At 46.8% G+C, this 144,179-nt stretch overlaps 1 protein-coding gene across 2 annotated transcripts; it reads right to left on the minus strand.

Annotated features, from left to right (window-relative positions):
- Positions 1-28,444: 28,444 nt before the first annotated feature.
- Positions 28,445-113,959, minus strand: SPSB1 (splA/ryanodine receptor domain and SOCS box containing 1). 2 transcript variants are annotated; one of them, XM_043996740.1, is made up of 4 exons: positions 113,906-113,959; positions 51,203-51,283; positions 45,439-46,280; positions 28,445-30,695 (listed from the first exon to the last, which is right to left on the minus strand). In XM_043996740.1, exons 3-4 carry the CDS (start codon positions 46,130-46,132, stop codon positions 30,568-30,570), a joined length of 822 nt encoding a protein of 273 aa, XP_043852675.1. In that variant the 5' UTR covers positions 46,133-46,280; positions 51,203-51,283; positions 113,906-113,959; the 3' UTR covers positions 28,445-30,567. The 2 variants fall into 2 exon arrangements, with proteins under 2 accessions (XP_043852675.1, XP_043852676.1); XM_043996741.1 differs by lacking the exon at positions 113,906-113,959 and adding an exon at positions 62,203-62,557.
- Between the last annotated feature and the right edge of the window lie 30,220 nt (positions 113,960-144,179).

The following is a 144,179-nucleotide window of genomic DNA, read 5'->3' on the forward strand; positions in this document are numbered from 1 at the left end:
AGGCAGGGGACATCTTCTATTTCTTTTCTCAAGTCTTCCTTGTCTTTTTTTTTTTTTTTTTGGCAGGGCAATGGGGGTTAAGTGACTTGCCCAGGGTCACAAAGCTAGTGTCAAGTGTCTGAAATCAGATTTGAACTCAGATCCTCCTGAATCCAAGGCCAATGCTTTATCCACTGTGCCATCTAGCTGCCCCGTCTTTTTTTTTTTTTAACATTTTCTCCCAATTATGTGTAAAAACCATTTTAAACATTCATTTTTTTAAAAAAAGGTTTGAGTTCGAAATTCTCTTTCTCCCTCCCCTTCTCTGAGACAGTAAGGAGTGTCGATATAGGTTATATGTGTGCAATTATGCAAAATATAATTCCATAAACTCAAGTCTAATGGTATAGGAATTGGTGAGACATTATTGCTTTTTCTTTTTTGGAGGCAATCAGGGTTAAGTGACTTGCCCAGTGTCTGAGGCTGGATTTGAATTCAGGTCCTCCTGACTCTAAGGTCAGTATGCTAGCCACTGTACCATCCAGCTGTCCCAGCATCCTTTCTTACAATATAATTTGGACTGTTTGGTCCTGGAGAATATTTGAGAGAATGCGCCAAAATGAATGTTAAACTTTTTTCCATGTAATTGGGTAATATTTAGCTAAATAAAAATAGATGTTTAAAAAAAGAAAGAAAATGTACCTCCCTCCTTTTACTGCACAGGTAGGGGACCATGGGTGTAGAATGTTACATATAAGGTTGGAATCAGTTTGTCAGTTGATCTTGCTGAATTTATGGCAATTTTATTATCTTTGTTATGAGGGAAGTGTTAGGGTGTAGGTGAGAAGGGTGTGATATATTTGGAAATGAATATGATTTAAAAACAAAAAAATATCCATTAAAAATAACTTTAAAAAATATCGAGTTGCAACTTTGAACCTAACTTCCTGTTATGCCCTTTCACACTCTGTGTTATAGCCTAGACTGCAGCGATTCTTTCTCACTTCTGCCCATCAAAATCTTCTCCCTTCGAAGCTTAGCTTAGATGCTTCCTCACTAACTGTGAGACCCTGGGCAAATCCCTTCACCCTGTTTGTCTCAGTTTCCTCATCTGTCAAATGAGCCGGAGAAGGAAATGGCAAAACCACTCCAGTGTCTGTGCCAAGAAAACTCCAAGTGGGGTCACTGAAGAGTCAGATGTGACTGTAAACAACTGAACAACAACAACAAATGTGCCAGGCCTTATGCTTGGCACAGAAGATACAAAGGCAAGGACAGAACACCCCCTACCCTCAGGGAACTTATATAAAATGTATCAAGAACCTGATCTTTGGGCCTGACAGCCTGCCCTGAGAATGCACACATAGTATCTTCTCCTTCTTCTCCTCCTCCTTCTCCTTCTCTTTCTCCTTCTTCCTTTCCTCCCCCTCCCCCTCCTGCTCTTCTTCCTCCTCCTCCTTCTTCCTCCTCCTCTTCCTCCTCCCCCTCCCCCTCCTGCTCTTCCTCCTCCTCCTTCTTCCTCCTCCTCTTCCTCCTCCCCCTCCCCCTCCTGCTCTTCCTCCTCCTCCTTCTTCCTCCTCCTCTTCCTCCTCCCCCTCCCCCTCCTGCTCTTCCTCCTCCTCCTTCTTGGAGGAGGGTTAGCCTGGACTTGTGGTTTCTTTTGTGGGAGAACTCACTGAGAAGACTACTGATGCTGGTTCACACCTTCTTTGAAACTTAGAATATTAGAAAGTGACCCAGAATACCGAGATCCTGCCCTTTTTCTGACTGAGTAGGCAGAGGGATACAGTGGAAAGAGCTCTAGCTCTAGAGCCAGAGGCCCTGGGTTCAAATTCCACCATCTACACTCTCTGTGTGAACTTGGGCAAGTCACCACTTCCTTGTGTCCATGAGATGAGGGGGCTAGGCTGGATGGGTTCTTTTTTTTTTTTTCCAGTGAGGCAATTGGGGTTAAGTGACTTGCCCAAGGTCACACAGCTAGTAAGTGTTAAGTGTCCGAGGCCGGATTTGAACTCAGGTCCTCCTGACTCCAGGGCCGGTGCTCCATCCACTGTGCCACCTAGCTGCCCGGCTGGATGGGTTCTGAGGTCCCTTCCAGCTCTAGACTGAAGCCTGTCCCTGGCTTGCTTCTCCATCTCCTCTCTGCCTCTGCACCCCACCCCAGAACATCCCCCTCCTTTCTCCTGGCCTCTGGAATCCCCGTTCCTGGTCAGGTTTCATCCAGACGAGTGGCTGGGTCAGCATCTTGTGGCTTTCCCACTTCCCAGAAGTCCCATTTCCCAGGCTCTGCAGGATGATATTCTCAGATCCTTGGAGCTTTCCCTGTTGTTTCCAAAGCAGCCTTTCCCAAGATCGAATAGCCGGCGCTGTTCTCTTTCCTCCCCACCCTGGGGGAGCAGGTGCGGATGAGGACAGGACGACTCCTCTGCAATACTGCTGGGGGCACCCAACAATCCGAAGCTGGCCCCGACTTTGCTGTCCCTCAACTCTTCCTAGACAAGCCCCAGATGCATATGTTTCTGCCCAAAAAGTAATTACACCCTCCTCCCCCTTCCCAATTCATTGGCCAGACTCCTTTCTCCTCCCCGCACATACCCCATCTTGCATGCAAAAGTTCTTCTTTGTGCCAGGCTGAAATGTTGTGGGGGAGAGGGAAAAGGACAGGAGAAGAGTAAGAGTGAAGGGGAGGCCCAGTTTGTGGGAGGGCCCTGAGGGACCAAACACTCAAGGGTGAAGCCTTCTCCCAGCCCTGGCCCAGCCAGAGGCACAAATCAGTCACAAGGAACCTTAGGGATCATCGAATCCCAATTTTATCAATGAATAATCAATGCATTGATTATTTATCAAAGCACTAGGGACACAAACAGAAAAGACAGTCTTAGCTCTCCAGGACCTCCTATTCTCATGAGAATGTCCATAGGTAAGGTTTCAGCGGCAAATCAGATGGGAAAAGTCCCATGGTCCTTTGGGTGCAGTCACAGAACAGACCAGAATGCCTCTTTGATGTCATTTCCACCAATAAAATCCTATCAGTTTCTTTTTTTCTTTTTGGCAGGGCAGTGAGGGTTAAGTGACTTGCCCAATGTCACACAGCTAGTAAGTGTCAAGTATCTGAGGTTGGATTTGAACTCAGGTCCTCCCGAATCCAGGGCTGGTGCTTTATCCACTGTACCACCCAGCTGCCCCTGATTCACTTTTATCTCAGTATCTCAAGCACTTAGCCCTGGTCCAGGCACATAGTAACCACTTAATAAATACTTATTGATTGAACCTTTCATTATCCCTATTTTGCTAATGAGGAAACTGAGGCAGAGAGAAGTTAAGTGAGTTACCCACGAATACACACATATTATAAATGTTGGAAATGGGATTTGAATCCAGTTTTTCTGACTCTGATCCACTGCACCAAGCTCTATAACCAGGACACACTTGGTCTAGGAAGGCAGAACAATTTCATTTTCCAGTAAAAGGATACCGTATACTCACACCCATCCCCCCTTCTGCAGACCTGTGACTTATCAGATTTCCCTGGGTGGGGAGGGAACAAGGAGAGAGGTTGGCATGTGTCCCTTGCAGTGAGGGCTCCCTGACCCTTGAGACTCCTTGTGCTTGTGTCACAGCTACCTACCCCTGGATATGGGGTTTAGAGGGCCACCTCTGCTTTTTTGCTCTCTGTATCCGGTCTTCCTCTAGGGTGGCCAGGTCTGATTGGACAAATTACCCTGGGCTACTCCTCTAGAGATCTCCAAAAGGGAGAGTGGAAGGAGTGGAGACAATTGTCAGGCCTCTAAGGGAGGAAGAGGAGCAATTCTGAGTTTTAACCATTTGGAATAGAGATACAAATTGAAAATGGGGATAATAATGATAATAACCAAATGGAACAGATTTATGTGAAACTCGGAACTGCCTCCTAGGTAAGCTTGCCCATTTAACCCATATAAATCATGGCATCATAAGAATTACAAGTTGAGGGGGCAGCTAGGTGCTGCAGTGGGTAAAGTAGCAGCCCTGAATTCAGGAGGACACTTGACACTTACTAGCTGTGTGACCCTGGGCAAGTCACTTAACTCTCATTGCCCTGGGGGGGAAAAAAAGAATTAGGAGTTGAAAGCTAGATCTCAGAGTTCATCTACTCCAATACCCTGACTTTATAGATGAAGAAATAGAGGGACAGAGAAGGGGAGAGAGTTGTTCCAGGACACGTAGGGAGTCAGCTGACCTAGGATTCAAGCCCGGATTCTGGGACTTTCATTCCAGCATCCCTTCCTCAGTACCTTGCTTCCTCTTGTGCTCTTTGGCTAATGGTTGTTGAACAGCACTGTGCTCCATTAATTGGAGTCCAAGACTAAGATCTTAAGAAGACTCCATGCATGCTAGGGAAGACTAGCAAGAAATCCTGTTGTTCCAAGGAAGGCAGGAACAAATCACCAGACCCCAGGAAAGAGACCCTTTGGACAGAGACGAGCCTGTACATATTAAAGAAGAAAAAAAAGGGAATATGCCTCAGAGATGAGAAAGAGCTGTAACACTGTCAGAAAGAGGAAGCCTCCCTGGGCAAGTCAGAGGAGACAAGAGTTCTGACCTCAGAGAAGATGGGAATTTCTCGGGTGGGTGAATTTTCCGAGGGCAGAGATTTGGGAAGAAGGAAATGAGCCGGGTCTGCAGCTTAGAACCAGCCGTGTTTAGGCACCGGGAGGCACTTCTGAGCCTAGGAACAGTCCTTCTGTGTGTCGGATGAAGAAGAAACCACAAGCAGCCGTCATGTGGCATTATGAGACTTAGTTCCCAGGGACTCGCTGAAACCTCATGATGGAGAGGATGTATTAGTTCGTCTTGGAAAGCTTAGTTGGTGCTTCAAGCTCCCTGCCTCCATCCCTCAGCTCCAGGGAGTTCCTTTCCATAGGTTCTCCATCACACCATCAGAATCCCCCTGCTTCCTTCCAGGCTCGGGTTATTCTCTAATCAACTTAGATCTATTGGTTTTACCTCCCCAACCAATCAAAGGGGCATTTATTAAGCACCTACTATGTGCCAGGCCCCGGGTGAGGTGCTGAGCAAACAAAGACAAAAATGAAGCAGTCCTTGCCCTCCAGGAGATTACATTATTTTCTTTTTTCTTTTTTTTTTAGTGAGGCAATTGGGGTTAAGTGACTTGCCCAGGGTCACACAGCTAGTAAGTGTTAAGTGTCTGAGGCTGGATTTGAACTCTGGTCCTCCTGACTCCAGGGCCGGTATTCCGTCCACTGCGCCACCTAGCTGCCCCTGTGATTACATTCTAATAGGGAAGGAATGATAGTGTTGATTTGGTGATTGTTCCCAATTAGACTGGAAACTCCTTGAGGGCAGGAGCCCTTTTGTATGTTTTCTACTTCCCTTCTCTATCCCGTGGTATCTAGTGAGGGATTAGCTGGATTTTGTGATTACTTGCCAGTTGTTAGCTAATTTCTGGAAAGAGGTTCTCCATCTTCCCCTTTACTCTCTTCCTTCCTTCCTTCCTTCCTTCCTTCCTTCCTTCCTTCCTTCCTTCCTTCCTTCCTTCCTTCCTTCCTTCCTTCCTTCCTTCCTTCCTTCCTTCCTTTCTTTCTGCGGGGCAATGAGGGTTAAGTAACTTGCCCAGGGTCACACAGCTAGTAAGTGTCAAGTGTCTTGAGGCTGGATTTGAACTCAGGTCCTCCTGAATTCAGGGTTGGTGCTTTATCCACTGCACCACCTAGCTACCCCCTTCCCCTCTACTCTCAGTGTTTGAGCTGGAAACTTTGAGGGTCATGAGTTTGGGGTATGTGTGTGGTGGGAGCCCTGAGGGGCTTCTTCTGGCTGATGTAGTGTGTCCAACACAACCGCTTCCTTTCCTTCACTCTCCTTTAGTGCATTCAATACAGAAGGAATTTTCACAGAATCACAGCGTTAGCAGTGAAGAGGACATTAGAGATCATCCAGTTCAACCCCATGAGAACAACAATAATAATAGTAAACATTTTTATAGCACTTTGAGGTTTGCAAAGTTCTGGGTGGATATTATACCATTTGATCCCCACAAACACCCTGAGGTGAGATGAGGTATATTACTATCCCCATTTTACAAATGAGGAAACTGAGGCTAAGAGAAGTTAAGTGACTTGGTCAAAGTCACATAGCTAGTAAGTTACTGAGGTAGGATTTGAACTCAGATCTTCCTGGCTCCAAGTCCCCTACACTATCCACTGTGCTCCCAGCTGCTATCCTTTTGCAAATGAGGATATTGAAGTCCAGAGAAATGAAGTTAATCGGCCTATATAAAAGCAAAGCTTCTGAGTGGCAGAAATGGGATTTGAACCAGACTTTCTGATGTTAACTTTGGTGATCTTACTAGTAGATAAATGGATGGATGAATAGAAAGGTAGATGAAGGGAAGAGTTAGATGATAGATAGATGGATAGATAGATGGATGTTAGATAGATGATAGATAGATAGATAAATAGGTGATAGATAGATGGGTGGATGGATGATAGATAGACAGATAGGTAGATAGATGGATGATAGATAGATAGATAGATAGATAGATAGATAGATAGATAGATAGATAGATAGATGATAGATAGGTAGATAGATAGACAGATAGGTAGATAGATGGATGATAGGTAGATAGATAGACAGGTAGATAGATCGACAGATAGATAGATGATAGATAGATAGGTAGATAGATAGACAGATAGGTAGATAGATGGATGATAGGTAGATAGATAGATAGATAGACAGGTAGATAGATCGACAGATAGATAGATAGATGATAGATAGACAGGTAGATAGATGACAGATACATGATAGATGATAGATGATAGATTGATAGATGATAGATGACAGAGACAGGTAGGTAGGTAAATAGATAAATTGATAGATAGATGATAGATATGGAATTTATTAAATGCTTACCATGTGCTAGGCACTATGCTAATTGTTGGTTATGCAAATACAAGCAAAAAAAAAGATAGTTCTTACCTTCTGGGGATGTAGAGTTTTATGAGGAAAGACAACATATTAGAAGGGAATTGGGGGTGGGGAGTAGAGGGTACTCAGTTAGGGACAAAGTGGAAAAGTCTGGTGAGTGAGGAGTGAAGCTAGGAGAGAACTGAGCAAGGATGGCTTGGACACTTCCTTACTTACATGATAGTCCCCAGCCGGAGGAGGGGAAGCGAAGGTGGAGGTATCTTCAGGGTGAGAAGGCTACCAGACAAGAGATCCCAAAGTCTGGAGAATCACTGTATCAAGAATGTTTTTCTGACTTGGTGGGATGCTGGCGTGGTTATCAAAGAGGGGTGTTGAGTACCCTTTCTTGAAGGGTTGAATAGGGCTTCCTCAGTCCAGGAGGATCTGAGTCGTGTCCTGTGCTGAGAGGAGGATGGCTATGAAAACCTTGGATTTTATTTGTTTTGAGACTCTGTGCCTCTTAACTGCTATTCTCCCATCTAAATCACAGTTACTTTCTATTATATGTAGCTTGGTGGATATATGTAGGCAATTTTCTGCCTCACTCCTCCTCCTTTTCAGTTTCAAGTCCTCTTGATTAGATTTGCAAGATGTCGGACGAATAAATTCCCATCTGGCCCTTGTTAGATACACTCCATCCCTGGCCAGGAACTTGTCGTCCCTGTATGTTAAACCGTGGCTCAAAAATCCAGATCCCAGTTTCAGAGGCTATTCTTAAACCAGATGTTTACTCCCCAAATCTGCTTTTCTCTTCTGAATCCCTTGGCTTTGATAGGCAGTAGTGATGAAAGCAACACCTATACCTCTGAAGTGCTCAGCTCTTGCCCAAGATCTTGTCATCTTTAGCAATGCTTTCTAGGTTCCTTCTGGCTGTGTCATTTGTGTCTGCGTGAACTAACAGATGTGAGTAACAGTCACCCATTTCGGGCTTGGGTTCAAATCCTACCGTCGGTTACCTCCCCACCATGTGACCTCAGGAAGTTTCTTTATCTGTAAAGTGAAGGTCCTTTCCAGCCCCAAATCTGGGATCCCATGAACCCCTTCTTCTTTTGTCCTTGGTTGGATGATGCTCTTACCTGATGGCACCTGTGGATTTACATCATCATTGCTGGGAGGACAAGCACCTAATTCTTCCTTAGAACAGCCAGTTCCCTCTTAGTGTCAGAGATTATTTCCTCTTCTTTAAGAGATTTTTTTTTTAACCTTCCAATCTCCTGACATAAATCAATACCCTCCTTTCCCTCTTCACACTTTTTCCCCCTATATTTTTATTTCCATTTTCTACCATGTAGGAAAATATTCCTTATTTTCTCATATTTTCCATATTCTCTATTACCCAGAAACACTTTTTTTCTGGGTATTTTGGTTGTTGGTAGTAGTTTTAAAGGACATATCCTTTCTCCCTCCCGCCCCCCCACCCCAGTAACCTGGAGAATGGAAAGATGTTCCTGGAGCACCCTTCCCCCAAGCATGCTTTCAATTGTTGGGTTTGCTTTTGGTTCTCAATCAGACGCTTCTCTCCAGGTTCTTCGAGATCCTCGCTGAACAGTCAGATGCGAAGGCACCATTTAGATTGAATGAATCGGTGATGTCCAAAGCGGGAAAGGTAATTCCTTGGTCCTGTTTTATAAGTAGGAACATTACAAAGGCCCCCAGATAGATATAAAATGGGAGTTGGGTTGCTTGGTAAATTCTTTTTTATTTATTTATTTTTTTAGTGAGGCAATTGGGGTTAAGTGACTTGCCCAGGGTTGCACAGCTAGTAAGTGTTAAGTGTCTGAGGCCGGATTTGAACCCAGGTACTCCCGACTCCAGGGCTGGTGCTCTATCCACTGTGCCACCTAGCTGCCCCCTGCTTGGTAAATTCTTGACCCCATTTTCCTCTGGTCCCTGTTGCCGGAGATGGGGAAGGAAAATATGGGAAGAGCTGCAGAGCTATTGGAGAGGATGCATAACTCTGGGGCTTCCAAATTTAAAAAGCAGAAGGCCTCAGTATAGAGAAACATAATATAGAATGGCATTATGGCTAGCCTGGAGTCATGGAGACCTGAGTTCAAATCCAACCTCAGACACTTGCCAGCTATGAGCAAATCACAGAACCTCTGACAGCCTCATCTATAAAATAGGACCAATAATAGCACCTACCTCCCAAGGATATTGTGAGGATCAAATGAGATAATATTTGTAAAGCACTCTGCAAAACCTTAAAACACCCTATAAATGTGAGGGATTAGATTATTAGTGTCAAAGATATTCGAATAGGAATCTGGGAATCTGAATTCTAATCTTGGCTCTGCCGTTAAGTGACTGTGTGACCTTAGGTGAGCAATGTAACTTTGCGTTTCAGTTTCCTCTTCTGTAAAGTGTGGGAGTTGCACTAGATGACCTCTCGGGCTCCTCTCAGCTCAGAAGTTCTAAGATTCCCTAAGTGGAAAATTCATTTCGCCCTCAATCACGTAGGATTGTTTGTTCCTCTTAGACAGAAGCTGGGCCATCCCACTGCTTCATACAGATAAAAGGCTCAGCAGAAAGGGCACTCCCAGGAATTGCAGTGGGTCTCACACAAGTGATTCTCAATTCATTTTCCATCCAGTGATTTTGATTGTTCTATTTACATTCTCCACATATGTGGACTGGTGCTTTATTCACTGTGCTACCTAGTTGCCCCTTCAGTACTCTATTGAGTACATCCCTACCTTATCCCCCAATACCAGCAGGTATTAGATGGTGAGCTCATTGAGGGCAGGGATTGTTTTTGACTTTCTTTGTATCTCCAGAATTTAACCCAGTGCCTGACACATAGTAGGCACTTAATAAATGACAAGCACTTGCTGAATATCCTTTTCATGCTATGCCTCAGTAAGCCTCCTTTTGTTAACTGTCTGATAGTCTGGCCTCATGTGTTTCTTTTCTTTTCTTTTCTTTCTTTCTTTTTTGGTGAGGCCATTGGAGTTAAGTGACTTGCCCAGGGTCACACAGCTGATAAGTGTCAAGTGTCTGAGGTCAGATTTGAACTCAGGTCCTTCTGAATCCAAGGCCGGTGCTTTATCCACTGCGCCACCTGGCTGCCCCCTTGTGTTTCATCTTGTACCCATCGGAAACATACATCACTGGAGCAGCCTAAGTCAGGCCTGGTTGGTATACAACAAGAGCCCAGTGTGTGCACAGGGCATTCTCCTGCCCCTTAGGAGCAGCCAATGTAAGTCACCAGTGTGCCATGGCAGCTAAACCAAACCAGTGTGACGTTGGGTTGGTGAGAAAAGCCTACCATCCGGGAATTTGGAGGAGATGGTCATCCCTCTCTCTGCTCTGCTGAGATCGTGTGTGGAGTCCACTGGTTGATGAGATCGGGCACATCCACGGCAGGACCACCAAGTTGGCAAAGGGCTTGAGTCCCTTGGCTGAAGGAAATGAACAGGTTTATAGCCTGGAGAGAAGATCCCGAGCCACGTTTAAGCATTTGAAGGTCGGTCTTTGGGAGAGGGATCAACCCCAGAGGGTGGAACCAGAAGAGATCCATCTAGAGTTGAGGTCCAGAGAGCTTCCTAGCCATGAAGAGTCGGCCCCAAATGAAATGGACTGTCTAGAGAGGTAGTGAGTTCTCCATCCTTGGAGGGCTTCAAGCAGAGGCTGTGTGGCCACTTCTTGGGCAGGTTGTAGTGTGTGCATGGGCTGGATGCGATGAGCAGTGAGGTCCCTTCGGATGCTCCGTTTTTGTGATTCTATGATTCTGGGGATGGGCTGTCACTCCTGGAGTCAGGAAGTCTCCTTGTCGCTTCCCCCTCCCCTTCCTCTCTGCTTTCTTCCCTCTCCCTCCAGCCCTCTCCTTTCAAAGCGCTTGTTTTGACCCTCTCTGGACACCTCCAGCGAGAGCTGCTCTTGGACAGAGCCATGCTGGGAGATCGTTTACATGACGTGTTCTTCACTGGGCTCGCCTCGTACCAGGTCCAGCCCTTGGCTCCTGGCGGCCCTCCTGTTGACTATCAACACTGAGTTCTCACATCCTGAGAACTGGAGCTTCAGGAAGCTGGCTTCAGTCCCCCTGGAGCAGCCCGGCAGAACTTGCTCCCCCAGAGCCCTCTGGGGCAGCCTGGGAAGACAGTGGAAGAGGGATTCCATGCATGCGCTACGGGAGTTCCTGGTGCTGCCTTAGGTCTGCTGGTGGTGTTGTGCTCTCTCTTGAGAGCAGTGGGGCTGCAAGCACAGGTTTACACACACACACACACACACACACACACACACACACAAACACACACACACACAAACACACACAAACACAAACACATGCACGCGCACACACACGCGAGGGAATAGGAGGGGTTGGGTAGAAGCAGGTGTGCTAATGGACATGACCTGGCTATGTTTCCACGGTGCAGACAAAGTCTTTCTGCCTCTGGTCTCACAGAGCTCCTGCCCCAGAAGGCCTGAGGTGCTGAGACATGCCTAGACTTTAGTACAAGGAAATACAAAGCAGAAGAAAACTCCTCCTTTGGCTTTTCTCCCAGGCTGCCCTGGGGTTGGGCTGGGGAGAAATCTGAGCAAATAGGAAACAGCATGGGGTGAGGGAGTGTTAGTTAAGAGACTTGGGTTCAGATCCCGACTTTGCCTCTTGTAGCTCGAAAAGATCACTTCATTTCTCTGGGCCTCAGTTTCCTCCTCTGTCAAAAAGAGGAGTTGGATGGCAGTCCCCAGTGTCTTTCCCTGTTCTCAGCCAAATTCCTAGAGTCTTCATGATGCACCTAGTTCCAACCTGAGAGCATAGAAGGACATATATAGACCTCCAGAGGTTCTTTACTTGGGTGTTCATGAACTTTTTGTTTGGGGGGGTGGCAGGGCAATGAGGGTTAAGTGACTTGCCCAGGGTCACATAGCTAGTAAGTATCAAGTGTTTGAGGTCAAATTTGAACTCAGGTCCTTCTGAATCCAGGGCCGGCACTTTACCCACTGCGTCACCTAGCTGCCCCCAATATATTTTATTATTCTGAGAAGGGTCTGTAGGCTTTACCAGATTGCCAAAAAGGGCCCCGTGGCAAAGAACACCCAAATCTTGGTGAATGGTAAATTTAACTAAAACTGCCAACCAAACTCCTGACCCTGTTCACTGAGGGGCAAAGACTAGCAGGTAAGTGATCCCCACCCCACCAGGGTTATTTGTTCTACCTGAAGGTGATTGGAGGGGTATCTTTCACAGTCTCTATAATCATCAGAGAGCTGGCCACCCCTACAGCCCTGGGCCTGCTCCTTTGTGGGTGGCGATGCTACTCTCATTATTTCAGGGGTGGGGTTCATTTGGTTCTATCTAATTCTATTCCTATGGCTTGAGCCCCGACACAATAGGACACTGTGCCTTTCTGCTACTGCTGCTGAGTGTCAGTGGAATTCAGTCATATGAGAATGGCATGACGGAGTCGGCCACATAAGAATACCTTCATTGTACAACCACAGGAGCAAAGAGGGAGGGGGATAAAAAAGCCCAGTGATAGCAAATCAACTGTTGTGGCATCTCTCAAAGTCAGGTAGCCCCAAATCGTTTGGTTTATAAGCAAACCCGGCCCAAGTCCTGGAGTTTGAAAAGACAAGCTTTTCTTGGGAGGTTCTTGCTACACAATGGAGGGAAGAGCATTGATCTCTTAGTTCCGGTCCCCACTCCCTGGGAGCTCGAGGTCATGGCCAGCTCCTGAAATTGACACCAGCAGGTACAGGGGCTGCAGGTGTCCTTAGGAACAAGCGGCTCATCTTTCAGTCCCGTCTGCTGGCCTTGGGGGGGGGGCGGGGGATGAAAGCACAGGTGCTCTGCCCTCATTCCTTCTCTAATTTGCAAGGTGGCTGCATCGCAGATCACTTATAGGATGTGGCCACATCTTATGTTAGTTACACTGACTCTCCTCTTACGCCTTTTTCACCTAGAATTCCATCTTTTCCTCTGATGATCTTAATCCTAGACAAAATTATTATGAATAATAATAGTTATTACTGAGATAAGCCTTGAAGGTCTGTAAAGTGGTTTACATACATTATCCCATTTGATCAAGGCCCAGCTAAAGAACCATTGCAGAATATAAGTGTGGCCACCAGATGTTGACTCCCTGGGGCAGAGTCCCAGTTGCCGTACCCAAGTTACATCTCTGTTCAGAAACGAAAATCTGGCTCAGACACCCTCAAAATGAACAAAGGAGATGTCAGCTGGTCAGCTGGTCAGCTGCCTCACTTTCTTGGAAAAGACAGGACCCTCTTCTCCTTTTTTGTGGTTTCACCCAAGCCTCCCATCTTTAGAAAAGGCCAACCATCACTCCCTATCCAATCAGTCCCTTCTCTCTCTCGGTCTCTCCTATGCTGGGGCTCTGGCAAGAACCTAGAAACAGCAAGCTATTTTTATTTATGATAGTGTCAGTGGGCCGGCCTCCGTCTAGACAGCTGGTATTATCATTTGAAGCCGTCCTGGAATTTGAAAGAACAGTTTATTTCGGGAGAAGTCCGGCTTAGAGATTACACAGCTCATAAAAACAAGATGGGAATTGACACCGGGGCCGGGGAGAGCAAGGTAACGGCGTGGGGGTCAGCCTTCCTCACGGGCATTGGACTACAGGGTTGTTTTCATAGAAAACAAAGGCTGACTAGACTTCAGGGAAGTTGAGCAAGGGAGGGAGCAAGGGAGGGCCCTCCCCACCTCCACACTTGTCTAGGCAGAGCGGAATCCCTCACAATGGAGTCTTGGAGGAGATGCCTAACCAGGCAGAGAAGGCAGAAAGGACAAGAGGCGGCATCCCCTCTGGGAGAGGTGCTCCCCAGCAGGGTCCCATGATCCGAGGCCTGGGAAAGGTCAATGGGGCTGTCCCAGCCTGATACAGGCAGACGGCCTCCGAGTCACACCCTCTGCACACGGACAGACTTTCCTCGTCCCAGTCATGGGGGAATGCAGGGGAATTGATGCTTCCTATAGAGATGGAGGAAGTGGATCCTTTGACCAAGACACTTCCTCTCTCTGGGCCTCAGTTTCCTCATTTGTACAAATAGGGTGTGAGACAAGATGACCTCGGTGGTGTTCCTGGCTGTTCCAAGCAGAAACAAGAGCTGCCCCTGCAACGTTCAGAGCAGATGGAGACATTCTCATAATAGGATCATAGATTTAGACTGAGAAACAACCTTAAGGGTGATCTCATCCAAGCCCCTTATTTTATTTTGTTTTAGTCATTTTCCCCCAAGCGCCTTCATTTAGAAAGAAGGAAACGAAAGAGCAGAGAGAAGTGACTTAGAACCAAAGAATGATGTGGGCCCTAGAGCTAGACAGAGAGTATCAAGGATCCTAGCAGGGAAGTGTTTTAGAAGCCATCTAGTCCAGCACCCTGCTTGTACAAATGAAGAAACTGAGGCACAAGGAGGTGATGTGACAGGTCTGTGCTCACACAACTAATGATCAGGATTTGAACTCAGGTCTTCCTGACTCCAAGTCCAGGGTGCTCTCCAGCTATGCACCTCCTATAGAAAGCCTTTCCCAGCCCTCCTTAATCTTAGTACCTAACTCTGATTTATCCTGTGCATAGCTGGTTTGTCCATAGTCGTTTGCATGTTAGTTCCCCTATTAGACTGTGAGCACCTTGAGGGCAGGGATTGGCTTTTGCCTTTCTTTGTATCCTCAGAGCTTAGCACAATGCCTGGAACACAGTGGGTGCTTAATAAATGCTTCTTAGGGAGTCAGGAAAGAGAGCTGCTTCAGGGGTCAAAGGACCTGGGTTCAAATCCCACTTTGGGTACTTACAACCTCAGACATAGCTACCTCTGTATTAAATTTTCAGTAAATTATTTCATCTCCCTAAGGACTCGATTTCCCCATCTATAAAATGGGGAGGTTGGACTAAATGACTTTTTTTTTTTGGGCGGGGGTAATGAGGGTTGAGTGACTTGCCCAGGGTCACACAGCTATTAAGTGTCAAATGTCTGAGGCTGGATTTGAACTCAGGTCCTCCTGAATCCAGGGCTGGTGCTTTATCCACTGTGCCACCTAGCTGCCCTGGAATAAATGACTTTTGAGAACACTTTCAGAACCACATCTATGGACCAGTTATTGTTCAATCGTTTTGAGTCCTGACTGACTGTTCATGACCCCATTTAGGGTCTTCTTGGCAGAAATACTGGAGTGATTTACCATTTCCTTCTCCAGCTCATTTGACACATAAGGAAACCGAGGCAAACAAGGTGAAATGACTTGCTCAGGGTCACACAACTAAGTGTCTAAGGCCGGATTTGAACTAAGGAAGATGAGTTTTGCTGATTCCAAGCCCAGGGCTCCACACACTATGGTGCCCCCAGTAGTCCTTTGCACCAATTACTCAAGGTCAGTTCCCTTCCCTGGGCCTCTTGTACATTTCTCTGTTAAATGAGGGGGTTGGATTAGATGACCTCTAAGCAGAGCCAAAGCCAGGAAATTTTGTAAATCTAGGACAAAAACAGTTGGTAGGAGCTTAGGCGAGGGGAGTGACCCATTCCCCCAGATTGTCTGGTCTGCACCCCTGAGGGAGTTGGGTGGGGGAGTAAGACTCTGAAAGAGGGGTATCATGGGAGTGGAATCCCAAGGGTGGAGGCCCAGGGCAAGAAGTGAGGTCACACTGTGCAGGTTGGTGGAAGACTGCAAGCTGCCAAGTGAGCAGTCTTTGGACTGCCATGGAGATTATGTAATGCCCTAATGTCAGCACCTGGAGACAACTTCCCATTTGCCCTGTCCTAGTTATCCCTCTGCCTTGAAGGCCCCTTTGAACTCTCAACCCCAGGAGAGATTCCCTTATAAGTAGCAAAGTGCTTTCAATTCGAAACCAGAATGACATGGGCATTTCTCTTTCAGCTATGTGGTACAGTGAATAGTACACTGGACCTGGAGTCGGGAAAACCCGAGTTCAAATCTAGACTTGGGCATTTACTTAGCTGTGTGACCACTTTCTGCCTCAGTTTCCCTATCAGTAAGTGAAAATAATAACAACAAATACCTTGAAGGATTATTGTGAGGACCAAATGGGAGAGAGCTTTGCAAACCTTAAATCATTAGATTAATAATAATAATAGCAGCTAACATTTATACAGCTAGGTACTGTGCTAAGCACTTTGCAATTATTATCTTATTTGACCCTCACAACAACCCTGGGAGGGAGTTGCTATTATTAGGGATGAGGAAACTGAGACCCAGACACATCTCTCCAAGCAATTTAATTCAAGAAGCATCTAAGCACTATTTACCACCCTTATGACTTCTAGGCTAAAACGCCCTTTCCCGCACAGCCCTGAAAGGTAGGTACTGTTATTATCCCTGCTTTACAACTGAGAGAACTGAGGCAAACAGAGGTGATGTGACTTGCCCAGCTAGAAAGTATCTGAGACTGGATTTCAATTCAGGTCTTCCTGACTCCAGGTGGGGTCACAACTTACCTGTCTACTTCCTCTGGTACTAGCCAGTCTTGATTAAATGCTTCCATCCCATCGTGAGCTCCTTGAGGGCAGGGGCTGTCTTTTGCCTCTTTTTGCATCCTCAGCACTTAGCCTGGGGCCTGACACCTTAATCAATGGTGACTTATTGATCACTATGGGCCAGAACCTCACACACGGTAGGTGCTTGATCCATGGTGATTGATTGATTGATTGATTGCTATGGGCCAGGTGCGCTTGGGCTGGGGGAGGGGGCACCAAAAGGGAGCAAAACCAGCCCCTGTGTTCCCTTAGAAGATAAAGAGCTATGGAATGTAGAATGCACCTAAAGGTAAATAAATGGTAAATGGTAAATGGTAAATGGTAAATGGTAAATGGGGAGACACCACTTCTGTAACTGCTACATTCAAGATGCAAGCAGAGTTAGATGGGGGATGACCCCTGACAGAAGGTGACTTCAGGAAGGTCTGGGTTCAAATCCCACGTGGAGGTCTTATTAGCTCTGTGACCCTGTGTCCTTTCACCTAGGCTCATGTGTAAAATAGAGCTAATGGCACCTGCAGGGCCTTCTCCCAGAGCTGTGGAGAGGCAGGAATGAGATAACGTCTGTAAAAGGCTTCTGAGCTGTCAGTTGTTGTTGTTATCGGGATTGTTATTGCAGAACAACTTAACCAAACAGGCGTGGGAGAGGGCCCTGGGAAAGCAGGCCTCCGCCTCCCCCCGGGTGCTCCCAGGGGCTTCCTTGGACTGCCCCCCCTCCTCCAACCACCACCGCCTGCCCTCCTTGTCCCAGCGAGCCCAGCACAACAGCCAAGAACAACAAGGAAGCTGCAGTGTCTGAGGACCGACAAAGCCACACCACCAGCCTCGGGAAACCAGGCAGGCCAGTCGGCAGCATCCCTCCAGATGCTCTCTGGGTAAAGACCCATCGAACGGCCCCTTGTATGTTACCGTTCCACGTGGAGGTGTCTGTTGAACACCCTGTGTCCTGTGGGCTCCGGGCAGGCCTTGGAGAAAACTGGGCTTAAATCTTGGCCTCCAATTTGCTTGAGCAAAAACTCGCCTGCCACTTAGCTGTTCTGAGCCTCAGTTTCCTCATGTGCACAAGGGGGGTCCAATTAAGGTCTGTACTCTCACGTAGGGCCTCTTAAACTTTTCCCAATGGAGACCCCTTTTTGCCTGAGAAATTTTTACATGAGGGACAGCTAGGTGGCTCAGGGGATAGAGTACTGGTTCTGGAGTTAGGAGGACCTGAGTTCAAATCCAGCCTCAGACACTTGACACTTACCAGCTGTGTGACCCTGGGCAAGTCACTTAACCCCAATTGCCCGCCTCCCAACACACACACACACACACACACACACACACACACAGAGGAGAAATTTTTACATGATCCCAGGTATATAGGTATATGAGATAGGCATATGTAACTTTTGACTGTTGCCAAAATTTTCACAACCCCTACATTCAGTTACATGACTCCATATGGGGTCCCAAAATTTAAGAAGCCCTGGTCTAATGGATCTCTAATCTTATTCACGTGGGCATTTCTTCCAGGGACACAGGTCCCAAGCCATTCAGGCCTGCCCTTCCTGTGTGGCCCTTGGCTGTGTCCTCCTGAAAATTCTCCAAGAATGGCTAGCATTTATATAGTATTTAAGGTTTGCAAATATATATAATATGTATGTATACATATACATATACACATATGTATATATACATCCATATAAACATATATATACAATACACACATATATATACACACATATGTGTATGTATAAACCTTTGATTAGAAGGCTCTCTCTGCTTGCTTGGGAGCCCTTCTCTCATTTTAGCAGTGCCTGGTAAGCAATTGGCACTTAATAAATGCTCGTTTTTGAAGGCAGTGTGGTATAGTAGATAGCGAGCCCTGGAAACGGAGTAAGGGAGATCTGAGTTCAAATTCTGCCTCGGACACTTACGGGCTTTGTGGCCCTTGCTGAGTCACTTAACCTCTGTTTGCCTTGGTTTTCTCATCTGGAAAATAAGGATAATAACAGCACTTACCTCTCAGGGTTGTTGTGGGTCTCAAATGAGATAATAATGTATGTAAAGCCTTACGAAAGTGTGAGTTATTAATATTCCTCCTCATCATGATTGGTTCTCTTTGATGCTGTGCTGATATTAATGAAGGAGCTGGGCTGTTTGGTATTTATTCCTTATCACTCCTGGGTGAGTCTCCCTCTTTTTTTCATACACGGAATTCTAGACCTCAAACTGGAAGGGGTCTCAGAGGCAACCTAGTCCATCATTTTACAGATGAAAAAACTGAGGGGCAGCTAGGTGGCGCAGTGGATAAAGCACAGGCCCTAGATTCAGGAGGACCTGAGTTCAAATCCGGCCTCAGACACTTGACACTTCCTAGCTCTGTGACCCAGGGCAAGTCACTTAACCCAAATTGCCTCACAAAAAAAAAAAAAAAAAAAAAAAAGAAAAAGAAAAAGAAAAAAACTGAGACCCAGAGTGATGAGATCATTTCCCCTGAAGCAGTAAGTGACAGAGGCGGGATTTGAACCCAAGTTCTCTGACTCCAGAGTCAGGCTCTCTTCATTGTACCAGGCATCTTTGAAGCCAGAGGACAAAGGTATCCAGGAAATGGGTCCCTTGTGTGTCACACATTCTGGCCACTGCTCAGGACCAGCTTCTGAACACAGAGAAGTAGACACTGGGCAGCCAAGGGGGCACCATAGTGCACAGAATGCCAGGCCCAGAGTCAGGAAGACGAGTTCAAATCTGACCTCAAGCACTCACTAGCTCTGTAACCCTGGACAGGTCACTTGACTCAGTCCTCCTTCCGGGCTTGGTTAGAGAAGGAAAGAAAGAGGGAAAAAAAAAAAAGCCCTGTCCTCCAGGGGTTTCCCTTCTATTGGGGAATCAGGACAATGCCTGCACTGCCAAACTCTCAGGTCACAATACAGAAATCGAGACAGAAACAAGAGTTTTCATGATTCAGTCAGAGCCAGGGCCTGTCACTGTCAACAAGCATTTATTAAGTGCCTACTATGTGTCAGGCACGGTACCAAGGGCTAAGGAGACAAGGAAAGGCCAAAAGAGTCCCTGCCCTCCGGGAGCTCCCAGTCGAACGGGAGACACAGTTGGCACACAGCGCTGCACGAACAAGGCGCGCGCGCACGAGATCCTTGTAGGAGGAGGGTTTGGAGGGCGCCAGCCTGATTCCCATTTTGGGGGCTGCTGGGCCTCTGGCTGCATGGGGGTGGGGCCCCCGGGGCACCCCTCCTCTCCCAGCCTGGGGCATCTTAGTTCTAGGTGGCCTCATTCTAAAGTTAAAAGGACCTCTGCCTGTTCTGTCTCTCTGTTCTGTGGTGCCGAACCTCAGCATCTCAGAGCTCGGAAGGATTGTCGGTCCCATTTGTTTCTGAGCAAGAATCCCATCTAGGACATCCCCGATAGGTCATGTAGCCTCTGCTTGAAGACCTCCCGGGAACGGGGAGGTCACTACCACCCAGCAGTCACACCAGCTAAGATGAAGGACGTGGGTAGCCCACATCCTCGGTTTCTCCCTGGCCCCTCTAGACAAAGTAAGATTCAGCGGCCGAGCATCAAAAGCAGGATTCTTTTTCATCCCACCCAGAGGCTGGGAGGGATGGAGACACGAAAGGCCCATTCCCCAGAACAGGGGTGGGGCGTCAGCCTTCCAGACCCTCCAGGGAGACATTTCCCCTCAACCACAGCCTTCCTAAGGACTCAGGGGAAAATAAATAAAGAGGTCCCACGGTTTCCCAGGACAGCTGGAAGAGACCCATAAAGAGAAACCACAGGGGAGGTTCCCCCTCCGGGAGAGATGAGGCTACATGCCGGAAGCAGACATTTCCCATTAGCGCATACACATACGCACAAATTAGAGTAATTATAGTCTACAAAGCACTTTGATCCTCCAACCAGTCCCATAAGGTAGACAGGCCAGACGAGACTACCCCCATTTGGCAGATGAGAAAACCGAGGTCCAGTGGGGGCCATACAACTTCCCTAAGGATACCTGTGTAGTAAGTAAGTGGAGGAGTTGGGTATTAAACCCAAGGCGTCTGAAGCCAACGATCCTTCCAGTATGACACGCTCCTCCAAGACTCGTGGCTAACGAATGGCTTCTGACTTTAACGCGACAATGAGAATGAACTCCACAAACATTTCTTTTTTTAAATTTTAATTTAATTATTTTTTTCCCCACAAACATTTCTATGTAATGAACAGGCTCGGGAGAAGGGCCGTTTGGAGCAGTGGAAAGAGCTCCGGGTTTGGGATAGTTGGGGGAAATTCTGTTATTGACTCCCTATGCGGCTCTGGGCAATAAATCATGTCCCCTGTCTGGCCTCAGTTCTCCCATCTGTAAAATGAAAGGATTGGAGCAGATGGTGCCGAAGATCCCTCCTAGCCCTAAGTTCTATGATCTCTCCCCTTGATCCGTCTCAGAAAAATGTAAGACAGGGTTGGTAGAGGGAAGAGGTCAGCGGACCGTTTCTGAACGTCAGGTTCTTCCTCTATAAAACGAGGTGTCCCTTTTAGCTCTAACTCTGGGGCTTGGAGGGAAGCCCAGGAACCCTAGATGGCAGGGACCTCGGAGCCCACCTCGTCTAAACCCCTCGCTTATGGCTGAAGAGATCGAAGGCCAGGGAGGCGAGGGCCAATGGCTGTCACAGAGGCGGTAATGTCAGAGGCGGGATTCGAGCCCATGCCCTTGGACCTGGAGGCTTGGAAAGGTTGACGGAAGGGAGGAGGGGAGCGTCTACAGTCCCAGGGCTCCTTCCCTGCCCTCCGCCCTCTGAACGTGACCTTCTGAGAAGGCAGGCTCCCCCTCCCCACGACTCCGGAACCCCAGAGGCCGGGAGTGGGGTAGGGGGGTGGGGGGAGGTCAGCATCCCGGCCCCGCTCCCGGCTCCCGGCTCCCGGCTCCCGGGGAAGCGGCAGCCGGGGGCGTTCTCAGGCCGGGGCGAGTGGAATTCCAGAGCCCCAGGAAAGGATGCGTTCCTGTCCCGTCCGAGCGAGCCAGCGAGCGAGGAAGGGAGCGAGCGGACAGAACATTTCTGGCACTTTGCGAAGGGGACTGAACACTCTGTCCACTTTGGCAGGGGCCGCCGGGATTCCTGGACGGACACAAGTGTGCTTTCACATGCAACAAGATGAATTACACAACCTCTCTCTCCTCCCCGCCCCCGTCCGCACCCACCCTCCCCTCCCGGCTCCCTTGGGCAGCTCCGGGGGGAGTAGTAGAAAAGGACACAGTAAGTACCTCTCTCCACGCCCTGGGACTTCCAGTCATTGCAGGACGCGGGGGAGGAAGCGTGCTCTCTCTCACACACACACAATGACACAACCACATACACAATGACACAACCACGTACACAATCACATTTATACACACAATTACATACACGATCACATGCACAATTATCACCCACAATCATACACAATCACATATACACCACACACAACCCACACAATTAGACACATAATCACCCACAATCACCCACACACCACATACAACCAACCTCCACAATTAGACACACAACACACACCACTATACACAGTTACACAACCACACACAATTACATACAATCACACACAATTATACACATAACCATACACAATTACACACAATTATACATACACCACATCTACACAAGAAACACAACCACACACCACTATACACAGTTACACAACCACACATAATTATATACACAGTTATACATACAACAAACACATACACAAATAGACACAACTACACACAAGTATACAACCACACACAATTATACACATAATCACACACAACCACATATACAATTATACACACAACCATACATACCACCACACACAACTACATAACATATACAACCATTCACAATTACATATAACCACATACAGTCATACACATAACCACACACAATCACACACAACCCTATATACAATCGCATACCACACACAACTATATATACCATCATACCCAATTACATACAACCACACACAATTATATATACAATCACATATACAATTACATAATCACACAAGATAGCACAACCACATGTACAGGTATGCACACTATTACAACAAAGCTACACATACACAAGCACAGAGACCCCCCACACACAACCAGGGAAATGGGGGAAGTCTTTATCCCAAAATACTCCCCCTTCTCTCCTCTGACCCTGCCATTCCGCTACTGCAGACCCTCATCACCTCACACGTGGACTATGAAGTGGCTGCTGGTAGTTATGCCTGCCCCTCGTCTCTCCCCATTGCAATCCATGTTCCATGCAGCCACCAGAGGGATTTTCCTAAAGTGCAGGTCTGATCAGCTCAACCTGCCACCCACAATAAACTCCAGGGGCTCCCTATGACCTCTGGGATGTGTCAGGTGAAAAATGAAATGACCGAGGAAACAAAGGTTCAATCTTCTGACCGTATTGATTTATTGAAGCAACACATGCCAACTGCATAACAAATCAGGACGTGAGCCCTTCCTCAGCTTAGGGCTGGACCCCAAGTACAGAGGGAGACAGTCTTTTATACATTAAAAACAATGAATTAAATAAGGCCAGTTAATTAAAAGGAAATAATACAACCTCCCACCACAGGGATCCAAGACAAAATGCTGTTGGGCATTCAGAACCCTTCCTAACCCAGACTCCTCCTTTCCAATCTTGTTTTCCCCTCTACATATTTGTTGAGCCAGGGACACTGGCTTCTGGGCTTTTCCCAACACAAGCCCTCCATCTCTAGGCTCTGGGCATTCTCTCTGGCTGTCCCCTAAGACTGGAACGCTCCCCCTCCTCCGCTCTGACCACTGAGCTCCCTGGCTTCCTCTAAGTCCCTACTAAAATCCTACCTTCTATGGGAAGCCTTCCCCATTCCTCTTAATGGCGGTGCCTTCCCTCTGTTACTTATTTCCTATTTATCCTGCATATAACCTACTCTGCACATATTTGTTTGCTTGCTGTCTCCCCCATTAGACTGTCAGCATCTTGAGGGCAGGGGCTGGGTTTTGCCTCTTTTAGTATCTCTAGTGCTTAGCATCCTGCCTAGCACACAGTAGGTACTTAATAAATGTTGAATGATTGATTGACTGATCAAGAAGTAACCCCACACCTCCAGTGAAGCCGCTAAACCACTCTGAGCCGCCATCTTCCCACTTGTCAAATGATGGGGTTTGCATCATGTGTTCTGATATTCCCTGAGGCTGTGTGGAATAGGGAAGGGGTCTTTCCTGTCCATTCCAAGAGACTTCCAAAGACAACCTGGGGGGGGGCAGCTAGGTGGAGCAGTGGATAAAGCACCGGCCCTGGACTCAGGAGGATCTGAGTTTAAATCTGGCCTCAGACACTTGACACTTACTAGCTGTGTGACCCTAAGGCAAGTCACTTAACCCTCATAGCCCCACCCCCCAAAAAACCCAAAGAAACAAAGACAACCTTAGGGTTCCCAAAGGAGCATATCATGGGTAGTTTGTAAAATACAGCAGGCACAGGAATGTGCCTGCCACAGAACAAAAAAAATGTGCTTCATACATAATAAACAGAAAAATGTGCCCTGTATACAGTAAGCACATAACAAATGTGCTTGTGTACAATAAACACAGAAGAAAGGTGATTTCTATACAATAGACACGAGGGCATGAGAGCAGCCAGTGCCTGGAGTTAAGAAGATAGTCCAAATCTGGATTCAGATACCTGATAGCTGTGTGATGTTGGGCAAGTCACTTAACCCTGTTTACCTCAGTTCCTTCATCTGTAAAAGGAGCTGGAGAAGGAAATGGCAAATCACTCTAGTATCTTTGCCCAAATGGGGTCACAAAGAGTCAGACATGACTGAAATGACTCAACACCATCTCCCCCAACAATACAAATGTGCTTTGTATACAATAGACACAGACGAAAAGTACTTTGTATAAATAACCATATAACAGATGCATTTTGCACACTGCAGACACTTAAATACCTTGTACACAACGGATGCTTAGGGAATGTACTTTGCATACAGTAGGCATAAAATACATTTATCATATTCTCAAAAGATGTAGTATAAACTTAATGTACACAAATGGTTTGTATACAGTTGGTGCTTAATGAGTGCTTGCTGCATTCAAGGAAAGGATCATCATGTTAGAGAAGTTTATTGGGTAGCTGGCTCATTTAAATTTTAGTTACCCTTCCCAGGTTCAAAGTGGAGGTAAGGGAGACTGGCTCACTTATGCCTCTCCCTCACCAATGCAAGGCTGTAGGACTTCCCAGGCCCAGGGGAAGGGGAGATGTGTGGGCAGCGCTGCCTGCCCCCCCTCCGTTCCCCAAGGCCCAAGAGCACGTGTCTCCCAGTCTAGGGAAGGGCAGGCTCCTTGTGAGCAGGAGGGGATGCGAAGGCAGCTGATCCAAGGCATGAACTGCAAAGGCCTGAACCCACTGGGGCAAGCTGAACTCTGGCAGGAAGAACGTTGCTAAACAGTAAGCAAGTTGTAAAAGGGAATTCAGACACAACATCTGGCAGCTGTTTCAAATAGTTCTCTGTCTGGAGGCTGGACAAGCCTGCAGTCGATTAGTGAAACATGTGCAGGAGCAGCTTTCTGCAGCCCCCCACCCCCATCCCTCCTTCTCCAGGGCTGGGATGAGCTGTTAGGAAGAACCGACTGCCTAACAGGCCCCATGTTTAGCACCAGGGGATGCAAAGATGACAGATGACAGTCCCTGCCCTCAAAGAGCTTACAATCTACAAGGAGGCTCTTCGGATCAGAGACCCTGACCTGAGTTTAAATCTCACCAGTGAGTATCTGGGAGCCTCTGGGCAAGTCACTTCCCCAATCTGGGACTCATTTTCCCCATTTGTAAAACAAAAGGGTTGGAATAAATGATGTCTGTGGTCCCTTACTTTGATCCGGGACAAATTCAGTCTGAGAGAGCAGCGGGACAGTCAGCCCCAGCCAATATCTCCCATTCTTTTCCTCAGAATTAAAAAACGCACACATCATTTTCTTCTGAGATCAACTTATGGAATTCTTGGTCAGAAAACCACTTTGAAGATTCAGACTGACGTCCCTTCACCCTAAGACAACTGAGAATGGATTATAGAGGATGAATGGACTTCAGAGGTCAGCTAGTCTATTCCCCCCTTTTTTTTTTACAGATGAGGGAACTGAGACCCAATTTCCTTCCTTCCTTCCTTCCTTCCTTCCTTCCTTCCTTCCTTCCTTCCTTCCTTCCTTCCTTCCTTCCTTCCTTCCTTCCTTCCTTCCTTTTTTTCTTTCTTTCTTTCTTTCTTTCTTTCTTTCTTTCTTTCTTTCTTTCTTTCTTTCTTTCTTTCTTTCTTTCTTTCTTTCTTTCTTTCTTTCTTTCTTTCTTTCTTTCTTTCTTTCTTTCTCTTTCTTTCTTTTTTGTGTCCACATTTACACAGATCTTTGAGTCGCAAATGGCTTTCCCTCATCCTCTCATTTGATCCTAGAGGTAGGCACTATTATCATCCCATTTTACAGATAAGCAAAGTGAAGTTAGGAAAGGTTGAGGGGTTTCCTGGGAGCCCACATGGTGGTCAATAACAGGGATAGGATTCCAGCCCTGGTCTTTTGATCCCAAAGCTAGGCTTCTTTTCCTTGCACCCTGACTGCTTAGGAGAAAATTGAGGACTCTTCTGGAGGGGCTGACGCCCCCACTCGATTCCCACGAGTTCCCCAGGGTGTGTGCTGGTACCCTGTTCACTATTCAAGGGGAACCTTGGATTTGAGTCTTCTTTCTTTTCTATGTACTCAGTGAGCAAGGGCTCAAGTGTCCTGACTCACAAGCATCAGTTTTTTTTTTAATTTTTAAAATTTTATTTTAGTGAGGCAATGGGGGTTAAGTGACTTGCCCAGGGTCACACAGCTAGTAAGTGTTAAGTGTCTGAGACCAGATTTGAACTCAGGTCCTCCTGAATCCAGGGCCAGGGCTTTATCCACTGAGCCACCTAGCTGCCCCCGTCCCCCAGTCCTTTAAAAGAAAAAATAAAAGTACTTTCAGAAATGTCCCAGTCGGGGAAATGCAATGGTGTGCAAGAGCCTCGGAGGAGAGGGGCTGTTTTGGAGGCCCCCACTCTGAAGTTTCTGCTGCCAAGCTGCTGAGTCCATGAGAAAGGCCCAGGAGGAGAGAGAGAGGGAGCTGATTCATTAGCGCTGCTTAAGGCAGGACATCATTTGTTGATTCTGTGGGCCAATCCCCGGCTCGTGATTTCCCCCCCCCCTGGTTACCATGGTGCCGTCCATAAAACAGAGCACAACTCCAGGGCCCCCTCGGCAGCTCATTTATTTCAACTATTCCCTGCAGCGAGAATCCAACCATGTTTGGGTGTCTGGGCCAGAGCCGGCCCTAATTGCACTGTCTTCGGCCCCCTCCTCAGAAGAATTTATGGTTCAGTCGAGTCCACATTCCAGAGAGAGACAGAGAAAGAGAGAGAGAGAGAGAGAAAGAGACAGAGAGACAGAGAGACAGACAGAGACAGACACAGAGACAGACACAGAGACAGAGAATGAGAGAATGAAACAGAGACAGAGAGACAGACAGAGACACACAGAGACAGAGAGAGAATGAGAGAAGGAAACAGAGACAGAGAAACAGAGATACAGAGACAGACACAGACAGACAGAGGGAGGAGCGAGGGATGCATGAGCCAGGGGGCCTAGACCCCAGAATGTTTCCCATCTCTAGCCGGCCCCAAGGGGCCGCTACCTGCAGCAGGGTAGCAGAGGAGGGCAGGAGAAGGGGGCAGCCTGGCTCCTTTCAGCCCCACGTGCCAAGTCTGCCCAGACGGCTTCAGGAACACAGCCCCTTTCAGCCAGGGACCTGCTCTGCGAGAAGCCTCCCAGCTGAACAAAACCCCTTCTTTTCTTGTATGCCCGCACCCCCCACAAGCGCCTGCTCTCCCCCGCCCCACCCCATCCCTTTCCTCCTCCTCTAAAACGAGCTCCTGTTCTACGACAACCCAGACATGAACTCCAACCTAAAAATAATTTGAGCCCACCCTTTCCCCCTCCCTCCCCTGAACCGTCTGAACAGGCAATATTTGAGTTCCCAGCCTCGCCTCCCCCCCATCTCTAACTCACTGAAGATTAACCTCTTTGTCGGGGGATGGAGACCATCAATTCACCACACGATTTAAGCTCCTGTGATGCGCCTGCCACTGTCCTGGGCCCCGGGTGCAAACATGAAAAACAACAGTCCTGCTCTGGAGGACTTAACAGCCTGTGGAGGGGACCCAACATGTCCCCAGGGAGACACACATGTGATGCTAAATAATTCCATGGGAGGGAAGGAAGGAAATATGAAGGGCCTACTATGTGCCAGGGACTGTGCTAAGCATGTTACAACAGCCTTATTTGATTCTCAGAACCCTGTGAAGTAGGTGCTGTTATTAAGCAAACTTTACAGTTGAAGAAAACAAGGCAGAGAGAAAAGTTAAGCAACTTGCTCATGGTCACACAGCTCATCAGTGTTGGTGGCTGGATTCGAACCTGGGTCTTTCTGACTCGAGGCAAAGCAACTGGGGATATAGGAAAAGGCCTGTATGAGATGAAAGCCATGAGCCGTGCTTTGGGAGGGGGGGGAGCAGAAGAGAGGGAGGGGAGGGGAATTTTATATCCTAGCAAGTACAAGCAGCCCAGCTGGACTGAGTCTGTCTGATGGGAAAGAGAAGGCAGACTGACAGGTGAGACCAGAGATGAGAAGCACCAGTTCATTCAGGTGGACTGTCTGTAGTTTGCCAAGAGTCTGAGGTGGACCCTGGGTGGGTGCGTGGCTGGGGGCCCTACTGTGGGAGGCTCTCAAGGTAGAACTATACAGAAGCCCCTAAAGGGGATTTTTTTTTAATTAAGGGAATGATGTGGTCAGATGATGGAGGAAAATCACTTTGGCGGAGGGGTACTGAATGGCTAGAAATTAGGACCTCCTCCCTTTACCTGCTTCATGCCCTCAGAGGCTCCCCTCTCCAGTCTCCCAAAGGTCAAAGGATAATTCAGGCAGGGTCAAGGGTCAGGTCACAGGATATGCTCCCCTCCCCCCCAAGATAAACTTAGCCGAGTGAATTCAAATTTAATAAAGTTGTTTTTTTTTATTAGGTTACTGAGTATTCTCTACAGCCATAAAATAGAAAGGAGTTTTTAAAACCAAACAAAGCAATTACGTACAGGGATGGCAATACAGAGGGAGAGGGCTAGGGTTGAACGGAGAGGAGAGGAGAGGTGGTGGGGCCGGGAGGGACAGTGACACTGCAACATTTCCAGCATAGGTGGAAGACGGCTGGGGCCAAGGCAGTCGAATGGGGGACTCTCCAAAGTAAATCCTCTTGTGCAACAGCAAGAGTGCGTGTCCCACCCTGTGACAGAAATGAGGAAAACATCTATCACCTGATAAGAGGGATGTGTGTGGTATGTGTGTGTGTGTTTCTTTTTCTTCCTTAAAAAAAATAACAGCAACAGTTAACGGTTGGGGGTGGGGGGAAGCAACTTCAACTCCCCATGTGGGCTTGACACCAGTTCTATGCTTTTAAAAATATACTCTCCAAGTAGATTTTTTTAAAAAAAGGTATCCAACAGCAGCTGTTCAAAACATCTCTTACATAGACAAATATATATATATATTAAACATTTTAAACAAATAAAGTCATCTATTGTACCTGTACAGAACCGAACCAAAAGTTGGATTCCAAAACTGATTTTAAAGTTAACAAAATGTGCAAAATAAAGGGGTGGGGTTGGGGGCCCCCCAGCATCTTGGCTGCACCTTGGAGGAATTGCCAGGAAAGGGTGGCTCTTGACACATTTTTCCTCAGCCCAGAAAGAAGCAACCAGGGGAGATGGGTTTGAATTGGAGATCTGCCTAGATGTTGGAATATTCCAGAGACTCAATTCTGGTCTGGGAGATGATCACAAAGAATCAATCAATCAATCAATCAAGCTCTCTCTCTCCTCTTCCTCCCCCTCCCCCCACATTTACTCAATGGGCAAAGAACTGAAAATGTACTTTTTTTCCCCCCAGATTACCACAGCAGGGGAAGATGATGATGGCAGCTTAGCTAAGACACTTAACAACTTGAGGACAGAAAACCTATCAGGACAGCCGGTCTAACTATCTTGGGCAAGGATGTCCAGCCAAGAGGCAAGAGGCAATGAAGAAGGGGGCGGCAGGCTGTTAGAACTGCTTCAGAGGACCACTGAAGGCATTGCTATTGCACATGAAACCTGTAGCCTGAGGAAGGATCTGTCCTGGCAAGCTTCTGGCCCGGCCCGAACCTCCCCTTGGAGCTACAGGCCGAGATAACAAAAACCACCCACCAAAAAAGCCCCCATCCCTATACCCACACCACTCGGCCAAGGGCAGGTGATATGGCACGTGGAGGGTGGGGTGGGGTGGGAAGGATAAGAGAACAACAAGACACACACATTGGAGAGAAAGGGACATGTTTTCTTTCTATGTGGAATAAATAAATTGGTTTTTGTTGGTGAAAGAATAAATACAGAGTAGAGGGTGAGACATCTTAGGGAATGACACTAGTTGCTTTCCGGCCATTTTCCAGGGTCCCATTTTCTTATTGTTTAAGTGTCCAAGATCAGTTTTTGGCATTGTCAGCTTTGTTCATGGTGACATTTACTGTGCAGGAGTAAGCCACAAGGTCCCACGCTTGCCACACAATGGAAGTCTTCGGTCAATTTCCAAGCACCCTTAATGCCTCCAGGCCTCCTCTCATGCCCAGTATCCGCCTTCCCCCACCTGGCTGCTACAGAGCCCTGGAATCCTTTGGAGACCTCATCTTGTCCTGTTTGGACAGAAACCGTGGGCTCTGTACACCCACCCCTGGAGCTGGCCAGGACACACCTTATTACTTCTGTAGAAACAATCTCTTTTTAAGGGAAAATCAAATCCAAATCCACAAAGAACACTTGTCTACCCACACTCTGAGAGACCACTTCCAAGGGAGGAAGAATAGATGAGCCTGCTTCTGGGGTCTGTATCTGGTGGAAGGCCGGGGTGCGAGGAAGGACGAGGAAATCTTGGCTCCTGAGGTCGAACAGCCAGATGGACAAAGGGGCGGGGTCGTGTAGGGCAGGGGCGGGGTCGAGGGGGCGCTATGGACCCCAGTGGCGGCTCGGTGGGTTTGCACAGTTGGACTTCCTGATTCCCACTCCCAGAGGGCGGCAGGCTTTGAGCTGATGCATCACTGGTAGAGAAGGTAGCCCTTAAGGGATGCTGGCAGGGGCAGGGTGTGGATCTCACTCAGGCGCTCCTTCCCTAGGGCGAGGCGGACAGACCGTCGGCAGAGGTCCATCAGAGGCAGTGGTTCAGCTGGACAGAGAGAGAGAGAGAGAGAATACACCTGGTTACTGCGTGGTAATTCCTGACCGGCCCTCCAACTCTAAGAGGTGACATCTTAAGGAGGCTGAGCTGTGGACGGTCTGCTGAGGTCTATGCACCCCCATCTCAGATTCAGGTTTTTAAATGCATAAATTAAAAAACATACAATTATCAGGGCAGCTAGGTGGCGCAGTAGATAAAGCACCAGTCCTGGATTCAGGAGGACCTGAGTTCAAATCCAACCTCAGAAACTTGACACTAGCTGTGTGACCTTGGGCAAGTCACTTAACTCCCATTGCCCCGCAAAATAAATGAATGAATGAATGAATAAATAAATAAAAAAGCATACAATTATCAAAGAGACCAGTTATGTTGAAATAAAGGTGTCCTCCTTTCCTACTCAAATTCAGAAGCTCTCCTGAAGTGTATTCACAGAACGTGTGTGTGTGTGTGTGTGTGTGTGTGTGTGTATACCCCTGTCTGTGGACCTCAGGTTATGAACTCCTGGGCCCAATAAACTCTGAGGTCCCTGTTAACCTTAAGTCTATCTCATAATGCAACTGTCTTGAATAAGATGAGGAGGTAACCAGCTTAGGTTAGGATGAAGCCTGAGGTTCCTTTCCTATCTTGTAACCCAACTACCCTCAATAAAAAGGAGGTACACCTAGGCGGCATAGTGGTGAGAGGAAATAAACATTTATTAAGTGCCAACTGTGTGCCAGGCATTATGCTAAGCACTTTACAATATTATCTCATTTGATCCTCAAAACTCCTTTAAGGGATAGGTGCTGTAATTATCTCCATTTTACAGGTGAGGAAACTGAGTCAGATAAAGGTTAAGTGACTTGCCCAGGGCCTCAGAGCTAGTTAAGTGTCTGAAGCTGGATTTGAACTCAGGTCTTCCTGACTCTATCCACTGAGCTACCTAGCTGCTCACAGAGCATCAGACTTGGAATCAGGAAGAACCTGAGTTCAAATCCCACCTCTGACACTTAACAGCTGTGTGACCCTGGGCGAGTCACCTCACCCATAAAACAGGGATGCACTTTGCCACTTTAAAGCACTTATAGTCTTATCACAGGCACTGGAGGAGGTACAAGGCAGATGGGAACGTCCCTTTGACAGGTTTCAAATGTAATCGGACAATTAATTAGTCACCTCATCCTTCCCTCTGGGCACACCCACAGATGTTTTCTGAGTCCTCTTCCCAAGGGCTACTGTGACACACAAACAGGGTACGCCCTGGAGACAGCTCCATTAGTCTGCTTGGCCACAGAAGGCAGAAAAAGGAACGATGTGGGGGAAGCCTCAGAGACCAACTGAAGCCCGATGGTAACACTTAGAAACACTTCCTAAGAATAGAAGGGGCTATGTGGGGAAGAAGTGGGTCCCCCAAGGCTGGAGGACCCCTTCAATCAACCAATCAACATTTTTAAGGGTCTGTGCTATGCCTAGCATTGTGTTAAGCACCGTCCCTTTCTTGGGGACGTTGTAGAAAGTTTTTTTTGGGGGGGGGGGCGGGTGGATACAGATACCAACTGACTTCTCCCCTTCTTAGGATCTGGGACTCTACTTCTGGCTGGCCAGACTAGAAGAAATCTCCACTCCGGATTTGACCATCCCTTTCAGGGCATCTCAATCAGTAAGCATTTATTAAACACCAACAGTATGCCGAGCATTTATTGAACGCCCACTGGGTGTCAGGGGCTATTAAGATACAAGAAGAGAAATGAAACATTTCCTGTTCTCAAAGAGCTTACAGTCTCTTATGGCTCCCTCTCCTTTCCCACGAGTGTCATGGAAGATCACCAGGAGTCCACCCAGAGCAGGAGGCTCCAGGCCAGCACAGAAGCCCCAAGGACTGCACACAACCTGTTCTAGCAGCAGCCTTCCCACCCGGCAGGGCCTGGCTCAGGTCCTAGTGCCCTTGGGTCAGCCTGTTCTGGGTCACTGACGTGGGGACACAGACGTGTGGGAACAATGTCTCCCCAAAGGAGACATTGTGTGTGTGTGTGTGTGTGTGTGTGTGTGTGTTTTGCTGGGGGTTGGGGGGGGGCAGGGTGGGGACACCCAGCTGATGTTCCTGAGGCTAGCTCTCACTAACATGGGGTGGGCTGCTTCTCCCATCAAGGAACACCCTGTCCTGAATCCTCCCAGTAGCTGAATCCACAGCTGTTTCCTTTCCAATCAGTGAGGTAGCCAGGGGCAGGAGGGAGAGCATTTTGGGGAAGAACAGAGGAAGGCTGACTGACTGATTCCACAGCTGTCTGCATTAAGGACGGAAATGAACTCCAGAGAGGTGCTGTGGGAGTCACCTGACTGGGGCAGGGATCAGAGGACCTGGGTTCAAATCCTACCCCCCCCCCACTCCCCCCTCATCACTTACCACCTGTGTGATCTTAAAGGAAATACGTTCAGTGGAAAGAATGCATGAGATTTAACTGGCTGTCTGCCTCAGTTTCTTTATCTAAATTGAGGATGAAACAAGGTATTAATTGTTTTTTTGTTGTTGTTTTTTTTTTTAGTGAGGCAATTGGGGTTAAGTGACTTGCCCAGGGTCACACAGCCAGTAAGTGTTAAGTGTCTGAGGTCAGATTTGAACTCAGGTACTCCTGAGTCCATGGCCGGTGCTCTATCCACTGCGCCACCTAGCTGCCCCCAAGGTATTAATTGTAAAGAGCTTCGCACAGTGCCTGGCACATTGTAGCCACTCTAGGAATGTTAGCTAATATTATGTCAGTTGTTCTAAGTTTTCTTCCAGCCCTAAATCTTGCGGTCCCTCGTTCTCAAAGAGCACCAAGGACGCCATGAGGGGGGATGTCTTGACTTCAGCATGGATAGGAAGCACTCACTTTACCCCCAGAGGCTTGGGGACTAAAAGAGATGAGGCAACAGAAGAATTTCAGTTGTAAGGGCCTTGAGGGCAACCTCATCCAATCTATAACTGAACAAGAAATAATTCCCCGTACAACAAATCTGATAGACAGTCTTTGGTCAGTCAACAAGCATTTATTAAACGCCTACTGTGTGCCAGGTACTAGGGATATCAAGAAGGCAAAAGACAGGCCTTGCCTTCTGGAAGGATAAAATACAATAGAGTCAGCAAGGATTTATTAAGTGCCAAAGTTATACAGGGAGAGAGTAGGTGAGGCCTGTTCCATATCCTCAATGCCTTTCATATTTATGAGATGCTTGTTGGTCTGGACCATGTGACTGTAGCCCATCTACTGGGTCCCGGTCTCCTTATCTGTACAACAATGGGTTTGGACCAGCCCTTCAAGGCTCCCTGCAGCCCTGAGGAGAGGATGGAGAGTGCTCTAGAGAGGCTGGGCGATGTTTGTCCTGGACCATTCAAGTAAGGGCGAACACCACCACAGAGATGTAAGCCCTTGTCAAGGGTTCATCTGTTAAGGAGTCTGAACAAGATTCCAGAATGATTCCACATTGGTGGGAGGGTCCCCTGGGCCTTGGGGTCATGGGGTGGCCAGGTATCTATGACCTCTTCCAACGCCCTGAGGCTTAACAAAGCCAGGTGAGGCTAAGGTAAGGCTCTCTTGGACTTCACCACCCAAAGGAGCAGGAGCAGGAGCAGGAGCAGGGCCTAGAAGCGGAGGAGGCTAAACACTCTTTGCTTTTCCCTAGGGCCATCTTGCTGAATCTCAAGGGTGGGAAGGGACATGGGAAAGTTAGGTGCACAAGGATCTGCTCTGTGACATAGCCAACAAGTGCCTGTCCAGGCTTAGAGACCTCCAGTGACAGGGCACTCACCACTTCTTGTGGCTGCCCACTCTGCCTGTGGACAACTTCCATGGGAAGGAAGTTTTTCCTTAGATCCAACTTTAGTTTGCCTCTTTGTGACTTTCACCCACTCCTCCTAACTTGGGGGTGGGGAAAAGTATTCATTAAGTGCCTACTATGTGCCAGGCACCGTGCTAAGAGATTTACAAATCTCTCGTTGGATAGTAAATCAAATAGTAAGGAAGGATACAAGTCCAATCCCTCTTCCACATGCCTTTCAGATCCAGAGACAATTATTTTGCCCCACACTGAGATTTTCCTTAGAATCTGCTAAGAGAGTCCCTTTGTCTTGTTTGTATGTTTGTCTACATACTGTCTCCCCTAGATTGGAAACTCCTTAAGAGCTGTTTCTGCTTTTCTTTGTATCAGCATACAGCAGGTGCTTAATAAATGCTTGTTGTGGCTGTCTTGTCAGTTTCCAACTCACATGTTCCCTGTGTTTATCCCCCTGTCTCAGGGGCTGATGGGAGATGCTCAGAGCAAGTCAACCCCAAACCATTCTAACCAAGAGAGACTTCAAGACCAAAAGGAAGCTTCGTCCAGTGACTCTCCCCAAAGTACTGTCTCCTAACACAGGCTATTCCACTTGGGGACCACTTGAATTCTGAGGAAATTGCAGGGGACATCAAGCTGAAATCCGCCTCTTTACAACTTGCTGGGGCCCAAGAAATCAGGCCCAATATCTATCTCTTCTACAGAATGGCAGCTGTCATCGCCAACCTCCTCCCTGTATCTTCTCTAGACTAAAGCAAACACCCCCAGTTTCTTCCACTGATTTTTATAGAAAGCAAATTCAAGGCCTGTCACCATTGGTTCCCTGTGTGTTTTGAGGACAGGCTATTTAAAATGAGCCAAGAGAAGGCTCACTATACAGTACATCCCTTTTTTAAAAGAGATGTATAGGTCACCAACCTTAGCACTGATTCCTGACAAAATTCTATCATGCATATTGTTACTTTAATAGTATAGCAGTTTTATCAATATTTTTGCTTTCATATCAATCTTTAAAAAAATATGGGCATGTTCTCCCTGTGATAAAGATTATTTTTTTTGGTGAGGCAATTGGGGTTAAGTGACTTGCCCAGGGTCACACAGCTAGTAAGTGTCAAGTGTCTAAGGTTGGATTTGAACTCAGGTCCTCCCGAATCCAGGGCTGGTGCTCTATCCACTGTGCCACCTAGCTGCCCCTGTGATAAAGATTTTGTAAAAAAAAAAATGATAACATATTAGACATAGGTAGGGAACAGCTAGAAAAAGAGATGATTGCTAAGAGCCATCAAAGATCCACAGACAGGTCTTGCCAGACTAATCTCAGCTCCTTGTCCGACATGATTTTTAACTAGTATGTTGACACAGCAAAGATATTGATAGGCTATCCTGCCGTCAATAAAGGCATTTGGTACAATCTCTTGTGCAGTCCTCGTGGGCGAGATGGAATAACCAGGGGTTGGCAAACTACAGCCCACAGGCCAAATCTGTCCTGCTGCCCCAGAGCGAAGAATGGTGTCTACATTCTGACCGCACGCTTGGGTGAATTCAGAACTGGTTTAAATGGGCAAACCCAGAGTAGTCATCAATGGCTTGATGTCACCATGACCTGAAGTTTAGTAAGCATCCCAAGGATGTGCACCTGGCTCTGTGCTTAAAAAAATAATAATAAAGGCCTGTACAGATGACAAGTTTATCAAATTCCAAAGGATACAAATCTGGGAAGGGATGGCAGAGTCAGGACCCAGAAAGATCTCTGAGCACTCGAGGGATGAGCTGAATTGAGTCCATGAAGATTACTTAAGGAAACTGGGCTTGTTTACCCTAGAAAACAGAAGGCTCAGGGGGGACATGACAGTTCTGTTCAGAGATCTGAAAGGCCGTTATGGGAAAGAAGGATCAAGTTGGCTCTGCTTGGCCTCAGACAGCAAAACAAGGAGCCACATTAGCTCAAATGAGGAAGTATTTATAAAGCACTCAGCACACAGTAGGCACTATATAAATGCCCATCCCCTCCCAAGGCAGGGTGAAGTTACAAGAGGTAAATTCAGGCTTCCTAACACTTAGATTTGCCTCAAGTGGGGTGGGCTGGCTCAGGTGGTGGTGGGCGCCCCTTCAGGGGAGGCCTTCAAGCACTGGCTGGGGGACTTCAAGGTTCCCATGATCCATTTAACAGGATCCACCCACATACGCATTTATTTCCCCCTACTATGTTCCTGGTGCAGTGATTTACATGAATGGCAGGAGAGGGCTGGGGTTGGGTGGGTGGGGGGAAGAGTGGTTAGGAAACACACTAGAAGAGGATACCAAGAAACTAGGAAATGAACCAGTGAGCCGCTATTTATTTAGGGAACAGGAAGAGAGTATGAATAGAGACTTCCTCATTTCAGTAAGAAAGTTACCTGGTGACCTATTTTTAAAAATCCCCCAAATGGTCTTATAAGAGCGCGCACTCTCTCTCTCTGTCTCTGTCTTCACTTCCTTTCTGACCAACTGGAAACACGAGAGAAATGAAACATAAGCGTACATGGCGTAGCAGTAAGATCACTGGACTGAGAGATTATTTCTGCTCCAGCCACTAACAATCAAGGAAAAAGGCATGGAATTATTAGGCACTAATTGTGCGCCACATAGTCAGGAAGCATTTATTAAACACTTATACTCTGTGCCAGGCCCTAGAGATACAAAGACAAAAATCAAACAGTCCCTGTCCTCAAGGTGCTTACACTCACCCAGGGAATAAAATCTACACACCAATAGGAAGACAAAAGTTAAAGGCTTGGTTTTTGAGAGACCAGAGGTTCAATAGAGGCGTCATGTAGGAGATGGAACCTGAATTTAGAAGGAAACAATGTATTTTATAAGAGGAAGGAGATGAGGAGTGAATGTATTCCAGGCATAGGGCAAAGCCTAGACAAAGGCTGGGAGGTGGGAGATGGCAGGGGAAAATAGTGGGGAAGGAATTTGTGGGAAAGTATAATGAAGTAGGAGAAAGAGTTTTGGATTTAAGGAATAGGAAGCCCTGGGTTCAAATACCACTTCTGATACTGCTGTGTGACCCTGGGCTCATCCTTTGGCTTCTCTGAGGTTCAGTAATTCCATGTTGCCTCCAGAATAAAATATATACTCCTGTTTAGCATTTAAAGCCTTTAAGAAACTGGCTCCAACCTATTTTTCTTATTATATGTAATTATTACTAATATCAGTGCCCCTACAAATAGCTACTATATGTGTCTGTGGGTATATCATATACATAATACACAATATAAACACACACATATCATCTGAAAGTCTGCAAAATGCTTTACATGTATTATTTAATTTCATTCTTCCAACAACCCTGTGAGACAGGTGCTTTTCTCTCTTCCATTTTGACAAATGACTGACAGATCTGTAAAATGGAGACAATACCCCCCCCCCCCAGCACAGAACACAGAACTCCTCACAGGGTTCACTGAAAGGATCAAATGAGACAGCAAACCAAAAAATACTTCACTAACCTTAAAGTTCATGATTATTTTCAAATGTTTTCCTGAGAAGGCAGGGGGGAAAAAACCCTCAGAATACATACAAGGCTCCTTAGAGGGAGACGTGTGTGTGTGTGTGTGTGAGAGAGAAAACTTCCCAAATACTGGGGATCTCCGTCCCCCCCAGGGCTTTGGCAGCACCACCTGGGTTTACACATCCATTTTTTTCTTTCTACATTTCTAGGAAGGGCATGGGGCCGTCCCAGGAACTGCCAAAACCAGGTTCGACCTCCTCATTTGGGAAACACACAGTCCGTGGTTCAGTCCCCCCAGGATCTCCGGCTCATGTGGCCAGAGAGTCCAAAGCCAACAGAGATTCCGAGGCAGGAGGAGCGCAGGGACAGACCTCTCCTCCAAACTGTGCCCCCCCCCCACATGCCTGGGGCCAAGGCGCAAGGACAATCTCCAATTAGTCAGAAGAACCTCTCCTCCTGTCCAGAGCTGGCTCCTCCTCTCATCAGCTTCCCAGAACAGCAGGTGAATCCTGCATGGGATGGCCATCCAAGTCCTCCCTCAACCCTGGGGACAAGGATCAGGCTGACACTTAAAAAATTGGCAGTCCTTTCTGGTGCCGGCCTGGAAGGAAGACCGCTTCTTGTCCCGGCTTCCCGAGTAGGCTCGCCTTGAACCCCAGAGATGGGGTGGTCCTGGCACAGCTAGGAGCAGGGAGAGATGCTGCAGCAGGAGGACAGTTCCAGGTGAAGTCGTGTCAACCAGCATGGCCTTGAGGGGGAGGGAGGGGGTCTGTTGGCAATCTGGCTCCTCTGAGTGGAGGGAGCATGGCACTAAGAAGCAGGGTTTCAAGTACTGGATCTAACCCCTACACTGCTGCATGGCCTTGGTGCAGTCACTGAACTATGGAAGCTCGGTTTCCCTGGCTGTTAAATGCAGGGAAGGGAACGTGACAGTTACCAGGAAGTGTCTGAAGCCTATCCTGGGGAAGAATAAGGAATAGACTTATTCTGCTTGGCCCAGAACCTTAACCCTAATTCTAAGGTCACAGAGAGGCAGAATGAGGCTTGATGAAAAGAAAACCTTCACCTGTACTTACCCTTTTTTTTTTCTTTGTGGGGCAATGAGGGTCGAGTGATTTGCCCAGGGTCACACAACTAGTGTCAAGTGTCTGAGGCCAGATTTGAACTCAGGTACTCCTGAATCCAGGGCTGGTGCTTTATCCACTGCACTACCTAGCTGCCCATTGTACATACACTTTGATCCAGCAAGACCACTGCTAGGTCTGTATCCCAAAGAGGTAAAAGGGAAAAGGACCTACATGTACAAAAATATTTGCAGCTGCTCTTTTTGTGGTGGTAAAGAACTGAAAATTGAGGAGATGTCCAATTGGGGAATGGCTGAACAAGATGAGGTATGATTGTGATGGGATACTATTGTGCTGTAAGAAATGATGACGGGGCAGCTAGGTGGCGCAGTGGATAGAGCACTGGCCCTGGAGTCAGGAGTACCTGAGTTCAAATCCAGCCTCAGACACTTAACACTTACTAGCTGTGTGACCCTGGACAAGTCACTTAACCCCAATTGCCTCACCAAAAAAAAAAAAAAAAAAAAAGAAATGATGAGCAGGAGGTTTTGGGAAAAACCTGGGAAGACCCACACAAACTGATGCAAAGTGAAATGAGCAGAACCAGAAGAACACTGTACACAGTCATAGCAATATATTACAATGATTAACTGTGAATGACATAGCTATTCTCAGTGACACAACATTATAAAACGATTCCAAAGGACCCATGATGAAAAATGCTATCCCACCTCCAGAGAGAAAACTGATCGAGTCTGAATGCAGATTGAACTATATTATTTTTCACTTTATTTTTTTTCTGGTCTGTTTTCTTTCACAACATGACCAATATGGAAATGTTTTACATGACTGCACATGCAATATCAAAATGCTTGCCATCTCAGGGAGGGGGAAGAGGCAGGAAGGAAGGAAAAAAATCCAGAACTCAAATTAAAAAAAAAAAAAGAATGTTAACATTGTTTTTACATGAAATCAGGGAAAAATATTGTTAAAAAAAGGACAACCTTTATAAGAATGTGAACTGCCCTCAAGTGAAATGGGCTGTAATGGAAGGTAGTGAGTACCATCAAAGGAAGTCTTCCAGTGAAGATTTGTGGGGGCTATTAAAGAAGGGATTCTGAACTAGAGGCCTGAGAGATTCCTTCCAGTTTGACATTTCTGTGATGTGCCATGATCATGGGGAATCCTGAAGACCCGAGATTTAGAACCGGAATAAACACAAACAATAGCCAGCACTGATGTCACACTTTAAGGTTTGCAAAGCACTTTACAAAAATCCTATTTGATCACTGGATTCTCCCCATGTGATAAATATCTGAGACAGGCTATGGACTCAGGTCTTCCCCACCCCCAGTCCAGAGTGCCATCACAGGCTGTACCACCCAAGGAGCCAAAGGCCCTTGGAGGGCATCTGTTCCAACCCCCTCATCTTCCAGAGGGATAATGAAAACATGCCTGTTTTTTCTTAAGATTCTGTGCTATTCAAATCTGGCTCATCCCACACTCGACCCTCACAGCAACCCTGGAGATTAGGCGCTCTTCTTTTTTGTTGTTTGGTTGGTTTTTGGCGGGAGTTTTGCAGGGCAATGAGTTAAGTGACTTGCTCAAGGTCACACAGCTAGTAAGTATCTAGTGTCTGAGGCTGGATTTGAACCCAGGTCCTCCTGAATCCAAGGCCAGTGCTTTATCTATTGCATGACCTAGCTGCCCCCAAATTAGGTGCTTTTCTTAATCCTATCCATTTTACAGAAGGGATTTGCCCAGTCACCCAGCTAGAAGGTTCTCTGAGGCTAGATTTGATCCCAGATCTTCCTGCCCATTGCTCTATCCACTGCAGTGCCCCCTAGCTATTTGATGAGGGTCACAAACCATCCATGTGGGCCCAGAGGGACACGGACCTCAAGCCCTCTAGTTCAATCCTCTCAGTTTACAGATGGCAAAACCGAGGCCTAGGGAGTAAAAACCAGCAGTGTCAAGATTCAAACTCAGATCCTCTGACCCCAGACCACAGATGCCTGATGTTTCTTCCCCCCTTCCAGGTGCCAAGCTCCTTGAAAGCAGGGTCAGATGACAAGATTGCTATCTCGACAGTGCTTTCAAGTTTGCCATTCTCACAAGAATTATTCACATTTTATGAATAAGCAAACTGAGGGAAATGACTAGTCTAGGGTCACCCAGCTGGAGAGTGTCAAAGACAAGATAGAATAATGATAATGATGTTGATCATTGCTAGCACCCCTATTTTAGAGATGAGGAAACTGAGGCTGAGAAATGTAAAAATGACTTGCCCAACTAGCAAGTGTCTGAGGTAGGATCTGTACCCGTAATTTAGGCTCAAGACTAGGAATATTAGCATCAGGGCCCAGGTCACTAAGATTTAGCACAGTGCCTGGCACACAATAGGTGCTTAATAAATGCTTTTTATTGACTTGACTAAGATTTAAAGCTGGAAAGTGCCTTAGAAGTCATCTAGTCCAGCCCTTATTTTGTAGTTGAGGAAACAAGTCCAGAGAAGAGAGTGGACCAAAGTCACATCCAGAACACAAGCAGAGCCCAGGTCTCTAACTCCAATTCTTTTCCCTCTGCACTCCACTGATCCAGTCAGATGGAAGGCCACCAAACCCACACCCAAGAGACATTCCAGCCACTTTCTGGGAGGTGTCACCAGACTAAGGAAACTGAAATCTGCATCAGACCTTGCCTGGCTGACCGGGGCCCAAGCTGGGGGATGACTCCACTGGGCAGACGCGCAGCAGTGGAAACGCGGGGTGTCATTGGCAGCCCCAGGAGATGCTTCTCTCCAGGAGGAATCTGACACTGATGATTGTTGTAACTCAGCTGGGGCCCACTCCTCTCCCTGCATAGGAGAATGTGCACGTCCTACCCAGCGGGGCCATAAAGAACGAAACAGGACGAAGCCACACACCGGCGCTGGATGCTATGTTAACACACCGCCCGCCAAGTAGCCATTTCTTGTCTCTGAAGCTGATCCGAGGGCCTGCCCAAAGGCAACCGAGCCTTGCCAGCGGACCATGGTCTTCAAATCCCAAAACTCCAGCTTCCTGTGGGGCTCTTCTGCCCTAGCGCTAACCTGCCTGTAAGCTAGTAGGTTTGGCATGGGAAGGGACTATTTAGTCCAGCCCTATTTGTTGTCTTACAGAGGGTGTGATTTGCCTGAAATCACCCAGGAAATGGGGCGGGAGACATTCAGGGCTCAAGGGCTTGTGACATCTATAGGACCTCACTGTGTTTTTGTTTTGTTTTGTTTTTTTACTTTCTCCAATCCCAAGAACACACGGCTGGAGGGGAGGCACAGATTTGGGGTGGCTGGGGACCTCGGAGACCATCTCCTTCAATGCCTGCATTTTACAGGAGGCTTTTCGAGATTGACTCGGATTCATCAAGGCTTAGTAGAGTGACTTGCCTAAAGCCACACAGGGAGTTAGGTGCCAGAGCTGAAATTCAAATCCAGCACCCCGTGCTCCCTCCTTCGTAGGGTAGCAGAGATTCAGAGTTGGAAGGGCCCTCTGAGGTCACCTACTCCATTCTCCATCTTACAGGGCAGGATGCTGAGATTCGAACCTGTCTCCCTCCCTGCCCATGCCAGCAGGGCCTGGGGTGTGAGATCTGGAGACACTGTCCCAGGCTCCCTGGTGAGTGGTTGCTGAATGTGCAGCTGGCCGTCTCTCTGCCCAGAGGAGAGTCTCATGACACTGGGGTATTGGGGCTGTTTCAGGTCAAGCCCGAATTGCTCTGGAAGCTGCAGACATGGCAATGGGACTTGTTTTCATTATCCCAGCCAAAGCTAAGGCGGGGTGTGGGGGAGGGGTTTGGGGAGAGGGTGGGGGTGGCAGAGGAGGAACAACAACTACATCCAATCATCTGCTGTTCTCCCCCCTGGAAGGCTGTAGTTTGGGGAGGGGGGGAGATGGGAGGGGAAGAGTGGAGCCGGATGATAAGAGAGCAAAGACACCCAAGACAAGGGCAAATATTTAGATTCAGCTTCCAAAACTCTGATGGGGTGGGGGATGGGAAGGCATGGGTGGGGAGACTGCATGCACCGCTGTGTTTGGCCTGAAAAGCGAGGTTACATGGCAGAGGCGCCAGCCCAGACCTGCTCCCAGCCCACCAAGGTCTGAGCTGCCGGCCATCCCCCAGCCTGGGGTGGGATGAGCATGGGGCCCTGGGAGAGGGAGGGATCAAAAGAGCTCTTGCTCAGCATCGTGTGGCCAGGAGGGAGGCACCCAAGATGCTCAGCAATCCATCCAGCCCAGGTCTCTGTTCTTGGGAAGCCAGGTGGCAGTTTAGACTGTCACCTAACAGCTAAGAAATGCATGGCTGCCAAGATTACCTTAACGTGCCTACAAATGTACACCAAGTTCTCTGTGAATATGACATCGATGTGAGGGCGGCAGCAAGCCTGGAGCTGGCCCTGAAGCCAGGGGCATGCGGGTCCCATCCCACCTGGGGCACATTAGTGGCTTCATGACTCCTGGGAGTTACTTGACCTCTGAGCGGACCAGGCATCTCTATAGGATGCAGCAGAGAAAAAAATGACTACTTTCATGCATGTACTAATGAGATCACACCTCCAGGGCCTTTAGAAGTGCTACTGATGGGAGGGGGTGTTGGTTCGTCTCAGAAAGACCCTTTGACATTTACAAACCTTCAGAATGGCAAAGCACTTTTCAATGAGGGGAATCAGAAAACTAACCTAGTCCCTCTCATGTGACAGACAGACCTTCACACACATACCAATAGCGCATCTTTCCCTAGAGATTTGTCTTAGACCATGGAACATCCCATGGTCAATTTCCAACATGTTCAGTCTCTTTCACATATTTCTCTATCAAATACCGATGACAGACACTTAGCAAGTCAACCAGAGTAGAAGGCCCCTCAGCTGCCTCCACCCAGATGACTGATTTGTCTGCCCCTTAGTGATAACCACACAAATTATGAATTAAGAAGGAACTTTAAGGAAGATACACCATAAAAATGACATCAATCGGGAGTTGGTGATCAGCTGAAACACAGATGCAACCATACCTTCTGACGGTACAGGGCTACTAAAATGCAAGAAAAAAGTTGAATGATGGGCTGAAAATAGTATATTGGCTCTGCCCAACCACGAACAATGACATGGTCTCTCCAATTATTCAAATCTTCCTATCTTGCTTTTCTTTCTGAACTGGACCTTTTTTTATACCGGGCACTCCCAGTGCAGATGACTACCAGCTATAGCACCCCCTATTCTGCAACTTACAGTGCCTGGCACATAGTAGACACTTAAGAGTTGCCTGAGGCACTGAGAAGTTCAGTCATTTGCCCAGGTTCATAAAATGACTTGAACCCAGATTGTCTTGTTTCCCAGACTGGCCCTCTAACCCACTATTGCTCCCCCGCTTTATTTTGGTAAAGGGTGTTTTGTAGTGACGTTTCAATAAATCCCACTTGTGCCTTGGTAGGGTGAGTCCCAGATACTTTGTGCATTTTGCAATTATTCCTCATGGAATTTCTTGGTTTCCTTGTCTTTTTGTTAGCAAGTAGAGAGAAATGCTGATGATTTTGTACATTCCTTTTGTATCCTGATTCTTTTGCTGAAGTTAAAAATGGTCTTAACTAGTTTCTCTGCCAATTCTCTGGAGCTCTTTAAGTTAAACCACCGCCTCCATCTGCAGATAGGGATAATTTTGTTTTTTCTCTCGCTCATGTTTCTAATACCTGTCATTTCATTCTAGAATTCCTAGAACTCTAGGGAGAAGAGGGATTCCAGAGGAACTATCTAATCACAGATTTAAGACTGGAAGGATTCTTAAAAGTCATCTAGTGCAATGCCATCATTTTAAAGATGAGGAAAGTGAGGCACAGCAGTCAAGTGACTTCCTCAGGGTCACACAGCTAGCAGGAATCTGATTCAGCTCTCTGTCTACTATGCCGCACTGCAAAGTAGTGCAGGGGGCTCCAGTTTCTAGTTTCAAGGAAAACATGTGAAGAGTTACTTCCTCCCTTCTTACACACTCATTACTATCTGGGCTCTCTTGACATAGGCTTGTAAATCTCATTGGCCAAAAGGGATGTCAGAAGCCACTTGGTCCAATCCCCTCAATTTACAAGTGACTGATTATAAAGTGAGATCTGGAGCCCAAAGAGACTTCAGAAGTCATGCAGTCCAGCTGCCTCATTTTGGAGAGGCCCCATGAAATGACCTGCCCCCTGGTTGCACAAGGGAGCAGTCAGTGGTGGGATATGGAATTGTTTTATGCTGGGATTTTGGGCACCAGCTTCTGGGAGCTATGGATTAGACCCTCCCAAGGAGAAGAGCCTTCCCCCACAAGCAGAAAGAGGGCATAGGGTCTCTGAGAGCCCAGTCAATACTTACGATCAAGTCCATTCAAGTAACGCATTCGAATTTCACAGTGGCCCCAGACAGCACTTACTACTGGGTACAGTTTTTTGCCCTTGAGTCCCCGAAAGGCCACGCCCATGTACTGCCCGTCGACGATGAAGCTCAGCGTGCCATCGTCCATGTCGAGGGCCACCAGGAAAGAATCCGGCACAATGAAAGTCTCGTCTGGCTCTAGGAAGGCGGGGTATGTCTTACTGGGCTGGTTCTTGCCATCATGGTAGAGTCTGTTGCGCCCCAGGTCCCAACCCCAGGACTCGTGGTTGTTACCCACCAGGGTTGTGTAGCCCACAGAGTGCAAGGGGGCGTCCGCCGTGGCCACCCCCACAACTGCATGTGTGCCGCGCTGGCGCATGGCCCATGTGATCTGCCACACGTGCAGCCCGCGTGTGTACCCCACTTTCCCCCTGATGGCGTCTGTGCTCTGGGCCACCGGATGCCGGTGAAAGATCAGTTTGTCGTCCTCCTTCACAAACACATTGAGTGAACGGTCATTGTTGTTCCAAGAGTGGAGCAGCTGGACGTCGTAGGATACAGGGGGCATGTCCAGCAGCAAGTCCAGCCGGGTGGGCTTACAGTAATCCAGGCCCTGGAGCTCTTGCTTCAGGGGCCGGTACGTGGGGTCTCGCATGTCCACAGTCTTTATTCCCCCAGTGACCTTCTGACCCATGCTAGCGTCTGGCTTCACCTTCCTACGTCCTCCCAAGGCAAAGGCATCAATTGCAGGCCTTTGGTCCTGTTTTCCAATCAAACAGCAGCAAGATTCCTAAAAAAGGTTGCTAGGAGACCCGGTCGACTTGTGTACCATTCAGGATAACCTAAAGGATGGAAAGAAAAACAGATGAGGAGGTGGGGAGAGTTAAACATCCCATCTGCTGCTTTTAGAAACCAAAGCTCGCGTCACACCTGTTAGCAAGACACAGTCAAGTCTTGGAACACAACTGCTGGGTCAGGGGCTGGAGTCAAATATACGCCCCACCGTCCACCCCCTCCCCAAGTTCCAGTCATGGCTCTTTGTACACGGAAACAGCAGGTGTCCGTCATTCTGGCCAAGGGACTGACTGAGCTCCTGGAGGTCGTTCTGAATGCTGGAATGTCTATTCTGTCTGTCTAAGGGAAGGAAAACGGATGAATGAGTCCTGGTTCCTGCTCTCAGAAAGCTTATATCACAGTAGGGAAGGTGATGTGTTCACTGTACTTCTTTTCTTTTCTCCCTCGGGGCAATGAGGGTTAAGTGACTTGCCCAGGGTCACATAGCTAGTAAGTGTCAAGTGTCTGAGGTCATATTTGAACTCGTCCTCCTGAATCTAGGGTCAGTGTTTTATCCATTGCGCCACCTAGCTGCCCCCAGGTGATGTATTTACAAAGAGAAATAAGCAAAGACATCTGCATGTCATATTTGAGCCTCACAAGCCCATGAGAGAGTATAATTCCATTTTACAGATAATTGAGCTTAAGTGACCCAGAAGTTAAGGGACTGCCCCAGAATCCGATAGAAAGGAAGGAAATCAGCATTTATTCAACACCTAGTACGTCAGGCCCCATGCTAAGTGCTTTGCACATATTATCTCATTTGAACAATACAACAAACCTGGGAAGTTGATAATGCTATTTAAACCTGTTTTACAATTCAGGAAACTGAGGCAAAAAGCAGTTAAGCGATTTGCCTGAGGTCACACAGTGTCTGAGACAGGAGTCCTACTCAATCTTCCTGACTCAAACTCCAGTGCTCTAAACACTAAGGTAGGCTGTCTCTCAGAGTCAGAAAAAATCACAGTAATAATAATAGCTAGTATTTATAGAATGCCTACTATGTGCCAGGTCCTCAGGCACCATTACTTCTTGTCAACACCTTCAAAAGAAGGTCAGCAGAAGAGGCAGAACACAATCAAACTTGGCTCTATCACCAGTTTAGCTTTGAAGAGCCTCAGGTTCACCCTTTAAGAGGGCTGGTTGAAGGAGCTGGGATGCTTAGTTAGAGAAGACAGGACTTGGGGGAACAAGAGAACTGACTGCTAGTCTGCCAGGCATCTACTGCAGCAGAGGGATTGACCTTGTTTGGATGCTACCAGCAGCTGGGGGCCTCAGTTTATACAACTCTGAACTTGGACATGAGTTTGAATCTTGCCTCAGACACTTATGCACTGTATGGAGTCCTCCTTTGTTAGGCATGTTGTAAATGGGCTTCTTCAGATATTGCTTGGTCCTGGTGGTCAATGAAGTCCCTCCAAACTCAGGAGGAGAAGGGGAAGAATATGGGGACTGATGAGTTGGAAGGTTGGAAGCCCCAAGAACAGCTGAATGAGCTGGATATCTGAGCCATCTCTTGTCCTCCTCCAGGACTACCCATGCACAGTGAGTTATTCTAATCCCCTGGGTCAATTCATCAACAAACATTTATGCTATTATGTGGAAGGCTCCAGAGACAGAAAGAGAAAAAAAGTCAAAGATGCAGCCAGGGATGCTCCCAGAGGCGGGGGGGGGGGGAGCACACTGAGCCCAAGATCAGAGCTGGGGACAAGCATTGAGGCAAACTGGAGAGAGAGCTGGCCTCCAAGAAGCCCTGGGTCTGAGTTCTACCCTGGCTCCTTGAGCAAGACACAATCTCTCAATCAATCAATCGATCAACATTTATCAAGCAGTTGCTCCTGCCGGGCACTGTGCAGTGTCCCTGCTGACTCTTGGAAGACTGTGGATCTCAGAGTGCAGTCCAGGCACCCCTGGGGTGCCCATGAGCTCAAAGCTATTTTTATAATAATGCTAAGTTTTTCACTTCTAACATGGTAAATAGTGATAGGTAGGACCCAAATAAACAAAGACTCTTTGGGGGAGGGTCCTCAAGAATTTCAAGTTTAAGAATTTAAGCTCTTAAGTGGGGGAGAGCTGGACCAAGGGAGTTTCTCACTCTCCCTGAATCCAATGAAATCACAGGCCTGGTTGAAAATAACAATAGGCAGGCCCGGGTTAGGAAGGCCTCTGGTGTCTCAGAGACGGGTCCCCCCCCTCCCCCCCCCCCCCATGCGGAGATCTTGGTTCCCTTCAAAGCCTGGGTCAGGTGCCACCTTCCAGGCAAGACCTGTACCAACTCCCCCCTCCCTCAGTGGTTAGCCTCCTCTCCTTCCTAATGTCACATCCCCACCCCTATCCCCACCAGGGAGAAGGTGAGCTTCATGAAAGTAAGGGCTCTTGGGGGCGGCTAGGTGGCGCAGTGGATAGAGCACCGGCCCTGGAGTCAGGAGTACCTGAGTTCAAATCTGGCCTCAGACACTTAATACTTACTAGCTGTGTGACCCTGGGCAAGTCACTCAACCCCAATTGCCTCACTAAAAGAAAAGAAAGAAAGGGCTCTTTTCTTTATCCCCCCACCCCCTTCTATATTCCTTGAACCCAGCACCATGTCAGGGACCTAGATATCACTCAATAAATGCTTGTTAAATCAAACTGAATCTCCTTGGTTTGCTCAACAAGACACAGGAAAATGGCAGTTTCTCGGTACACTGGGGTACAACTGGAGTCTTAATCACAGCTCTGACTCTTTGGGCAAGTCATCTCCCTGGGCTTCTGTAAATTGTATTACATGGCCTTCTGAGGTCTCCTCCAGTTCTAGGTCTATCATCCCATAAGCCTATAGGTCGCTGCCCCTAGGGGGGGCCTCAGTTTTCTTGGATAAGACGTCCCAAGAAAGAAGCTATTACTTGTATGCCTTTGGACACGGGGCTTCGTTTCTGTGGGCCTCAGTTTACCCATCTGTAAAACGAGGGGCCTAGGCTTCTCTCTGAGGCTCCTTCCTGCTCAAGAGGCAAATGTAGAGTGGGGGAGGGGAGAGTAATTTGGCTTCTGCTCTGAGGCCAAAGAGCGTTTCCCCTGTATCAGCCTCACAGACAGTCCACCTTGAAAAGCAATCTCTAACCCCCTGGCTGGGACACAGTGTGCCTGTGGGAGGTCAGAAGGGCAGGACTGGCCAAACTGCCACACAGGAGCACACAGAGGAGAAATCTGGGAGCTCAGAGCACTGGCTCTCCTCAGTTCCCTGTCCCCACGGGGCCCTTGAGGGAGGGGAGAATCAAACATCCACCCAAGTGGGCTTGACCTTGGCAGTACAGGTCTGCCTTGCTGGCTCCATCCTTAGTGGCCAACCCAGGAGCAGTCCCGGGACTCCCCTGCAGACCTCCTAGGCTGGAAAACAAATGACAAAGTGTGGACACAGCCTCTGGAGGCACCCCCTGCAAAGGAGGGGCCATAGGATAGAACACATCGGGTTTAAGACTTGGAACCAGCAAGGCCTAGGTTCAAATCCCAGCTTCCTTTGCTTTCTTTGGTAAGTCCAGTGGTTAGCACAGTGCTGAAAAAAATGCTTGTTGAGGACTGATCTCTGCTACTTATTAGCCAAATGACCCTAGCTAGGCAAGTGACTTGACCTCTCCTCATCTGAAAACAAGGGGATTGGAGTAGCCAGCCTTTGGGCATCTGCCCGGGAACTCCTCCCCGTCCCCCAAAGGGACAACATCTCTCTTGTTTCTTGTTCTCAGGCATCTCAGAAAGAAAAGAGGGGACATTGGGGCCACTGTTGTGTTAGTGAACCTGGCTGCTCCCACCCCACCCCAAGCCCCTCACCCCATCTAGCCAGTGTTGCAAAACCCAAATGCTTGACATAGGGTGCCACTAAATGCCAGGGCAAGTTTTGGGGCTATAAGCTTCCCACTAAAACTTAACAATGGAGGCTCCCTTTGGGGGTCTTTGTACCCCCAACATGGAGCTGGGGCCATGCCCTGTAAATGTTTCCTATGTGCCTGAAACGAACCCAGCTTGTGACCTTTGGGGGCTGGAGCTGGGGGAAGGAAGAAGCCAGCAGAAAGGAGCGAGCTGAGAGCCCTAGGACCCCACCCACTTAACTACCTGGTTGACTTTGGGCAAGTCACGGGCCTCAGCTTCCTTTCTCATCAAGTGAGGGGAGGCAGGACCTCTAAGGTCTCGTTCTAGCTATAAACATATGATCCTATGAAAATCCAACTTGATGCTAGGCCTGTTTAATTAGAAGGGAGAAGGGATGGGGAGAGAGGGGGAAGTGGGGAGGAAGGTACCAGGTGAGCCCGGCCTTAAAGGGAGCTACAGTTAGGCAGGATTATTTCCTCTCCTCTTCGGCATCACTTACTACTTCCCCCCCATTCCTCCCCTGTATACAGCTGGACTGGGTGGTGGGAATAAGTATTTATGTAGCACCTGCTTTATGCCAAATACTTTCACGAATATCATCTCACTTGATCCTCACTTCTCCTTGAATGGGACACTGTCTTTTGTCTTAACGTAGTGCCTGGCACACAATAGGTGCTTAATAGATGATTAATAACTGACTGAACCAAGGAAGTATGGCATTGCTATCAACCCCACTCTGCAGACAAGCCCACTGATGTGAAGGGAAGTTAAGTGACTTGCTCAGAGTCACACACACAGCTAGTCATTTTCCGAAGGCAGGATTTGAACCTAGGCCCATCCTGTCTACCACACCAAGTATTATTGCTTCAACTGTGCCATGTGGATTCTCATGACAGACACCACAATCTGCAAGGATGATTCAAGAGTTGAACTGCTTTTCTTATTTTTTTTTTCTTAAACAATTTTCCATTCTAAAATTTCCAATCAACATTTTTCATTTGCCCAATAATGACGGGGCCCTGGCCAGAACCATGTCACATCTCAGAGTTCCACACACAGAAATATAAATGAAAGGCTAGTGGTCTACCTGTCCAGCACCAGTCCAGGCTGTTCCAGGATGGGGCACCAGTCCTCTCAGTCGCTGGCTTTGACCAAGATGAAGACAACCCTGAGGGAATAAAGAAAAAGCCAAGTATGAGGCCTGGCTTGATGGGACATGGGCGTAGGTAGGAGAGGATGCATTCATTTTAAACACCTTGAAGCACAATTTACAAAAACCACAGGTAGGGTACCAGATAGAAACCCTGTCCCTGAAACCCCAAGCTTGTCTTTCAGAAGAAGTTCTCAAACTGGGGAATCAGGAAGACCTGGGTTCTAATTCTACCTCAGGCACTGACAGGCTGTGTGACCCTGGGCAAATTGTGCTCACCCTTCTCGGCCTCAATTTCTTCTGTAAAATGGAGATGATGTCCATAGCCCTTGCCTATAGCAATGGTGTTGGGGATCAAGGTCAAATGAAATAAGTTGTTTTTGAGAACTAGAAGGGACCTCAGAGATCTAGTACAACTTCCCCTGACTCAATATAGCCATCCATTCCCATAGCCGGCCATCAGTCCTGCTCATCACGTAAATGCCATGTAAATATTAACTACTTTATATTATATTATATTACTGTCAATGGAGCCTAGTGCCTGACATACAATAAGTACTACATAAATGTTGGCTACTGTTGTTATTAATGGTGCCCATACAAAGCAAGGTGAGAAGGGAGTACCTTTCCAGCATGGGGGAATGGCTGGTGCAAAGGTGTAGAGATGGCACATGGAGGGTTGATGTGTGAGAATGAGCAAGCCAGCTGGTCTGGCTAGGCCTGAGAGAAGGAAGGGAAGGGAGGCAGTGCACAAGGGACTGAAAAGGCAGGAGGGGTCCAGGTTGTGAAGGGCTTTCAAAGGTCATCCTTGTCACTGAGAGGAAACCACTGGAAATGACTGAGTAGGGGAGTGGCCTGTGATCCCTCTGGCATCTGAGTGGAGAGAATGGAGGGAGGAGAGACAAGCTTGAGGCAGAGAGACCAGACGAGGCCGCTGCAATAGCCTGGCAGAGGCAATGAAGGTATGAACCAAGGAGTGGCTATGTGAGCCAGAGAAGGGCACAGAGGAGAGATCTGCTTTGGAGGCAGAATCACTAAGATCTAGTCAATGACTAGAGACACATGGTGGGAACGAGGGCATTTAATCTTTGATCTTTTAAAAAAATTTTTATTTTTTATTTTGTTAAGAATTTCCCAATTACATTTTTTTAAATGAGGCAATTGGAGTTAAGTGACTTGCCCAGGGTCACACAGCTAATAAGTGTTAAGTGTCTGAGGCCAGATTTGAACTCAGGTACTCCTGACTCCAGGGCCGGTGCTTTATCCTAAGCTTTGATCTTTAACCTGACTATAATCACCTGTCACCTTATTGGCATAGGGAATCCCCAGCAATCACCTCTAATGTAGCTGCTAAGTCCTGGGGAGCTGACTGTGGCTCATAGTAAGGTGAAAGGACTCACCCAGCCTGGAAGTGTACTGTGTGTCAGGATCAGGGCCTGCATCTTCTGGACTTCTATGACCAGTCCTGTGTCTATTCTGCCACACTCCTCATTACCCATCCCCTACTTAATGCTGATCCCATGCATCTTTGCTAGGAAGACAGACTGAGCCAGAGGCCCACCTCATCCAAGACTCATTTTACAGAGGAGGAAACTGAGTCCCAGTGAAGTTAGGGGACTTATAGAATCACAGATTTAAAGCTACCAGGGGCTTTTGAGTCCAACCCTCTGGTTTCAGAGAAATGAGGTTCAGAGATGACCTGATTTGCCCAGGGTTACACCCAGCTAGTGAGCGCCTGAAAGTAACATTTGAATCCAGGTCTTTCTGACATGAAAGGCAGCACTCATTTCACTGTGTAGGACTGTGACCTTCCTAGACCTCTATTTCTGGAGTGCACAAAACAAAACAAAGCCCCAAACCCACAAACCTTGGGTTGGAATAATTAAAAACAGGCAGGCAGCTTGCCAGGTTCCCAAGTGGGGGGAGGGGAGGGAAGGAGGTGCTCCCAAGGGGTGGTGCCCACACGCAGGGGTGCTCGGAGGCAGGGGACCATTTAGCCCTGCAAGCCAGCTCCCCTGCCAGTGACCTGCAAAGACCCTAGAACAGTCAGGCTATTGTCTGCCCCACAAAGGCTGGGAAAGGATAAAATTCAAGATGCAGAACAAGGTGACCTATTTATAAAACCTCCTTTCACCTGAAGATCAAATGACATCCTTCCACCTCAGCCCCTCCTTCACTTTCAGGGCTCCTCCCTCCTCCATCACCCCAACTTGGCTGGTAACTTTCTCTGGTTACTGCAGCTCTCCCCTTCCCTAGATAGGGAGAGGGAGGCTGGGAGCTGGTTAGACTCTGCTTGCTCTCAGGGAACCAGAGTGTTATCGGAGGTTGGAGGTTATGGGAGGATATGAAGGCAAACACAAGTTTCCAGAGCGGGGAGAGGCTTCTTAACCTTTGTTGTGTTCTGGACCCCTCTGACAGTCCAGACCCTAGTCAGAATCATGATTTTTAAATGCATAAAGTAAAATGTGTCAGATTACAAAGGAAATCAAAAGTGGAAATAATTACCAAAATTCTTTTTAAAAATAAGTTCATGGACCCCAGCCAAGAAGAATGACAGGATTTGAGAACTTAGAGGGATCTTAGAAGTCCTTTAGTTGAACCTTTTCTTACAAAGGAGGAAATTAAGGCCCAGAGTAATAATAATAAACAAACAAATAAATAAACAAACAAATAAATAAAAGCTAGTCTTTAAACCACCACCACCAAGTGCTTTACAAATATTATTTCATTTCATCCTTACTACCATCCTGGGAAGTAGATGTTATTATTATCTCCATTTTACAAATGAAGAAACTGAGGCTGAGAGGTAACTTGTTCCAGTGTCCACAGGTGGCAAGTATGGGGGGGGGGGGATTGGCTCTGAGGCTGGAATACTTCTGATCAGGAAATGGCTAAGCACTGGCAGCACAGTGACAACCGCACCCCTACCCCCTTTACATACATCACCCAATTAGGAAAACAAAACCAACACCTCCTAGATCCTAGATAACTACAAGGTTTTTCATTAACAGTGCACACAATCACATGCAGTATTCCCCATTAGAATGTAAGCTTCTTGAAGGCTTGTTTGTGACTCTCTAACATGGAGGACAGTGACTGGCACATAGTAAATAAATGTGCTCCCTCCCTCTCTCTCTCTTAACCTCCTCTCTTCCTTCTGTACCTCTGCATGTATAGCTGTCTCTCCTCTATTACCACCATGTTCTTCTTCCCATCCCATCTTTGCCTCTTAGAATCCCAGAAGCTAGAACCCTGAGTTTGGAGTCAGAAAGACATGAGTTCAAATCCAGGCTCTGACAATTATTAGCTGTGTGACCCTGGGCAAGTCACTTTACCTCTGAATATTAGCACTTACCTCCCAGGGTTGTTGGATCAAATGAGATAATAGACATAAAGCGCTTTGCCAACCTTAACGTGCTAGAGAAAGCCAAGTTATTATTAAGTGCCATGCCTACAGAGCCAGTTTTGTTTTCTGTCTCTGTGGTCCTAGTGCCTAGTAGAGCTTCAAAAACACTTGCTGACTGAACCAAATCTAAGACTTCCATTCGTGGGCCGTGTTTTGCAAAAAGCCACTGCTTATCACCCCAAGGTAGGCGACTTTCTATGGCATATAGGTACAAAAGAAGCTCCTTAAGAGCAGGGGTATGTGAAGACACACGGATGCTGAAATGAAAAATGCCAAGGAGAGATGAAGATGCCTTCTCAGGTCTTAGTCACTTAATGAAGCTCTTTACATTTAGCAAGGTGAGGTCCTTGGAAATGCTTTCTGCCTGGAACTCAACAGAACAATCCTTCTGCTCTGACCCTTGGGAAGTTCGGTTTGATTCCTCACTGAGTTCAGAACATTAGTCCCGTTTGGCAGGGGTAGTCAAAGCACCCACGGTTCCTAAGCCGTCCCCTTTGACCTTAAAGGGCACAAACACAGCTGCCTTCCACCTCCAGAAGGCCCCAAATGACTCATCAACAGCCCTCAGAAAACCACACGATCAGTTAAAGCCGCTGTCCTCTGGGAAATCAGACCTGCATTCATTTAGATACGAAAAATTAAAAGTGAAAAAATAAAAGTTACTGGCTGTACCAATTGTCAAGGTCATAGGGACATTGTTTTGTCTCTGCTGCCAGATGTTCCTCTCCTCGAGAAAGCCCAGTTCTTAGAAGCTGGACACACACACATACACAGTCAGTCAATAAACATTTATTAAGCATCTCCAGTGCGCCAGGCAGCAGCTGATGCTGCCGAACTCAAAGGTTCCCCAAATGTTAACTTGACAACTTCACGAATGAGCCAAAATACACTGGTCGGCCACTGAATGCCACTAAGGGATTCCACTTCAGAAGACCATGGCAAAAGTACAGAGTTCAAATCCTGGTTCTCCCTCTGACCCTATGTGCGGCTGTGAGCAAATAATTTCTAGTTTATGTCTCTCAGTTTTCCTTATTCATAACATGAAAGCTTTGGACCAGAGGACCCCACCAGTCCCTTCTACGAAGTCACTTAACTTCTTCTTATCAGTCTTCCTTTGGTTAAGATGAGAGAGTTGGACTATTTAAACTGTGTAACCTTGGGCAGGTCACTTCTCTGGGTCTCAACTTCCTTCTTAGGAAAATGAAGGCTTTGGACTGTGTGATCCTTAAGGGTCCTTTCCAGCTCTCAATCTAGGACCCCATCCATGAACCCTAACTTTTAGGCTGAGTGTTCACAGAACTAAAAGGTGCTCCCAGGATTCTTCCCCTGGCATAGTGCTCCTGCCTCTTCCTCCCCCTAAGTCTCAGAGCAAAAAGGTTGGCTATCCTTTGCCTGGGGAAAGCTCCCGATGACTCCAACTGCTTGAGCAACAAGTGCTTCTGGCTTTTAAATATAGAGGTGACTACCCTTAACCTACCACAGCTAGGTGGTGTAGTGGATAGAGCACCTGCCCTGGAGTCAGGAGGACCTGAGTTCAAATCCAGCCTCAGACACTTACTGTGTGACCCTGGGCAAGTCACTTAGCTCTGCCTAAAAAACAATTAAAATAAAGGAGTTTCATTAAATAGGAAAGACAACCTGATGTCTAAGATCTGGGTTTAAGGTCAATTCTTGTAAAAGCTTCCTAACTGGTCTCCCTGTCTCAAGCCTGTCCCCACTCTAATCCTTTCTACCCAATGACACCAAAGCTAGTTTTCTTAAGTGCAGCTCTGACCATCTTGCTCCCCTACTCAATCGATGTAAACAAACTTCTCTGTTTAGCCTTGAAAGCCCTTCACAACCTGGCTTGGGGATCTTTCCATCCTCAAGGGACATCATTCCTTCTCCCCACAAACCTTGCAATCCAACAAAACTGGCCTTTTCTCATACAAGCACGACCTTCATCTTTCACCTCTGCACCTTTGCACAGGTCTGGACTGCAGTTCCTCTTTGCCTTCTCTACCCTTAACATGCATCTCAGTCATCATCTTCTGCCTTTGGTGATTGCCGTTCCCTTTCCCTTCCCTCCACCTACTGGTGCCCCCCAAACCACCGTGTATTTAATGACTTGGTCTGGATCTATTCACTTTAAATTTGTGCTGGATGTGTTTTGTTTTTTTTAATTTTTTTTTTTTTAGTGAGGCAATTGGGGTTAAGTGACTTGCCCAGGGTCACACAGCTAGTAAGTGTTAAGTGTCTGAGGCTGGATTTGAACTCAGGTACTCCTGACTCCAGGGCCGGTGCTCTATCCACTGCGCCACCTAGCTGCCCCTGGATGTATTTTTGATATACCTGCTGTCTCTCCCTCCCACCCCCACCCCATTCAAATGCAACAACCGGGAGGAAGGCAGAGATGGTGTCATTCTTTGTACTTGCATTCCCAGGGCCTAGAGCATAGTTGGTCCTTGATTAATTAGTTAGCTAATTAATTGATTGATAACTGAATGCTCATGGATCCGTTGATGGATAAGCGCTGGCTTGGCCCTCCCTGGCTATGTAATCTTGGTCTTGTGACCCATCAAAACCTTCCTTATTTCTACTTCCCACTTCATCTCTGGTCATGTTACCTGGAAGTGCCCCAAGGCTAAAGTGCTGGTGACTCACATCTGTCCCCACAAGCGCCACTGAGCCCAGACCTCTATTGGACTTCATCCCCCACCCCCAGTTCCTTAAGTACTTGGCTTTCCAGAGAAGGGTTTGCTAACTGACAAGTCGCCTCCATAAAGGGCAGACTCACATGCGAGGGTGCTGTCCCTTGGACCGAAAAGCAGAGGACAAGTGAACTTGAGGATGCAAGTGTGGGTGGGCATGTGTATCCACAGCCCATCAGCAGCGGCCATCAGAAGGGGACCAGCCGAAAAGCAGGCCTCTTTAAGAAGAAAAAAAAACCGCTCCTGGCCAGACAGGAGGTAACGAAATCCTTTTATTGAATCATGGGGATTTAAATGGATATTGATGGTGCAGTGAGAAAGTGCATTCTCTGTGTCTGGGGTTGGCGGGTCTGGGTTCTGTGGTCTAAGGACTGTGTAACCTTGGGCAGGTCATTCCCGATAAGCTAGAGAGCAGGATTCATTAGCTGTCAGGGAAGGAGGCTGAACCCCGTGATTTCCAAGGTCAAGATCCTTCCCAATCCAAAACTTGTTCATTTGTTTTCCTGGCAGAGATACTGGAGTGGTTTGCCATTTCCTTCTACAGCTCACTTGACAGATGAGGAAAATGAGGCAAATAGGGTGAAGTGACTTGTCTAGGGTCACACAGCTAGTAAGTGTCTACAGCTGGATTTGAACTCTAAAAGAAGAGTCTTCCTAACTCTAGGCTTGGCACGCTAAAAAAACTAGCACACTCATAAAGAGAGGTAAGGGCTCTAACCTTTGCCACCACAGTACTTAAATGGATAAAGAAGTAGGACTCTATTTCTTGGGTCCCATAGGAATATGTCTCCAAGACTGGTCTGAGTATGCTGGCTATTCCTCCTCCTCTCCCCTCTGCTAGCCTCAAGGCTCATGTTCAGGTGCCAACTCTTAGAAGAGGCCTTGCCTTGCCTTATTCTTCTCTCCTCAACTGCTACCACTGCTGGTGGTTGATGCTCCCCCCAAACTACTTTGTTAGCTAGATGGTCCATTGATTAGAGAGAGCTGGGCCTGGAGTCAAGACGACCTGAGTTCAAATCCAGCCTTGGACCCTTCCTAGGGCCTAACAAGCCCAATATGCCTCAGTTTCTTCATCTGTCGCATCACATGCCCTCTACAGGGCCTGAGAGTTCTAAACCTGTGAAGGTTGGGGAAGAGGTGGCTTAAGGATCTTTAAGCATAAATGGGGGTCTGGTTCTCTCTCGATCTCTCCAGTGTTCTATCCATTTATCAGATCAGATCACGACAACCTTGGGAGGTAGGTGAGAGTATTCCCCGTTTATGGGTGGGAAAACTGAGGCTAAGAGGCATTAAGAGCTTTGGCCACAATTGGCCAGTTAGTGAGGTATCTGAGTTGGGATTAGAACCCAGGCCCTCTGATTTCCAAGCACCCTTACCTAAGCTTGGGCACAAAAAGATGCCCATCAGGACAAATAGGCAGCATTTACACCTGGATTTAGAGGGACTTTGGAAGTGAAGGGCCCTCCCCACACCTCTCTCTTGGGTGCAGCAGGTGGAGAGCCTGGGCAGAATGCACACGAAGGAAGGACCCTTCATATAGTCCAAGGACTTCAGGAGAACTCTCCAATCTCAGGGCAACCCTTGCAAGTTGGAGAGCGGAGGACAAGGGGAGCCCATGCTCTCCCAGAATACTCAGAGGCCATGGTGCTGGCTGTGGGGGGGTGTCACATGTCGGGCGTCCCAGAGACCAGATCCTGGGGGCAGGCAGAGGGATGGACGAGGGAGGGCGGGCAGGCAGCCGGAGGGCCTCACCCTCGTCCTTGAAGTCTGGGTTATGCCACAGGTACTCGGTCAGTGGCATTCCCACGTGCTTGCCTAAGAGCCTTCTAGAGCCCAGTTCATCTGTTCTAGAGCCGGCCGTCATGAGCAAAGGGAAAGAGAAGGGTCCAGAGCTGTGGTACAGAGGGGAGGGTCGCTTCCTGAATACCTGTGTGCCTGCTGCTCAATGACCCCTTTGATTTCTCTGAGGTACCGCTCCGGCCATGCCCTCACCAGGGGCCGGGGGAGGAAGGAAGCCGAAGGCCCAATGGCAGGGACCAGAGATTGGGGAGATGGCAGGGGCTGGTGGGACAATGGACCCTTCATGACCGCATGAATGCCCCCCTTGTGGAACGGAGACGGGATCGGCGGAGACATACACCCTTTCTCAATTCTCCAGCGCTCCACAAAAAAAATTCTAAATCAACATTCCAGAGCAATTCCAAGTGGCAGGGTTCTCCTGGCCGGAGGGAACTGGGGAGGATAGAGCCCGATGTAAGCACTCCGACTTCTTGCCTCAATACATCCATCCCGCTACAGAGAGCACTGGCTTGGGGAGTCAGAGACCAGGGGTTCCAATCCTGCCTACCTTCGGCAAGTCACTCGACATCCCTAGGCCTCAGTTTCCTCTTTTGTAAAACGAGGGACCGGTCCTCTTTGTCTCAAGGTCTATGATCCCATGACTCACGGCCATTCAAACAGAGGTGAACAGAATGAGACCTCCACTATACCCCAGGTTCACACACAATTTGATGAAAATGACCGTCGGTTTGCTAGGAAAGGCACAACATGGCCACAATCTGGCTGCTGGCATTTACTAGCTGTGTGACCCTGAACAAGTCACCTCCCCTCACCTCACGGACCCAGACAACTCCTTCCAACTTCTCTGGAAACACACATTAGTCCCCCCCGCCCCTTCCCTGGGAAGTCCTCACAATTGGGACAATCGCCATTCGACCGTGCCGGGCAGAGCAAGGTGCTGACAGTGCCCGGCCTGTGGGGACACAAAGGCACGCACAAAAGAGCCATTCATGATTCCACAGCCGTCACCTGCTGGGATCTCTCCTTCCCAGCCACAGGAGGAGATTAGCACGCCAGCAGGGTGGGCCGCAGAAACGAGAATGCCTTCAGCCTCCCCCAGCCAGCGGTGTTCCGGGTCTCCCGCTTCCCCCTGGAAAAGCAATTTAAAACAAAACCATTTTTTAGAACGAGCTGCCCTCCAATTTAGGGATCTCTGGCGGCGCTGGGCTTGGGCGGGATCTGGGGACAGAAGATGCTGGGTTAAATCTCAATCCTGCCATTGTGTGGCATGGGGCCAGAACATTTCAGTTTTCTAAAGCAACTGTCAAGTTGGGAAGGAGCAGAGCGGGAAGTGAGGTTTGTCTTTTTTCTTAAAAAACATTCTGCAACAACAACAACAACAAAAACATTCTAATAACTGAATTTTGATATCATTGGACATATTCCATTTTATGCCTTTAGAAACAATCAATAAGCACATATTAAACACCTACTATGTACCACTGTGCCAAGTGAGAGGGATAAGCACTGGGAAATAAGACAACAGACAGCCCCTACTCTCAAGGAGCTTACTTGAGAGAGACAACCAACAAATAAATATTTACAAACAGGGTAAATACACATGAGTAGAAATACATATATAAATAGGCAAGAATTATCATAGGTAAGAGACAGCTGGGTGGTACAGTGAATAGAGTGCTGGGCTTGGAGTCAGGAAGCCTCATCTTTCTGGGTTCAAATCTGGCCTCAGACACTTACCAGCTGTATGACCCTGGGCAAGTCACTTAAACTGGTTTGCCTCAGTCTCCTCATCTGTCCAATGAGCATGATGCCTCCCCTTCCAGGGCTACTGTGTAGCTTGTGAGATATATGGGTATGAAAAGTCACTCTACAACCCTCAAAGTGGGAGGTATTCTATCACCTTCCGGCTAGAAGCCTTATTGGGGTGATGACCCCTAAGGGGAGATATGGACGTGAGTGGCAGAGGATGGGCAGAACTTTGGAGGAAGAAGCCAGCCAATGGAAGTACTGGACGCCAAGAGACTCGAGCACTGGAAAATCCCAGGTGTTGGGGAAAACGGGAGACTCCCGCCTGCCGCTGCCACCACCAGTGGAAGCCCCTGGGCGGCTGGGCCAGTCTGGTTTTGCCTCTGGGTCCCTAGCGCAGCACTGGGCATGGAGAAGCTTGTCAGATTCAGTGGTGAGGATGGACCTCCCTTAGCCCTTTACGACACTCAGCCCCCACTTCTGCTGACTCCTTCAGGGACCCTGCGAGAAGGGACTACTATATCTGGGATAATCATCTCGGCACTCAGCTGGTTGTGTGAGGCCCACAGGTCAGCTCGGGCTTCAGAGATGGGAGAGGAGGGGGCATGTGCTGGGTACACTGTCACAAAGTCATGGGGTCAGAGCTAGAGTTCTGAGGGACCTCAGAGGTTGTCAAATCCCCTCCCATTTTTTAGGTGGGGAAACTGAGGCCCAAGGCAGTGAAGTGACTTAGGACTATAGATTTGGGGCTGGAAAGGGCCTTCAAGGTCATCAGATAAGGAAACTGAGGTCCAACACAGCTGGTGAGCATGAGAGGCCCAGAGCCAGTGTGTACTCCATCACAAAGGTCACCCCGGCCAGGGTCCAGCATGTGGAGATACATCCCAAGGAATGAACTTCTTAGAATCTTCAAGTCAGAAGAGAGCCCAAGGTATGTCCAAAGAGGAATCAGGCTCCACTGGGCCAGGCCCAGGTTGGGGAATGAAAGAAAGAAAGAGGGAGGAAAACAAAGAGACTTTCCACTACAAGATGGGAGGGGGCATGGGGAGCGTCCAGAAACAGAAGCCCAGGTAAGCCGAGGGGCTTGCCCTGAGGTTGGCACCTTTGTACCGGGCACCCAATTCCTGGGCCAGGCTGGGTCATGCCGGTCATGCATACAAATCAGGCTTAGCGATCTCTATCCATCCAGCACACGCCTCCACATAGCCGGCCTGTGACATCACAGGCCACTTTTAGAAAGGTATTTCCTCCACAAGTTTAACTTTCCATAAAATTAAAAACAGCAAAATGTTTACCTTTGCAGTCAAAAACAGGCCATTTAATTCCCCGGCCCGCTCCCTGACAGGCCCGGCCTGCTCCCTGGCCCCGGGTCCCAGACCGCTCCTGGACAACAAGGGTCCAGCCCAGCTGCAAGCTGGATCTCCTAGCAGCACCAGGGGGGGATCTCATCTCTGGGGCCCCCGGAGCCACATGAACAAGGGGGTCCCGCGCTCGCCCCTTGGCCCCGCTCCGTCCTCCAGTCCCTGAGGATGCCGCCTATTTCTGAAGCTGCCCCAGGTTTCCGTTCCCATATCAGAAGTGACTTTTCTGCAGAGGAGGCGGCGGGATCTGCCAACAAAACAAGCTGTGGGGACGAGGTCTGGAGGAGCACAAACCCTTTCCCCTCCAAAGGCAGTGCACTAACAATGAATCACTGGATTTTAATGGGAGCAGCAGCTGTGGAGGGCGGGCAGGCGCCTATGAGAAAGATGTGTGCATTTCACAGGCCAGGCCTTCCCGCCTCTCCATCCCCAGCCAACCCAACCCAGCCTTCGAGGAGTGGGGATGGAGGGAGGGGAAAGAGGGAAACGGAGGAGGGAGGGGAGGGAGGAAAGGAGGGAGGGGAGGGAGGAAAGGAGGGAGGGGCAGAGGGAAGAAGGAAGGGAGGAAAAAAGCATTTATTAAGCACCCACTATGTGTCAAACTGTGTTTTACAAATATCACCTCAACTCTTTAATCATGATGATGATAAGGGATCCTTTGGAAGAAAGTTTTTTCTATCAGGAGAGAGCAGATGATAATTAATAATAAATAATTATTCCTAAGTAGTGAAATGCAGCATCAGATTTGAAGCTTAGGTTCCCAAGAAGTTAAGTGACAGGATCATAGAGAGTCAGAAGGGACCAATACTTAGTTCAAATACTTCCTTTTACAGATGAGGAAACAGGCCTGGAGAAATCACTTGTTCAAAGTCCACAGAGGACTACAGAGGTGGATGAGGATTTGAATCTAGGGCCTCTGACCCCATTTCCTGACCTCTTTCCTCGACCCTTGGCAAGTCACTTCACCCTGTTTGCCTCAGTTTCCTCATGTGTAAAATGAGCTGGAGAAGGAAAGAGAAACCCACTCCAGTCTCTCTGCCAAGAAAACCCCAAATGGGGTCACAAAGAGTCAGACACGACTGAAAAAAAACTGAACAACAACTTTCTGACTCCAGATCCAGCAGTCTTATCTACTACACCATCACTCCACCCACCCACCCACTCATCCACCCATCCACCCATCCACCATCCCCTGGCATCTTTCTTCAGTACTATTTTTTGACCCGTCACTCTCCTGCTCAAGAACCTTCAACGAGTCCCCATTCCCTAGCTACAAAGTTCCACCTCGAATCTGTGTTTCTCTTCATCATAACCTCCTCTCTTCCATCCTGCCGGCTCCTTTTCACCACCCCTCCCCCACCCCGCCCTCAGCTTTAAACTTGCCCTGGAGAACAAAATTCTTCAACTAAGGCACTTCCAATTCTGTGATGCTGGGAGGGTCTGCAGGACACCGCAGTGAACACCCTCCTCAAAGAGATCACAGATCCTCTGAAGTATGTTCATGCTCACCTTCTTCGGATAAGTCTCCTCCTCTTTCTGTGACTCAATTTTGTCATCTGTAAAATGGGTGTGTGTGTGGGGGGGGGGGAGGGTTTTCTAGATGAACTCTGAGGCAGTGCTAATCTCACAAGCAAATCCCCGGGAAGAATGAATGCGGCACAGCAGAGGTGGTGCTTCAATTGGAGTCAGAGGACTTGGGTGCAAATCTTGACTGTGTGGCTTGGAACAAGCTTAGCCAGTCCCTGGGCACACAGTAGGTGCTTAGCCAGTCCCTGGCACACAGTGGGAGCTTAATAAATGTTGATTTACTGATCACCTCTTTGGGCCTCATTTTTTTTTAATTTAAAAGGAAAAAAAAGATGACAAGTTTGCAAGGTTAGGGGAACAGGGTCTGGAAGAAAAAGGGCTTTCCCAAGGAAATCCAATTCCTCAGGAAGGGAACTGGACACGGCTAGTTCCCAGAAAGGGCCTGGGCTGTCCTTGGATCAGCCCTGGCCTCTGCCTGAAGCACCCTGCAGTCACCAAGGCGAAAGGGGCCTTAGTTACCACAGAAAGAAAAACAAACAACACACACACACACACACACACACACACACACACACACACGCACGCGCCTCAATCCTGAGCCCAGCCATCTCTTAGCTGCTGGTAACAATTACAAGGTAATTTTCTTTTTTTTTTTCCCCCTAAAAAATCAAGCCTTATGACAGCGTCGAGATCGCAGAACCGATGTCGTCCTGGAGCCCCCGCCCAGCCTGGTTCTGCCAATCCCATCCTCCCCATCCCGCCCCCCCCCCCCCACTATTGCTGTCCCACTCCTCCCCCAGTATTTGGAGAACCACACTCCACCCCCATTAAAAGAGGACTCAGAGAGGCCCGACTCTGAATCCCCAAAAGAAGCCAGAGCAAACAGACACTGGAGTATTGACATTCTAATAAAGTTTGCTAGCCACTGAATCAATAACTAAGTAGGAATGCTCCTTCCCTGACAGGAAGGGACGCCCGTGGGTGGCACGCCATGGAGACTTTCTTTCTGGCCCAGCCCAGATCGCAACCCTTTTCGGTTCCTGAAAGAAGGGGTCTTTTCCAGGTGGAATCTGGGTCTGCCGGACACCTGCGCGGGTCAAGGAGCCCCACCCCCGACTTCTGCAGCCTCCCCAGCTCATCTTGGTGAAAGGGTTCATAGAAGCTCACCCCAGGACAAATTAGCATAAGGAAAGTCATTAACACACTCCTGTTATGAAACATTTTGGGATGGCTGGCCTGGCTGGGTGCCACTGGAGAGAACCCAGAGCCCAGTCCCTTTCTCCCTTTCTGTTGCCAAGTCCTATAAACTACAGGACGACTCCATGCCAAGGAGGAAAGGGAAAAAAAAATTTAAAAAAGAAAGAAGAAGCTGGAGAACAGTACTCTGTTAGTCAAGCAGGCAATATGCATTTATTAAGCACCTACTGTATACCAAACACTGGGCTAAGGATCCAGAGAAAGCCAAATACAGCCTCTTCTCTCTCCGCCCCCCTCCCCCCCCCCCCCCCCCCGCCAGCACCCACAATGTAAAGGATTAATTCTCTAAACTATATTAATCAGTTCTCTCATTGTTCTCCCCTTCCCTTGCAAAGTCTAGACATCAATGGAGCGATCCATTCCCCTCTACATCCAACCAGGTAACATGCTGCATGCTCATCTCTTGGGCTTACCAACTCCTGCGCTACAGAAGGATGCCCAAGCAGGGTCTCCTGTGCCGAGTTGGGGTGTCACCTGGGAGCAGATCACTATTCCACCCAGGCCCCCTGGGCCCCACAGCCCGCCCCCTTGAGGTATCAGGCTTCACTTAAATGCGCAGACCAAGGTGGGGAGAGGCAGACACCACCAACAAGAATGCTCTCCTTCCCCTTTGACTTCTGAGTTGACAATTGGCGGCTCCCCTCTCTCCCTGCCTCCCTCCAAAATAAGTTTTAGAAAAAGGGTGAAGGGGAAATGTGTCTCCCGAGAATGAAAAGGGTCAGTGAGGTCTAGCTGTGCTTCTATTCTACAGGAAGGTACTTGCCGCCTCTCCCGGGTTACACCATGACTAGTCATTCATTCCTTCATTTGTCTCTCCAGCCCTCCTCGAGTAGGGCCGGAGCCGCCCACCTCATTTCCTCTTACCTTGAGTTGTCCATTTCACTTCACACAAATTGGCCATCCGCAGAAACGTGTGTCTCAAGTTACCCCCTTGTTTCCTAACCCTCCCCCCATCTCTACCTCAACAAGCCCCAAGTGGATGAAAGACAGAGAGAGGGAGCAACACTCCACCCCCTCCTACCCAGAGAGAAACAGATGAACAATTACCTCCTTCCCAGGCAGGGTGCTCCAGATGGCTGCCTCAGGGGGAGCCCCTATGCCCCTCACAGGCACCTGGGGGAGCAGGCACAGAAGCCTGGACTCCTAGAAAGTGTCCTTCTGATCTCTGAGGCATGAGTCATAGTCCCCAAAGAGCCCCCGCCAGGCCTGAGAGCCCACTCCCTCCCTGCCAAGGAAACGCAGGCCCGAGAGGGACAAGATGCTCTGGTCTACCAAACGGGAGTGGAATTAAGACTCAGACAGCAGAAGACAACATTTCTAACAGACGAGGCAAAGGGAGCAGCCTCTCCCTCCCTCTCCCCTCTTGAAAATAAAGGTCTTAGGGGCAGCTAGGTGGTGCAGTGGATAGAGCACCAGCCCTGGATTCAGGAGGACCTGAGTTCAAATCCGGCCTCAGACACTTAACACTTACTAGCTGTATGACCCTGGGCAAGTCACTTAACTCCAATTGACTCACCAAAAAAAAACCACCAAAAAAAAAAAAAAGAAACTCGCTCCTTCCCATCTTCCTACAAACTGGCTCACCTCCCCAATCCTAAAAGCATCTTCCGAAAATAAGGGTCTTCCCTGGCAGAGAGGTCCCCAGAAGGCTGTGTGCTAGGGTGGTCTTTTTTTTAAACAAATAAAAACAGTGGCAGCTTGGTAGGAGAGAAGGGAGGGGAGCTGGTGGTTGGATGGGCAAGGAAAACGTGTGATGCTTGGGGGCCCTGGGAAAGAGTGATAAAGGAAAAACCCTCAGTCGTGGAGCACGAAGTCCTGAGGGGCCCCTTGGTTCTATCACCACCGATATGGAGGCGCAACATCTGTCCCTAGGCCTGGGGAGACAGACAGATGGCACCCCACGTCTCCCGTGTTACTGTCAGCAGGCTGAGCTACTACCCCTTGGGCTATTGGGACTAGGAGGTCCTGGGGTGCAAGAGGCCCCAGAGGGGAGAACTTAGAACAAAGCCAAGCTAAGACCCTCATTCCTGGCCCCATACCCCACCATTAAATATTTACTCTTTTCTATCTTATTGTTGTGGATCACTTTTGTTTTTAATCACTATACAGAATCACTCTTGTGATTACAAATCACAACATATCACTATTTCCCAAACATCATCCCCTATAATAAAGACTGAACATGAGAAGGAAAAAAGCAGATCAGCAAAACTAACACATCTACTGTATCAACAGCATCTCAACCTGTATGTGACATTTAATACCCACGGGCCTCCACCTGCAAGGCATTTATGTAGTGCTTTAGTCAGCCAATAAACCTACTATGTGTTTTAAGGGACAAGGATACCAAGGGGGAAAAAACCAAAAGGCAGCCCCAACCCTCAAGGAAGTTACAATCTAATGAGAGAGACAATATTCAAACAAAGCAAGCCTTATATAGGAGAAAGAGGAAATCATTAATGGAGGGAAAGCACTAGAACTAAGAGGGGTTGGGGAAGGCTACCTGGAAAAGATGCGATTTTAGTTGGGACTTAAAGAAGGCAGCTGGGACAGCTAGTTGGTGCAGTGGATAGAGCCCGGGCCTTGAGGCAGGAAGATTCGATCTGAGTTCAAAGCCAGCCTCAGACACTTACTGTGTGACCCTGGGCAAGTCACTTCACCCTGTCTGCCTCAGTTTCCTCATCTGTAAAATGAATTGGAGAAAGAAATGGCAAACCCCAAATAGGGTCACGAAGAGACATGACTGAACAATTAAAAAAAAAAAGGAAGGGAAACCAGCAGTCAGATGAAGCAGAGCATTCCAGGCATGGGGGCGGGGGAAGGTATTATGGGGGACAGCCAGAGAAAATGCCTGGAGCCAAATTCTACCTAAATTATGGCATTTATGCTTAATCGTAATCCTGTGATATTAGTAATTATTTTGCCAATGGGGAAACTGAAGATCAGAACGGAAGAGACTTGCTCGAGGTCACAGAGCTAATAAGTGTCTGAGGCCATTTTTGAACTCAGATCTTCCTGACTCTAGGCCCAGCACGCTATCTACTTTGCCACTTAGCTGCCCCTATTGTATCTGACCTCATCCTTTTATAGTCAGACAGGAAGCCCCAGAAAGCAAGGGACTTTTCCGTGATCACAAAGGTTTGCAAGTATCAGAGCCAATATTTGAACCCAGGTCCCTGGACTCCAAACCCTTTGCTCTTTCCATTGTAACACACCTATTTATTAACAGCCTATAAGAACAAGGCACACAATGAGCCTGTTACCACCATCTTGCTCTGCAGGAGGAAGATGAATCCTTGTTACAGAGGGGAAGGAAAGAAATTAACCAGCATAAACAACCCTTATATAAGGGTTACCTTTCATAACCGCACCCTTCCACCCATTTTCCATATAACCAATAAGTGACCCAGAGTCCACCTCGAATCAAGACAGTGTCCAAAGGAACTGACAAATTTGTCATCGCAGGAGAAAGGCAGATAAACCGTCCCCTTTGACCCACAATCCCACCACCAGGCACTTATCCCAATAGAGGCAGAGATGGCAAGTTCCCATCAAACTCATGCGGAAGAACACCACCTTTTCTGGTAACAAAAACAAGCAACCAAATAAACAATAAAACAAAACAAAAAACTCTAAGAAGTGGAAATAAAGTGGGGGTCCCCTAACTAAGGGATGACTAAATATACTGTGGTAAAATAATAATAATAGTTGATTATGCAGCTATCATTTATTAACACTTTATAAAGACTTGCAAAGTGCTTTCTTAATATCTCATTTAATCCTCAACAACCCTGGGACACAGTGGAATGTGATTATTGAGTCTTCTGAAATAAAGAATATGAAGAAATTAGGGAAACCTGAGGGAACACAAACAGGTACTGAGCAAAGAGGGACAATTACGTTGCCCCATTAGAAAGAGCACTGGGCCTGGAGTTAGGGAGACCTGAGTTCAAATTCAGCCTCTGAAAAAAATGGCTTGCCTCAGTTTCTTCATCCGTAAAATGGGGATAATAATGGCACCCACCTCCCAGGATTGCTGTAAGGATCAAATGACATAATATTTGCAAAAAGCCCATAGCACAGTATCTGGCATATAGTAGGAGTTTAATAAATGCTTATGCTTATTCCCTCCCTTTCCCCTCCCCCAAGAGTGCAAGGACCCTTCTGGCTTTGTATTTGAATCCCTCAAGTTGGGGTCGAGAAGACCAAGGTGAGTCTTTACTGCTGACTCATCACAGACAGACTAACTGGGAGCAAAAAGGGAGGGTTAGGGATATGACAGTCTCCAACCACTGGTTTCCGGACAGGAACTAGGAGATGCCTATAAATGGCCGGCTAATGGATTTCTATTGACACTGCACAGTTGCATTTCTTACAACTTTAGAAGCCCTGTGAGAAATGAAAGGGGGAGAGGCTCTAGAAACACCCACGGGCCCCAGTGAAACACCTTTTTAAGCCCGTCACACCGAGGCTCCCACCAAATCTGGTGGGCATTCAGTGGCCTGCAGGGGAACTGAGCAGCTAGCTGGCCCTTTCCAAGAAAGGGAGGGGACACACTTGATGCCACACTGGATTTTTTTTCTAATTAATGCACACAGTAGAGAAAGGCAGTGAGAAAGGGGAGTGGGATTAGAAAAGTGAAAAGATAATTTAAATTACTACTTAATAATCCAATCTAAGGAGCATTTTATTAAGGTCCTACTGGTATTTATTAATGGGGGTAGGGGGAGGGAAAGGAGGGGGAGGGAGAAGTAGGGGAGGTGGGGAGGGGGAGGAGTTAGAGAGGAGGAAGGGGGAAAGAGGATGAGAAGCAAAATTGATATAGTTCTTTAATGTCTGCTAAGCATAGTGCAGATGTTATGTCAAGGTATCTCATCTCCCATCTCCTGGCCTTTGCACAGGCCTGTTTCCCATGTCTGGAATGCACTCCTTCTCTACCTCTGCCTCTCACATTCTCTTGCAGTGCTAGACTCAAGTGTCCCCTCCACTCAGCAGCTAATGCCTCTCATAGAAAACATAAGTGAGATAACTTGATAGAGGGGGGCACAACATGGAATAACGAAAAGAGAGCTGGCCTCGGAGTCAGGAAGGCCTGCATTCAAATCTTGCCTGTGATGCACATCACGTATGACCCTAGGCGAGTCACTTAACTTTTTATCACCTTGGGCACCATTTGGAGACCCTTCATTGCAGAAAAGGTACCAACTGGAGGCAAATAAAGGAAATTCCTCCCTGGGGGTCCCAAGCAATCACAGGTCTTGCAGCTAGGGCAAAGCACCAAAAGGATGTGGCAGTTACTAAGCTCTGGTTTTCAGACAGGAGCCAGAAGATCCCTATAAACAGACAGCTGATGGATCTCTAGACCTGGAGTGAGCTTCCATCTTGCTTCAGACACTAATGATCCAAAACAAGCCCCTTAACCTCTCTCCCTGAGCTTCCCTATCTGTAAAATGGACATGGCACAATGGTGCCTACCTACCTCCCAGGTGGTCAAAGGAGAGAAGCCCTCCAAGGTGCTTTGCAAACCTTAAAGCCACTATGTAAATGTTAGCCATGATCACGATGATGTGTTTTGCATATTTCTACAGGTGTACAAGTTGTTTCCCCCAATAGAAGATCAGCTCCTATCACTAGGGCAGAGCCAAGTGCCAGGCACACAAAGGGCATTAATTGTTTTACTAAGTGTGTGAAAGTGTGTACACACACACACACACACACACACACAAATAATTAATGAGGGAAGAAAGACAACTAGGGGGAAGCAAGCATGAGAGACAGTACAATTACAACAACAAATAATAATGCTAACTCTAAAGTCAGAGAGGCAGATTAGGACCTTATATGATCATACATCTAGAGGCAGAAGGGATCTTAAAAGTCATCTGGTCCAACTGCCTTCATTTTACAGATGAGAAAACTGAGGTCCAGAGAGTTTAACTGACTTGCCCAAGGTCACGTAGGGAGTGAGTAACTCAGAATCTGAACTCTGATTTCAGAGCTAGTACTCCCACTGTACCATAATAAGTCAGAAAGACACAGGTTTGAAAATCCCTTTATGACATGAAGTTATTGCAGTCCCTCTGAGAACCTGTAAAATGGCAGCTTTAGAAGTCTTCACCTCACATTGTGGTTGGGAGGCTCGAATGAGAAGATCTCTTAAGCCCCCTCTTACAAGCTTTAGATCAACTTACAAATATCAGTTCACAATTCTGACACAGTTCATGCTTCTGACACATCCTGAGTGAGTCACCCTCTCTCGGTGGCCCTCAAAAACTCTCTAAGGCTACGATGCAAAACAGATGCTGGTGGGCATTGGTGGAGGGAATTTCCTCACTGGCAGTAAGTTCTCTGTAATGATGAAATCACAGGCCAGGTCCCAACTCCCTCCTCTTTCCCTTTGGCCACAGTCCTCTGCCCCAAATTAACACTTAAATTTTTTTAATTGAATTGTTTTGATGATCAAAAATGTCTTTTCTCTCTCTCCTAGTGTGTTCCCACCCCAAGTCCAGGCCTCTCTTAACCACTCACTCCATCATGTGTCTAAGAATAATAATTCTTAGACACAAAGAGATGAGACTCCAAGGAGAAGCATGTTCACCACATCCAACATCATTTATTGTCCCTCGCTCCAGCTACTCCATCCAAGAAAAATTCCATCAATTTTCTGTTTGGGGGCGGGGGTGGGGGCGAGGTGATCATGGCTGAAGTCACCCAATTCCAAGTCATCACCAAGGGAGGTGTAGGGGGTGGCACAGCATCATCCATCATTATGAAGAAGTCAGTTAAAACCCTAGGTTCCTCACATTGTTATTTTAGTACCAAGGAAAGGTGTGAGGTGAGCCTTGTAGAAGACAAGAAGGTCCCATTGCCTCTTGGGTTTGCTACCAAATCCAGAAGGCGTTAGCACTAGAAGGACCTTCAGAGGTCATCTGGTTCTGCTCTTTCATTGAAGAGGGGGTCAGGAACACCCAGAAAGAGGCTACCTGTCCAAGACCACATCAACAGAAGAGAGCTTCCACTCAGACTCAACAGGATGCAAACTCCTTGAGGGCAGCACTTGGGGTGGGGAGTTTCTTTGGGCGGGAGGGGAGAGGTGTCTTTGCATCCCCAGTGCTTGCCACAAAGTAAACACATAAAATTGCTCGAGTAAATCCAAGACTGACGCTCTTTCCACAGCACTGAGCCACTTCTCAGCTAGATGATTTTTATCTAACAGTTCAGCCACCGACGGCCAGGAAATCTACCAAGCCACATCTCTAAGTTTGGAACTAATCAAAGAACCACCGAGTGTCAGAGCAGGAAAGCCCCTTGGAAATGCTACACTTCAACCCCTTCCTTAGAAAAATAAAGAAATGACACCTCTTTTCCTTAGAGGGGCCAGTGGAAGAATCTGGGGGCAGAAGGTTCTATACACTGTCAGACAGGGGCCACAGTTGTACGGTTTTTGGCTCAACTTTCTTCATTATCAAGGAGGGTTTGTTTCAAGGCAGGGGGTGTTAGAGCCATGAAGGCCTGGAATTTAAGCCCCAAAGAAGCCAAGGGAAGAGAAAGAGCCTGTCCAGGGTCAAATGGCTACTTAGTTGGCAAAGGAGGCCTTGAACCTAGGTCAAGTGCTTTACAGAGTGAAGTGGGAAGGGGTTGCTCATTTAAGAGCATCCCTTTTGATGCTAAAAAAACATAGGGGAGGGAAATCAGAGGAAATCCAGATGTTCACTACTGCTAGACTTGGAAGCTTGTGGTTAACTCTGTTCATCTGCATACTAGGAAAACCGGCCAGACCCTTCTATGGGTCATCCAGGTTTGTTCTATGCCATTTGGGGGGGGGGGGCTGTGCCGCTAATTCCTGACAGTTGTCTTGCAAATCCTTATGTTAAGTCATTTTTCAGTCATGTCCAACTCTTAGTGATCCCATTTGGGGCTTTCCTGGCAAAGATGCTAGAGTGGTTGGTCATTTCTTTCTCTAGCTCATTTTACAGATAGGGAAACTAAGGCAAACAAAGGTGAAGTGACATGTCCAGGATCATACACCTAGTGTCAGAGGCTGGATTTGCACTCAGATCTTCCTGACTCCAGGCCTGTCAGTCTATCCCTAGCTGCCTGTCTTGCAAATATAGATTACTGCTAGTCAGAGTATAGCTATTATCAGGGCCAATCCATCATTCCCTGCTAAAACTCCTCCTCCTGAGCAGCATATAGACTGTGTGTAGGTCCTTTCAAAATTTAATGGAGGGGTAGCTAGATGGCACAGTGGATAGAGCACCGGTCCTGGAGTCAGGAGGACCTGGGTTCAAATCTGACTTCATCCACTTAACACTTACTAGCTGTGTGACCCCGGGCAAGTCACTTAACCACAATTGCCTCACCAAAAAAAAAAAAAAAATTAATGGATGCCTTTTGTCTTTATATCATAATCGTTTCACACCCAAAAGTGAACTCTCCCCTTGTGCCAGAGAAAAATAATCAAGCAAAAAGGTTCCAATACAAGGACAATAGACACGCTATTCTTTCCCAGTAGGCTCCCACCTCTCTGCTATGAATGAGGACAGAGGAAGCAGGTTTCATTATCTGGTCTCTGGGGCCCTCATTGATTTTTTCCAGTTTCTCCAAGTTCCATTTTTTAAAATGATCTTTTCATCAGCACTGGCAGAGCTGTTAGATGAGTATTCACTTGGTTCTACTTTTTTGCTCTGCATCAATTTATGCAAATCTTTTCATGCTTCTCTTAGAAAGAACACTGGCTCAAATCTTCGGGCAAGTTAGTTCCCCAACTTGGTCCTCTCTTCTCATCTATAAAAAGAGAGAATTGTACAAGATGGCCCCTGAGGGCAGCTAGGTGGCCCAGCGGATAAAGCACCAGCCCTGGATTCAGGAGGACCTGAGTTCAAATCTGGCCTCAGACACTTGACACTTACTAGCTGTGTGACCCTGGGCAAGTCACTTAACCCTCATTGTCCCCCCCCAAAAACAAACAAAACAAGACGGCCCCTTAAGTCTCTTCTAGTTTGAGATTAACTTCTTACTGTACAATGTGGGCCCTTTTAAGAAGAGGGATGGGGCAGCTAGGTGGCACAGTAGATAAAGTACCAGTCCTGGATTCAGGAGGACCTGAGTTCAAATCTGGCCGCCAACACGTGACACTTACTAATTGTGTGACCCTGGGCAAGTCACTTAACCCTTATTGCCCCACCCCAAAAAAAGAAGACGACAACAAAGACGAAGATGAAGAAGACAACGAAGAAGAGGAAGAGGAAGAGGAGGAGGAGGAGGAGGAGGTATGAGACTCCCTATTCCCTTGCTGCTCTCTACACAAGCCCATTTTCTATCTTTGCCAAGAGGGTCCTTGAGACCTAGTCAAAGGCTAGGATACAACTCAACCTTTGAAGTCCATATGCAGAACACTTTCCTTCTCAGTTCCACCTCTTCTAATATTCTGAAATACTTTCAAAGCCCAATCCAGTTCTGTTTGACCTTCCTGATCCCCGCCCCCTCCCACACCACTCCCAATCGTTAATGCTCTTCCCTCCTCCTGAACATACACCGTATAGAAGCTCATATTTACTTATCTGCCATATATTACATTCCGCCACTGCTACTGTCATAGAATATAAGCTTAGAGGTCAGGGCCTGTTTAATTTGGAGCTCTATATCCCCAGCACAGAACATAGTGCCCAGAATATCACAGGCCCTAGGTCAATGTTGAATTGAATTAAGTCTTGGTCTATTTCTGACTCTGCTTCTCAGAGAGGTGGTGGAAGCAACCTGTCTTGCCCCAAACCCCATCCCATCAAGTGTGGGAAAAGACAAGAACCCTTTCCCCACACCCTCCACCCCAAGAAAGAAGCCTAACTGCTTCTGATCCATTGGACACAATTATACATCAATGGGGATTTTTGTGTTTTGATTGGGTGCCAATAGGTTTTCAGATTCAACCAAACCAGACTAAACTTTTAAATGAAGGAAAACCCCTCCATGCTCAAGTCTAAGGTTGCAGCCAAGGAGGGAGGGAAAAGGAGAGAATCTATGGGGACAGTGACTGGGTAGGTGGGGGAACTCAGTTAGGAAATTATTTCGACATCACTCCAGAAAATCTCTACCTTTCAACAATTTTCCTTCTAGGAAAGCAAAGATGATATTGCACCCACTCCATCTGAACACAGACCCCCTCACCGTGCACATTCAATTCTACTTTCCTACCCCTTCACCCCCACCCCAGGACACCTTCCTGTCATCTGGATGATCCAGAGACTATCTAATCAGAACTCCATCCCCCCCAACCTCAACATGGATTTCTGAACGGTGACCAGAAGGGTTATGATGTCCACCTCCCTCTGTCATCAGCCACCTCTCCTCCCCATCTGGGCTCAACGCTGCCTGAGAGAAAGAGAGAGGGAAGGAGAGCAGTAGAGACAGGGACAGGGGAGCCAAATGGTTAGAATACTGGCCTCATGGAAGCCTGGGTTCAAATCCAACTTGTGACACATTGTGTGACCTAACTTCAGAATCTTGTGCCACACTTTCAGTTTCCTTAAATGTAAAATATGAGAGGGGCCTGACTAAAGGACCTGTGAGGCCCTTTCTGGCTCCTGACCTCTGGTCCTGTCTACACAGAGGAAAAGTCACCATCACAACACAGGATGTTAAGAAGAACACTCCACTGTCACCCCCTCCAAAAAGAGAAGGTGTCTCTTTCCCATACAACAGAGGGGGGGTCTCCCAAGCTCCCCCAACTCTTATCTGAGCCACCTGGAGCTTTACCCTTCCTCCCCTGAAGCCACAAGGCCCAGAGAGCGGGAAGGCGACGATGGGGATGGCGACAGCCTCCTTCTGGAGTGGAAGAGGACGGGGCTGCTGTTATTCAGGGTGGGCCCAAGGAACCAGATCATCAGGGCCAGCTTTTCCCAAAGCCGAGGAGCAAGGGCCACCCAAGCATGTGGCACTGCTGCGCCATGGGAAATACCGCTCATCCCTCCCCTCCCTCCCTCTCTCCATCCATAGAGCCCAATCTGCCCAAAGAGAATGAGCCCAAGGGCCGTGTTCTCTTTTCTATTCCAAAGGCTCACCCTCTTATCATTTAGGGAAACAAAAGCAGAATGCTACTTTTCTGGGGCGGCTGCTCTTCCTAGCTGGGCCCTGGACTGGACAAAGTTTCCCTTCACATTGAACCGAAGTTGGCCTCTCTTGGACTGGAAGCTCTGGGGGGGGGGGGGCTGACTTTTGCCTTTCTTAGCAGGGTGCCTGGAACATTGTTATCATCACGAGTGAGGTGGAATTAGGGTCAGGAAGGTCTGGGTTTGAATCTTGCCTCAGACGCTAGCTGTGTGTAACCCCAAGCGAGTCACTTAATAGCTCAGTGCCTCAGTTTCCTCATCTGTAAAATAGGGATCGTAATAACGGCCGCTTCCCAGGGGTTGCAAGGATCACATGAGAGGAAATCTAGAAAGTACAATATAAATGCTGGCCACCGTCATCACTGCTAGAAGCAGACGAAGGCTGGGCTCTTAGGAAGCTCCTGTAATAGTCTGGGCAGGTGGTAATGACAGCCTGTGCTGGGGGGGAGGAAGGGAGGGGCAGCCAGAGCCAACACTCACTTCCCTGCTTGGCTGGGAGAGCCCAGGGATTCGGGGGAGTTCTGCTCAGTCACCTAAAGTTAGCAAGAGACAGAGACAGAGAGACAGAGACAGAGACAGAGAGAGACAGAGACAAAGACAGAAACAGAGAGAGGAGGAAGACAAGGGAGGAACCAGTCTGACCACAGGACAGGTCAGAGGAAAGAGGTCAAATGCTCTGGCAGTCAGACAAGCCAGGGCCACAGGCTTCCTCTTTGCTGGGTCTTGACAACCCAGGGAAGGAGGGGGAAGGGGGGCTGTTGAGAGAGGTGGGTAGCACAGAGGATGAGTCAGCAACCTTCTGAGAAATGCAGTTCTGGCCAAGCGAGCATCTGCTCTCCTGGAGCGCCCCCGTGGGTGCCCTCCCCAGAGGAGGAAGAGGTTGCTGAGGTGCATTCTGCATCTGGGGAAGTCATCCCTAACAAGATAGGGAGGTATAAACCCTTCTCTCAGCCTCACTGGGGCTGGATGAGTTTCCTTCTACCCCAATAGTTCAGCTTAAGGAGAAATGGGGCATCAAGGGAACAAAACTGTATGTGCAGGGGCAGCTAGGTGGTGCAGTGGATAGAGCACTGGCCCTGGAGTCAGGAGGACCTGAGTTCAAATCCGGACTCAGACACATAACACTTACTAGCTGTGTGACCCTGGGCAAGTCACTTAACCCCAATTGCCTCACTAAAAAACAAACAAACAAAAAAAAACCAAAACTGTATGTGAAGTCTGACAGGTTCAAAACCTCTTAATACTGACTGTGTTAGCTCCTCTGTGCCTCCATCTCCTTCTCTGTTAGAAGGAGGCAGTCGGACTAACGCACCTTTGAGTTCCCTTCTACTTCTATCAGTGTGACCCTGTCTTCCTTCCTTCCTCTCCCATCCTTTCCTTCCTTCCTTTACCATTCTGTCCTTTCTTTCTTTTTTCCTCCCTTTCCTTTCTCTCCTTCCTTCCTTCCGTCCTTCCTTCCTTCCTTCCTTCCTTCCTTCCTTCCTTCCTTCCTTCCTTCCTTTCCCCATGATTTCATCAGCATTCAGATCACCCATGAAGGAAAATCCCTCTACCTGTCAGTGCCAAGATACCACTGCTTGGCACCTACCCCAGAAAGTCAATGTTTTCTTTAAAGACGCCATATACACCAAATACAGGCAACCCTCAACTTTCATGGGGGTAACATTCCTAGAAAACAGCACAAATGTCAAAGATGTGAATGTTGCTTTATTGAACTGGTGGGAAATAGGGGGAGGGTTAGGCTCCAGCAACCACCAAAGACTATACCCCTTCACTAGAGATTGCTGAAAATACACTTTTCTGCGTAACAAGTCTTCATCACAATACATGAATAATTCTGATAATATGTGCTTTTCCTACACAGTAACCATGAAATAACCCATAAAATGCAGTACGCAAAATAAAATGGGCAACATGCAAAACATTTTCCTCACAAGTAATGCCCTAGAATTCTGTGACCTTTTGTGCTAATATCTCAATCCCACCCCCCACTAATTTCAGACAACATTCCCTTTCCATAACATGAAATCTATAGGACTATAAATACTTTTCTCCTTTTTACAGATATAATGAATTATCGATTTGTTAACACCAAGCTTGTGGCCGACAGTGACTGCAGACATCCCTTTCGGCACAAAGTTTATCTCACACCTTTATTTTCTCACAAAGCCATGTCACTGACTTTGCACACTTGGGCTTAGAGCCCAAAGGTCGTGCACTATGCTTTGGGGGCCTAAATGCAACATAAAACTTGAATTTTAAAGGTAAACAACAAAAGTATGCCATGAATGCCCAGGGAGCACTTTAAGACATAGGATCAACAAGCCCGCTGAAGCACCTAGTATAGGACACCAGTCACTCCACAAACTTGGATGCATCGTGCTTCTCATGCTCATAGCCTTGAATGTGGGCCACTGACAGCTGGAAAGTGAAAAGGAGGAGACTAATAAAGTCACACCAATGATTGAAGGTGGGAAAGTTAAACTGGCTCTAGCAACACTTAATAGTAGCAATCAATGGGAAACAAAGTAGCTTAGATGAATGGCTTAACAGGTTGTGGCTCACCCAGGCAACTGGAATATTACTAAGCAATAAGAGATGACTGTGAGGAATACAGAGAAGTATGAGAAGACTAAATGTGAACTGATACAAAGTGAAGGAAAGCTACATATACAATGTAAAACTCACCCCCCACCCCCCCCCCACCCCCAGCAATGGAAAGTTATACGCAATCATGGCTGAAGCTCAGACCCAAAGAAGAAATATGAGAAGGTACTTCTCTCCACTTTGCAGAGATTGGGGAGGGGGTCGCCATGGGTGTGGAACACTGCATAAAATGAATATTAAATAGGTACTGTTTCCCCCAACCTACAGACGAGGCAAACTAACAAGTGACTGGTCCAAGACCACCTAACTAAGCTTCAAAGACGGGATTCGACCCAGGTCCTGCGGAGACCAAAGCCAGTGTTCTTTCCTCTACCCCAAGCCACCTCTGTTAAGACTCTCATTGCTTGCTCTACCATGTTTCAATTCCCTGCTATCAATCCAAAGTCCCTTGACCTTGGTCACACTGCACAGTCGCTACACTTCAGTGCCCCTAGCATCCAACAGCTGGAGCTAAAGGGAGCAGGACTAAAGAAGAAAACAGCTGGGGGACAGGCACAGGGGCAGCCTACCATCTCAAAGCAGGTGGCTCCCATCAGTTTCTCCCGTCTCTAACAATGATCAGTAGCAGCATGTGCTCAGAGCCTGTAGGTCCTGTGCCTTCTCGAGGAGTCTGAATTCCCCTCAGCACCCCCTTTTTGGGTTTTCAAGGCTGAAGCTTCCTGCTCCCCCCCAAACACACACACACACACACACACACACACACACACACACACACACATACACCAATAATAGAACAAGGGATGTGACAGTCCAAAAGCAAGCCAACAAAAACTTGAAGAATTCAGGTACTTACCATCTAGAACGCCTCTGCAGACTAAAATACCATGAGGGGGACGGTCTTTTTTGGGTTTGCTTTCTTTTTTGTTGGAGGGGAGTGGGGGAGGGGGAAAGGTGGGTATATTCTGGTAGCTGTAATTAGGTGGCTGCTTTTCTTGGTCTGCATTCCAGACACAGTTCCCCTCTGGGTTTCTGAAGAGGGAGCATACACTGGAGAGCTGAATCTGAAGTCAGAAGAACCGAGTTCAAATTTCGCTTAGTAGGTATATGACCCTGGGCTGGGCGAGTCCCCTTCCCTCTCTCTGGGTCTCAGTTTCTGTAACATCTGTAATGGGATGAGGCTGGACTAAGTGACTTCTAAGGTCCATTGGGGCTCTAAATCTAGAAGCCAGAACTTAGAGAACATCGGGTCCTGACCCTGCCCCTTGCCCTCATCTTATTCTGTAGATGGAAACTGAGAAGCACAGAGGTTAAATGACTTTAAGTAATTTTATATGTTCACATTTGGAGCTGGAAGGAGGCTGAGGGGTCATTTTATAGAAGAAGGAAACTGAGGCTCAGGGAGATTAAGTGAAAGTGATATTAAATAGCAGAGTCCAGATTCTAACTCAAGAGTCCTCTGGCTCTAAATGTCCCTTCTGGGGGCAGCTGGGTGGTACAGCCTGAAGTCAGGAGGACCTGAGTCCAAATCCGGCCTCAGACACTTGACACTTACTAGCTGTGTGACCCTGGGCAAGTCACTTAACTCTCATTGCCCCACCAAAAAAAAAAAAAAGAAAAAGAAAAAAAAAGAAAAAGGAAAGAAATATTGACTAAATTTCCTTTCTATTGCAACACAAGGGATTGAAAATAAAAGAATCGGGGCGGCTAGGTGGCTCAGTGGATAAAGCACCGGTCCTGGAGTCAGGAGTACCTGAGTTCAAATCCAGCCTCAGACACTTAACACTTACTAGCTGTGTGACCCTGGGCAAGTCACTTAACCCCAACTGCCTCACCAAAAAAAAAAAAAAAGAAAAAAGAAAATAAAAGAATCTGAAGTGGGGAGGAAGGCAGAAAGCAGCAGGTGGCATGGGAGTCAGGAAGACCCGGGTGAAAATCCTGCCTCGGACACTAACTAGCTAGACGACTGGCCAAGTCAGCCTCTCAGTCTCAGTTTTGTCAACAAGATAAAATGGGATAACAACAGTAGGGCTGGTGTAAGAATTAAATGAGATATTTGCAAATCATCTGTAAAACTTAAGCGCGTGCTGATGTTATTGTTGTTGTCTTAACAAACGGGAGGGGGGATCCTCTAAAAAGAGGAGGGGAGAGCACCAGAGAGCAAAAATCATCCATCTAATGTTGCTTTGGCTGCAAGATTTCTCTTGGTTTTCCACAGACCCAAATTAAAATTGGAGGCACACCCGCAATTATGCCAACATTTTAATTTGGAAAAAAGGGGCCTTCAATCTCAGTAAAGCTAAACATTTTGAGGTTGTGACCTCAGAAACACCAGTGATATAAATAAGAAGTCCCCGACGAGGAAGGGCCCTAAGCCCACCCACCAAGGTAATTTAAAACAGGAAAAGCCCCGCCAATGTGCTCCTGGAGACAGATGAGAGAGTCCTCTAACATCAGGTTGGCAAAAGAACTGGGGAACTTGCTAATGGGGATCAGTGCTGGGGTATTTTCTACCCCGCTGCACTTATCAACTGGGCATTCAATGTACTTTGAGGTACAATGCTTGCTGAATGAATGAATGATCTCACCAGATCTAAGGAAAACCAGCACACAATGTGTCTGGCAGTATGTCAGGTGCTGGGGATGCCAAGAGAGAAATGCAATGGCCCTACCCTCAAAGAGCTTAAACTCTATTGAGGTAGACAACACGAACACATATAAGGATAGCACGACACCTGGCACACAGCAGGCACTTAATAAATGCGTGTTCCCTGCTCTTCCCCATGCTCTCAGAGCATCAAATGGAGGCTGGGGTGTAATGGATAGATAACAAGGTATAAGACTGAGTGCGATTTTGAAACAAATCAAGCTTCTCCACTACCCAAGAGAGGCAGCATGGAGGAGTGGATAGAGGGCTGGTCTTGGGGTCAAGAAGACCTGTGTTCAAGTCTTACTTTTTTTTTGGTTGGGCAAGAGGATTAAGTGACTTGCCCAGGGTCACACAGCTAGTTAAGTGTCAAGTGTCTGAGGCCGGATTCGAACTCAGTTCCTCCTAAATTCAGGGCTGGTGCTTTATCTACTGTGCCACCTAGCTGCCCCCAAGACTCACCTTTAGCATAAATTCTGTGTCACTTTGGGTTAGATACAAGTCTTGGTGCCCTAGATCATGCTCTCAGCCTAAGGGTTGGAGCGGTCCCTTGAAGTGGGGGGGATGGGGGAGGTGATATGAATTAGGCATGTTCTCCTTGGCCCCTGTGGGCAGAAGTAGGAGCAGCTCAGGGTGGATTTCAGCATAATGCATGAGGACAGGAGAGGGGAAAGGGCAAGGCCCGACGACGAGAGCTCTCCCAAAGTGGGGTGGCTGGTTCAGGCACCGAGAGGGCTTCCTTTCAATGAATGAATGAGCACCTGCTGGGGGTGTGGTAGGATGAAGTAATGGCCTGTGAGGTCCTGCCATCCCAGAACTAGGGCAGAAAACTGTCAGGACAGGCCAATCACCAGCAAACCCCTCCGACTAGAGGGGGAGCCCCGTGCTTTTGCTCCAAGAGAAGGGACAAGCATGCTAAGGGAGGTGAGTGGGACCAGAAAGATGCCACTTTGCTCTAAATGCGGCCAGTGGTCAACAAGCACATGTGGATGACGCTCTTCCTATACTCCAGGCGCTGTGGTATGTGGGAAAGGCAAAAAGAAAAGACAGGCAGAAGCAGTCGCTGCTCTAAGAAGCTTCCCTTCTGATAAGGGAGACAAGAACTGAGTACATTCAAGATACAGGGAAGAGAAAACACAGGAAGGAGGAGAAAGGCTTCTTGCAGCAGGTGAGACTGTAGCTGAAACCAGAAGGAAGTGGATGGAGGTGAGGCAGGAGAACATCAGCCACTAGTATAAACAGCTTGAAGATTCTGGGAAGCCCAGGACTAAGGCACAACATTTGGCTTCTCCTGGTCACTGGAGCCCTGGATGAGAAGAGATCCCAGAAAGCACCTCAATCATTGGCTCGGAGCTGCAAGAAGTCTTAGAGGTCCCTGAGCTGTAAGGAACCCAGAAGCCACCTCGCCCAACCCATGTATTTTACAGAGAAAGAAGCCAAGCTTACACAGACCAGGAAGGTGGCAGTGGTGAGATTCAGACCCCGGGGCTCCAGGCCCAGCACCCTCTCTGTCTTTTTCTGGCCCCGGGTTAGTCTGCAGAAGGCTCCGGCTCACCTACAAGCATCAGGGCCTAGCCATTTGTCCAGAAACAAAAAACCATTTGGAATCCCAGCCCAAAACAAGGTGGGAGGGAAGGGTGCCAATTCCTCCTTTTACTCTGAGGAGGAAATCAGCTTTCCCACCGAAGACAAAGAGGGACAGCTGTGTGAGGCAAGACTAACCAATCAGCCCAGAATAGGTTGGGGTTTTTTGGGGGTGGTGAGGAGGAGGAAGAGAGGGAGAAGGGAAGAAAGAGAGAAGGGAGGGATGGGACGAGAGAAGAGGGAGGAAGAGGAGGAAGATGGGAAGAAGGGGAGAGAGGTAGGGAGAAAAGAGAGAGGGGAAGGGAAAGAGTGGGAGGAAGGGAAAAGAAAGAGAGAGACAGAGAGATGGCAAAAGGGAGAGACAGACAGAGAGAGGAAGGGGGAATGGGAAGGGGGGAGAGGGTGATGGCCATTTGCTTGCTCCATCCATGCCCCCGACCCCAGCACCAACTCCCTATCCCAGAGCACCCTCACAAAGGCAATTGTTCAGAGCGTCTGACCCCAGAGCTAGACATCTGAAAGGACAGCACCGGAGGGTAGGCGGGAAAGGCCCAGTCTCCCAGACATCCCTCCCCGCCCCACCCCAGACAGTCCCCGGACACTTCCTCCCTGACAAAAGGCAGCAGCCACTACGTTTAGAACTAAGAGAATCCCATAAAAACCAAGTGGAGTCCAGCTACCCCTGCAGAGCCTCAGATCTCCAAGGTCTCCCTCCCCCTTCCCTGTCCCTCAAGTCTCTGCAGCTCCCAGGGTCTACAAGCCAGGGGAGCAAGTATGCATTAAGCTGGGGGTTGGTCTTCAAGCAGACAAGCTTTCACAAGCAGGCTTTGCCCTCAGACTTCCTCATATATTCAGCCTGTAGGAATCAGAACTGGAAAAAGGGCTTTCCAGATCCTGCCCAATCACCAAGCAGCTTTTGAGAGCTCACTGAACATTAGGCACTGCATTCAGGGCTGGAGGGATAGACAGAAATTAAACAGCCTGTCCTCAGGAAGCTTACATTCTGTCAGAGTTCATGTGACCATAAATCTTGAAAACTGGAAGGGCCCTATGGGGTCACACCTAGTCCAGCTCCTTCATTTTACAGATAAGGAAACTGAGGCTCAAACACATCACTTACTTGCTCAGGACCACATACATATTAAGTACCAGAGGAAGAATTTGAACCCAGATCTCTGCCAAGGGGTGGCCAGGTGGCGCAGTGGATGGAGCACCAAACCTGGAGGCAGGAAGATTCATTTTCCTGAGTTCAAATCTTGCCTTAACTAGCTGTGTGACCCTGGGCAAGTCACTGCACCCCCTTTGTCTCGGTTTCCTCATCTGTAAAATGATACTCCAGTATCTTTGCCAAGAAAACCCCAAATGGGGTCAAGAAGAGTAAAAAAAAAAAAAAAAAACCAAAACGACTGAACAACGACTTTTCCCTTAGGCACAGGACAGTAACAGGCAAGATTCAAACCCTCGGCTCCTGGCTCCATCCCCAACACCTTTTCTGTCTTTTTCCCAGGCCCTTGGTTAGTCTTGAGGTCACCTCACCTTGAAATCACTTCACATCATGACTATTTGCATGTTGCTGTACCCGCCCCAATAGACTGTAAACTCCTTGAGGGCAGGGACCGTTTTGTTTTTCTCTCTGGGGGCACCCAGGAGAGGAGCTTCCTAAGTGTGTGTTGAACTGAATCACTGGGTCCAAGTCCATCAAAGTCTGGAGGAAGGAAGGAACTGAGGAAGTGACTTTCTATGAAATGATGCAACACAAAGGAGAAGTTGCCTAGACCCGTATACAAGATCACAAGTAACGGAGGAAGAATTACAAGAGCCAGGATTCACCCAGCTCCTGGGAGTCCCTCCTTCACCCGGATCTAGCAAAAGTGTGGTGGAAAGAGCTATGAATTTGGAGTTTGAAGACCCGACTTTGCTGAGCTTGAATTCCAGCTCTGGGACTGCTTATTGGGGTGAATACGGGCCAATCAGCTTCCCACTCTGCACCCGGCTCCTCATCTATTAAGGGGTTTTAGACTAGGTGATCCTGATGGTTCTGTCCGGCTCTGTGTTGATAAACATTTACTAAGCATCTGTAATCCTTTACTCCTTTATTCTGAATGGGGCTTGGGTATTTTCCTTAAGGTAGGGGACTGTGGCTTTCTTATCCACCCCTACCCCAAACTGGCTCAGAGAGGCTGGAGGCCAGATCTGCGGCTGTATCTGAAGGAGGGCTCTGCAGGGCAATCAACTGACAAGGATTGATGAAGGACCTACTATGCACCATGCAGTGTGACTACAAGTACAGAGGATGGCCCCATTCTAATTGCACGGCACTTGGATTCCAACTGGAGAGAGATGATAAATGTTCATCACTATGCTGACGGTGATCCAGCCCTGACCTCCCTCTCCTGACCTCATCTCCCATCTCCAACTGCCCACTGGACATCTCAAACCAGATGTCCTGAAGACACCTTAAATCCGACGTGTCCAGAGCTGAACTTGTTATCTTTACCCCCCCCCCTTTTCTTTTTTGCGGGGCAATGAGGATTAAGTGACTTGCCCAGGGTCACCTAGTGTCAGCTAGTAAGTGTCAAGTGTCTGAGGGCAGATTTGAACTCAGGTCCTCCTGAATCCAGGGCTGGTGCTTTATCCACTGCACCACCTGGCTGCCCTATCCCCTCCCCTTTTTAAACCTCCTTATTCTGGCCAAGGCCACTGCCTTCCTCCCAGGTTCACCACCCGTGCCTCCTCCCTCTCTCACCACTCCCCCTATGCCCAATCTGCTGCCCAGGCCCACTGACAGCCTTTTGGACCTCTCTCCTACAGCCCCCTTCTCTCCTCTAACACTGCTAGTGCTCCGAGGCAGGTCCTCACCACCTCTTGTCTGAATCACTGTAATGACTGCTGGTGGCTTTGCCCACCTCTGCTCTCCTCCCCGCTCTGGCCCACCCTTCAGGCAGCCACCACAGGTCCACCCATGTCAATCAGCCCCAGTGGCTCCTTATGACCACCGGGATCCAATAGAAAAGCCACTGTCTGGCTTTTATACAGTCTTTATACAACCTGGCCCCTTCCCCACACTCCCCAATCCCCCAATACTGGCCTCCTCTTGCTGTTTCACAAGACAGTTCATCTCCCCACTCTGGTCATTTCCACTGGCTGTCTCTCAGGCCTGGAATCTTCCTCCTCCTCCTCCTCTCTGCCTCCCTTCAAGACTCAAATCTCACCTTCTGCAAGAGACCTTTCTAAGTCTTTTTTGGTCTTAGTGCTTTCCCTCTGAAATTATCCCCAATTTTCGGGGCAGCTAGGTGGCGCAGTGGATAGAGCACCGGCCCTGGATTCAGGAGTACCTGAGTTCAAATCTAGCCTCAGACACTTGACACTTACTAGCTGTGTGACCCTGGGCAAGTCACTTAACCCCCATTGCCCCGCAAAAAACAAAAAAACAAAACAAATTATCCCCAATTTTCTCTCTGTCTGTCTTTATCTCTCTCTCTCTATCTATCTATGTATCTACCTACCTACATCCGTGTGTGCATATAAATAGGAATTTGCACATATAAAGTACATATATGTTATATACAGTAATATATGGTATACTTCTATAGTAGTATAGGTGCTGATACATACACATATAATACATATACAAAAGATATAAAATCTAAAAAATAACAAAAATATAACACATAATAAATATTTTTAAATGTGTGTGGGTACATGTGTACATGTGTGTGTGGTCTGTACATAACAGCTTGCATGGTGCCTCTCCCATTGGACTGTAGGGTCCTTGAGGGCAGGGGCTGCCTTATTTTTTCTTTCTAGGTATCCCCAGTATTTACCTTCAGCACCCAACACACAGCAGGTGGTTAATAAAATGATTGATGTTGATTTGACTCAACATGGTACAGAGTGAATAAATACAAAGCAGACAGGTACATGGAAGTCTGAGAGGGAGGACACTACTCAAGTCAACATTTATTAAGCGCCTCCCAATAGCAGTTGGTGGGGAGGGGACACCTTCACACAAAAGATGGTGGCCATGGAGAGGGATTCTATGAGCCTGAGGTATGGAGGGAGGGTATTTCAGGTATGGCCAGAGCAAGGGCAAAGTAAAGGGAAATGGGAGTGTGGAGTTAAAAGGGGAAAGTGGAAGAGCAAGAAAAAGACAGTGGGAGGAAGAAATAAAACTCTCTATGTGATGGGGAAGGGTAAAGCTCCCCAAGGGAATTTTTTCTGGGGCCTGGGGAGAGCCATGTCTTGATTAGCCCCCCCCCATTAGATCCCTGGCACCAAGAAGGAAACACCGATTGACTCCTTGTACACCCAAGGGGCTACTTGGGCAGAATCTGGGGCACTCTAGAAAATAAACAAGATGGGGAAAATCTACTAATCAAGCACTCTGGGGGAGAAAAGGGTCTTTTGCTAATTCAGAATTAGAGCTAGACAGAGAGAGGCATGAAGAAGCCCTGCCCCTTTCTCCCCACAGGGGATCTCAAACACCCAAATGGGATCATAGGACTCAGAGTGGGCGAGACTTTAGAGAGTCAAACCCGACTCCTCTCAGTTTACAGACTGGGGAAGCCAAGGTCCCCAAAGGGATTCCCCTAGAACTCGGAGCCGGGCTTACTGAAAGCTATGTTGGCAAGTCCAGTTTCTGACCCAGATCCTCCCAGTCCATTAACCTGACCTTTTCCCTACCCCTAGGCTCCCCTTTCCCGTTTTAAGCCTGGACCATAAACCAGCAGAGGAGGGGAAGGATAACTCAATGGCCCACTCATCCCATGTCATGCTGGGGACTCTGCAAGGAAGTGCCATCACCCTGGGAAGGTGAGCTTCCCAGAACGAGCCCCGCATTTCCGCTGACCTGCCGAGAAGGAGGGAAGTGAGCCCGCTGTGACCCCTGCCAGACACCTGGGCCGGTCATGGAACACCCGATCTCATTAGCAGAGCATGTGGTCACTGTCTGCCCGGCCTGGTTTCCTGTCATGCCGTGTGAATGGTCAGTGATAAATCCCCCTGCACGATGGCTCCGGGCCGGGGATGTGCTGCTGTTCCAGTAACCTTAGGTGATTCCCAGAAACTTACCAAAAAAAGATGATCCCCCCCCCCCCAACAACCCCGATCAAAATGATTCCATTTCTCATCAGTCCTGGTTGAGGACTGCTGGGATTCTCTCCCATGGGCACTCGGGAATCTAACCAGGAAGAATAAACCCTAACTAAACATCAGTAACAGCGCGTGATAACATACATCACGCACACACTTTTCATGATCTCTCCCTCCTGGGCCTCGCGCCCTTATCTTCAAAGTTCTCCCTCCCTGGCTCTCAGGACACAGCTCAGGGGCTTCCTCTTAAGCAAGGGCCTTCCTGAGCCTTCCCAGGAGTTAAGCTCCCTTCTCTTGAAATAATTTTATATTCACTTGATCTGGGTACAGGCCATGTCTCCTCTCTTCCTTCAAATGTAAGCTCTTTGAAAGTAGGGGATGCTTGGATTTGGGGTTGGTTTGTGGTTCGGGAGCTTAATGTGTGTGAAGTGAAATATAAGAATGATGAAAGGCAGCATGATTTTTTGTTTGTTTGTTTTTTAAGGCAGCATGATTAAATGGATAGCGCTGGGCTTGGGAGTCAGGTTCAAATCCTGACGGAGACAGTTATGACCCTGGGCAAGCCTCTTAAGCTCCTGAGCCTCAGTTTCCTCATTTGTAAAATGGGGGGGGATGGCTTAGATAACCACTAACATTATCCAGCCTTCCCACTCTATATCTGCGGTCCTACCAAAATGTCTCCCCTCAACAACGCTACGGAATAGGGACCACGGAGAGGTTAAAGTGGTTTATCTAGAGTCACGTGGCTAGGGAAGGGCAGAGCTCTTGCTGCACTACATGTTCCTCCTTAATTCTTCAGGGGGAAAAAAGGTGCCAATATACCACAAGCCACAGGCCCCAGGAGGCAAGGGGAACAGTATCTGGCTCGGTGGTTTTTAAGAGACTTAAGGAAAACCAAGGGAAAAGTTGGAGCTTCTAAGTGGCTTTGCTCTGGCCTGAAATTCAGCACCTGATGAATCCCCGGGGCTGCAGGCAAGGCCAGCTGGGATGAGGAGCTGTTTGGACAAGAACCCAGAGGCCTCTGAGGTCAGTTAAGGTCCCTGCTTTCAACTCCCTGGTAGAGCTGAGAGAAAGAACAGAGCGGTCCCACGGCAGTCATCACCCAGGGCCAGGGGGTGGTCTAGGTTCGATTTCTGAGCACTGAACCACCAGCCAAAGGGAGCAAATGCCCTGGGAGGGTCAGGATACCTGCTTTCCTTACCAGCCCTGCCACTGATGAGGTCACTGGGGGGGTGGGGAGGGGAGGGCAGGCCTCCTCAGTTTGGTTCTCTCCCACCTCACCTTGAAACCAGAGGTGGGGGAGCTTGTCCTTTGGAGACCCTCTGGTCCCACTGGCAGTCAATCAATAAGCACTTATTTAGCACCTACTATGTGCCAGGCACTGAGCTAAGCATTTAGGATACAAAGAAAGGCAAAAGACAATCCCTGCCCTCAGACAGGCCTGACCAGTGCCATCCACACAGTTACCTTCACCCTAAGTCCAAAGAGCCCCCAGAGGTGCCAGGAGGCACCTGGCAGGAGCCCCTGATCCCACCCATGGCCAAGTGAAAGGAAGAGCCAACTGACGCCCAGTCTCCAAGGAGCACCGTCTGGCCATCTGAGCTCACCGGCCACCGGCCTGGCTACCCAGTGTGCGGGGCAGGGGCTGTTGGGAGACAAAGGCCCCTGAGCTCTGTGCAGAAACACAACAGCTCTTATTACATTAGGGATGGCGCTGGACCTGGCAGTCAGGACAAGAAACTCTCTCTGTCAATGCAAGTTGGTCCCCTCTCCGTAATTCATGGTTTTACAACAGCTCACTGACCAGTAAGCCACAGCCAACTTTCTAAAAGACTGCATTTTCATATACAAATCACCTACATGCTGTATTTAATTATTTATTTATTTATTTATTTATTTTAGTGAGGCAATTGGGGTTAAGTGACTTGCCCAGGGTCACACAGCTAGTAAGTGTTGTGTCTGAGGCTGGATTTGAACTCAGGTACTCCTGAATCCAGGGCCAGTGCTCTATCCACTGCGCCACCTAGCTGCCCTGTATTTAATTATTAATAATCATTTTGAATGGGGGGGTGTTATCGACTCAGGGAGGGAAGTCAGAAAAGACCTCACGTAGGAAACAGCTGAGGAGGGGGCTGCCTGAGCAAGGGCACACTGTGTGTGTGTGTGTGTGTGTGTGTGTGTGTAGTGGAGGAGAGACATCCTGTAAACCTTCAATCAATAGCAAAACCAATCAACGAACATTTACTAAAAGCATCTGGGGGGGGAGGCAGCTAGGTGGCATAGTGGATAAAGCACAGGCCCTGGATGCAGGAGGACCTGAGTTCAAATCCAGCCTCAGATACTTGACACTTACTAGCCGTGTGACCCTGGGTAAGTCACTTAACCCTCATTGCACCACCCCCCTGCAAAGCACCTACTATGTGCTAGGCACTGACATATGATCCAAAGAATGAGACAAACCCTACTCTCAATAGGCATTCCACTAGCGCCATTAACATTATGTTGTAGACAGGGGAGCAGAGGGTCCTGATTCTTTATGAAGATCCCAGAACGGAGTCAAAAGGCCCTGGGAGGGCAACGGCCTCACGTGCCTGGCCCCCAGTGCCATCGACCAGCTCAGATGTCACACCAACTAATAAAAAGTTAACAATGAGGATGTCACCAACCTGAAGGCTCATCATTTCCAAGGTACCTGGAACCCATGAGCATTCAAAATAGAGAGCGAGCAGAGAGCATCAGCAACAGGAGGAAGTACATGGCATTCCTGCTGCTATGTCTGTTACTGGAACTGTACTGAGGATTTGGTCCTGCTTAAACTAATTACTAGCTATGTGACCCTGGGCAAGTCACTTAACCCCCTCAAGTCTCAGTTTGTTCACGTATAAAATGGGGATGATTCCCCCCTCACCCCCGTAATCAAGGTTAAGTGACTTGGCCAGGGTCACACAACTAGTAACTGTCTAAGGCTGGATTTGAACTCAGGTCTTCCTGACTCCAGAGCCCATGCTCTCTCCACAGTACCCCCTAAAATGGGGATGATTAACAGCACCCACCTCCCAGGTTATTGTAAGGATCAAATGAAGTAGTATTTGGGTTGGGGTTGTTTTTTTAGTGAGGCAATTGGGGTTAAGTGACTTGCCCAGGGTCACACAGCTAGTAAGTGTTAAAGTGTCTGAGGCTGGATTTGAACTCAGGTACTCCTGACTCCAGGGCCTACACTCTCTCCACTGTGCCACCTAGCTGCCCCCTGAAGTAGTATTTGTAAATCGCTTAGTAGACCTTAATGCAGCACATAAATCCTAGCTATTATTTATTATTATTCAACTACAATTTTATCCCAAATGGGGTCGTGAATACTTGGTCACGACTGAACAACAGCTGAGGGTCCGTCCTTCCTCTATAAGGACATGGCGGGCCCCGGGGGCAGCTCCTCTGCCTCCTCTTCTCTCTTCCCCTGCTGACTCATCCTCTGCTATCCATCCCTCTCACCAATGACTCAGCAAGGCCACTGGCCAAGCAGCCTAAGCTGCACGGCATCTAGGTCCCGCCAATGACAAGGGACAAATCCTGGCCCAGAGAATGAAAAGTCACACAGAATTATTATCATTGGGGGGAAGGGGAGTTATGTATGTGGAGAGAGACACAGGGGCTGCGGTAGAGGAAGCTGACTAAAAATGCATCAGTTCTCAGAGGATGAGTCAGCACAGACATGGATGGAGCACGGGACTGAGAGGGGGAAAGGACCAGGGATTAGCGTCCCTGCTGTTATTTCCTATTTCTGTAACCTTAGGCAAGCTACCCTCCCACCCCTCTGTGAGCCTCAGTTTCCCCTCCTTCTAGAAAAGCAGGGGGACTGGCAGATAGGTCTCTCCCTTGATGGCTAGTTACCCTTCTTCTATAAAGGGGGTTCAGTGAGAAGTCTCCCCTTCTATATAGCCTTAGTTTACCTTACTCTGAAAAGAGGAGTTGTTTTAGTGAGAAGTCTCCCCCTCCTTCCCCTCCTCTACAAAATGGGGAGGGGTAAGTGAAAAGTCTTTCCCTCTTTAGGCTTCAGTTTCCTTTTTTATAAAAGAGTAGGGACTAGCTTGGTTTTCACCTTTTTTCTGCTTCTTTTCCCCTCTCTGTAAACTGGGGGGAGGGTGGAAATCAGTGAGAAGTCTCTCCCCTCTGTAGACTTGTTTCTCCTCTTCTGTATAATGAGTCTCCCCGTCTTTGCAGGCCTCAGTTTCCCTTCTGTGAGAGGTCAGGGCTGGATGGGAAGTCTCTCCCTCTGCAAGTCAACCTGCCTTCCTCTATAAAATAAGAAGCCCCTCCCCATCCGTGAGCCTCAGCACCCCTCCTCTGTAAAATGGGGGGGGGACTGGCCAAAAAAAGGACACCTCTGAGGTCCTTTCCATCTCCTACCACTAGTCTAAATGCCCAGATCTCTGTGCTGTTCATCACAGGAGACTTATTTTAGAAGATTAAGGGGGGGACTCAAGCAAAGAAAACAGCACATTTTAAAAAATACCGCCCCCCCCTCCAAAATCTTTTCTGTACCTGGTCTGTCTTCCCCCAAGAGACACCCACGGCAGGTTTCATTTTCACTTTAAAGATTTCTGATTTCCGAGACAGAAAGTGATCATCATAGGAAGGGGAAGTTCTCTAACCTCCTCTGTCCTCGTGTACCCCCCCACCCCCCCTTCCCTTTGGAGAGGAGCTGAGGACGGCAACATAGCTGGGATATTTTTCCCTCTGGACACTGAGAAAGCAGGGAGCCTGTGCCCAGGCAGCCACAACAGGCCCCAGCCCTGCTTAAGAGGGGAATTCCAGGCACACACTGGGCCGAGGGGGTGGGGGTGGGAGGAGGGGAGGAAGGGCCCCTCCAAGGCTCCTCCAGGCCCTTGAACTGTTTTGAGAGGGACGAGAACAGTCCCTGGGCAGCTCCCCCACAACATGGAGCAGACAGGATGAGAAATGTCAAGTGGATCTCCTAGCATTCTTAAGTGGTCCCCAATCCTCCTCCTCTTCTCCCAGCTGATGGAGTCCTTCCTTATCCCAGATGCACTAATTCAGTCTGTGCTGAAGCTTTTAAATAAATATCGTCACACAATAATACCTTTGTCTGGGGCACCTACTGTGTGCTAAGTACTGGGAAGACAAAGAAAGTCCAAAATAGTTCCTGCCCTCACGGATGTTACAATTTAACGTGGAAACTGCTAGGTGCAAGAAAGATATAAGCAGAGTAAACCGGGAGTAATCTCCAAGATTACCTACCCTCTTCCCACCACCATGCATGATGAAATAAAAGAGAAGGTAATGCAGAACAGGGGGACAAGCACTACATTTGAAGACAGGATCTGTGTTCGAATCCTAACTCTGCCACCTAATTAATACCTGGCATAATCCTGGGCAAAGTCTCAAGACTCACTTTCCTCATCTGTAAAGAGGAGGGTCAGACTAGCCAGCCACCAAGGTCCTGCCTTTCTTTTTCCTTTTTGTATCCTTAGCAGAGAACCTGGCACATAGTAAGTGCTTAATTACATGTTTACTGACTGACTTGCCGGCTCTAAATCTATGATCCCAAGGAAATTTCCACACAATTCAAAAACATCCCTCATTTCACCACCCCAAATATGTGGGGGAGCCACTATCATCCTCTGCCTTTTAAAAAGAAAAAGGGGAGGGAGGGAAGGCTAGAAATGACAAGAATGAGTTAACACCAAGATTTTTTAAAGTTATAATTCCATGAGACATCACACAAAGGCCATTGGATGCAAAGGATTAGTCACCAGCTTAATGAGAGGAAACCAGTGACTTTTCAGGGAAAAATTATTTATAATCACAGTTATTTTATCTGGCTTGTGAATTTTCTAGCATGACTTAGTACCAGGGAGAAAAAAAAATCCATCTTTCCCACCGGATGCTGGTATCAACTCCCCCCTTCCCTGGGCAGAAAGCAAGGAGACATCTAAATTGCCCAAAGCCTGTGGGGATGCCCCAGGACACTCTGACCAAAGGTCACCAGACTCATCCAACTGGGTACATTTGTCCTCCTCTTACCTAATCAACTCACTAGATTTATGAGATATTATTATTATTATTATTTTGCAAGGTCCTGACCTAAATGAGGCATAAATACAGAAACAGTGACAGTCTTTCTATAGGGATTTTATGTCATTTGGAAAAGCTGTTCATTGGTCATCGGGCCCTTCCAAAGCGCTGACCTACTCACCACTGGTCGGTCTCTCTCTCTCTCTCTCTCTCTCTCTCACACACACACACACACACACACATCTCCTGACTCAAATTAGCCTGGAGCCTTCTCCAGGCCATGGACTGCCTTTTGCCATTCTTTGCACCTCCAGTCCTTAGCACACTGCCTGGCACACGATACAAGTTAACTTCCTGCCTGTGTTTCACAAGACATTAATTTAATGTACCTTCTTAGAATTATTTATGGTAGCAGAGAAAAAAGAGAACAACTTTAATCCCTTTAAAAAAAAAAAAAAGGAAGAAACTTTTTGGAATCGCTGGTGTTATTCTCACACTGCAGTTTCCACCGCTCACTCAGATTTCCAAAAAACAACATTGCTTAAATTTGTCTATTGCAAGAAGCATTGTTCTTTCTGGAGAACAGGCACACTTTCATTTTTTTTAAACGATTTTAGTGGACCTAGCTCCTAGTAGGTGTTCCATCAATGTATGCTGAAAATCCCCTTGAAGAGCTCTCAGAAACACACAGCCTCACAGACAGATGCAAAGTGAAGTATGAAGAACCAGGAAATCTACACACCAATGACCACATAGTGTCCCAAAAGGCTTGGTGAAGTTTTAGGGCATTAAAGCTTTAGGGACAGGGGCAGCCAGATGGCACAGTGGATAGAGCACCGGCCCTGGAGTCAGGAGGACCTGAGTTCAAATCCAGCTTCAGACACTTAACTCTAGCTGTGTGACCCAGGGGCAAGTCACTTAACCCCAATTGCCTCACCAAAAAAAAAAAAAAAAAAAGCTTTAGGGACAATAGGCACAGTGTTCAGTTCCATTGACAGTTACAGTCATTGTTGTAGATGTGTGTTATACATACACCTATCTGTTCATACATGTATACATACACATATGATTTTTTTAAAGGCAAAACTGAACTTTGTATAATTTTAATAACTGAGTATGGTCCCAGGAGAGGTGGGAGCACACCTTCCTCCTCTTCTTTGCAGAGGTGGATGGCTTGTGATGAGCATCCCACACGCTGCCACACTGGGTCACTATGTCAGTTAATGCTCCCCCTTTTATTTATTCTTTGTTATAGGGGATGGATGGCTCAAGGAGGAATAAAATTGGAAAAGAAGCCAGATGAGAGGAGGAGGGGCCTAGGGACACAAGCCCTCCCCATCAAGTCCCTCCCACAAAGCCCTGGAGGAATGCCTCCAAGCCCCAATATCTCCAGATGGGTTAATGGTCAGGCCCCTGGAGTCCTGATTTACTTTATCCATCTGCCAGCTCATTCCTTCTCAGAAATACATCAAGGTTTCTGAAGAACTGTGTGAAACTAAAATGACCACTTTTTTTTAAACAAAGCGCACACACATACAAGCCACCACCCACCACATTCTTTGCCTCCTGGACTGTGACTGAGTTTAGCAAGAGGCAGTAGAGGACTTGGCTAAAAATAAGCAATTTCCCACCAAACCAAGGGGAGCTGAGCAGATCTCCTCATCTCTGCTTCCCAGCGGGGAAGAAGACTGCACTGATGCTCCGAGCCAGTGAGCCCCAGAGGGGACCTCGTCATAATGCATAGAACAGGCAGCCCTTCTCTCCTCCTGGGAGAGTCAGGTTATTAGCATCGACAGCAAGAAACCCCATTGAGGTTCCCCAGGCCAGGCCTTCCACACCAGTCCGCCAAAGCTGACCCCTGGTCTCTGAAGGAACTGATCAACCAGTCAGAGGGTGGGAGGACAGGTCACATCCCAACCTCCCCACCAGAGCCAATCTTTGGGCTTGTCTCCAACACAAACACACTTGTCCTTTATTCCTCTTGTTGTTCAGTCGTTTCAATCATGTCTGACTCTTCCTGACCCCATTTGGGGTTTTCCTGGCAGAGATATTGGACTGGTTTGCTATTGCTTTCTCCAGCTCATCTGACAGATGAAGAAACGGAGGCAAACAAGGTGAAGTGACTTGCCCAGGGTCATACAGCGAGGAAGTGTTTTTATCCCTCTATATTACTACCCTTACTATGAGCTTAGCTGGACCTCTCAGGACAATCACAACCTAACCATTTATCTGGGACACCCAAAGAGATAAGTGACCTTGGGAAAATTCCACACACAACTCAAACCCTTTTTGTTCTGGGTGGGACAGAAAGGGTTATCCCCAAATGTACAGGCATAGATGTCCGGCCTCTTCCTTGTCCATCTCATTGCCTTCCTTCCCCCTACCTCTCTAACCATCCCTCTTCCAAACTTCCCCATCACTGTCTGTTCATTCCGGTCATCCCAATTGGAAACCTCTGAGTCATCCCCAACCCTTCTCTCCCTCACCCCAAATTTCACCATTTCTATGTCTGTATCTCTTCATCCATCCCCGCCTCCCCAACCCACACGGCCACAATTCTCTCTCGATCTCAGAACAGATCTGTCCCCATCTGACCCATCCTATATTCAATCTCCTTGAAGTGGGGCCCTCAGACCTTCCCTCCACAATCCACTGCCTCCAGGACCAAATGCAATATTATCTTCCTCTCGTCCTTTTTAAATGTCTATTTTTTATGTAAGTTTTATAACATGTATAACTGCTGACACAGTTTGTACATGGATGGAACTTATAAATAAGAAAATGCATACAAATTGGGGGAGTAAGATCAGGATTTGTTTTCTTGCTGAAAAGGATAGAAACCACCCACTTGGGCCATCCCAACCATTTTTTTCAGGAAATATGAGGAATCATGCCAGAAGACCTGAGTTCAAATCCTGCTGATGATGATATACATTAACCTGGGAAAGTCACTTAAAATCTCCCACCTCATCTGAAGAATGGGGATATAATGTGTCTTGTAGGTGGTCACTAAGGAATGGAGAAGGTGGCTTGCTCTCTCTGTTTCTCTGAGTTTAGCTACCATGTTTTGTTTTGTTTTTTAACTCAAGAGGCCCAAACAGAACGCTCTGGCCCAGGGTTAACAATACTCGTGTTAGTCAAAAGTAGTTTGCACCTTTCAAAGCTCTGCCATGGCAAAGTTGTGGAAGGATCATTATCTCTGGAGGGACTTTCCATTCGAGGGAGTTCCCCAATAATTAAAAAAAAATCACAGGTCAGGCCAGATCCTAAGGAGGAATAACAACAACACTTATACGGTACTTTTCATCCCACGGTCTTGGGAAGCAGACAACAAGGACCATCGCCCCTACCCAAATTGGGCGATCCCGACTCAGAACAGTGCCGTGACTTTTCCAGTCACTCAGGGACAATAAGGGACAGGCAGAGTCTGCACAAGGATCCAGTTCTTCCTCATGCCAAGGGTCAGGCCTCTTTTGACTGCAAAATGCTACCTCTATGCCCAGTCTTCCTGGGCATCCCCTGCATGAAAGGTCTATGACTAATAATAATAGCTAGCATTTATATAGCACCTACTATGTGCCAGGCACTGTGTGATAAGCACTTTAAAAATATTTCATTTGATACTCTCTCACAACAACCCAGGGAGGGAGTATGCTATTGTGATCCCCATCTTACAAATGGGGAAACTGAGGCAGATAAGAGGTTTCATGACTCACCCAGGGTCACACAGCTACTCAGTGTCTCCTTTGAACTCGGGTCTTCCTGACTCTAGCTAGGCCTGGTGCTCTCTATCCACTTGCACTTCCACCTAAAGTGGTCAGTGAAGGTGAGTCTAGGGTAGCAGAAAGCCCACTGGATTGGGAGCCAGAAGTCTTGGGCTCAAATCTCCCTTTAGGGAAAGTCACTAAAATCTCCTGTGGCAAATGACAGGGTTGGACTAAATGTCTTCTGAAGTTTCTTCCAGATCTAAAATGCTACACCTATGGCTGCCGAGGACCAGCCTCACTCAGTAGAAAGCACCACTCTAGGGGCAGCTAGGTGGTGCAGTGGATAGAGCACCGGCCCTGCAGTCAGGAGGACCTGAGTTCAAATCCAGCCTCAGACACTTAACACTTACTAGCTGTGTGACCCTGGGCAAGTCACTTAACCCCAATTGCCTCACTAAAAAAAAAGAAGAAAAGAAAAAGAAAGCACCACTTTGCATGCCCCAGGCAGCTCTGGCTGGCCCGTCCTCCATCCTCCTTCCTCTATCCTCCTCCTCTCCTCTATCCTCCCCCCCCCCAATCCTCTCCTCCTCCCTCTCTCCCCCTCACAGGCATGTCAGGTTGAGTCCTGCTCCCGGAATGCCAGGCACCAAGCATTCAAGGGCAGATGGCAGAACTAATGGGGCTCTTGTCCCTCCGCTCTGGTCAAGGCAATTAAATCCCACCATTGATGGAACGTTAGCAGGGAGCTATTGTCCCAACGCACCAGGGCAGACAAAGACCACTTCCCCTTTTCTGGGCCTATCAGTTAAAGGCCTTAAGAAATCGGGAGAGGAGGGGCCGGTGGGGGAGGAGAGTGGGTCATCACAGGGCAGCCCGGTCCCCAGGCCTCAATGGGTGAGGGGCTACCGCTGTCCTCCTAATTGTGTCTGTGCTGGCCCCATCCAATCAAGGTGGGGTGGGGGCTATGTTTAATGACCCAGCAGGCAGAGAATTCAATCCTTCATAAAGGGGCTCGAAAGAAGCACAACCCCAAGACTCCCAAGTCCAGCCAGAGGCCCAGTGTAGCAGGGTCTCAATGCTGCATGAACAGAAAGAAATGGAAGGCCTACATAAAAGCAGAAAAAATGAGAAGGGAATGTGGTGCACTAACTAACTAGACAGGGCTCTGAGAGCCAGTCACTTGGCCAGAGTTCAAATCTCAGCTCTGCCACTTACTAGCTGAATCACCTTGGGCAAGTCATTTCTATTCATCTAGGTATCAGTTCCCTCATCTAGGGGTCAGTTCCCTCATCTGTTAAAAGAAAATGAGGATGTTGGACTGGGTGGTCAAGATCCCTTCCAGAACTAGATCTCTGACCCTACAAATCTTCAGCTCCAATGAAGAAAGTCTCCGTGTCTCACCCACATCATTTCTATCTCCATGACAACAAGCTTTTATGAATCGCCTACTATGTAGAAATGAGGAGGGAGGGCATCCCAGGCATGGGGGGGCAGCCAGAGAAAAGGTCATTAGGAGAGTCTTGAGGTACGAACAGCAAAGAGGGTCTTGATCACATGGTACATGATAGGTGAGGGGAGAAGTAGTAAAATACAAGAGGACTGGAAAGGTAGAAGGGGTCAGGTCAGGAAGGGCTCCATACGCCAAAACAGCTCATCTTAAAGGTCCCTCCTCTCTTCTCTACCAAATGCTGCCTCTTTTATACCCCCACCCCCACTGGAATTTCTCCCTTCTCTGAAATATCTTAATTGATAGTGTATTCTCTATGTAATGTACATTATTTTTAATTAATATTCTATTATATACACAACCTCTATTTACATTTAATTAATACACCTGTTTTCTCATTGCTCACTGTGTGTTAGTTCTGTCTGGATAACCAAGTCATGAGCTTCCTCCCCAGCAACAAAAGTCATCTCTGGAGTTTCTGCTGCTTGTGACTTGTGAAGTCACTTAATGTCTATGCATTAGATGACCCCTAATGTACCTTGCTTAGGAGATCCTCAGTTTCCTAACTCTGCAAAATGGGATGATGCCTCACAAGGCGTCTTCAGGTTTCAAAGGCGATAAGGGTACCAAAAAACACTTTGTGCAATCTAACATCCTACCTGAATACCAGTTATTATGAGACTGAGCCAAGACTCTTTGTAAGTTCGTTCATTCATTTATCCATTCATTCATGAAGCTAGGAAGTAGCCAGGAGGGAAATAAAGGGTTAAGTGTCCCTTGTGACTCTATTCATGGGAAACTTAACAGAAGGATGGAAAAGGCAGACCTCAGGGAAGAGAGAGTTCACCATCTATAAGGGTCATATTGAGCTGGTGCCTGGTTTAGCCACCTGCAAGACAAATTATTGATAGCTAGAGAGAATGAGCCAAGAGAAAGACTTAAGACAGAGGGCAGGGAGGCGACCAGTGTCCATTAAAAGGGAAGACCCTTATCTACCCAGCCGTCCAGCTGCTGACCCCAGATAAGGTTAACAGCAGCCAATAATGAATAAGTAATTATCACCAGAGGCTTTCAAAGGTAACCTTCAAGAAACCCTATCCTATCTCTCCAAACCCCTGGCTTAGAAGGGGCATCATGGATGGGGCCCAACGAATAAGCATGCAACACAGGACATCCTGTAATCTCCCCCCAGTTCAATTCAGTGTCTGATTCCAGGGAGACTTACAAAGGTACTCTGGGGGAAAAAAGGTACTCAGGCTCTTTATCACAGGCAGCCTACCCAGGAAACCTGCCCCGGCCTCCATCCTCCCACCTCTACCTACCCACCCACAAATCCATCTACCCATCCACACACCCATCCATCCATAAGTCATGAGACTTCTGTACACAGGTCTACAACCAGAAGGGAGCAGACAGACAGATCCTTCCTTCCCCTTCATCAAGGCCACAGTCAGAAAGGCTGGTGAGATGGAAGAATTCTAAGCATCCAGTGGTTTTCCCTTCCCCAGGGAGAATTCACTCCAGAGAAACTACGCAAGACCCTTTTTCTCAGTCACCTCTATGAAAAGCAACCAGGGCCGGATCTGAATTTCCTGTCATCCCACACACCTCCTTGAACAAACCAAGCACTGGAGGAGACAGACAGGAGCCTTATAGGTTTAAAATATTTGGGGAGAGGGGAAGGAAAGGCTACAACCTGTGATTTCACTGTGATGGACGGTAAAGAAGCCTTTCATCCATAAAAACGGACATCTCCAGCAACGTGGAGAGCTAAGGGGCCTGGGGGACGCAGCCCCACCCCGGCAATGTTATCCAAGGGCTGCCTCTCCAATGAGTAATGAGCCTGCCTAATTAAAAGAGTGTTTAAAAAAAAATCTCTTCTGAAGGTTCAAAAGTACCTGGAAATATCCCATTTTGCAGCCTGGGTGAATCTCCCTTTGACCCAGAAAGCTTGGCCCCCAAAGTGCTGCTGCGTGGGCCCTGCCAGACTGGGCATTTCACAAACCTGGAGGGTCAGGATATGTCTGGTGTTATTATTACTATAATTATGATGTCACAGCCTCCCGGGAGGGGGGCTTCCTGTCTTTAAACTTTAAATGAGGGAGGACCAAGGGGTCTCTAACAGGCTTTTTCCAGCTCCAAACAAGCAAAACTCCAATCCTGTAATGAAGAGATTCACCTAAATACAGACGGAATCAGCAGCAGATCATAGAATCAGAGATTTTGAGAAGGGAGGAGGGAGAGAGGAAGAGGAAGGAAGAAGTAAGGAAGAAAGGAAAGAGGGAGGAAGTGAGAGGGAAGGGAAAAAAGGAAGGGAGGGAGGGAGAGGAAGGAAGGGAGGGGAGGGAGGGAGGGAGGAAGGAAGGAAGGAAGGAAGAAAGAAAGGAAGGAAGGAAGGAAGGAAGGAAGGAAGGAAGGAAGGAAGGAAGGAAGGAAGGAAGGAAGGAAGGAAGGAAGGAAGGAAGGAAGGAAGGAAGGAAGGAAGGAGGAAGGAAGGAGGGAGGAAGGAGGGAGGAAGGAAGAAGGAAGGAAAAGGGAGGAAGTGAGAGGGAAGGGGAAAAGGAAGGGAGGGAGGGAGAAGGAGAAGAAGAGGAAGGAAGGGAGGAAAGGGAAGGAGGGAGAGAAGGAGCGAAGGTGAGAAGGAAAGAAGGAAGGAAGAAAGGAAGGAAGGGAGGGGGGAGGGAGGGAAGGAGGAAATTCCCATTTATTAGGCACCTGTTCTTTGCTAGGCACTGTGCTAAGCCCTTTACAAATATCTCATCTTCATGACTCTGAAAGGTAGGTGCTATAATAATAATATTGCCATAATAATAATATTGTTGACGAAACTGAGGCAGATAGAAGTTAACTTACTTGCCCTAAGATGCTAATCATCAACCCAGAGCTCACAACATTCCCCAGTACAGTCTGAACCAGATTAAAATATAATCAGAAAGCATTTCACAATAAACAGAAAAACAAGACGACAGAGGATAAATTCATTCTGAGCTCCACAGAGATCACTCTGTGCCACTGCTGCTCCAGCCCCTCCCTCGTTTCCAGATGAGGACCCCCAGCTTGGCCAGACAGGTAAAAGTGCCCAAGGTCACAGAGGTGGTAAGAAGGGGGCAGAGTCAGTATCTCTGCCTTCAAATGGAACGTGGAGCCTAGATCCTCAGAGCTGCCATCCCTGAACCCAGAACTCTTCCCTTTCTATCTCAAGGAGCTGTCCAGTTGTAGGCAGAGTTAGAAAAGCCCTGGGTCCTGGGCCTCCTCCCCAGGGTGGTGGTCTTCCAGGTGTGACCCTCTCTGATTCCAGCCGATGCCTCAAAGCCAGTCTTGGAGACCTCTTGTGTGCACAGATGAATGAGCTGTTCCTCCAAAGCCCGGCATGCGCCAGACTCCCCGGCACCTGCCAACACTGGCTCAAGGGGGAAGCACTTCCCCTTCTCTGTCAGTTACTTAGAGAAGGCAGCATTCCCCAGGATAAACCTAGGCCCGTCCTGGTGAGTGGCTCCTTCTCTTTATATGGGAGGGCAGGGCACACCACTACCCCTCAAAGCAACCCTGGACCTTGTGGCTATAAATAAAAACTAAAAGGAGAAAGTGAAGCAGCTGGAAACAGGAAAGAATGCTAGATTTGCAGCCAGAGGCCTGGGTTCAAATCCCGGCCCAGTCACATATCACCCATAAAACTTTGGATATATTGGTTCATCTCTCTGTGCCTCAGTTTTCTCATCTGTAAAATGAGAGGGTTGGATTCAGATAGCCTCTGAGGGTCCCTTCTAGCTCTGAACCTCTTAACTAGGATTAGAACTATTCATTGAATGACTGATCCACTTAACACATTCAGACAGTGATATGCTCTGTTTAAGCTTTATGCTGCTAAGAAATCTGTGCAGAATTTACCATCCAGTGGGTCAACAAGCATTTACTGAGCAGGCCTATTAGGTGCCAGGCACTGGGCTGGGAATACAAAGACAAGCCTCAGTCCCTGTCCTCAAGGTACAAAATAAACATTCAATGATTGAGAAACATGGGATGGAACAGCTGAGGGTGTGAAGCAGTAGAGTTTGGGGCCTGCGGTCAGGAGGACCTGAGTTCAAATCCAACTTCAGATACCTGCTAGTTGTGTGACCAAATCATTTAACCCTTACTGACTCCAGAGAGAGGGTCTGTGCTGTATAGTCTCAGATTTTGTGGCTTTCTTTCCCTCCAAAATCTCCTGCATATTAAAGAGAGACTGATTCAATTCAAACATTTATTAAGCAGCTACTGTATGCAACTAAAGACAACAAAGAAGCAAACAGTCCCATCCTCGAGAAATTTACCTTCTACCCAGGCCATACATAGAGAAGTATGATAAAAGGTCATTTGAAGAAGGAGAATGCAATAGCAATTTTTTAAAGTCACTGTTGTTGTTTAAGTCACTAGGAAAACTGACTGTTTTATTTACTTACTTTAATACACCCTCTTCTAAGAAGTCTTTCTTTGCTGTGTCCTCCTTACAATATTGCTGAAGCATCTAGGGCCAGAGGTTTAGCTGATTTGCCTGAGATTACATAGGTAATAAACAGCTGGGATGCTTTCTAGTGCCTCTCTCAGGGTCAAGGGGCCCCTGGGGACAGAGAACTACTTGTCTAGAAAGCCCAACACCAAATAAAATTTACTTTAAAATAAAAACAGAAGATTAGAAAAGGAGGAGGGTGGAAGGGTAGGAAGGCTTTGAACTTCAAATGGATTTTTTTATATTTGATGTGGGAGGTGACAGGGAGTTTTGTTGGAGGGAGGGGTAACATGGTCAGATTGATTTGCAGCTCAGAGTAGAGGATGGATGGGAGTGGGGAGAGACTAGAGGCAGGGAGACCCACGGGCAGCTATTGCAATAATCCAGGCTGGAGATAAGCTTTGAACTAGAGTGGGAGCAGCTGCAGATAAAGGGTTGTGCCCGCATAGGGCTGTGCATATAGTAGGTATCTATTAAATGCTTGTCCAATTGAGTCATTCCTGGGTGTCTTGCTTCTCTTCCAGGGGGAGGGAGGGGTGTAAGAGGGGAAAGGGACACCAACAATGGGGCTGGATTAAGGGCAGAAGCCCAGACACTAAGGGGCTCCTCTCTCACCCCGCCCAAGCTCTGTGGTCATTCCAATCAATGAGAAGACAAGGCCCCAGAGGGGCTCTGAGCCTCATCACGACTGCTTACTTCAGAACCTTCAAAGGTTTGGCTTATCCTTTTGTAAGGACAAGCTCATCAACAGGAACCAAAAAGGGATTCTTCTATTCCAACCTCTCCCTTTTCTGCCCTTTGAGAAACAAAGGGTCAGGCCAGGAGCATCTAATTCAAAGACAGGGAACTCAGAGTCCAGAATATCTTGGGATCCAATCATGTCCCTGATACACATCAGCTGTTGTGACTCTGGACAATAAGTTGCCTCAATTTCCTGATCTATAAAACAGGGAGAATAACAAAAAGGCTTTGGAATCACTTGATTCCAGTCTGTTGGAAAAACTCGGGAACGAGTTAAAATATTGTTTAGTTGTTTTTAAGTCACGTACTACATGTTGTGACCCCATTTGGGGTTTTCCTTGGCAGAGATCTCATTTTACAGATGAGGAAACTGAGGCAAACAGGGTGAAGTGACTTGCCCAGGGTCATACAGCTAGTCAGCATCATAGGCTGACTCTATAGATAAAAGGGATTCCTATTGCTGTCATCATTACAGCTCTTTTTAAAAGAAAAAATTGAAGTCAAACCAAATTGAAGGCACTGGCATTCCCCGTACTAAATAAGTAGTCTGTAACTTAAATGAATTATCAGATATTCTACATAAGTTTTAGGTAAACTAGCTGTGCAGCCCTGGGCAAGTTCCTTAACAACTCTTTGCCTCAGTTCCTTCATCTGTAAAACGGGGATAATAATAGTAGGCAGCTCTCAGGGTCAGTGTGAGGATCAAATGAGATCATTGTAAAGCGTCACACAATGCCAGGCACGTAGTAGGTGCTAAATAAATGTTTGTTCCCTTCCTTCCTTTCCAACCTCCCAGCCCCAAAACAATAAGTAGTGTCTTGTTGAGGCACTGTCGTGCGAACCTTAAAGCAATGTGTAGATGCCAGCTATCATCACCATCATTACAGCACTACATAAATGTTAGCTATAGCTATCATTTTCCTCCCCCACATCATCAGGGCTTACATTTCATTCCTAGTACTTGAATCTCTAGCCCCAAGTTAGCACAGCCCTGGTTTGGGGATGGGCTGATTCGTTGGGAGCACAGCTTTCAAGGACCCAGGGCTATGATCCGTGGGACATGGACCCCTTCTCAGGATCATGCATAAAATGAAATGCATGATAGCAAAATACAGTTCCCAATTATTGATACAATTGGTTATCTTTTAATATAATTGGTTTCCTTTGTATTTTCTATGTATTGGGGCAGCTAGGTGGCACAGTGAATAGGGCACTGGCCCTGGAATCAGGAGGACCTGAGTTCAAATGCAGCCTCACACTGTTACTAGCTGTGTGATCCTAGCAAGTCACTTAACCCCAACTGTCCCCCCGAAATCATGTATTTCATTTTGTGTGTGATTCTGTTATCTATATTATGTATTACAAATTATAATAATATGTTATAATTCTATATAACATGCTATATATTATATATGTATGTAAATTATGTATATGCACACAATATAATTTTCTATATAAATTTATTTATTAAACAAAATAAATGTATATTATAAATGCATATACACACAAGTTTATAGAACCCCATGCTTAGAATCCCTGATGTAGAACTTTAGTGGAGGACTTGAATAGCTTTGGGGGGAACAGGGAGAGGTTTAAGAGGTGTCAACAATTCAACAGCATTATATAATGGGAAGAACAGTACACCTGGGTGGCTAAGATGCACTTCGATAAGGGATATTATAACTCTCACTTCATTCCAAGAAACATTTCACAGTCTGTCACAACCAATAAGACCCCCTTGGAGGGCACTTGGGATGCTCCAGAGGTGATGGACCAGGGTGCAGAATGAGACATACACATCTTGGAACATGACCAATCTGTAGGTTTACTTTGCTTTACCATACTTCTTTTGTTTTGTTTGTTTGTTTGGGCAGGGCAATGAGGGTGAAGTGACTTGCCCAGGGTCACACAGCTAGTAAGTGTCAAGTGTCTGAGGCCGTATTTGAACTCAGGTCCTCCTGAATCCAAGGCCAGTGCTTTATCCACTGTGCCACCCAGCTGCCCCTGCTTTACCATACTTCTGTTATAGGGAGGACATCAGTGCCAAAAGAAAAGGAAAAAAAGGCATTAGTGAAATAAAAATGTACAGAACACAGCAGGGCAGTGCTGGTTCTACTATATCACACCGTCGTACCTTTGCAAAGGGGGCAGGTACCCAGTCTGCACTGTCCCCTCTCTCTTCACCTACATCCAGATGCCACTTCTAACACCCTCATCCCGATGGTAATCAATGCTCTCTCCCATTTAAAGTTCCTTTACATAAACACAATGAATTTTCAGGATGAATGTAGAAACTTAAGACAAGAGACCCCATTTCCCTCTTCTCAAATTCAACAGGAGCAGATCAAGGTGAGAAGCCTGGTCTCTGGTTTACCAGCCACAGGTCTGTCCGATTAAACAGAACCACACTAAACTTTGAGAATTGGCCTATTGGCTGTGCCCTGAACACATTTCATCTCCCACCAACATGCCTTTTCCCAGAGGGGCCGTGGTATCCAGAACATACAGACTGCCTCCTCCCTACCACCTTACAGGCTCCCTAGCTTCCTCAAGGAGGCATCTCAAGGCACCAGCAAGGATTTATGCAACTGGACCCTTGTGACGGAATGACCCCTTCCTGCAGCATATCTGTGTCAAGTCTGTGTCTATTTATCTGAGCATAAATCATAGGCTCCCGGAGGGCAGGGGCTATTTCATATACTGTCTTTGATATCTATAATTATCAGCACAGAGTAGGCTGTGTGCCAACAAGCAGGGAATGCACTTGTTGAAGTGAATTCCCCAAACCCTTTTTCTGCCTTTGTAGACATGTCCCTTCTTGCACACTGATGATCTCACAGATGTTTCCTTCCATCCCCAAATCCAGTCTAGTACAGCTTTACACAGGCACATGCAAAGGGATCTTTCTTCTTTTCACCCAATCCAGTGTTTTGGGTTTAAAAAAACAAAACAAAACAAAAACCACAGTTTCCATGTTTCTCTGACACCCAAAGCTAGTAAGCAAGTACTGTGCTAAGTGTTTGGGGTTTTCTTTTGGTGAGGCAATTGGGGTTAAGTGACTTGCCCAGGGTCACACAGCTAGTAAGTGTCAAGTATCTGAGGCCAGATTTGAACTCAGGTCCTCCTGAATCCAGGGCCAATGCTCTATCCACTGCGCCACCTAGCTGCCCCAAGATTTTATAGTTTGTTGTTTTGCTTTTGTTTTTGCAGGGCAATGAGGGTTAAGTAACTTGCCCAGGGTCACACAGCTAGTAAGTGTCAAGTGTCTGAGGCCAGATTTGAACTCAGGTCCTCCTGAATCCAGGGCTGGTGCTTTATCCACTGGGCCACCTAGTTGCCCCTATTTGGGGTTTGGGTAGTTTCCCATTTCCTTCCTCCAGTTCATTTTGCAGAAGAGGAAACCGAGGCAAACAGGGTTAAGTGACTTGCCCAGGGTCACACGGCTGGAAAGAGTCTAAGGCCAGATTTGAACTCATGAAAAATGAGACTTCCTGACTCTAGGACCAGTGCTCTGTGCACTATGGCGTCACCTAGCTGTCCTGAATGGGAAATATAAAGAAAGGCAAAAGACAGACCTTGCCCTCGAGAAGCTCAGAATCTAATGAGGGGAAACAACTTGCAAAGGGCCATATACAAACAAGAGATATACAGAGCAGATTGAGGATAATCAAGGGAGGGAAGGCACTAGGGTTAAGGGGACTCAAGAAAGGCTTCCTGTTGGGGCAGATGGCACAGTGGATAAAGCACAGGTTTGGAGTCAGGAGGACCTGAGTTCAAATCTGGCCTCAGACACTTGACACTTACTAGCTGTGTGACCCTGGGCAAGTCACTTAACCCCAACTGCCTAACCCCCCACCCCAAAAAAAGGCTTCCTGTAGAAGGTGGAATTTTAGCTTAGACTTGAAGTAAGGAGGGGCAGACATGAGGAAGGAAGGCACTCCAACTAGGAGCTGGAATGATATTCTCCTTCCGGCACCAATAAGACTGTCAGACATTTCTACAGCCCTTTTCAGCTATTATTTAATGACACTCTCAAAGATTAGAGTTGGAAGAGACCTCAGAGGTCATCTAATCCAATCTCTTCCTTTCATAGACAAGGAGAAAACTGAGGCCCAGGAAGGTGAGGTGATTCACCCAAGCTCACACTAAAAGGCAAGATTAGGATCTGAACTCAGCTCCAGTGGCTGTGCTCTTTTGACTATATCAAGCCATCTCCTCTGTCTTTGATTCTGAAAAGTAGTCTCTGCTTTGGGCTAATGAAGAAAATTAAATTCTAGGACCGTTAAGTGACTCATTCATAATTAGGAAGTTTGTAAATTTCAGAGTTGAGGTTCAAACCCAAGTCTCTCAAACCCACAGTTCTTTCCACTGTACCACCCAGATTCTTAAGATAGATCCTCAGTCTCTGAGTTTGGAGTTTTTTCATCTGTAAAAGAGGATATCAGGGCATCTACATTACAGAGCTGTCAGTGAGATAACAGACCAAAACACCACACACTATGATCCTTTAATGTCAAGTATAAAAAAGAGAAAATCCATACTTTGCATACAGTAGACTCACTCACACCAAAGATATTACACCCCCCAACTTTACAGAAGAGTAAAAGGAGGTTCTAGGTGGTGAAGGCAGCTAGACAGCCCAGTGGATGAAGTGCCAGGCCTGGAGTCGGGAAGATCTGAGTTAATATCTGGCTTTAGACACTGGCTGTGTGATCTTGGGCAAGTCACTTAACTGTGTTTGCCTCAGTTTCCTCATCTGTAAAATGAGTTGGAAAAAAAGAAATGGCAAACCACTCCAGTGTCTTTGCCGAGAAAACCCCAAATGAGGCCATGAAGAGTCAGACAGGACTGAATAATAACAATAACAACAAAAGGTATAAAATGCCATGTCCAATAAAACTTCTCTCATTCTACTTCCCTCTCACTTCCCAAAACTATGTTAGAGAAACAGAGCTAACAGAGGTGAGATGGAGATACTCAGTGGCACGTCGGTTAGGGGGTGCTAGATAAATTCTGGAATGTCACAGATCTAGTACATGAACATCCAGGAATGAATTCTATTTCAATGAATCTGGGTTATTCAAATCTCAGGCTCATCACACCAGCTGCTTTGGTGATGGAAACCTTCAAATCGAAGAAACAATCCACCCAGAATTCTTCCACAGCTCAAGACTGTGTTCATTTGTTGGAGGAGAGCAAGAAAAGTATCATTCACTCTGAGAAAAGTGTCGTTCACTTTACAAAACACCTCTTTTTAAACAAGATTTCCTAGCACATTTAAAATGCAATTGGACTTAGGAAAAAGTCCATCTACACAGATACAATCTTTCAGGAGGGAACACTTGGGCAGTACACCAGTTTTTGTCCCTTCCAAGCTCAAAGCCACAAGTCGTAATTGTTCCAATTCACAGAAAAAGTTTCTTTCCTCTCCCTCCCCAGCCCTTCCCACCACCATCACCCCCCTTTTTAAAGGAGCCACCCTGTAACATTTCTCATTGAGAACCTAAGGAGAAATTCCCCTGACCCTGAACTTGTGAACACGGGAGGAAGTGAAGTTTTCATAGACGGGCCCGGGCAATGGATGTCACTCACTTTCTGAGTCTCTGAGCCCAGCAGCTCGCAGACACTTCAGACTGAAACAAGGGAGGATCTCTTCTTGTGGGCCGGTCTTGGTTATCTGGGGAGTTTTGAAGTGAGCCGGAATGCCCCCAATGGTTCAATGGGAGAAATTAAACATCTGTACTCAGCGAGCTCATCTGCTGAATGACAGCCTCCCACCCCCTTCTGAGAGCCAATCCCATGCCAACTAAGAGCTGATGGCTTTGAGGCACCCGACTTGGAGAGGACAAACATTACCCAAGGTAGGGCTCACAGAAGGACTAGGGAAGCTGGGAGGGGCCTTAGAAATCATCCATCCCAACACTCTGCTTTGGAAATGGGGAGAATGAGATGGCCCAGACAGGGAGATAACTTGGACAAGGTCACACAGCTTACTGGGAGGGCAAAATCGAGTCTCTCCCCTTCCAGGGTTGCTTTCGCCTGGCATCATGGGCTGACTGAGTGATGGGTCATAAATGGGGGAAGGAGGGGACTCTGCCCCACCCTAGCCCCGGGAAAGGAAGCCACCACCCTGTCTGTGGTCATAAGAAGCAAAAGTAAATCAATAAGCGTATTTATTAAGCCTTTACGTGCCAGGCACTGGATCAAAGCAACAGGGATATTTGAATATATTTAGGACTGAGTTCTGAAGCTTCTATACTATACATAGCAAGGGTGGGGGAGTCGGCCCCACATGGCAAGGGTGGGGATGTGGTGCTGTGGAAGGAGTTTTTGGACTTGGGTTCCAATCCCCAGGTCTGCTGATTGGCTACTTATGTGACCTTGGTCCGACACTCCCTGGACCTCACTGTTCTTCTGTGTAAAATAAGGAGGTCATATCAGGTGACCTCTGAGATCCTGGTCAATTCTGGATCTAAAATCCTGGGTTCCTGTGGCCTTAGAGGTCCCCTACCAGCCCAAATCTAGGCACCTGTGAATCAGCCTAGATCATGGGATGTTAGATTTAGAGCTGGCATGGACCTTAGGGTCAGCGTCCAACCCACTCATTTTATATATGAGGGTGCTTAAGTGACTTGCCCAAGGTAACACAATGACCATCCCAGAAGTCAAAATTGTAAATTCAATACTACCTAGGTAAACTTCTTCCAAAGTTTGGGGGGGGGAACACTCACACAAGTGGAATGGACTGTATGCATATATAGAGGTGGTTTTCCCCCCCTATTTACTTCTCTGAACACAGGCAATAAAACAGCCAACTCCTCAAGGAAGAGACTGCTCTGTCTCTGTGCTCTCAGTAATTAGGACAGTATCTGGGATGCATCAGGCACTTAAATAAATGTCTGATTACTGACTGACCCCCTGGCCACCTCTCCATCCTTCTCTCCCTTCAGACTCTCCTCCTCCTCCTACTTTTTAATGTTAAAATTAAATCTTTTTCCCCCTGACCATCAAACTTTAGTCATCCAGAAGGATGGTGCTTTTACAATGAACACCTGTTAAAACTCAACTCATGACCAGTCACTGACGCTGGAGGGTTTAATTAAAATTACTCACTCAGGAAGCAGCAAATGCCAACTCAACTGAAAACTATATATTTAATTTGGAGAGAGAGGGAGAGGGAGAGAGGGGGAGAGGGGGAGAGAGGGAGGGAGAGAGAGAGAGAGAGAGAGAGAGAGAGAGAGAGAGAGAGAGAGAGAGAGAGAGAGAAGGAGGGAGGGAGAGAGAGAGGGGGAGAGAGAAGAGAAGAGAAGAGAAGAGAAGAGAAGAGAAGAGAAGAGAAGAGAAGAGAAGAGAAGAGAAGAGAAGAGAAGAGAAGAGAAGAGAAGAGAAGAGAGAGAGGCAGAGAAAAGAGAGAAAAGGAAAGGGAGGCCATGGGAGGAGGAATAGGAAGAGAACAGGGGAAGAGGAGGAAGGAGGGGAGGGAACGGGGAGGGGAAAAGGACAGGGGGAGGGAGGGAGAGAGGGGGAGGGAGAGGGAGGGAAGAGGGGGAGGGGGGAGGGGGGAGGGAAGAGGGGGAGGGGGGAGGGAAGAGGGGGAGGGGGGAGGGGGGAGGGGGAGGGGGAGGGGGGAGAGGGGGAGGGGGGAGGGAGGGAGGGGGGAGGGAAGAGGGGGGAGGGAAGGAGATGGGGAGGAGGGAGAGGGAGGGAAGGGAGGAAGGATGGGGAGGGGGAGGGAAGGAGGGAAAGGAGGGGGACGACGGGGGAGCGGGGTGAGAGAGAATAGAGGCCTCTGTGGCTCCTTCCTTGTGCAAAGCCAGAGCATCTCTGCCTCCCTGCAGCTTGGTGACTTCTGGATGGTCCTCCCTCAGCTGGAGCTGGAGAGGCGAGAGCCGCCAAGACTCCAGCAGCTTTCTGTAACTGGCAGCATAGGGTGTCTCCCAAGCAGTTGTTACTACGGGCTGCAACACATACACACACTTCACTTCCTTAGTGAGCTGGAGGAAAATCTGAATTCTCCAGTGCTCAGGCCAAGCAAGCTCTCCTACAGACCAGCTCGGCCCTACCTAAGCTTGCCCTGCTGCAGCGCCTCCCCCCCCCTCCCTGGCATTCTGTCACTCTCTCCTGTCCCAAACGTGCCCAGGGCCTGCGGAGCCCCTCCAAAGAAGCAGTATTGTTGCAGGTGGTTGTTGTTTTCAATCAATGGATACTTTTTACAGAAAGGGGGGGGCACCTCGTCCCTCTTTTCCCCCAACTCCCACCGACTCATTCAGGAAGCCTGGGTTCCCCAAGGCTGAGCTGAACAGGAAAGGGGTCGAACGGACAGCTGGAGGGGGAGGGTGGCCCAGCTTTGCCCCCAACATAGAGGAGAAGGATCCAGCCTCCACTCCCCCCGCCCCCCCCCAGCAGAGACCAGACCCCGGGCTAGTCCCGGGCTGCAGGATTGGGCACTGGCCGAGGCCGGGAGGGGGGGAAGCAAAACTAAGTATTCCTAGAGAAAGTTTTTCGGAGGTGACAGCCGAACCCCCAAAGTTTCTACTGGGGCAGGGGAGGAGGCAAGGTACTTAGAGATCTCAGCTACCCTGAACACATCACCTCCCCACCCGTCCCTCCGGAGGTACAACCAAAAGGACAAGGGAAAGAAGGGAAAAGGAGGGAGGGAAGGAGAGGTGGGGGGGGAGAAAGAGACGGGGGGGGGAGAGGGAGAGATCACCTCCCTACCCTTCTCCCTCTCAAAGTCTGGTCAGGAGGAAGAGTGAAAGGAGGAAAAGAGAATGGAGAGAAGCAGAAGGAGAGAGAGCACATCGCTCCCCACCCCTCTCCCTTAAAGAGGTACAGCCAAGAGGAAGGAAGGAAGGACAGAAGACAGAAAGAGAAGAGGGAGAAGACATCACCTCCGTCTCCCTCAGAAGGAAGAGGGGAAGAAAGGAAGAGAGAGAAAGGGAGCAAAAAAAAGGAGAAACGAGCAGAGGAAGAGAAGGGAAGGAGGGTAAAGAGGGAGAGAGAGAATGAAGTGAGGCAGAGGAGGACGGGCCGGGGCAGGGAGGGAGCGAGAAGGCGCTGCCCGAGTTGGGGAGCAGGTCCCGGGGGCTTTCAGGAATTTCGGAGGGGTGGGTGGCCAGCGCGCAGACACCCCCTCCCGCGCGCTGCCGCCCTCCCACCCCCGGCTCCCGAGGTCTGGAGATGCGGGGCCCCGGGTGGGGCGCCCCCCGCCTGCACCCCCAGCGCAGACCCCCCCCCCCGGCGGTCGGGGTCGCCGCGGCGGCGGCAGCCACCAGGCGGAGACCGCGGGCTGCGCGGGGAGGCGCCGGAGCCCGGTGGTGCCGCCGCCGTCACCGCCGCTGCTCTCGCCCGAACCCCCTCCCGCGGTGCCCGCAGCCCCCCCCCCCCAGCCCCCGGCCCACCTACCGCTCCGGGGCTCCGCACAGCCAACCGGCGGCCGCCCCCGCGCTCAGGCTCCCGGGGCGGCAGCAGTGCGTGCCGGCCGTGCCGGCGGCCGCCCGCGGCTCCTCGTCCCGCCGGGGGGCCCCTGGGCATGAAGCGGGGGCGCAACTCGAGCTGCACGGAGAGGGGCAGAGTCCCGCAGGAATCCTGCTCCCCGCGTCCGTCTGTCCGGCCAGAGCCCGCGGGCGCCGTGCGTGTGCGTGCGTGCCCGCCCGCCGAGGCGCAAGAAATACTTGTATGCAAATGTGTTTTTGTAACTGCCACCGAGGTGCGGTCTCCTCCGAGGGCACGCAGCTCCCCGCGCGGGCGGACTCTCCCCGGGGCGCCCCGGAGCGCGCGCCGGGCGGAAGGGCGCGAGACGCTGCTGCCGCCGCTGCTGCCGCCGGGGCTGCTCCTGCTGCTGCTCCTGCTGCTGCTGCCGCTGCTGCCGGGCCCGGGCGGGGGCTGAGGCTGGAGCTGCGGCTGGGGCTGGGGGCGCGAGACGCTCCCCGGGGCTCCTCCGAGGGGGCGCGAGAGCAGCCGAGAGCCGAGCCCCGGCGCGGTCACGTGCCCGAGAGCGCTCAGCTGGGGCCGGGCACCGCCCCCCGCGGCTCCCCCCGCCCCTTCCTCCCGTTTGCGTCCCCGCCCCCGTGGCGGCAGCAAGGGCAGCGGCGGCGGCTGCAGCCGCAGCAGCTACAAGAGCAGCAACAGCCTTGACTTCAGCTGTTGCAGCAGCAGCAGCAGCCCCGGCAGTGGCTCGACTATGAGAGTGGGGAAGGGGCCGCCCAGCTCCGGGTCACAGCGAAGGCCGGCAGAAGTGTGGCCTTCTCGGGTTCTCTTTTCCTCCTGGGAGAACCCGGGGGCTGCTGGCTTTCCAAATAAATGCATTATTTTCTTTCTCCGCCCTGGGCGATTGCGGGGCTCAGAGGGAAGGTGGAGGATGGAGCAATATCCCCTTCTGCCCAAAGTGAGGGGAATCAGCACGTGTGATTTTTTAAAAAAAAATTTAAATGTGAAGTTCTTGGCTGAGGCAAGAGTTGGGACTTTGAGCAAAGGACTCAGTTTCCTCTTGTGTAAATGGGCTTTAGAACCGGAAGGGACTTTTTGGAGGTCAACCTGACCAACCTTCTCATTTTCCAGGGGGCGAAACGGTCCCAAGAGAGGGAGGCGCTTGCTTAGGGTCACCCAAGTGACATGTTTGCAAACCTGAAATCAAAACCAGAGTCTCCAGATCATCCAGTGCTTCGACACACCACAAACCCCACGGAAGTCCATTATAGCTCTAACATTTCATATTAAACTTTTTTTTTTTACAGGTCAATGAGGGTTAAGTGATTTGCCCAGGGTCACACAACTAGTGTCGTGTCTGAGGTCGGATTTGAACTCAGGTCCTCCTGAATCCAGGGCCAGTGCTTTATTCACTGTGCCACCTAGCTACCCTTTAAACTAAACATTTATTAAGCCTGCCTTCAAATCTCACCTTCTTCCGGGAAGCTATTCCCAAGCCCCCTTAATTCTAGTGCCTTCTCTCTAGTGTGGAAACCCTGAAAGAAGGCAAGGACTGAGGTGCAGAAGAATGGGGCCCACATTTTCAGGGGCCCATGGGGGCGGGGTTTTGTTTATGTTTTAGTTTGGTTTTTGATTAGTGCTTTTTCTTACAAGGAGGAGTGTTCTGTACCCAAAAGACACTGGAATCAGGCATCCCTATCGGGAATCAAAGGTTTTAAGTGTTCTGCGGTTGGAAGGACAAGACATCCCCAGGGTGGAAAGAACTGGTTTCGACAGAGAAGACATGGGGTTAAACTCTGCCTATGCTACTTTCTAGCTGTATGACCTTGAGCAACTCATTAGGTTCCAGTTTTCCTCATTTGTAAAAGGACTAGCTAATTTCTAAAGTCTCTTGCGTCTCTCAAGCTGCTAATTTTCTAGTTTGAAAGAGTTGGCAACAAAACCAGAGACTTCCTGTCATCTGGAAAATTTCTCAGACTTTCTTATCGACCCAAAATGTGTAGACATTAGCATTTGTCCCTAGGGAAGGGTCTCTCCCAGGACAGGAGGGTAGTTGTGCAAGAAAGATTCTTTGGAGGGAGAGCTCTGATCCAGAAACTGGAGACCAAAGTTCAAATCAGCTCTGTCATTATCTGTGGCAGGTCACTTCCCTGTTTGGGCCTGACCAGCCTTATCAGAATGACAAGCACAGAAGGCTCCTTCCAACCCCAATGCAGAGCTCTCTTTCTTCCAAGGGGTCCTTCCCTCACCTACCTCCCCTGTGACACCTGGCAGAACACTAGCTGCATCTTCTCAATATTTAAAATATAGAAGAGCAGCCAAGAATTGCAAAGGGCTCAACAACACAGCCCACCTTGGCTTCCATTTTGCCTGCCCCCTCCCCCTAAAAAGCTTGAGGATCTTTTGTGATTATCATTATTGATGGTAAAGGCTGTCATTCTGGTAGCCTTTGAGGTGTGGGAGGAGGCATCTGGGTGACTTGATGGATGGAGCACTGGGCCTGGAATCAGGAAGATCTGAGTTCAAATCCAGCCTCAGACACTCACTCACTATGTGACCCTGGGAAAGTCACTTAACCTCTGTTTGCCTCAATCCAGCAGAGTAGGAAATGGCAAAGTACTCCAGTTTCTTTGCCAAGAAAACCCTATAGGGGTTCACAAAGAGTGGAGCAGGACTCAACAACAACAAGATTTGGGAAGCCCTCTGCATATATTATCTCATCTGGTATTAACAACAACCCTATGAATAGGTACAATTCCTACTCCTTTTTTACAGATGAGGAAACTGAGGCATACAGATGAAGTGACTTGCCCAGGGTCACACAGCTAGGAAGTGTCTGAGGTAGAATTTGAACTCATGAAGATGAGTCAGCCTGAGTCCAGGCCCAGCACTCTATGCACTATGGCGCCACCTAGTGTTCTTTTCTTTTGTCTAGACAACAAACCGATAAACCCTGTTCTTACTTAAAGGGTTTGCTCATTTCCAGGGTATAAATGCTCACAGTGAACATTTACTGGCTGGGACGAGCCAACTCTAGCGCTCCTGAGTAGGAAGCCCTAACAAGTGGTGTGGGAGAGGGGAAATCAGAAATGAGCCCTTGTAGGAACCTTGACCCTTGATCTGAGCTTTGAAGACAGCCAGAGTTTCTTGAGAGGTACAGGTAAGGAGGGATGATGGAGACAGACTGTGCTAAGACCCAGAGGTGGGAAAAGCAATGTCACAACATTGCTGGGACATCGTGCACATGCCTAATAAGTCTATCATGATATAAGTTGGAGCCACAATATAAAGGCCTTTCAATCCAAAAAGGACTTTGCATTTTCTCCTACATTGGGAATATCCTCAGAGGGAAAGCACTACTATTAAGGGGAATAGGGAAAGACGTCCTTCTAGATGGCTGGATTTTCTCTAGGACCTGAAGAAAGCAGGGAAGCCAGAGGGCAGAGATGAAGAAGGACAGAATTGCAACCCTAGAATGTCACAGCTGGTGAAGATGCCCTGAAGTGGGAGATGGAAGAACAGGGAGGAAGCAGAGGTAACTGGCCCAAAAGGTGCATGGGGAAGGGGTGCATGGGGAGTATGGTGTAAGAAGACTGAAATGGTTGGAAGGGGCAGATTGTAAAGCCGGTGAAGCTCCTTCCTTACTCTGTGATCCTTTTCGCAGAATCACTTGGCCTCAGTTTCCCCATCTGTTAAGTGGGAAGAAGGACAATTGTAGCACTTTCCTCGAAGGGTTATTATATCGTGTGATGGGAGAGGGCAGAGGAGAGAGACTCGATGTACCTACCTCTGCAGGGCAGGAGCTGAGTCAACACTCCTGATGCTCACCAGGGTTTCAGCCTGTGGTTCTCATTGTCTAGGAATGCCAAACCCCAGCCCCAGACTCCTTCACCCCCATCATCAGCAACTGGGTGGTTGGGTTTTTAAATACCCAAGCTCTGTTTACCTTCAATCACTACCCACTTCACAATCTGCCCTCAATTTAAAGCTGTTCTTAGCTTTGCAGGGGGTGGGGATGTTGCAGGGGAGGTAGTGTTAGGTAAAGTCAGAAAGCAAACCACTTTAAATACATTCCTCTTGTCTATGGTCTTTCCTGGAAGTCACAGAGGCTAGCCCAACTCCCAGCCCTCCGTGTCTGTCCTGGTCCTTGTACGTTGAGTACCAGGATTTAAAACTATACTCCCAAGTCCATTGACACTAATGGGTCTGTCTGTGCCAAGTTTTGGCAATTCTGCTATCTGGAGCCAAGATGGTATTGACTATTACAAGCCTAGCTCCATTGGGTTTTACCTTTAGACACCAAGTTTGAGCCCCCAGGAGATTAGGGCTCCCCCTTCCAGAGGAGAAGCTGGCCAAATCTGTTCTGAAGGATCTCTCTCTCTCTCTCTCTCTCTCTCTCTCTCTCTCTCTCTCTCTCTCTCTCTCTCTCTCTCTGGAGTTTGTAAGTAGTATCCTAGCATCATAGAGCTAGAAAGAACCTTAGAGGGATCAAGTCCAACCCCCCCACCAACACCCATTTTACATATTAGGAAACTGAGGGGGAGAGAGGATAAGTAACTTTCCCAGACTCACCCAGCCAGTCAGTGTCTGACACGGGAGTTGAACACGGCACCCAATCTCTCCAGGGAGCCCATTTCTCTCTCTGCTTCTCCTAAAGGGCACATGTCTTTGAAATCCCAGCTCATGATCCAATTGGGTAAAAATAGACCAACCCCATCATTTTACAGAGAAGAAAACTGAGGGCTAGTGGAGTCGAGCAACTTTCTCCAAGTCACAAGGCAAATAATATAGCAGCTCATTGAGGGGATACAAACTTACCCCACTCCTAGGAAAAAGCATCACCCCCCACCCTCCAGACTAGTATCCTATGCCTAGATTTCCAGAATTGATTACCTTGAGATGGATGTTTAATTTTTTGCTTTTTCTTTCCTTCCTCCCCTCTACCCACCCTACTGAATGGTTAGCTATCTACCTGAAAATTTCCCATCCAGGAATGGGCTGGCTTCCTCAGTATTGAGAAATGTGTAGTAAAGGCTATATGGAGAATGACTGTGTCCCTCCTATCAACAATGATACTATTGTTTGTTAAAAAAAAAAAAAAAGGGGGGGGGTGGGGGGAGAGATCGAGAGAGCAACACAGAGACAGACAGAGTAAGTGTGTACTATTATGACATCACCTGATAAACACCCTCCTGGAATTTGAAGACTGAGTCAAAAAACGAACATGGAGTCTCTGTCTACCGGCAGCCTCTTCTCTCTGTAAGGAGTGGTTTCCTGCTCTTTGGCAATGTCTGAGACGCATTTCATCACCCAGCTCTGCCCAGCCTTCTCCACTACTTGGTCTACACACATATTCCTTAAAATGATGGATAGAAATGATTTGTCTTCCCAGAGACAGTCCAGTCCACTGGAAAGCTCATGGGATTTGGAGTAGGGGGGTCCTGGGTTCAAAACCTGCCTCTGTCACTTCCTAGGGGACCTTTGACAAGTCATTCAACCCTGTGGGGGCCTCATTTTCCTCATCTATAAAGTGAGGGTGTTAGACTCAACGACCTCTCAAAGCACCTCCCAATCACCTAGACTTGCAACCTAGGGCATCATCCTCAACTCCTCACCTAAATCCAATCTGTTGCCAAATCCTGTCGATTTTACTTTCGTAATAACTCTTGCATGTGTCCCTTTCGTTCTACATTGCCTCCACTCTGGGATAAGTACATATGACTTCATTCCTGGACTTTGGCAACAGACTTTGCCCTTCCAACCTTGCCTCAAGGCTCTCCCCAATGCAGTCCATTTTCAGCTATCAACGTGATCTTGGGAAAGTACAAATCTAACCACATCAACCTTCTCCCTGTCATCCCCTCCATTCAACTCCAGTGATTCCCTATGACTTTCAGAATCAAATATTCCTCCATTTGGCTTTTAAAGCATTTCATAGTTGGCCCTTTTCTACCTTTACAATCTTCTTACACCACACTCCCCACACACCCCTGCCCCATGTGCCCTTTGGTCCAGTGACCTCTTCAACAGCTGCGACATTCCAGGGCTGCAATTCTCTCCTTCCTCCTCTCTGCCCTTTGGTTTCCCTGACTTCATTCAGGTCCTAGAGACCTATCATTTACAAGAAGTCTGTCCCTTATCCCCCTTAATGCTTCTGCTGCTTTCTCACCAATTTATCCTGTATAAGTCTTGTTTGTATTTAGTTGTTTGTATTAGAATGTGAGCTCCTTGAGGACAGGGACCAAAATTTGCATTTCTTTGCATATCTAACACTTGGCAAAGTGCCTGGCACATAGTAGGCTCTAGTTTATTTGACCTCAAAAATCCTTTTCAGCCATAAAGCTATGGTTCCCACCATCACAATTGCAGCAAGTTCAGAGCTGTAACTAGGAGTTTTTGAGTGCAGGAGCAGTGGGGAGGTGGCCGTGGAAGGGGTGGCATTTCAGAAGACAGTTTCATCACAGGGACAAGGAGTAATTCTGGGAAAGGAGGCCTGTTCCCCTGGGGTCTTTGGAGAGAAAGATCCTCTGAGACTGGGGAGCCATAGTGACATCACCCTATTGGGGGTGGTGTGGGCATGATCACACAAAGATGCAAAAGAAAGTCCCTGAGGCAGCTAGGTGGCGCAGTGGATAGAGCACCTGCCCTGGATTCAGGAGGACCTGAGTTCAAATCTGGCCTCAGACCCTTGGCACTTACTACCTATGTGGCCCTGGGCAAGTCACTTAACCCCAGTTGCCTCACACAAAAAAAGCAAGTCCCAAGCATGTTCCCAACAGGGCATCAGCAGCCTATGGTGAAGTCCCCATCACCCTAGGCTGGCTGCAGATCCGACTGGGTACTTTCCCCTAGGTAATATAAAACCCATTGATTGTGAAGACTGGCCATTGAATTTTCCAAGTGATTGGAAAGTTCTTTTGACTTATGACTCAAATATCCCTGACCTTCACCCTGATGTTAATTTGTCTCTAAGCCTCAGAAAAATTAGCAGGTGGTATTTTTTTTCCTGTCAAGCTAAGCTAAGTGTTACCACCAAGGGGTCCTGATTGTGGGTCCTTCCACCTAGAGGGTGGACTAAGATCCCTTTGAAAAAAGTCCTGTGGGAAGGCAATGAGATGTGGTGGGAAGGGGAATATAGGATGGATAGTGGGAGGGATGGACACACAGAAAGGGAGGAGTGCTAGCAAAGAGAGGGGGAAGGTGCAGGAGGGTGGAGAAGCCACAAGGAATGGAGATACTTTAACAATATTATCCCCAAAGGACTAGACTGACAGCTTAGAAATTGTCTCCTTAGTAGATCTCCAGTTTAAATCGAGGTCAGCTTCATCTGGGTATCTCTTATTTGCCATCTGATAAGTAGGTCTCCTTATCTAACTGACCCTTGGGCAAATACCTTCCCCTCTCTGAGCCTCCTTTCCTCCCCTCTGTAAAACTAGAGGACATACTAGATCAAGGATCTTTAACCTCTTTGGTTACATGGACCCCTCTGGCAATCTGGTGAAGCCCATGGACCCCTTTCTCAAACTAATATTTGTTTAAATCATAATTGATGCTTTTCTGGTGGAGCTATGAATGGGGCCAATCATTCTGGAAAGCAAATTGGAATTACATGCAAAAATTTACTAAACAATGTGTGAACTTTGACCCAGTTATACGACTGCCAGGCCTATATACCCCAAAGAGATCAAAGAAAGAGGAAAAGGTCCCATTGCTACAAAAATACCTATAGCAGTTCTTTTTGTGGTGGCCAAAAGCTAGAAGCTAAGGTGGTCCCCATCAATTAAAGAAGGGCTGAACAAATTATGGTATATCATTGTAATGGGATACATTTCTTCCATAAGAAATAATGAAAAAGTAGTTTCAGAAAAATCCAGGAAGACTTGTATGAACTGATGCTGAGTGAAGCAAGCAGAGCCAGAACAATTTTTATACTAAGAACATTCTAGATTTACTGGGGTTTTTTTGGGGGGGGTTAGGGCAATGAGGGTTAAGTGACTTGCCCAAGATCACACAGCTAGTAAGTGTAAAGTGTCTTAATCCGGATTCGAACTCAGGTCCTCCAGAATCCAAGGCCGGTGCTTTATCCACTGTTCTACCTAGTAGCCCCTATACTAAGAACATTCTAAAAATGAACAGTTCTTCTTTTGCAAGGCAATTGGGTTAAGTGACTTGTCAAGAGTCACACAGCTAGTTAAAAAAAATGAATAATTCTTTTTTTTGTCATAAAAGTATTTTATTATTTTCCAGTTACATGTAAAGATAGTTTTCAACATTTGTTTTCATAAAATTTTTAGTTCCAAATTTTTCTACCTCACTTCCCTCCCCCCTCCCCAAGACAGAAAGCAATCTGATATAGGTTTTATCTGTACAATCGCATTAAACATATTTCTGCTTTAGTCATATTGTGAAGGAAGAATCAGAATACAAGAGAAAAACTTCAAAAAAGACACACACACAAAAAACAACCAAAGAGTAGAAACAGTATGGTTCAATCTGCATTGAGAATCCACAGTTATTTTTTCTGGATGTGGAGAACATTTTTCATCATGTGTTCTTTGAAATTGTCTTGGATCAATATTCATTAAGGAAATTGGTCTATAATTTTCTTTCTCTGTTTTTGCTCTGCCTGGTTTTGGTATCAACACCATATTTGTGTTATAAAAGGAATTTGGTAGAACTTCTTCTTCACCTATTTTTCCAAATAATTTGTATAATATTGGAATTAATTGTTCTTTAAATGTTTGGTAGAATTCATTTGCAAACCTATCTGATCCTGGAGATTTTTTCTTAGGGAGTTCATTAATGGCTTGTTGACCTTATTTAAGGTTTTTATTTCCTCTTCAGTTAACCTGGGCAGTTTGTATTTTTGTGAATATTTATCCATTTCATTTAGATTGTCAAATTTATTGGCATACAGTTGGGCAAAATAGTTCCTAATTATTGCTTTAATTTCCACTTCATTGGTGGTAAAATCACCCCTTTCATTTTTGATACTGGTAATTTGGTTTTCTCTTTTTTAAAATCAAATTAACCAATAGATTATTTTATTTGTTTTTTCATAAAACCAGCTCTTAGTTTTATTGATTAATTCTATAGTTTTCTTGCTTTCAATTTTATTAATTTCTCCTTTAATTTTCAGGATTTCTAATTTAGTATTTAATTGGGGATTTTTAATTTGTTCTTTTTCTAGCTTTTTAAATTGCATGCCCAATTCATGGATCTCCTCTTTCTCTTTTTTATTGATGTAAGTAGTTAGAGATATAAAATTTCCCCTAATCACTGCTTTGGCTGCATCCCATAGATTTTGGTATGTTGTCTCATTATTGTCATTCTCTTGGATGAAGTTATTGATTGTTTCTATGATTTGTTGTTTGACCCACTCATTCTTTAGAATGAAATTTTAGTTTCCAATTAATATTCAGTCTACCTTTCCATGGCTCTTTATTACACGTAAATTTTATTGCATCATGATCTGAGGATGCATTTACTATTTCTGCCTTTCTACATTTGACTACGAGGTTTTTGTGCCCTAATACATGGTCAATTTTTGAATATGTGCCATGTACTGCTGAGAAAAAGGTATATTCCTTTCTATCCCCATTCAATTTTCTCCAGACATCTATCATGTCTTAACTTTTCTAACATTCTATTCACCTCTTTAACTTCTTTCTTATTTATTTTTTGGCTAGATTTATCTAATTCTGAGAGGGGAAGATTCAGATCTCCCACTAGTATAGTTTTGCTGTCTATTTCCTCTTGTAACTCATTTAACTTCTCCTCTAAGAATCTGGATGCTATACCACTTGGCACATAGATGTTTAGTATTGATATTACTTCATTATCTATAATACCTTTTAGCAAGATGTAATTTCCTTCCTTATCTCTTTTAATTAGATCTATTTTTGCCTTTGCTTTGTCTGAGATAAGGATTGCTACCCCTGCTTTTTTTACTTTAGCTGAAGCATAATATATATATTATTTATTTATTTATTTATTTTTGCAGGGCTATGGGGGTTAAGTGACTTGCCCAGGGTCACACAGCAAGTAAATGTCAAGTGTCTGAGGCTGGATTTGAACTCAGGTACTCCTGAATCCAGGGCTGGTGCTTTATCCACTGCACCACCTAGCTGCCCCTGAAGCATAATATATTCTGCTTCAACCTTTTACCTTTACTGTGTGTGTCTCTCTGCTTCAAATGTGTTTCTTGTAAACAGAGTTCATCCCATTCACATTCACAGTTATTATCACTGTCTATTCCCTTCCATTCTACTTACCCCCTTTGTATTTCCCTCCTTTTTCACCTCTATTCCTCCTCACCATTGTTCTGCTTCTGTAGGGGCCAGATTTCATATGTGGAGAGTTAATTGGGTGGCTCGCCATAATATTGGGGTTCAGAAAATAATGAGGGACCTCTAGGTCCAAAATTTCCTCCCCTTCAAACTGCCTTTTTAGATATTTCTCCCAGGCCAATGAGAAAGGAGCTTAACAGCCTCTTTTCTACAAATGAATCAGATTTTATTAATGGGAATAAAATACATGGCAAAGGTGATATTAATAAAGTCAAGGACAAGAGAACAAAGAAAGAGGAAAATGGATAACCTCCCTGGCTCTAACAAAAACCTATACAATCCCCAATCTCGCTTCCAGCTTAGCTAATTCAAAGGGCTGGATTTAACTCACCACCAGGGGTCCGTAGTTTCTATAGGAGTCAGCAGCCTGTCTCTAGTCAGCTCCAAAGCCAGAGGAAAAGAAAGTGCATGAGTATGTATTACTTCCTGTTGGGGTCCTCTTTTCTTTTTTTTTTTTTTTTAAATGAGGCAATTGGGGTTGAGTGACTTGCCCAGGGTCACACAGCTAGTAAGTGTTAAGTGTCTGAGGCCAGATTTGAACTCAGGTACTCCTGACTCCAGGGCCGGTTCTCTATCCACTGCACCACCTAGCCGCCCCGGGGTCCTCTTTTCTACCTTTTCTCCCTCCCCAAAAGGGGAGGTCCTTCAAGTAGTTGTAGCTGAGACTGGTTCTCTGTTGATGATGCAGTCCACAGCCTCTGAGGACACTCCTTCTCAGGGTTGGCTAAATTTAGACTAAGGTCTGACAGGGTGGGCCAGGTATGGTTCAAGATCTAATCACCTTAAGTGGGTATTTCGCATTCACACCCAATTCAAACACTACTAAGTCAGTCAAGTTGGACCCCTGGACATCTACCAAATTCCATTATTTTACCACACTTCTTACCCCTGCCTCCCCCAATCTGCCCTCCCTTTTCTTTACCCTTTTCTCCCTTGCTTCTGCCCTCCCTCCTATCAGTCCCTTTCCCCCCTTTTTCTCCTTGCCCTTTAACTTCCCTAAAGAATATCCCAAGTTTCTTTATCCAAATGAACATATATGTTATTCCCTTTGAATCAAAACTAGTGAGAGTAAGGTTGAAACCATGTTCACCCCTCCCTTATTTCCCTCTATAGGGTTTTTTACACCTCTTCATGTGAGGTAATTCACTCCATTTCCTCTTCTCCCTATAAACTCCCTTTTTAACCCCTTAATTTTCTTTATATCATCACACCAAAGACAATTTATATTTATACCCTCTGTGTATAATCCTTCTGTCTGCCCAAATACATATATCAAGAGTTATAAGTATTATTTTCCCGTGTAGGGATGTAAACAGTTTAACCTTATTGAGTAACTCTTCCCCCCCCCCATTTACCTTTGTTTTGTTTTGTTTGTATTGAATAGAATTTTATTTTCCAAAATACATGTAAAAACAAATTTTAACATCAATTTTTAAAACTTTGTGTTCCAACTTTTCTTCCTCCTCCATTCCCACCCTCCACCCACTAGAACTCAAGCATTTCAAAATAAGTTGTACATGCATAGTCATGGAAAATAGTATACAAAATAACAGCAATAGTCTAAGATGATCTTCTGGGAAGCATGTGGTTATTTTCAGCAAGGCAATGATCCAATATAACCCTGAAGGACTTAAGAAAATGGCAACCCATCTACAGAAAAAGAACTGATAGTATCTGAAAACAGATGGAAACATTTTTTTAAAAATTTTTTTCCTCTTTGACAATTCCTCACTCTGAAGTTTTGGGGTTTTTTTGACTGTTTTCTCTCACAACCTACTTACCTTTTTAAACTTCTCTTGAGTTTTGTATGTTAAGATCGAATTTTCTATTCACTTCTGGTCTTTTCAACAGGAAACCTTGAAAATCCCCCAAATTTCATTGGATGTCCATCTTTTCTCCTGAAAGAGAATGTTCAGTATTTCTGGATAGTAGATTCTTGGCTGCAATCCAAGCTCCTTTGCCTTCTGGAGTATCATATTCCAAGCCTTGCAATCCTTTAATGTTGAAGCTGCCAGGTCCTGAGCAATCCTGACTGAGGCTCCATGATATTTAAATTCCTTCTTTCTGGCTACTTGGAGTATTTTCTCTTTTACCTGATAATTCTGGAATTTGACTACAATATTCCTTGGAATTTTCCTTTTGGGGTCTCTTTTAGGAGGTGATCTGTGGATTCTTTCAATTATGATTTTATCCTCTGATTCTATAATATCAGGGCAGTTCTCCTTGATAATTTCCTGGAATATGGTGTCTAGACTCTTTTTCTGATCATGATTTTCAGGCAAGGAATTGGAAATTGAGGGACTGCTCATCAATTCAGGAATGGCTGAAAAAGTTGTGGTAAATGATTGTAATGGAATTCTATTGTTCTGTAAGAAACGATGAGCAAGAGGAGTTCAGAAAAACCTGGAAGGACTTGCATGAACTGATGATGAGTGAGATGAGCAGAACCAGGAGAACATTGTATACAGTATCATCAACATTATGTGTTGATCAACTGTGATAGACTTGATTCTTCTCAGCAATACAACAGTACAAGATAGTTCCAAAGGACTCATGATGAAAAAGGCTCTCCAAATCTAGGAAAAAAAAAAAAGAACTATGGAATATGGATACAGATTAAACCATAATATTTCTTTTGGTTTTGGTGCTGTTGTTTTTCTTTTGGGAGGGGTTTCCTTTTTGCTCTGATTCTTCTCTTATAACATGACTAATGAAGAAATATGTTTAGTTATTGTACATATATAACCTATATAAGATTACTTGCTGTCTTGGGGAGGGCGAGAGGGAGGAGAGGGAGGGAGAAAAATTTGGATCTAGGAATCTTATAAAAACAAATGTTGAAAACTATCTCTACCTGTAACTGGAAAATAATAAAATACTTTTATAATTAAAAAAAAGAAATTGGGGGCAGCTAGGTGGCGCAGTGGATAGAGCACCGGCCCTGGAGTCAGGAGTACCTGAGTTCAAATCTGGCCTCAGACACTTAACACTTACTAGCTGTGTGACCCTGGGCAAGTCACTTAACCCAAATTGCCTCACTAAAAAAAAAAAAAAAAGAAATTGTTTTGGATCAAAAATGAATAATTCTTAAAGACTTAAGAACTCTCATCAACTTTATTCCAGAGGACAGATAGAAAAGAACTCTTCGCCACCCAACCCTACCCTTCATACACAGAGTTGATGGACAGATGGGCAGAATGCATTTTGGGATTGAATAGAGGTGGGAAGGTTTTGCATGAATGTGTTTATGTTATACAGGAATTCTGTATTTCTTTCTTTCTTCCTTTTTTCTCTCCTTCCCTCCCTCCTTTCCTTCCTTCTTTCTTAGCACTACAGAGGATCTGTGACCCTGTCGTCTTTGGAGAGGAAGGTCCTTTGGCACCAGAGCTTTTCCTTCCTACCTTCCTTCCTTCCCTCCCTCCTTCTTTCTTTCTGTCTTTTTTTTCTTTATTTATATTTTTGTGTCTTGTTTGTTTGGTTTTTTGTGGGGCAATGAGGGTTAAATGACTTTCCCAGGGTCACACAGCTAGCAAGTGTCAAGTGTCTGAGGCTGCATTTGAACTCAGGTCTTCCTGAATCCAGAGCCAGTGTTTTATCCACTCTGCCATCTAGCTGCCCCTGTCTGTCTTTTTTACCCACCTATTTCTGGTAGGTGGTGAGAAGTAGGAGAGAGAAAAGAATGAATTCTAGATCATTGAAAATAATAAAACTTAATTACATTTTAAAATCATAATGTGATGTTTAAGATCTAAATTGTGTGATTGCCTTAAATTAAAAATCTTCAGTACCAGTCTTTGGGCATTAAACATTTATTAAAAGCATACAGCTATCCACATGGAGTTCAGAAAGTTAAGAAAAAGAAAGCCTACCTAGTCTAGAGTTCCAGCCTTGTCTGGTTCCTCCTCAAGTCCTCCGTCATCAGCCTGCTTCAACTATGAACTCACTAGCAAACTGATTGTGGAAGCTTTTTATAGGTCTGGAACAGAGGCGGTCCTTACACACTGCTTCAAGCTGATTGGTTGGTGTCCTCCAAATCCATTGGTTCACTGAACTTGAAGGTGTTCTCAAGTTAAGTTCAATACCTGAGAACAATACCTTCTTAAGGGCTAGCCAGGTGTGATTACAATCTAGTTAACTTTGAAGTAGACTAATCAGCAGTCAATCACTCTCACTTGATACAATCAGTTTAGATTAATCTCCAGGTGGATCTTTGAGTATCTGCTAAATCCCATTATTTTATCACATTCCCCCCCTTTGTTTCTTCTAGGAACAGGTGTTCCTTGATGAACCAGTAAAAAAAAAATAATTAAGTCTTTGGAAGTCTTTTCTCAGTTCTCTTGTCTTCTCAGGAGGAAGCTGGATTCTGATCTGGAAAACTGGGCTCTGGACTCTGGACTGGAAAGCTGGATTCTCTTCTTTAACTGTTTGAGTTGCTGGATTTTTTACTAAAACTTAACATAGCATTGTCAATGATCAAATTTAATACATTCCATTACATTCCCTCCTTTATATAATAGAGGGTTGAGGTAGTTATGCAATCTATAACACTTCTTACCACCATGTGTCTGGATCAAAGCCAAATTTAGTAACGTGTTCATGATACCTGAAAATGTTATGGAAAGGTTATCATACCACATCTAATGGTTTTAAGACAGCCAGTGATTGTGCCAGGCCAAAGGTGGATGGATTCTGACCATGCCATCAGACTGAGTGAAAGAAAAAGAAAACAAGTTAAGTTAAACTAGGTTATTTTAGGCAGGAGAGAGGAAGGAACTGGACTATACCCAGCAATTGTAGCCTACATAGTTGCCATCATAAGCAGACTATGGACTTACTTGTACCCGTCTCTCCTTCTGTTGTACATATGTTCTCTCCAGGGCCTGCATCAAGCTCACTGTAAGAGCAGTTAGTCTCTGAAATGATAAGCTTCCATAATTCATAAATCTCATATTAATTTCACCAAAGACAGTATGATGGTAAAAATGCATGCTATGCTGCATAACTGAGGATATACTAGTGATATATACAATAATTCCAAACCATACCCAGAGTATAATGATACATAAATGATAAATGAATGTAAATAGCTGATTATATTAGACATTATTACATAATCTTCTTGGAGCAAGTAAACATATTATCTCATACATGAATTCTCTATTTAGTATAACAGTAATAGATACTTAAAGTGATAATCAATTCATCAAAAAGAAATAAGACTCAATATTCAATATGTCCATTGATAAATCAAGCAATAGGTTTCAATAACCTCTTTTTTTTTTAAACATAATACCATAAACAGACTCATTAAACTCATGGTTCAGAAAACAAACAAACAAACAAAAAATCGGTTTACCTGCAGAAGGAAAAGCTTGTTAAGGTTAAAATATTTAAGCAGTCAGAATTTGGAGTATGCCACATTGTTTTAACTGGTTCCCCAATTCTCTGAATTATCAAATGGAAACCGTCTGTTGCCCCTGGGCTCTCTTTGCTATTTAACAGTTGCTATGGTTACCATGATTCTGGTACTGTCTTTCTGTATTCCTCTGATAGGGTCTACAGTTATTCTGATACTTTCCCTCTGTATTCCTCTGAAAAGATCTATTTCTATTTTGATTTCGCTTGTAATTAAAATTTCTTCTCAAAGTCCTATATTCCTTCAATGTATGTCCCTCCTTGTCACAGTAACAACACACCTTAGTGCCCTTGTTCCAGTGTTCAGATGGCTGACTAGGAATTGCCGGCGCCAGAATGCTCTGTTTAGGGCGATCTGGACTTTCCTCACATGAGTCAAAGGCATAATTCGCAAGGTCCTTAATCCTATCAGCTGTGAGGTTCCTCCAGTCTGGGCATTGCGTCAGAAAAAAATTGCATATTTCTGGCAGTGAATTATAAATAAATGTGTTGAGAACAACATAGGAATCCCTTAAATCTATTGGATCCACTCTGGTATATTGCCTGGCAGCCTCACAAAGCCTATCATAAAATCTGCTTGGTCTTTCCTTAGCCTCCTGAAGTATGCTTATAAATTTCAGCCAGTTTTTGGGTTTTCTAGAGCAAGATTCCATTCCCTTCAGAAGTGTTTCCCTAGCGTCTTTTAATTCTTGGAATTGCCTGTCTTTTAATTCTTGGAATTGTCTGTCGTTATTATAATCCCACTCTGGATCCTTTAGAGGCCATGCCATAATGGCCTGACCCTTCGCAACAAGGCATTTCCTGCTGAAATAATAACTGTAATCTCAGTTGGGGATAGTAAAGTTTCCATAAGGCAAGTAACATCAGCCCAAGTGGGTTGATATGTATTAAATATAGTCCTTAACTGTGAAATTACAATGTTTGGATGTTTCTCAAAACTAGGGAAGATTGTTTTCCATGTGCTCAAGTCACTTGGTTTAAAGGGGCTATATTTTCTAACTTGAATTGGTGCTCCTTTTTGAGAATGTTCTATAGCTTCCTGCCGGGGGAGCATCTGATAGAATTTGGACATTAAGTAGTCCCAAAATAGTCCAATGAGGAAAAGCATGAGAAAGAAAAAATATTCAAACATGTTGCCCTTTAAAATGGACTGGTTTTTCTCTTTAAAGCAAGGCTTTTAGAGGCTTAAAGGCTTTAAGGGAGATTAGGCAAATGAGGGAAAGTCAGTGGAGGGGGGGGGGAAGTAATTTGGTAAGTCCACCAAATTAGCTGGCTTGTGGCCAAACTAGGGAGGGTGTGAGGGTCCTTAAGATCCCTTCATGGTCACCAAAACTGTGATGTTTAAAATCTAAATTGTGTGATTGCCTTAAATTAAAAAGCTTCAGTACCAGTCTTTGGGCATTAAACATTTATTAAAAGCATATAGCTATCCACATGGAGTTCAGAAAGTTAAGAAAAAGAAAGCCTACCTAGTCTAGAGTTCCAGCCTTGTCTGGTTCCTTCTCAAGTCTTCCGTCATCAGCCTGCTTCAACCATGAACTCACTAGCAAACTGATTGTGGAAGCTTTTTATAGGTCTGGAACAGAGGCGGTCCTTACACACTGCTTCAAGCTGATTGGTTGGTGTCCTCCAAATCCATTGGTTCACTGAACTTGAAGGTGTTCTCAAGTTAAGTTCAAAGTCTAGCTTCTGAGAACAATACCTTCTTAAGGGCTAGCCAGGTGTGATTACAATCTAGTTAACTTTGAAGCAGTCAATCACTCTCACTTGATACAATCAGTTTAGATTAATCTCCAGGTGGGTCTTTGAGTATCTGCTAAATCCCATTATTTTATTACAATAATTAAAAGGAATACTAAGTTTCAGTTGGGAGATGGTAAAAATAAAGATGTAATTTTTCCCCAACCAGATTCAAAGACCTTCTGAAATCTATTCCCAGATCCCTTGAGAGTACTAGGACACAGGTTAAGAACCCCTGGATAAGAAAACCTCTAAAGTGCCTTCTTGTTTTATATCTATGACCCTATGAGCTCTTTGGACATCAGTTTCTTTATCTTTAAAATGAAGAGGGGGTTTGGATGAGATAATCTCTAAGGTCTCTTTGAGTTTTGCATTCCATGAGTCATGGCCCGTCAGAACTCATCACCAAGGGTTCTTAGATCCACCTGTGCCCTTTGCAGACTGAGTCCCCAGTGCCTGGGCCTCCTAAGGCAATGAACCTGCTAAATTAACTCATGTTGGGATATGCCTTTGGCAAGCCTCCTTGTGCCATTTTCCTTATCTATAAAATGTGACTAATAATACCTGTCCAACCTCCTCCACGGGATTCTTGTTCAGGATGAAATGAGAGAATGAATGTGAAAGTACCTCGAACACTTTAAGGTCCCCTGTAAATGCAGGACACCAGTGTTCTTCCTGATACTGGAGATCTGGGCAACTGGGCTGGGCTTTCAAGGTTTGCAGGCCATGCTCCTTCCAGCTTTGTTGCATCAACACTTTCTCACTAGGGTGGGCTGACTTCATCCAAAGCATTTATTTGGCATCCACCATGAACAAGGGGAGAGGCAGTCTGATGTCAAGGAGACAGAGCCAGGCTCGGTCACAGAATCCCTCTATATCCAGACCTGAAAGGGTCCTCAAGGGCCATGGAGTCTGACTCCATTATTTCACAGGTAGGGAAACCGAGGCAAGGGGCGATTAAGGGACTCTCCAGGAAGTAAGCCTCAGAGGGCAGATCCTCTGATTCCAGAATTGGGGCTCTTTCTTCTGTATCACTCTGCTGTGCCCAGAAAGTCCTCAGTTCAAGGCTGACTCTTTCTACTTGGAGGACCTTAGACAAGTTATTTAATCTCCCCTTCCCTCAATTTCCTCATCTAAAAATCACTTGAACTAGGCATCCTCTAGTGTTCCCATTTACTGTCTGTGTGCCCTTGGGCAAGCCCCCTAGTCTTGTTTGCCTGTTTCCTCATCTATAAAGTGAGCAGGAGAAGGACATGGCAAACCGCTTCAACATCTAGGCCAAGAAGACCTCAAATGGGGTCACAAAGAGTTGGACACTACTGAAAGGACTGAACAAGAATAACTGTGTGACCCTGGACAAGTCACTTGATCTTGTTTGCCTTAGTTTCTTCATCTGTAAAATGAGCTATAGAAGGAAATAACAAGCCACTCCAATATCTTTGCCAAGAACCGCCCCCCAAAAAAATGGGGTCATGAAGAGTGAAAACAACTGAACAACAACAAAATATTCCTAGCTCTTCATCTATAAGCCTATGGTCCTGATAGAATATCTTACTGTTTAAAGTACTTCATAAACCATAAAGTGATGTATAAATATTATAATTTGTTTTTTAAAGTATTGGTCATTCAGAATGGAACAATCAGGACAGTAACTCATTTTACTGAACCTAGAACCACAGAATTAAATAATTTTCCAGACTGAGGTACATCAAGCATAAGACAGTGCCACCTACTGACCAGAGGTGATAGTGGAGACCATCTCTATTAGACATTGTAAATGGTTGTTGTCCTTGGTGACCAAAATGAAATCACTATGTTGGGGTCAAGGTCCAGCGTGTCCGCCTGTGGCTGATCAGACAAGTAGGGGCTCAGAAGGCTCTAGCACAGGTTGATTTACTCTGGCATTAAAGTCACCTGGAGTTACAAGCTTCTCTTCTTTTAGCACTTTGATGATGAGCGTGTCCAGGTCCTTGTAAAATTTTTCTTCAACTTTATTAAGGTTCATCATGGTGGGAGCATAGGCACTGATGGTGGTGGTGCAGTGCTTTCTTGCAAACGCAATTGCGTCAAGCTCATCATTCACTCCTCTTGAGAGGCTTACAAGCTTGTTGACTAGGTTAGTTTTGATTTTGAAACCTATGCTAGCTTCTAGGCATTCCCCAACACTGCAGAAAAATGTGGATTCAGCTCCCACTTCAGTAAGCCGGCCTTTATTGGCCAACCTTGTCACTCAGGGCTGGTATTTCAATGCAATACCTGCTGGGTTATCTTGTGTGTGTGTGTGGGGGGCAATTTGGGTTAAGTGACTTGCCCAGGGTCACACAGCTAGTAAGTGTCAAGTGTCTGAACCTGGATTTGAACTCAGATCCTCCTGACTCCAGGGCCAATGCTCTATCCACTGCGCCGCCTAGCTGCCCCTGGGTTATCTTGCCATTAGAGTTGTTCATCTTTCAGGTCTATGGGATTTCTTGTCCATATGCACAAGCACATTCCATGCACCAATTTCCATTTCCATTTCCTTATGATTTGACTGTAGGGTGGGATCTCCACCTGCCATGGAAAGCAGGCCAAGGTTGGGTGAAGTAGATAATTTTAAAGGCCCCTTTTCTAGCCCCTTCCTCACATCAGGAAGTGAGGAGTGTGGTCTGTAAAAAAGGCTGTTCAGATATCCAGAGGACTGCCAAATCCCACTGCTATATCCTGGAGAAATATCAGGAGCAGGTCTATACACAATGTTCATCAATCTGACCAAGGCCTTTGATATTATCATGAGAGCTTGTGGAAAATCTTGGCAAAATTTAGTCGCCCAGAGAAGTTCATCAGTATTGTACATCAATTTCACAATGGCATGCTTGCTTAGGTTCTAGATAATGGACAATGCTCTCATGCTTTCCCAGTCACCAATGGAATGAAGTAGGGCTGTGTGCTTGCTCCCATGTTTTTTTAGCATGATGTTTTCAGCAATGTTGTTCGACACCTTCAACAAGAATGAAAATGGCAAAAGGTTAGCTACCACACTGACGGTAAATTTTTTAACTTGAAAAGGCTACAAGTCAAGACTAAAGTAGGAGAGTTGGTGAGTGACTTTTTGTTCACAGATGACAGTGCACTCAATGCACCTTCTGATGCTGAGATGCATCAAAGTATGGATTGATTCTCTATAGCTTGTGCTAATTTTGGTTTAATAATTAACACTAAGAAGACAGAGGTTCTCCAACAGCCAGCACCACACCATCCGTATGTGGAACCATCAGTTATAGCAAATGGAGAAATTTTATTTTATTTATTTATTTACTTATTTATTTATGTGTTTGTTTGTTTGTTTGTTTGTTTTATTTTGCAGGGGCAGTGGGGGTTAAGTGACTTGCCCAGGGTCACACAGCTAGTAAGTGTCAAGTTTCTGAGGCATATTTGAACTCAGGCCCTCCTGAATCCAGGGCCAGTGCTTTATCCACTGTGCCACCCAGCTGCCCCCCCTCTTAGCCTGCCTGTTCATCTGAAGGTCTTCAGAGCCATTGTGCTGACCTCCCTATTGTATTCCTGTGAAACCTGGACACTCTACCGGCACCATGCCAGGAAACTGAATCACTTCCATTTGAATTGTCTTATAAAGATTCTGAAGATCACTTGGCAGGATAAGGTACCAGACATTGAGGTCCTTTCTTGAGCTGAACTGCCAAGCATTTAAACTCTACTTCAGGGGCAGCTAGGTGGCACTGCAGTGGATAGAGCACCGGCCCTGGAATCAGGAGTACCTGAGTTCAAATCCGGCCTCAGACACTTGACACTTGCTAGCTGTGTGACCCTGGGCAAGTCACTTAACCCCAATTGCCTCACCAAAAATAAATAAATAAATTTATTCTACTTCACAGAGTACAACTCTGATGGGCCGGGCATGTTGTTTGAATGTCAAATGTTGTTGTTTGTCCTTCCTTCTCAAAGAGCACTATGACATCTGGGTGATGTCATGCCTTGCAGTGAATTGGATTTAAGTGAGGGAAGGCTATGCAAAATCACCAACCTCACTTTCTCCTCCAGAGCCATCTGGGTCCCATGGCAAGATATACATGACTGGATTGTAGATGACTGGATGATAGCCCTGGATGTCTGAAGTCATTGGGGTTAAGTGACTTGCCCAGGGTCACACAGCTAGTATGTGTCTGAGGTAAGATTTTAACTCAGGTCCTCCTGACTCTAGAGCCAGTGTTTTATCCACTGTGCCACCTCGCTGCCCCGATGTCAATGTACATTTCCCAGAAAGACTATTTTATGGAGAACTCACACAGGGCAAGCACTCACATGGTGGTGAGAAAAAGCAATACAAGGACACTCAAGGGCTCTCTGAAGAACTTTGGAATCAATTGTGAGACATAGGAGACACTGACACAGGACTGCCCAGCGTGGTGTGCCCCCATCAAAGAAGGTACTGTGCTTCATGAGTGAAGCAGAATTGCAGCAGCTCAAAAGAAACATAAGGTGCACAAATTTAGAGCCATCTCCACTCCAAATAGCCATGTGGACTATTTGTGCCCAACCTGTGCCAAAGCCTGCCAAGCTCCTATCGGTCTGATCACCCAAATTTGGACACACTTGACCCCAACCTAGCAATGATATTTTAAAATATATATATATATATACATATACATATAAATTTTTCTTAATTACATGTAAAGATACTTTTTGAGTTCCAAATTTTCCCCCACCCTCCCTTCCCTCCCCCTCCTCAAGCCAGCAAGCAATTTGATATAGGTTATACATTACAGTCATGTTAAACATATTTCCACATTACTCAGAACAAAAGGAAAAAAAACACAAGAAAAAAAAGAACAATAACAAAAAAGCAACAACAAAAGTTAAAGTAGTGTGCTGTGGTCTGCATTCAGACTCCATAGTCTTTTTCTGATTGTGAAGAGCATTTTCCACCATAAGTCTTTTGGCATTGTCTTGGATCATTGCATCACTGACAAGAGCCAAGTCCATTACAGTTGATCATCACAAAATGTTGTTGATACTGTGTACAATGTTCTCTTGGTTCTGCTCACTTCACTCAGCATCAGTTCATATAAGTCTTTCCAGGTTTTTCTGAAATCCTCCTATTCACCATTTCTTACAGCACAGTAGTATTCCATTACATTAGTATACCACGATTTGTTCAGCCATTCCCCAACTGATGGGCATTCCCTCAATGTTCAGTTCTTTGCTACTACAAAAAGAGCAGCTATATATATTTTTGTAGCTGTGGGTCCTTTTCCCTTTTCCATGATCTCTTCTAGCAATGACACTTTGTTCCTCCTTGAGCACAAAGGACACCATCCAGACACTTCTCTCTACAAGATAGTTCCATGCCCACATACCAGCAAGGTAACATCCTCAAGGACAGGGACTCTTCTAATTTTATCTTTGTATACCCAGGGACTAGTTCAGTGCCTGATGGATAGCAGGTTGTTTAATAGACGTTTGTTGAACTGAATTGAGCCTGAGGTTGCCTCAATTCATTAGAAACCCACACTGATGAGTTCAAAGTCATGTATTCAGCTCTCTAAGGGAATTGATCTCTTCTTTTGCCACAGACTGTACCCTCTGGGGCAGCTGTGTGGCACAGTGGATAGAGCACTAGCCCTGGAGTCAGAAAGACCTGAGTTCAAATCTCATCTCAGACACTTACTAACTGTGTGACCCTGAGCAAGTCACTTAATCCTGATTGCCTTAAACATTCGGGGTTATCTCCAGTAATCCTTATGTATATCTTGCCACTGGACCTAGATGGCCCTGGAGGAAAGAGTGAGGCTGTGACCTTGCACAGCCTTCCCTCACTTAAATCCAATTCATTGCAAAGTCATGGCATCCCCTCTGAATGTCGTGGTCCTCTTTAGGAACGAAGGACAAACAACACCAACACCAATACCCTCTAAGTCCATCTTATAGTCTTACAGATATAAATTGTGAATTTATATTCACAAATAGATTAACACCAGTTCAGCACCATGTCCAGAAAGCACACACATCACAAATCCGAGGTCCTTCTGACAGGGTCATCTTCGAGAGCTGTGAGATCATGTCTCATGAGCATCAGTTGAATTGAACTGAGAATGTGTAGCCTCAATTTGATTCAACTTGAAGTATTCATTGAGCACCTACGTTATACAAATCACACAGACAAAACAAAACAAAACAAAACAAAAAGGTTCCCTGCCCTCAAAAAGCTTACATTCTGCCAAATGAAAGATGGCATAAGGGAAAGCTGACATCTGTCTTCAAGTATTTAAAGTGCTTTCAAGGGGGGAAAGGAATTACTCGCTGTGCCCCACTTCACAGGACATAATGAAGAGTCGTTGGTAGATGTTGCAAAAGAGCAAGTTTAGACTGGATTTTGATTAAGCTTCCTAACAGACTTCTTCCAAAATGGAATAGGATGCCTTGGGAGGTAGTAGGTTCTCCCTCACTAGAGGGCTTCAAGTGAATGGTCATTTATTGGGAATGTTCAGGGAAGATTCTTAGCTGGTTTAAATTAGATGATTTCTTCCTGATTCTGGGATGATGCTATTGGATGATTCTCAGAGCTTCATAACCCCAAGACAGAGCCATAACTAGTAGCTGAAGCTACTACTGATCGCTAAACTTGGTATCAGAAAGATGTGAGTTCATATCTCATCACAGATACCTAATAACTGTGTCATCATAAGCATTTCCATTTTTATTAAATCTCTGTGCCTCAGTTTCTCCATCTGTAAAGTGAAGGGGCTTAACTCCATTTCTTCAAAGGTCCCTTCCAGTTCTAAGTGTATGAATCTATGAATGTAACTGGGGAAAGAGGGACTCTTCTGGGAAAGAACAGCTTACCTAGGGTACAGGTCACAGTGGGGAGGAAGCATCTGGTAGCTTCCAATTTGAACCAATTATTTTTACTAACTAGGTGCTAAGCAGAGTTGTTTCTTCCTACTGAGGACTGTAAGTACTTATTATCAAGTATCATAAATTTAGGGTTTGGAGAGACCTTAGGGGTCCCCTAGTCCCATTCCCTCGCTTCATAAATGAGGAAAGTGAAGCCAAAGGAAGCAGCAAGATTTTGTATTCCTCTAAATTTCAGTGAAATTGGAGAAAGTCCCAAGCACCCTGCCCTAGTTATAGCCCTGACCACAGAGAACATATTAGTGACTTGGGCACTATTTACTACTCTAAGAGAATCTTCCTGTGCTGGGAAGTGGTATTGATGGACTCTTCTCTGAAAGAGAAATGGAAAGTGGACAAGTGGAAAAAAAAAGAAGGATCACCAGGAACAAATGTAGTTTTACTGCCATCTTTTGCTCTACCCCTACTAGAAGGAGGAACCTCTTTGCAAAGTGCAGAAGGAGGAAGTAAGAGTCTGAGTTTTATTTGTTAAAACCCATCAGCTAAAGCCCCAAGGCCTTGAGGTAAGAAGACCCAAGTTCAAATCTGACCTCAGATAACTTACCAGCTGTATGACCATGAGCAAGTCACTTGATCTCTGCCTGCCTCAGTTTCTTCATCTATAAAGTGGAGATAATAATAGCACCTACCTTTTAGGATTGTTGTGAGGACTAACAGATAATATTTGTCAAGTGCTTAGCATATAGTAAACACTAAATAAAGGCTAGTTCTCATTATTATTATCCATACAGCTGAGAGCCCTCATCCCTCAGTATTACACAGTGACAGAAAGCATCCAGATATCACCTCCTCCTCCCTGGAGGGGTCATGGTCAGAATAGTCAGGAAAACAAGGAACTCTGGGAGGAAGAGATCTCCTTCTCTGCCCAATGATGGCAAAAGAGCTGGGTTTCAGAAGAAACTGACTTCATCCATGAAAACATTTTCCATTTCTCATTATCATCATCTCAACCAAATAGAAGCATGAGGCAGACCAAAGGTAATGCAGCATCTCACTTGGAAGTTACCTAGGTCCTTGGAAATGAAACTTTTGTTCTGCCCCATTATTAACTGTGTGACCTTGTACAAATCAAACCCTGTCTCTGGTCCTCCATTTTCCTCAATTGTAGAATGAGGGGTGTTGGACTGGAGAGCTGCTGAGCTTCCTCAGAGATTTCTTTTCCCCTGTCACTCCTACAAAGGGAAGCCTCATTGCCTGTTTATTCGGAAGGCAGGTGGCACAGTTGGTCCTAGACTGGGAGTCCGGAGACCTGGCTTCCCAGAGCACATTGTGGCAAAGTGGAAAGTGTGCTATATCTGCTTGGAAGATGTGGGTTTGAATCCCAGCTCTGATATTTACTTGTTTAAGATCCTGAGTTGTCACTCCCTTCTCTGAGCCTCCATTTCCTTATCCAGAAAATGGAGATAAAAATAGTTGCAAAGACCTACCTGACATTGTTATTGGAAGGAAAGTATGTGTCTGATTAACCTGAATGTGTCATGAGAGATGACACTGATTTAATACTTCTAAGGTCCCTGAAGCATTTTATAAACATTATCTCACTTGAACCAAGTCTTTTCAAGTATTATTCTTCCCATTTTCCAGGTAAGGAAACTTACCTGGGGAAGAGGAGAAGTGATTTGTTCAAGGTCACAGAGCTCGGTAGCTCATAGTGACATTTTAAAAAGTTTACTAGGGGGCAGCTAGGTGTTGCAGTGGATAAAGCACCAGCCCTGAATTCAGGAGGGCCCGAGTTCAAATCTGGCCTCAAACACTTGACATTTCCTAGCTGTGTGATCCTGGGCAAGTCACTTAACCCTCATTGCCCTGAAAAAAAAAAGTTTACTGAACATTTCCCATAGAAATACTGTGATGTTGAAGAGTATGAATATTATGCACATTTTATAGGTGAGGAAAACTGAGGTACCAAGTGGTTTTGTGACTTGCTCAGAGTTCCAGGTGGTAGACCCAGGACTCGGATACAGCTCTTCTGAGTGCAAATTGCAGGATCTTAAGTGTAGAGCTAGAACAGACCCTGGAGGCCATTGAACCCAACCTCCCCATTTTAGAGATGATGAAACTGAGACCCAATGTCACAAAGGTAGCTTGTGACAGAGCCAGAATTTGAATCCAGGTCTTTTGACTCCAAAGTCAGAATTCCTTCCACTGTAACACAATGCTCTGTACTCTTCCCAGTACCTCCAAAAGTTACTACTTAATCATCAAATTATGGTCATCACCTACCTTGGAAAATCTCGGCCACAATTGAGCCAAGGGTACAAAGATTAGACAAGGAACCTAGAACTGGATTTATGTTCTCTCTGTCTTTGTTGCTTATATATTCTTTCCCAGGATTCTATTTGCCCTGTTGAAAATGCAACATAGGGGGCAGCTAGGTGGTGCAGTGGATAAAGCACCAGCCCTGGATTCAGGAGTACCTGAGTTCAAATCCAGCCTCAGACACTTGACACTTACTAGCTGTGTGACCCTGGGCAAGTCACTTAACCCCCATTGCCCACAAAAAAGAAAAAGAAATAAAAGCTATAACTAAAACTCATTTTTTAAAAAAAAGAAAATGCAACATAGGGGGCAGCTGGATGGCGCAGTGGATAAAGCACTGGCCCTGGATTCAGGAGTACCTGAGTTCAAATCCGGCATCAGACACTTGACACTTACTAGCTGTGTGACCTTGGGCAAGTCACTTAACCCCCATTGCCCCACAAAATTAAAAAAAAAAAACCAAACCAAACAAAAAACAAAACAAAAATGCAACATAGGCTGGGAACTGTTGACCAACAGGAACTGACTGCAATCCACCATGATAACCAAACAAGACAGAACAGAACAGGGCATTCTTATCTCTACAGCAACGATGTCTTTCTCTTCCCTCCTTCCTGGCAGGAAATTGGGGTTTTCCCAGGTCCCTAATAATCACTTTCAGAGAATAGCAGCTCAGAGAGAGTCAAACTTCCTGAATGAAGAAAGGAACTGGATGGGTCATACTCCACTTTCACCCAGGACATTTTCAAATCAGCCTTTTTATAGCATAAGAAGTGAAAGTTTAAACTCCCAGGCCTTGAGCAATGGGACGTCTTTCCTAGGTCACTCATGTCTAAAAGCCTTCAACAGGCATTTAGGAAGACACCACACCCAAAAAATTCTATCCCCATCCCTGTCTTCCTTTTGTGAGATGCTAAGTTCTACGATGTTTTTGTAAATGTAAGATGCTATATGATTTTGGAATCATCACCACCACCACCACCACAGGTGCTGCTATCAAATCACGAAGCACAAAGCATTTTCTACACTCAGCATTCACATCGATTCTATTTATTTTCCAAGGATACTTCTAAACTGTTGATATCCATCTGTCTCTCCTGAGGTCATTTAGTCAAACTCAGTTCCTTCTTTATTTAATTTTCATTCAATTCACCAATTCAGTTTTGTTGTTCTTGTTTTTGTTGAGTTACTGCCCCATTCTTTGTGACCCCATTTTGGGCTTTTCTTGGTAAAGATAACTGCAGTAGTTTGCCATTTCCTTCTCCAGCTCATTTTACAGATGAGGAAACTGAGGCAAATGGTGACTTACCCAGAGTCGAACAGGTAGTAAGTGTCTGAGGCTGGGTCTTCCTGATTCTGAGCCCAGTGCTCTATCTACTGTTATCACCTAGCTGCCCTTCACCAATTCAATAGAATTTATGTAACTACTATGAGCCAGACACCATTAATAATAACAGTTAGCAGGGGGGCAGCTAGGTGGCACAGTGGATAAAGCACCGGCCTTGGATTCAGGAGGACCTGAGTTAAAATTCGGCCTCAGACACTTGACACTTACTAGCTGTGTGACCATGCTTAATCCCCATTGCCCCACACACAAAATTTTTTTTTAATTAATAACTTTAAGGTTTGCAAAATGCTTTACAATAACCCTGGGAGGTAGGTGGTATTATTATCCCCATTTTACAGATAAGGAAACCAGTAGTGAAGTGACTTGCTCAGGATCATACATCTAGGAAATATCTGGTGTTGGATTTGAACTCATGTATTTCTTTTGTTTTGTTTTGTTTTGTTTTTAGTGAGGCAATTGGGGCCAAGTGACTTGCCCAAGGTCACACAGCTAGTAAGTGTCAAGTGTCTGAAGCAGATTTGAACTCAGGTACTCCTGATTCCAGGGCCGGTGCTCTATCCACTGTGCCACCTAGCTGCCCCTGAACTCATGTATTTCTAATTCTGGGGCCAGCACTTCTGTATTATTATTCTAGGTACTAGAGAAATAAAGGCAAAAGCAGAGTAAGCCCTACCCTCAAAAAGCTTGGATTACACTGGAAGAATTGTACATGGACTCAAGGTAACTTGAAGGGGGAGTGATTGCCTTTTCCCTGGGAAGGATGAAGGAAAGCTTTGAATGGGAGGTGGCCCCTGAGTGGACATTATTGTTCATTTATGCAGCCTGCACTTTAGTGCAAGGCACTGGTTAGAGGCCAGTGAGGAGTCTAGCCACAGGACCTCCTGGGTCTTAAGTCAGTGGAATTTGGGGGGGGGGTTTGGGTGAGGCAATTGGGGTTAAGTGACTTGCCCAGGGTCACACAGCTAGTGTCAAGTGTCTGAGGCCAGATTTGAACTCGGGTCCTCCTGAATCCAGGACCGGTGCTTTATCCACTTTGCCACCTAGCTGCCCCAAGTCAGTGGAATGTTAATGGGGATGGGGGGTTGTCATCTGCAACCCATTTTATTATTAACAAACCATCCTTCACATCAGATCTCAGTACCCTAGAAACCACCTTGTATACATTTTGTAATTAATTTTCTGTTTACATGGTGTTTCCCCTAGTAAAATGGAAGCTCCCTGGTGGCAGGGACTGTTCTCTTCCTTCTTTCTTTCCTCCCTTCTGCCCTTCCTTCCTTCCCTCCTATCTATCCTTCCTTCTTTTTTCTTTCTTTCTCCTCCTTCCTTTCTTGTTCTTTCCTTCTTCCTTATTTACTTTATCTCTTCCTTTCTCTTTTTTCTTTCTTGCTTTTTCTTCCTTCTTTTCCTTTTCTTCTTTCTTTGTCTCTTGCTTTCTTTCACTTTTTTCTTCTTTTCTCTCCCTTCCTTCCTTCCTTCCTTCCTTCCTTCCTTCCTTCCTTCCTTCCTTCCTTCCTTCCTTCCTTCCTTCCTTCCTTCCTTCCTTCCTTCCTCTTTCCCCAGCATCTAGCACCATGACTGGCAAAGCACTTTCCACCCCTGAGCTTCAGTAGCCTCCTTACAAAATAGAATGATCTCTCAAGTCCCTCCTGCCCTAAGAGTCCATGACTCTGTGACTTCTAGAACACTTTGCAAACTTGAAAGTACTGCATAAGAGTCGGTTATCATCATCGTAACTATTATTCCCCAGGCTGCTGCCCTTATTCTCTCTCCTGGCTGACTGTTTTATGGGGAAATGTTCTCTCTCCCAGGAGCCTAGAGCAAAGCAATCTTAAAACTCAGTAAAGGAAGCTGGGTTAAAGTGGATGATTCTGAGAGAGATTTTCAACACGCCCCTATTTCAGCCTGGCCTTCCAACGGTGGTAGGGGGAGGGGTCTCAGGTAATCGTGACTCCCTCACCCTCCAGGATTTTTTTTTGGGGGGGGGGTGAGGCAATTGGGGTTAAGTGACTTGCCCAGCTTAGTGTCAAGTGTCTGAGGTCGGATTTGAACTCAGGTCCTCCTGAATCCAGGGCCGGTGCTCTATCCACTGTACCACCTAGCTGCCCTGAGGATGTTTTTTAATGTATCAAAAATTCCTGGGGGCGGCCAGGTGGCGCAGGGGGGCGGCTAGGTGGCGCAGTGGATAAAGCACCAGCCCTGGATTCAGGAGTACCTGAGTTCAAATCCGGCC

Source organism: Dromiciops gliroides, chromosome 3, assembly GCF_019393635.1.
Source record: "Dromiciops gliroides isolate mDroGli1 chromosome 3, mDroGli1.pri, whole genome shotgun sequence".
Lineage (NCBI taxonomy): Eukaryota > Metazoa > Chordata > Mammalia > Microbiotheria > Microbiotheriidae > Dromiciops > Dromiciops gliroides.

What these genes read in the sequence shown, in the direction of transcription:
- SPSB1 (XM_043996740.1), bottom strand. Translation starts at nt 46,132, where the DNA reads ATGGGTCAGAAGGTCACTGGGGGAATAAAGACTGTGGACATGCGAGAC. An exon ending in TTACTTGAATGGACTTGATC is followed by an intron (nt 30,696 to 45,438) that starts GTAAGTATTGAC and finishes CTCTCTGTCCAG; the next exon opens with CTGAACCACTGCCTCTGATG.